This window comes from Pristiophorus japonicus, chromosome 5 (genome assembly GCF_044704955.1).
Source record: "Pristiophorus japonicus isolate sPriJap1 chromosome 5, sPriJap1.hap1, whole genome shotgun sequence".
In the NCBI taxonomy this organism is placed as follows: domain Eukaryota; kingdom Metazoa; phylum Chordata; class Chondrichthyes; family Pristiophoridae; genus Pristiophorus; species Pristiophorus japonicus.
This window is the reverse complement of record NC_091981.1, coordinates 162745012-162889190: the sequence shown is the minus strand read 5'-3', so window position 1 is coordinate 162889190 and position 144179 is coordinate 162745012. Positions and strand designations below refer to the sequence as shown.

General features: G+C 44.7%; 1 protein-coding gene across 5 annotated transcripts; it reads left to right on the top strand.

Moving 5' to 3' along the window:
• Positions 1–28493: 28493 nt before the first annotated feature.
• Positions 28494–129668, top strand: sem1 (SEM1 26S proteasome subunit). 5 transcript variants are annotated; one of them, XR_011593356.1, is made up of 6 exons: positions 28494–28567; positions 28819–29073; positions 29324–29459; positions 47988–48113; positions 105618–105711; positions 127225–129668. XR_011593356.1 is itself a non-coding variant. In XM_070881057.1 (4 exons), the coding sequence occupies exons 1-4, from the start codon at positions 79769–79771 to the stop codon at positions 127265–127267; spliced, it is 531 nt and encodes a 176-aa protein (XP_070737158.1). In that variant the 5' UTR covers positions 79695–79768; the 3' UTR covers positions 127268–129668. The 5 variants fall into 5 exon arrangements, 1 of the variants encoding a protein (XP_070737158.1); XR_011593355.1 differs by having other exon boundaries at positions 28819–29459; XR_011593357.1 differs by lacking the exons at positions 28819–29073; positions 29324–29459 and having other exon boundaries at positions 28553–28567.
• The last annotated feature ends 14511 nt before the right edge of the window (positions 129669–144179 follow it).

The following is a 144179-nucleotide window of genomic DNA, read 5'->3' as shown; positions in this document are numbered from 1 at the left end:
TGATCGTGTTGAAAACAGACATCAAAGTCAGCAATGGTATCATGATCGTGCTGCTGTGTCACGTGACATCTCTGTCAACGATCCGGTTTATGTACTGAACTATGGTCAAGGTCCAAAGTGGATTGCCGGTATTGTTACAGCCAAGGAGGGTAACAGAGTGTTTATTGTCGTGCTCAAGAATGGGCAAACATGCAGGAAACATGTCAAACTGTGGCACACGGATGAACTGGAACCGTTTGAGGAAGATGCAGTCAGTGACCAACCAGCCAATATTCATTCATCAGAGGACACTGCTGTCATTACTGAACCTGGACCTTCAGTCTCTGATGCAGTCATTACCACACCCATCAGATCGGTTACTCAGCCTTCAGTCACAACTGACTCAGAACACTCGCCCAGAACTAAAGTTGAACTGAGACGATCAACTCGTGAGCAGGAAGTCCCAAACCGTCTTAATTTGTAAAGAGACTGATATTAAGATCTTAAAATGGGGATGTTGTTATGTATTGATGCTTGGTGTCACCAGACACCAGAGGGCACCACTGTCGGAGGTCATCGGACTGTATGCGCGTGTGCACAATCACGGGTGTATATAAGCGCGGGTACTAGGTCATGTGGGTACTTCGGATGCGAATAAAGTTGGACCTGAGGCAGTTTACAGTAACAAGACTCTTGAGTCATTACAATATGACCCTGCTATTCAAGAAAGGAGGGAGAGAGAAAACAGGGAACTACAGTTAGCCTGAAATCAGTTGTCGGGAAAATGCTGGAATTTATTATTAAGGAAGTGGTAACAGGGCACTTAGAAAATCATACCATGATTAGACACAGTCAACATGGTTTTATGAAAGGGAAATCTGTTTAACAAATTTATCAGAGTTTTTGAGGATGTAACTAGCAGGGTAGGTAAAGGGAAACCAGTGGATGTAGTATATTTTCTAAAAGGCACTCTAAGGTGCTGCATAAAAGGTTGTTACACAAGATAAGGATTCTGACGAAAGGTCATCGACCTGAAACGTTAACTCAGTTTCTCTCTCTACAGATGCTGTCTGAGTATTTCCAGCATTTTCTGTTTCTATTTAAGGGCTAATGGTGTTGGGTGTAACATATTAAAATGGATAGAGGATTGGTTAATGGACAGAAAACAGAGAGTCATGATAAATGGGTCATTTTCCAGTTGGCAAACTGTAACTGGTGAAGTGCCGCAAGGATCAGTGCTTGGGCCTCAGCAAGTTACAATCTATATGCTGCAGAGTGACTTTAATAGGTTAGGAGAGTGGGCAAATGCATGGCAGATGAAGTATAATGTGGATAAATGTGAGGTTATCCACTTTGGTGGTAAAAACAGAGAGACAGACTATTATCTGAATGGTGACAGATTAGGAAAAGGGGAGGTGCAACGAGACCTGGGTGTCATGGTACATCAGTCATTGAAAGTTGACATGCAGGTACAGCAGGTGGTGAAGAAAGCAAATGGCATGTTGGCCTTCATAGCGAGGGGATTTGAGTACAGGGACAGGGAGGTGTTATTACAGTTGTACAGGGTCTTGGTGAGGCCACACTTGGAGTATTGTGTACAGTTTTGGTCTCCTAACCTGAGGAAGGACATTCTTGCTATTGAGGGAGTGCAGCGAAGGTTCACCAGATTGATTCCCGGGATGGCGGGACTGACGTATCAAGAAAGACTGGATCAACTGGGCTTGTATTCACTGGAGTTCAGAAGAATGAGAGGGGATCTAATAGAAACGTTTAAAATTCTGACGGATTTAGACAGGTTAGATGTAGGAAGAATGTTCCCAATGTTGGGGAAGTCCAGAACCAGGGGTCACAATCTAAGGATAAGGGGTAAGCCATTGAGGACTGAGATGAGGAGAAGCTTCTTCACCCAGAGAGTGGTGAACCTGTGGAATTCTCTGCCACAGAAAGTTGTTGAGGCCAATTCACTAAATAGATTCAAAAAGTAGTTAGATGTAGTCCTTACTACGAGGGGGATCAAGGGGTATAGCGAGAAAGCAGGAATGGGGTACTGAAGTTGCATGTTCAGCCATGAACTCATTGAATGGCGGTGCAGGCTAGAAGGGCCGAATGGCCTACTCCTGCACCTATTTTCTATGTTTCTATGTTTATATTAATGATGTAGATGAAGGGACTGAGTGCGATGTATCCAGGTTTGCTGACAATACAAAGTTAGGTGGGAAAGTAAGCTGTGAGGAGGACACAAAGAGCCTGCAAAGGGATATAGAGCGACTTGGATAGGTTAGGTGAGTGGGCAAATGCATGGCAGATGAAGTATAATGTGGATAAATGTGAGGTTATCCACTTTGGTGGTAAAAACAGAGAGACAGACTATTATCTGAATGGTGACAGATTAGGAAAAGGGGAGGTGCAAAGAGACCTGGGTGTCGTGGTACATCAGTCATTGAAGGTTGGCATGCAGGTGCAGCAGGCGGTTAAGAAAGCAAATGGCATGTTGGCCTTCATAGCAAGGTGATTTGAGTACAGGGAGGTGTTGCTACAATTGTACAGGGCATTGGTGAGGCCACACCTGGAGTATTGTGTACAGTTTTGGTCTCCTAACCTGAGGAAGGACATTCTTGCTATTGAGGGAGTGCAGCGAAGGTTCACCAGACTGATTCCCGGGATGGCGGGACTGACCTATCAAGAAAGACTGGATCAACTGGGCTTGTATTCACTGGAGTTCAGAAGAATGAGAGGGGACCTCATAGAAACATTTAAAATTCTGACGGGGTTAGACAGGTTAGATGCAGGAAGAATGTTCCCAATGTTGGGGAAGTCCAGAACCAGAGGTCACAGTCTAAGGATAAGGGGTAAGCCATTTAGGACCGAGATACGGAGGAACTTGTTCACCCAGAGAGTGGTGAACCTGTGGAATTCTCTACCACAGAAAGTTGTTGAGGCCAATTCACTAAATATATTCAAAAAGGAGTTAGATGAGGTCCTTACTACTAGGGGGATCAAGGGGTATGGCGAGAAAGCAGGAATGGGGTACTGAAGTTGAATGTTCAGCCATGAACTCATTGAATGGCAGTGCAGGCTAGAAGGGCCTACTCCTGCACCTATTTTCTATGTTTCTATAGACAGGTTAAATGAGTGGGCAATAAGATGATAAATGGAGTATAATGTGAGGAAATGTGAGGTTATTCACTTTGGTAGGTAGAATAGAAAAAAAGTATATTATCAAATGGTGAGAAACTATTAAATGTTGGTTTTCAGTGAGATTTAGGTGTCCTCGTACAGGAAACACAGAAAATTAGCATGCAGGTACAGCAAGCATTTAGGAAGGCAAATGGCATGTTGGCCTTTATTGCAAGGGGGTTCGCATACAAGAGTAAGGAAGTCTTATTACAATTGTACAGGGCTTTGGTGAGACCACACCAGGAGTACTGCGCACAGTTTTGGTCTCCTTATCTGACAAAGGATATACATGCCTTAGAGGCGGTGCAACAAATTTTCACTAGCTTGATCCCTGAAATGAGAAGGTTGTCCTATGAGAAAAGATTGAGTATATTGGGCTTATACTCTCTGGAGTTTAGAAGAATGAGAGGTGATATAATTGAAACATAAGAATCTGAGGGGGATTGACAGGGTAGAGGCTGAAAGGTTGTTTCCCCTGGCTGGTGAGTCTAGAACTAAAACTAATCTCACTATATGGGGTCGGCCATTTAAGAATGAGATGAGAAGGAGCATCAGGAAGAGACAGAAGCTGAAGCAGAAGATCAGGAAGCCGTCAGTCGAGATATTCTTCATCAATTTCAGGATGAGGATGAGCTGGACAATGAAGGGCAGCAGGAAGACCCCAATAATGAGATGGTTACTGTTATGTCTTTAATACTCTTATGAATGACTCCACGAGGTCTAGTATTGTACTTGAGCTGTTGTGACCTTAGTCCCATTTATTGTCGCTCCAGCGTGAGGCACAAGCATGGTGGGCAGCCTTTTATACTGGGCCCTGCACACCTATGTAGGTGACCCTCAGGTCTTCCACCGCAGTGCCCTCTGGTGGCACACCTTATGTGACTATACAGTTAGTATACATGGTCTACATACATGACATCACTTCCCTCCCAAGTCTTTAATGCAAATTGACTCATACATTGATGGTGACCTGGGCTTTACACTTCCTGGTTGACCATTGGAGGGTCGCTTTTAGCTTGGGTGGGTTGGTAGTGCGATTTGTTGCCAGTGGAGGTCACTGTGGTTTCTGGTTGTGAGTCCATGACTACTCCATTCTCCCTCCCCCCCACCCCGCCACACAGAGATCATGCTAATGGCCCATTACATGCAAATTGCATTCAAGTTCATCACATGGGTTTTACATTTACATCTTGGTACATTTGTTGGGTGGATTGCAGTTGCATTTTTTTTTGTGTGGCACATTTACATGATCAGTACAGGTATATCAGTGCAGGTACACAAGGACAGTCTAGTTCCAGCACGGCCAGATGAGATCCAGGTTGTCTGGTGGCAGCGCAGCGCCCCATGCTAATGGGTCTGTGGGCGAGGTGAGCTCATTTTGCTCGAGTTGCCAGAGCTCAGGGCTCTTGCCATTACTACTAGTGTCGGGCAGGCTCAAAGACAGCTGATGTGTCTGTGACCTCCCTGTCTTTTCGTTTGCACAGTGTCGCTGCTGCTCTCTGGAAAGCGGTCTGAGCGAATGAGCGTTTCGTCTAAGCGACAGTGGGGTTGCCTCGTCTTGTCTAGCAGTTCGCAGGGGACTGCTGACTCACTTTCCTTGAGGGCACCATTGTGAGCACTCTCTAGTTTGGCATCCTGCTGGTCCAGGTCCCGTTCGGAGGAGCCGTTGCAGGTGACCCTTCGCTCTTAGACATTTCCGTGGTGGCGAGTGGGTTTGTGGGTGACGATAGCCAACTGCGAGCACAGGCACAGTTTACTGTTTCTGGCCCATGGCGGTTCATGCCAGTGGGTGCCTGCAATGTTAAACCGATCTGAGACAGGGTATCGCTACTGGAGCCTCTGCTCTCCGGGGATCGTTTACTCTGCGGCTTGTCTACTTCTGTCAGCTGTGGGGACACTTTATGATACATCATTCTGGTCCAGGGGACGCAGGCTACAGCATTGGGTAGCCCGCTGGACCTGTATATGACCATTAGGTGTTTGCCCGCTACATTGGCTGATTGCAATTTGCACCCGACATCACTCAGCAACATTTTGCTTGTTACAGCTGGACTTTTACATTGGTTACCAATTCCAAGCAGTTCATTCAAAAATGGCGGGTTACTGGCCTCCTTTAAAATGGCCTTGCTACTTTTACCCCAATCGTCTTCCTTGCGTGGAACCACGTGTCATTGCTCCATTAGCGCTGCACCTCATGGTTGCAGTCCATGATGTCGACTGCCGTGATATTCTTTCCCAGGGATTCTGCCACTGAAGCTGGAAAGATGTCCTCGGATCCAATCTTCCTCCCCAGGAGTCCTGCCACTGAAACCGGGAAGGTACGTTCGGGTCATCTCAGCCGGATCATTGCCATGCAGTCGTGATGAGCGGTCTATGCCTCGGGAGCTGCTCGGATCTGCTCTCCGGTGTCTTGTCCAACCGAAGGTGGGGGCTTGCTCTGCCACTGAGCACGGGGAACGTCGATCGCTGGAGGGATGAAGTCTTCCCAGTTCCAATGAATCTTCCCCATCCATCTTCTGCCAAGTAGCGTTGGTCCATCACCTGAAACAATCCACAATGGTAAATTGTGCACTGCGCCATCATGGGATACACTTACATCCGCACTACCAACAACTGATATCAGTTCCTTGGTGTAGGTGCGCAGCTTTGCCTGAACCGGGACCAGCTTGGGTTGTTCAGCTTGATCGTTCCATAGCCTTTCAAAGGCTTCCTAGCTCATTACTGACTGAATCGCCCCCATGTCCACTTCCATGAAGACTGGAATGCCATTTATCTCGACTTCCATTATCACTGGAGGACAATCTGTGGTGCAGGTATATACTCCATACACTTCGTCCTGGGACTGAACTGCCTCTCTAGCCAGCTCCTCGTAATCCACCTGGATTTATAGCCATCTGCTGACTCCTCTTCCACGTGGTGAGTCACAGCTCTTTTGCACATTCGCTGGAGGTGGCCCTTTGTGCTGCAGCCTTTGCAAACATAGTCTCTGAACCGACACTGATGAGCCTTGTGATTACCTCCGCAATGCCAGCATGGTGCTACTCGACTTACGTTTGCAGACTCTGAGTTAAAGGACTTGGGGGCCTGTACACTCTGCCCTGGGCAGATTCACGTTCAACAGTTCTGCCTTGAAAGATGCCATTCTATTTACAGTACTTGCCAGGTTTGAGTCCTGAAAGTGAGTCATCATCTGCTTGGAGCTGCAGCTTGAGGTCATGAACGCCTGGCTGATGCTGATGGCCTTCTGCAGAGTGATGATGGTTTCGGCAGACAGTAGCCTGTGAAGAAGGGCCTCATGACCGATGTCAATTAAGAAGACATCCCGCAACTCATCGGCGAGGGATGCGCCTGTCATGTATCTTACATTATTATATATAACTGTATCCTAACATGCTTTACATGACTGTAATAAGATATGACCTGTAACCACCAGCATACCTTACCACCAGGGGTGCACTTGCAAGAGACAGGTATATAAGGACAGGTCTCAGGCAAGTGCAGCATTCCAGAGCTGCGAAATAAAGGTGCAGGTCCAGAGTGACCTTGACTTCACTACATGCCTCGTGTGAATCTGTACTGAGGGGACAGGACTTTACAGTGGTGACGGGTTACGGGATTACAGAATCCACAGAATAGCGAACAATGGATCAGATGAAAAGTACAATGCGGGAGACAATTGAGAGGACTTTATAGAAAGGCTCCAGCAAAGCTTTGTAACCAAAGACTGGTTAGGCGACGATAAACATAGAAACATAGAAACATAGAAAATAGGTGCAGGAGCAGGCTATTCAGCCCTTCTAGCCTGCACCGCCATTCAATGAGTTCATGGCTGAACATGAAACTTCAGTACCCTATTCCTGCTTTCTCGCCATACCCCTTGATCCCCCTAGTAGTAAGGACTTCATCTAACTCCCTTTTGAATATATTTAGTGAATTGGCCTCAACGACTTTCTGTGGTAGAGAATTCCACAGGTTCACCACTCTCTGGGTGAAGAAGTTTCTCCTCATCTCGGTCCTAAATGGTTTACCCCTTATCCTTAGACTGTGACCCCTGGTTCTGGACTTCCCCAACATATGGGAACATTCTTCCTGCATCTAACCTGTCTAAACCCGTCAGAATTTTAAACGTTTCTATGAGGTCTCCTTTCATTCTTCTGAACTCCAGTGAATACAAGCCCAGTTGATCCAGTCTTTCTTGATAGGTCAGTCCCACCATCCCGGGAATCAGTCTGGTGAATCTTCGCTGCACTCCCTCAATAGCAAGAATGTCCTTCCTCAAGTTAGGAGACCAAAACTGTACACAATACTCCAGGTGTGGCCTCACCAAGGCCCTGTACAACTGTAGCAACACCTCCCTGCCCCTGTACTCAAATCCCCTCGCTATGAAGGCCAACATGCCATTTGCTTTCTTAACCGCCTGCTGGACCTGCATGCCAACCTTCAATGACTGATGTACCATGACACCCAGGTCTCGTTGCACCTTCCCTTTTCCTAATCTGTCACCATTCAGATAACAGTCTGTCTCTCTGTTTTTACCACCAAAGTGGATAACCTCACATTTATCCACATTATACTTCATCTGCCATTCATTTGCCCACTCACCTAACCTATCCAAGTCACTCTGCAGCCTCATAGCATCCTCCTCGCAGCTCACACTGCCACCCAACTTAGTGTCATCCGCAAATTTGGAGATACTACATTTAATCCCCTCGTCTAAATCATTAATGTACAATGTAAACAGCTGGGGCCCCAGCACAGAACCTTGCGGTACCCCACTAGTCACTGCCTGCCATTCTGAAAAGTACCCATTTACGCCTACTCTTTGCTTCCTGTCTGACAACCAGTTCTCAATCCACGTCAGCACACTACCCCAATCCCATGTGCTTTAACTTTGCACATTAATCTCTTGTGTGGGACCTTGTCGAAAGCCTTCTGAAAGTCCAAATATACCACATCAACTGGTTCTCCTTTGTCCACTTTACTGGAAACATCCTCAAAAAATTCCAGAAGATTTGTCAAGCATGATTTCCCTTTCACAAATCCATGCTGACTTGGACTTATCATGTCACCATTTTCCAAATGCGCTGCTATGACATCCTTAATAATTGATTCCATCATTTTACCCACTACTGAGGTCAGGCTGACCGGTCGATAATTCCCTGTTTTCTCTCTCCCTCCTTTTTTAAAAAGTGGGGTTACATTGGCTACCCTCCACTCCATAGGAACTGATCCAGAGTCAATGGAATGTTGGAAAATGACTGTCAATGCATCCGCTATTTCCAAGTCCACCTCCTTAAGTACTCTGGGATGCAGTCCATCAGGCCCTGGGGATTTATCGACCTTCAATCCCATCAATTTCCCCAACACAATTTCCCGACTAATAAAGATTTCCCTCAGTTCCTCCTCCTTACTAGACCCTCTGACCCCTTTTATATCTGGAAGGTTGTTTGTGTCCTCCTTAGTGAATACCGAACCAAAGTACTTGTTCAATTGGTCTGCCATTTCTTTGTTCCCCGTTATGACTTCCCCTGATTCTGACTGCAGGGGACCTACGTTTGTCTTTACTAACCTTTTTCTCTTTACATACCTATAGAAACTTTTGCAATCCGCCTTAATGTTCCCTGCAAGCTTCTTCTCGTACTCCATTTTCCCTGCCCTAATCAAACCCTTTGTCCTCCTCTGCTGAGTTCTAAATTTCTCCCAGTCCCCGGGTTCGCTGCTATTTCTGGCCAATTTGTATGCCGCTTCCTTGGCTTTAATACTATCCCTGATTTCCCTAGATAGCCATGGTTGAGCCACCTTCCCTTTTTTATTTTTACACCAGACAGGAATGTACAATTGTTGTAATTCATCCATGCGCTCTCTAAATGTCTGCCATTGCCCATCCACAGTCAACCCCTTAAGTATCATTCGCCAATCTATCCTAGCCAATTCACGCCTCATACCTTCAAAGTTACCCTTCTTTAACTTCTGGACCATGGTCTCTGAATTAACTGTTTCATTCTCCATCCTAATGCAGAATTCCACCATATTATGGTCACTCTTCCCCAAGGGGCCTCGCACAATGAGATTGCTAATTAATCCTCTCTCATTACACAACACCCAGTCTAAGATGGCCTCCCCCCTAGTTGGTTCCTCAACATATTGGTCTAGAAAATCATCCCTTATGCACTCCAGGAAATCCTCCTCCACCGTATTGCTTCCAGTTTGGCTAACCCAATCTATGTGCATATTAAAGTCACCCATTATAACTGCTGCACCTTTATTGCATGCACCCCTAATTTCATGTTTGATGCCCTCCCCAACATCACTACTACTGTTTGGAGGTCTGTACACAACTCCCACTAACGTTTTTTGCCCTTTGGTGTTCTGCAGCTCTACCCATATAGATTCCACATCATCCAAGCTAATGTCTTTCCTAACTATTGCATTAATCTCCTCTTTAACCAGCAATGCTACCCCACCTCCTTTTCCTTTTATCCTATCCTTCCTGAATGTTGAATACCCCTGGATGTTGAGTTCCCAGCCCTGGTCATCCTGAAGCCACATCTCCGTAATCACAATCACATCATATTTGTTAACATCTATTTGCACAGTTAATTCATCCACCTTATTGCAGATACTCCTTGCATTAAGACACAAAGCCTTCAGGCTTGTTTTTTTAACACCCTTTGTCCTTTTAGAATTTTGCTGTACAGTGGCCCTTTTTGTTCTTTGCCTTGGGTTTCTCTGCCCTCCACTTTTCCTCATCTCCTTTCTGTCTTTTGCTTTTGCCACCTTTTTGTCTCCCTCTGTCTCCCTGCATTGGTTCCCATCCCCCTGCCATATTAGTTTAACTCCTCCCCAACAGCACTAGCAAACACTCCCCCTAGGACATTGGTTCCAGTCCTGCCCAGGTGCAGACCGTCCGGTTTGTACTGGTCCCACCTCCCCCAGAACCGGTTCCAATGCCCCAGGAATTTGAATCCCTCCCTGCTGCACCACTGCTCAAGCCACGTATTCATCTGCGCTATCCTGCGATTCCTTCTCTGACTAGCACGTGGCACTGGTAGCAATCCCGAGATTACTACTTTTGAGGTCATACTTTTTAATTTAGCTCCTAGCTCCTTAAATTCGTTTCGTAGGACCTCATCCCTTTTTTTACCTATGTCGTTGGTACCAATGTGCACCACGACAACTGGCTGTTCTCCCTCCCTTTTCAGAATGTCCTGCACCCGCTCCGAGACATCCTTGACCCTTGCACCAGGGAGGCAACATACCATCCTGGAGTCTCGGTTGCGGCCGCAGAAACGCCTATCTATTCCCCTCACCATTGAATCCCCTATCACTATCGCGTTCCCACTCTTTTTCCTGCCCTCTTCTGCAGCAGAGCCAGCCATGGTGCCATGAACTTGGCTGCTGCTGCCCTCCCCTGATGAGTCATCCCCCCCCAACAGTACTCAAAGCGGTGTATCTGTTTTGCAGGGGGATGACCACAGGGGACCCCTGCACTACCTTCCTTGCACTACTCTTCCTGCTGGTCTTCCATTCGCTATCTGGCCAAGGACCCTTATCCTGCGGTAAGACCAACTCACTACACGTGATACTCATGTCATTCTCAGCATCGAGGATGCTCCAGAGTGAATCCACCCTCAGCTCCAATTCCGCAACGCGGACCGTCAGGAGCTCGAGGCGGATACACTTCCCGCACACGTAGTCGTCAGGGACACCGGAAGTGTCCCTGAGTTCCCACATGGTACAGGAGGAGCATAACACCCGACCGAGCTCTCCTGCCATGACTTAACCCTTAGATACACTTAAATTGGCAACAACAATGCTAAAAGTTACTGACTGATATAAAAAAGAAAAAGAAAATCTACTCACCAATCACTTACCCCCTAGGCTGTGACGTCACCTTTCTGTTTCTTTCTACTTCTTTTTTGCCTTCTCCTTGTAGCTGCACAAGTATGCCTCACCAACGGACTCCCGACGCCTCTCGCAGCCTTTTATAGGCCTCTGCTGAATCCCGGACTCACGCCTCACCAACGAACTCCCAACGCCTCTCGCGGCCTTTTATAGGCCTCTGCTGATCCCCGGACTCACGCCTCACCAACGAACTCCCGACGCCTCTCGCGGCCTTTTATAGGCCTCTGCTGATCCCCGGACTCACGCCTCACCAACGAACTCTCAACGCCTCTCGCGGCCTTTTATAGGCCTCTGCTGATCCCCGGACTCATGCCTCACCCATCTCTTGATCAGTTGTGGCTCGAAAACATACGCTTTAATGAAGGATCTGTTGGCACCTGAGAAACCAGCAAGCAAGTCGTTTGAAGAATTGAGCACACTGGTAAGAGACCACCTGAAGCCAGCGAGCAGCCTACACATGGCCAGACACAGGTTCTACAACTACAGACGCTGTGTGGGCCAGAGCATACCCGACTTCGTGGCGGAACTTCGGAGGTTGGCTAGTTTATGTGAGTTCTCCGATGAACTGAGGAGAGAAATGCTGAGAGACTTTTTCATTGAAGGAATAGGCCATGCAGGCATATTCCGAAAGCTCATGGAGACCAAGAACCTGACCTTAGAGGCAGCAGCACTGGTTGCACAGACATTCTTGGTAGGGGATGAAGAAACGAGGTTGATTTACAATGCAGGTACGACAACTAACGAAATATCGGAAGAAGAAGTTCACAGCACTAAACAAGCTGCTACCCCCACACACAGACAAAACCGCGAGAACAGGCTCTCGACAGCAGGCAGAAGCCATCAAGCTGCTACCCCCACACACAGACAAAACCGGGACAACAGGCTCTCGACAGCAGGCAGAAGCCATCAAGGGCCACAGGAACAACCGTTCACACCTCATCAACCCACAATGTGAGCAATCAACTACAAACTGAGAGACGTTCCAGAGAGATCAGCCAGACGCAGCTCATTCTTTGGGAACTTTATGCAGAACTTAAGCACGCTGCTGGAGCCTCTCCACGTGCTACTCAGGAAGGAGTGCGATTGGTTTTGGGGGGACGCCCAGGAATGCGCCTTCAATAAGGCACGCATCCTTCTGTGTTTCAACAGTGTTTTGACTTTCTTTGACCCAGGTAAAAAGCTAGGACTCACATGCGATGCATCAGCGTATGGGGTCGGGTGCGTTTTGCAACATGTCAACAGTGCGGGCAAATTACAACCCATAGCTTATGCCTCCAGATCACTTTCGCGGGTTGAGCGCGGGTACGGAATGGTAGAGAAGGAGGCGCTCGCGTGCGTGTACGGTGTCAAAAAGATGCACCAATACCTTTTCGGGGCCAAGTTCACGTTAGAAACCGACCACAAGCCCCTCACGTCCCTCCTATCCGAGAGCAAGGCAATAAACGCCAACGCCTCGGCGCGAATTCAATGGTGGGCACTCATGCTGGCGTCTACGACTACACAATAAGGCACAGACCAGGCACAAACAACTGTGCCGATGCGCTCAGCAGGCTACCCCTGGCGACCACGGAAGGGTCTGACGAACAGGACTGTGAGATAGTTATGGCAATCAATGCCTTTGAGTCCACAGGTTCGCCCATGACGGCTCACCAAATCAGAGCCTGGATGGCCAGCGACCCCACGTTATCCTTAGTAAAAAGATGTGTCCTAACCGGTGACTGGGCAGAGGCTCGCGATGCCTGCCCCGAGGAATTAAAACCCTTTCACAGGTGCATGCATGAGCTATCACTACAAGCAGACTGCCTGATGTGGGGCAGCCAAGTAGTCATGCTTCTGCGAGGCAGAGAGGCATTTGTCCGGGAGCTCCACCGCGAGCACACGGGGATCGTTCTCATGAAGGCCATAGCCAGATCCCACGTCTGGTGGCCTGGTATTGACGCGGACTTGGAGCTCTGCATCCGAAGGTGCACCATTTGTGCCTAACTCAGCAATGCTCCACTGAGCCGCTGGCCCTGGCCTACCAAACCGTGGTCGCGGGTGCACGTAGACTATGTGGGCCCATTCATGGGCAAAATGTTTCTCGTAGTTGTAGATGCATTTTCAAAGTGGATCGAATGCACCATTTTAAACTCGAGCACAACCTCCACCACTGTGGAGAGCCTCGCAACCATGTTTGCAACGCACGGAATCCCTGACACATTGGTCAGTGACAATGGTCCGTGCTTCTCCAGCGCAGAATTCCAAGACTTTATAATTGACCACAGCATAAATCACGTCAAGACGGCACCGTTCAAGCCGGCCTCCAACAGCCAGGTGGAGAGGGCAGTGCAAATCATTAAACAAGGCATGCTTAAAATCCAAGGTCCCACGCTGCAGGGTTGCCTGTCACGACTGCTGCTGGCATACAGATCTCGTCCGCACTGACTGACTGGGATTCCCCCCCGCGCAACTGTTGATGAAAAGGACTTTAAAAACAAGGCTCTCATTAATCCTCCCAGACATGCACGAAATCGTTGAGGCAAAGCGCCGTAAGCTGACTGAGTACCATGACAGAAATTCGAGGGGGAGATGGAATGAGATAGGGGACAAAGTGTTTGTACTAAACTATAGCAGGGGTCCCAAATGGCTTGCAGGGACAGTAACGGGCAAGGAAGGAAACAGGCTACTGGTAGTACAAATGGACAATGGCAATACCTGCCGGAGGCATGTGGACCAAATCAAAAGCAGATTTACCAACAACACTGCGGAACCAGAGGCAGATTATAATGTGGAACTCGCACCACACCTGGTGGACAGACAGATGGAACAACCTGAGGAAAGGGCATTCCCAACAGACAGCCCAGGCAAGTCAACAACAATCACATCAATCGAAACAGACAGCCTAGGCGAGATACCAGCAACCACACCCAAAGAAAAGCAGACACCAAGGCAAACAACTGAACCACAACTCAGACGCTCCATGTGAGAGCGTAGACCACCTGAGAGACTGAACCTATACAGACAATAAGACCTTGGGGGAGGGTGATGTCATGTATCTTACATTATTATATATAACTGTATCCTAACATGCTTTACATGACTGTAATAAGATATGACCTGTAACCACCAGCATACCTTACCACCAGGGGTGCACTTGCAAGAGACAGGTATATAAGGACCGGTCTCAGGCAAGTGCAGCATTCCAGAGCTGTGAAATAAAGGTGCAGGTCCAGAGTGACCTTGACTTCACTACATGCCTCATGTGAATCTGTACTAAGGGGACAGGACTTTACAGTGCCGAATTCACACGGTCCTGCCAGCCTCCTGAGGTCGGCAGCATTTCCTGGCCCTCAAGGCGGCGGTGTGTATAAAATCGATGCTTGGCCGTGAGGATGCTCTCCTTCAGATTGAGTTGGTCCCGAATTAGCATTTTCAGCTCCTCATATGACTTGGTCATTGTTTTCTCTGGTGCAAGCAAGTCTCTGACGAGGCTGTAGACCGCGGGCCCACAATTAGTCAACAGAATAGCTCTGCGCTTATCTGCCAGCGTGGCCGGATCATCGCCTACCAAGTCGTTTGCTACGAAATATTGGTCGAGCCACTCAGTAAAGGCTTCCCAATCTTCACCCTCTGAGAACTTTTCTAATGCACCGTTAGTCATCTTTGTATGAAAGTTCGTAATCTCTTCGCCAGTTGTTATGTCTTTAATACTCTTATGAATGACTCCACGAGGTCTAGTATTGTACTTGAGTTGTTGTGACCTTAGTCCCATTTATTGTAACTCCAGAGTGAGGCACAAGCATGGTGGGCAGTCTTTTATACTGGCCCTGTACACCTATGCAGGTGACCCTCAGGTCTCCCACCACAGTGCCCTTTGGTGGCACACCTTATGTGACTATACAGTTAGTATACATGGTCTACATACATGACAGTTACATTGCAATTGGACACCATGGGTGGGGTGAGGGTAGAATTAGCGGGACTGTCAGTAGAAGTAGCAAAGTAGCAACAGGGAGGAGATGTCAGAGATTAGAGAGGGAATGTCGGAGGCAGCTGATGCAGTGTCGGGACAGATTAGGGAGGGACTGTCAGAGATAGCTGCTGCAATAAGTGGACACACCCAGGGTGTCATTGCCCAACAGCAATTGGCAGCATCGATTTCTGACAGTCACTTTCCAATCCCCAGACCAACCTCAGGTAGTGTGCCGTGGGTTGATCTACAGGCTGAAGAAGAGTCTGAAAAGGAACCCGGGCCTTCCACAATGCTGTCTGCTAGGTCTGTCCCTGTCCAACCCCACCAACAACAAATGTTCCTTTGTGCAGTAAGCAGAAAAAACCTTGGGATCAGGGTGAGGAAGCAGAAGTCTGAGACAACTGGCACAAGTAGGGGCAGAGGCAACAACAGGGGCCAAAGGGGCGCACAGCACTAACGTTTTTGAATAAGGGGAAGGAGAAATGGCTGCAGCTAGAGTTTGTTTGTTTGTCCCTGCATGCATACAGTGCAGTCGTTACCTGGCGAATGCAGCTATGTGTAGCATTCTGCGAGATGCAGCATTCATCCCCAGTTGATGCCTGAAAGGAGCCGGAAACATAGAAGGCAAGTGTTGCAGTCACCTTCACCTTTACGGGCAGTGCAGTCCTCCTCCCGCTTCTAGGCTGTATGTCTGCCTTTATAAGCTGGCATATCTCTGCGACCAGCTCCTTTCAAAAGCACAGCCTTCGAACGTACTTTGCCTCACTCAGGTGCAGGTATGAGCGTCTCTCCTTGTAAACACAATCTGGGTAAGGCCTCCTCCCCATCAGTCTGTGAGCTCTCTGATGCTTCAGATAATTGCTGTTGAATTATCCTCCTTCTTTGAAAAGCCAGCATACAATATGTACGCAACACATATGGCATCGTTAGAATTGCCTCCATTACTCACGAAAACAAAACACAGCTTTCCCTCCAAAAGGTTGACGCCCTAGTGGATCAGACCCGTTCTGCGCATGCGCAACACTTGACTCGAAGCATTTAAGTTTCCAGGGTAACGCGACGCACAATTACGAGTCAGCAGAGATTTCGGCCAGAGAATACGACAGAGAAAATCAGCACTGGGGGCAAAATGTACAATTTAAATCTTTGCACCGAACTGTTGACGTCCAGTCTCCACTGCTCACCGGGCTCGAGGTACACAGGGTCGGCATGTCAGCCGGCAGGATCGCTCCCTCAGACACAGGAGCTCGGTGCTCGGCTTCGAAAGAAGCCTGGGGGGAGGTGGAAAATGGTACTTAAAAATAACGTCCATTATCTGTTAAAGACGGTGTTATATCATTGACGAAACTAGCAAAATCAACTTAAATTAAGTTAGCTCCAAAAAACACTGTTAGCTCAAAATAAATGGAGCCAGATGGTGGAATATTTAGGGCCCAAAGTAACTTAGGCAGAGTTCTTGGAATAGGTTGTCTGACTGTTCACTTGGTTTGAAGATTCAAAAGGGTGAGGGTAGTAACAAAGGACAAAATTAATTTCCCACAAAATTATGTTTTAGTTATTTTTGATAATTTGACAGCTGAGAAGCTGTCAGCATCGCTCCACTAAAATCATTGATTGGACGATGGAGCACGATAAACTGTAACTTCTCTACCTCTGACTCATTTGACCCCATTCCTACTAAACATAAGAACATAAGAAATAGGAGCAGGAGTTGGTCATTTGACCTCTCAAGCCTGCTCCGCCATTTAATAAGATCATGGCTGATCTGATCTTGGACTCAGCTCCACTTCCCTACCTGCTCCCCATGACCTTTTATTCCCTTATCACTCAAAAATCTGTCTATATCTGCCTTAAATATATTCAATGGCCGAGCCTCCACCATTCTCTAGGGCAGAGAATTCCACAGATTTACAACCCTCTGAGAGAAGAAGTTCCTCCTCATTAAATGAACAATCCCTTATTCTGAAACTATGCCCCCTAGTTCGAGATTCCCCTTTGAAACATCCTCTCTGCGTATACCTTGTCGAGCCCCCTCATTAACTTAAATGTTTTAATAAGATCACCTCTCATTCTTCTGAACTCCAATGAGTACAGGTCCAACCTACTCAACCTTTCTTCATAAGTCAACCCCTTCATCTCAGGAATTAACCTAGTGAACCTTCTCTGAACTGCCTCCAATGCAAGTACAGGCAACTCTTGATTATCCGGGTCCCTCAGGGATTGGGCTATGCCGGGTAAACAATTTCTCCGCTAAAGCGAGTTAACATTATAAAGTTAAGACTTCAATGAATAAATACTGTGCAATCAGCTACAAACAGTAACAAGGCAGTTAAGTATGGACATTACCAGCATGCAGCAGGTGGCCTCGAGGAGGGGATTGTCTAGCTCCGGGGTTCCGGATTGCGCTGCCTTCCCAGGCCAAAAGGACTCCGATGTCAACGGCGGCCACGAGAGACAGTGGCTGCATGCACACACACGGAATTTTAAATGCCGTTACAATGGTTTCCCGTTGCATCCGTGTGCGGTTAATCGAGAGTTGCCTATATATCCCTCCTTAACTAAGGAGATCAAAACTGTACTCCTTAGTTAAGGAGGGATAAACAGGCAACTGACCCCCCATCACAAACTCCATAGCCTTGCCACCATTTCCACCTCCTGTCCAGACCGCCGCCTCAGGTTGAAGCAGACTGTTCACAACCTCAGCATCCTGTTTGACCCCAAGCTGAGCTTCTGACCTGGTGTCAACCGTAGCTCAGTGGGTTACACATTCACCTCTGAGTCAGGAGGTTGTTGATTCAAATTCCACTCCAGAGCACATAAACCAAGGCTGACACTCTAGTGCAGTAGTTAGGGAGTGCTGCACTGTCAGAGGTACTATCTTTCAGATGAGATGTTAAACCAAGACCTCGTCCGCTCTTTTAGGTTGACATAAAAGATCCCATGGCACTGTTTAGAAGAAGAGCAGGGGAGTTATCCCTGGTGTCCTAGCCAATATTTATCCCTCAACATAACAAAAACAGATTATCTGGTCATTATCACATTGCTGTTTGTGGGAGTTTGCTGTATGCAAGTTGGCTGCCGCGATTCCCACACTACAACAGCGACTTCACTCCAAAAGTACTTCATTAGCACTTTCTGAGACGTCCGGTGGTTGTGAAAGGTGCTATATAAGTGCAAGTCTTTCTTTTTCCCCGGTGTGTCTGCCAAGAAGTTGTAGAAATGCCTACATGATGGCATGATGCTTGCCATTCCTCCAGCCATGGTGGTCCTTTGCCTCTGGTTGTGCACATGCTTCTCCTTTGCAATGACCACAAACATTTAACATGCTATCAACTAATTCACAATTTAATTTCACTTTGGTGTCTGCAGACATTCCTTTCTGAACATGCTATCAGATGCAGGCGGCAATTTATTCACTTCTCAAATGCCACAGGAAATGTGATATGGGACAGTGGAACAGTAGGAGAGGATGTGTAGCCAAAGAGAAATAGTGAGGGTATATTGTACTTATGAACAGGGTCATTCATCTCTTCTTTTACAGTCTGTGGTCTGGGATCATATGGAATGAGTCACCCTTCTAGCATTATTGCCACATCCACATGGATACTCATGCTTAACTAACTTTGGCCAACCTGGTCCAATCACGAAATGTTTCCGGCATTGAATAGCACTTGGTAGGATGGTGGAGTTTATACTAATTGCCAGAGCCACCTCGTCCAAATGGCCTAAACATTATTAATTTTGGGCAGAATTCCTTCGCTCCCAAAGAGCCCTTCTCTTCTTGCCCTTTACTCTGCCAACATATATTGATACTGATTAAGTGACTATTTAGCTGGCTGAGATGCATTAAAACATCAGTATTGCTGGCAAATTGTGTTTAGCCTGCTATCTTTTTTGTTATTGCTATTAAAATCGCAATCTTGGGAACTGCACATCTCAAACTAATACAGACCATGATTTTACATAGGAAAAATAGGAACAGGAGTAGGCCATTCAGTCTCTCGAGCCTGTTCTGCAATTCAATTAGATCATGGTTGATCTGTATCTTAACTCCATCTATATGTTTTGGTTCTGTAACTCACAATAACCTTGCCTAACAAAAATCTTATCAATTTCAGTTTTGCAGGTTGTAAATCATGATGAAAATGTGCATTTCCTAAGAGATGAAAAATCTGGCCCATGTACTAAATTCTTACCTCGTGTCATTGTAAAGAGGCTATGCACATGAAGGGAAATTTTCCTGGGTGTGCACTCAGGCGTACTGGATCACCAAGGCATAGAGAATATCAGAAATTCGGGTGGGTTTGAGATCTTAAAAGTAAAGGCACTCACCTAATTTTCCCTCATTTAAATTAATGGAGAAAGATCTAACAGGTTTCTTTCCAACCACAAAAATAATTTGAATGAAATGCTGCAAGATCCATATGTGCTAAGGTTTTCTAGTCCCAGTGTATATCTTATATTCTTTAATTATGACCTAAATATTCTGAAGTTAGATTGCCTGAAATATCTTCCTAGACTGCATTTGATACTCTGTGTAGCTGTTTAGATACAGGATGTTTGCACTTTGATCTAGTCCCCTCTTTTCAAAGACCATCAGTCCAAACCATAGTACTCAGACCTCAGCTATAATTATTAGACTATCCATTCCAGCTTTTGATGTTTAAAAAAATGCTATCAGGTATCATCTGACTCCAGTTTCTACGATTTCTTTTTGTTAGATTTACACTTTAGAGATATGCCAAAATACAAGGACGCAACAGATTGCATTTCACATGGCAATACTTTCAATCAGCTTTTTCATGTTACTCGTGCTTATTGCCATTATAATTTATCAAATCTGTACAGAACGACAATCTAGACTGAATATTCCCACCTTCGCCTAATAACACTCAATCTTAAAAACAAATTACATGTTGACATCACAAAAAAGAAGAAATACATTCACCTTCCTCTGTCTAAGCATTACTAAATGCTTTCCATATATGGGTTTCCACTTTTCATATGAGCTAAATTCAGTGATAAAGAATACAACTTTTTGAAACAATGAACCCTTATGCATCTTCTAAAATCACAAGAGCACACATACATCTGTACAGATAACTATCTTATTTGGCGAGGACCACAAATTATTTATCCCAACCTTCATGGCACCAACACTCTCTCATTAACTATGAGGAACAATAAATCCCAGCTACCACCAATCATCTCAAACATTTTCATTCTTAAAAAGATTGAATTCAGCGGTCTACGGTGTTCATGTTTACTTAAGAAAGTCTGTTTCCTGATGTCTAATCATTCGGATTACTATAAGGCTGGAAAAAGCTTTATTCTCTAAAACATTCATAGAGTGATAGCCACTACTAATAGAATTTGCAAGTTACTTCCTATCCTTTTATTATCCGAATTTGATATCTGCATTCTTCCATCCAAAAGTGAGGAAATTCCCACTTCTGCAACTGTACTAATATTTTCTCCGATGAATATCCAAATAAGAATTCAAAGGGAACATGTAAAATAGAATTGATAGGTAATTACAAAAAAAATATGTTTAAAAAATGATGGATAAAGCAAATAAAGGAACTTAGAACAAAAAATTCTAAGTTCTGAATTGAAAGTGTGAATCATTTGGAAATTAACGATACAAAAGTGAGAACCTATCTGCCAGCCAGCAGACTAGCTTTTCAAGATGTATGTGTCAGTCCAATTCCTACTACAAGCTTTTCTTATCTTTTCAATTGTAATTCTGCCAAAAAAAGAGCTGACTGTTTTTTAAAAAATGCAAACTTTATCTATCAAAATCTTTCACTGACGAATTTGAACATGAAAGCAAGAAACAAATGGATTTTAGATGAAACATCTTAGGCCAACTTTTTGTCTATGTGGGTGCATGTGCCTATTTGTATTCAAAGCCATGAATAAATAGGCCTGACTTTCATCACAGTTTTGAGGTCAGACATTGAAGGCTGTCATATGAGATATGTGCATATTCAAGGACTGAGTGCCCAGTGATAGTAGAGCAAATGAAAGGAATGAATGCATGAAAGTCTGAACTAGTAATTCGTCATTCCCACCCAATAATTTGTAATTTCTTTCACTTTTCTGGTATCCAACATTTCAGTTCCTGCTCCCATGCTGGATTTCTGTCTGAACATGGAGATGTCGGAACAGCTATCATTAAACCTTGTTTGTGGTGAAGCAGAACAATCAAATGTGTGCAACTAAAGGTTTGTGTAAATCTACATCACCACACACATAATTAACCAAAAACCAAGAGAAAAAAGAGAAGTTGGATGAGTTCAGTCTGCAGCTGCATTCGCATGAGTCCATTTGGAGTGAAAACATGTTTGTACATATTTGTATTGGAATGCACCTAACTGCATTAATAATTACTGACGATTTCTGATGGGACGATACAGGAATACTAGAGATAAAACTAGTTCCATGTTACCTTGTATGTGAAATATGGAATTTATTAATTATATTATGGAAGGTAATAAAATCACTTGTACTGTACCATTCTCCCAAAGCACAAATATCCGCTGTAAATCTACTCCACTAGACCACTTTATAGCTCTGGAATCACACATACACAAAGACCATCAGCGGAAGGTCGGGGCCATAAAAGGAGCAGCGAACGGTGGCCATGGGCAGCGTGGCGGTATACCACTGCAAGGTACAGCACGAGCTGGTGCAGGAGGGCGACGGCAGCGAAGAGGGACGTCATCAAGATCCAGGTCGGTGATTGGAGCGTGAGCAGGTACAGCAGGAGCGATGTGGTCGGGGCGAAGAAGTGGTGAGAGATTGTAGATGGACGTGATCGGGGCCCAGGAAAGGCGCGAGTTCGGGGCCCAGAAGAGGCGAGGGCCCTGGGGCAGCACGGGCCAGCCCACATTGCGATATGTGTGTGCACTAGGTCCGTGCAACAGAGCTGGTCTCCAGTTGTTTTGGGTAATCCTTGCCACTGGACCAAGACTCTGTCAGGCCCGTGTGGTGGCTGGTGTGCAACGGTCACCAGACGTTAAAATAAAATCCATGCACAGGAATCTTCCACCCTTGAGGATGTAGTTCAGGACCTGGAACATTAGGACCTTCATTGAAAGACCTGTGAACTCATCTTTTTTTGGCGTGAAAGCAAGTCATCTTCATTTCGAGGGACTGCCTATGATGATGATTATGATGGTGATAATGGGCCCAAATTTCGGGTCGCACCTAAAACGGCGCAACCCGGACCTGGACGCCCGTTTTTCGCGCCACAAAGTGCGCCTAAAAAAAACGTACCTATTCTCCAGCTCCCTGCAGGCCCTCTGGAGCTGGGCGCGGCGCAGCACGAGCTGTAGGGGGCGGAGCCAGGTCCCTGCGTTGAAAACAGTGCCGGGATCTCTGCACATGCGCGCTACAGTGGGCACGTATGTGCAGTAGCTCCAGGCGCCAAAAACTGTGGGAGGGGCCCAAAGCACGCAGCCCCTAGCCCTGGCCGAATGGCCTCACTGGGGCTGCGTGAATAAGGCTCCTCCCATCCGACCGGACCTGACTCGACCTCTGCTTCCCCCCGCACCCCCCCCCCCGGCGACCTGACCCGACCTCTGCGCCACCCCCCCCCCCCGCGACTCTCCCTCTTCCCCCCCCACCCCACCGACCTCTGAGACTCCCCCCCCCCCCCCCCCACCCGGACCTCCGCGACTCTCCCCCCCCCCCCGGCCCTCCATGACTCTCCCCCCCCCCCCACCAGACCTGCGCAACCCTGCCCCCCCCCCCCCGAGACCCGACGCCACCTACCTGTAAATCCAGCCCGAAGTCTTGGGCCCGGCCGTTCAGCCTCCTTCTCTCCCTTCCTTCCCTCCCTCCCTCCCTTCCCTCCCTCCATCCTCTCTCCCTTCTCCCCCTCTCCCCCCCTCCATCCCTCCCTCCCTCCATCATCTCTCCCTTCTCCCCCTCTCACCCCCCCAACACCCTCCTCCTCCCCACCCCCCTTCTCACCCCCCACACCCCCTCCTCCTCCCCCCCCACCTCCCCCCCACCCCCCCTCCTCTCCACCTCCCCCTCCACCTCCCCCCTCCCCTCCACCTCCCCCCCACCCTCCCTCCACCTCCCCCCCATCCCGCTCCACCTCCCCCCCACCTCTCCCCTCCACCTCCCCCCTCCCCCTCCAGATGGCTCTTTATTTGTAAAACTGAAGTGTTTAATGTTTGTAAACTTCCCTTTAAACCCTAGCCCCCCCCCCCCCGCCTTTCCCTACGCCTTATTTGTAACCCACGCCTGATTTTCTAAAGTGTAGATAAGGTTTCTTTGAACGTACAAAAATCTTCACTTACTCCATTCTAAGTTAGTTTGGAGTAAGTTTTCACTGCCTAAACTTTGAAAACAGGTTTAAGTGGCTGGACACGCCCCCTTTTGAAAAAAAAATTCTGTTCCAAAGTGAAACTGTCCTAACTGACTAGAACTGGAACAAACTAAATGCCGAGAATTCAAATTACTAAGATACTCCATTCTAAACCAGTTGCTCCAAAAAATCAGGAGCAACTCAGGCCGAAACTTGGCCCCAATATGTCGAGAAGTAGTAGGAGCAGCTTTCCTTCCATGTAGCAGTTGATGAAGTACTGGTAAAGATATTGAACATTTTTTGTTGTTTATATCAATATCATGAAGATAAATATCCATGCTAGTCATTGAATAAACAAGCAGTATCTAGGACTGAGATGGCTCTGCAAATCCCAGGTTAAGACAATTTTCAAGAATGTGTCAAGTCTTGAGTAGCAGCTCCGCAAATCCCAACAGAAAATAGCAGTCATTTAGTGCATGTAGTAAGTCTCATTAAAATTAAAACAAAATGTATAAACTTATTAAGAGTCCTTCCAACACATGTATGAAAATAAAGATGAAATAGTTTTAAATCGAATATTTATCTTAGTATTTAATTTCTGTCTTGCTAAAATACAGTGTGTACAGAATAAATATATATTTTTTAGCAATTATTTAAGCATCAACAGTCCCTGAGGATTGAGTGTATTCAGCAATAACTGCTGGCAGCAATGGATATATTAATCTGTCAATAATTCAGTATCAAAAATAATGTGCGAATGACCAAAGGTTAACAGTATAATTAACTGTATAGTTAGCCTGCAGTTATCCACACATTATTTTCAGCTTAAACAAGATAAACAGAATGCAAAACTATCCTAAATTATATAGTGATATATATAAACAAATTTCTATCTTTCAGAAATGTTACTAAGATAATTTTCTATGAAATGAGTATTTGTTAAGAGAATTATATTTGACAAAAATAAGAACAATTTTTTGTAGGAGGTGAACAAATAACGACGTGCATGTAAATTTTCGTGTCCACTAAGTTCACTTTGCTAGCTGCCACTAGAGCTCTTATCTTTGTGTATTTACCCTAATTATCTTTCTATTCTCACTTGGGAGCTATTATTTTATGATGTTATGACTGTTATGGATTGCTAAAAATGGAAGAACTTTTACCTTTTAGTTGTGCATCTTTCAATATTGAAGTAGGATATTTATTTGAGGACTGATACTTCAAGATCATCTCCATGTATGGTATATGTCTGTATACACAATCTCACCATATGGTATATGTACATTTTCAAATTGTTTGTACATGTTTTTCAGAAGCATGCCTATTTACAGTATTTTGGGCCCCATTATTCCCAATAAATTATTACAGGTTATTGCTATGAAATCTTCCTACTGCTTTCTTCCAGATCACTGCAGTCCCTTCCAATGTGGCTAATCCTTCGACAATACATCAGTTTTGTGTTATTTCTAAACATTTGCTTAATGTTTTTGATTGGTTTGTCACAAGTCTCTGAAAATATTATCCAACAGGTTCCATGAAAATAGCAGGATTACAAAATACTAGAAAATCTGTTACCTCGGAAAATGAAATTTAAAAACTTATGGAAAATTTAGCAGTTTTGAAAAAAAATCAGGCACTTGATCAGCACGGATGGTCTTTTGAGGCCCACAATCCTTCCCTTGATTTATTGTCAAAGATTCTTTTCAGATTTGTAGAGGAGATCATTTTTGTGACAACAGTTATTATAATTTGGATTTGTAAATGTAATCAATGTAGCTGCTGTCAGGCCAACAAAAGGATATTGTGTCTTAATGTGTCACAGCTTTTTTAATTCTACAAGCATTACCAGTCTTCTCCTTTGGTTTTGATATTACCTCATTGTCGTGAAGATTTATTAAAATACCAGAATAATAATATACAATATTTTGATAGACAGTTTTAAAAATAATTGCTATAATATTTTTGGAAGTGGGCAAATGGTTGATATCATTTACATTGAAAATGTGTGCTCCAATGTGATAACTGAGTTTGTATGAAAACATTAATACTATTTTTGTAAAATTTGTCAGCTATTGCACATTGGTGTCATGACTGAGAGTTAATCACCATAAAAGTCATTATATGTAGGTCAAGGAAATCAGTGGGAGCTCATTTTAAAAGGTACCCAAATGCTCCAATATATAATTACTGAGGTAAAATTTCAATATAAAATTATGTTCATCTATTTAATCATCCATAATCTCTTCAGTCATATATTATTCTTGCTGTTTAACTCACAGTAAGCTGGTATTGCAGCATAATTTCTCCACATCTATTGTAATATGGCATACAAATTATTGTATATGAGTGATGATGCGTTGAATAATATGTAAAACTGCCATTTTCCACCTAGTCACCTATTACACTTGGAGTCACATTAGCTGAGCATGTTTCCAAAGCATGCCCTTCAACACAGATGTGAATACAGAACATAAGAACAGAAGAAATTGGAGCAGGAGTAGGCCATTTGGCCCCTCGAGCCTGCTCCGCCATTCAATAAGATCATGGCTGATCTGATCCTGGCCTCAACTCCACTTCCCCACCTGCTCCCCATAACCCTTGACTCCCTTATCATTCAAAAATCTGTCTATCTCCACCTTAAATATATTCAAAGACTCAGCCTCCACAGCTCTTTTGGATAGAGAATTCCAAAGATTCACAACCCTCTGAGAGAAGAAATTCCTCCTCATTTCTGTTTAAAATGGGCTTATTGTGAAACTATGCCCCTGAGTTCTAGATTGCCCCATGAGGGGAAACATCCTCTCTGCATCTACCCTGTCAAGCCCCCTCGGAATTTTATGTTTCAATAAGATCACCTCTCATTCTTCTAAACTCCAATGAGTATAGGTCCAACATACTTAACCTTTCTTCATATGACAACCCTTTCATCTCAGGAATCAACCTCGTAAACCTTCTCTGAACTGCCTCCAATGCAAGTGCATCCTTCCTTAAATAAGACCAAAACTATATGCAGTACTCCAAGTGTAGTCTTACAAAAGTTTTGTAGCTGGAGCAGGGCTTTCCTACTTTTATACTCCATCCCCTTTGCAATAAAGGCCAGCATTCCATTTGCCTTCCTGATAACTTGCTGTACCTTTTGTGTTTCATGAACAAGAACTACAAGATCCCTCTGTACTAAAGCATTTTGTAATCGCTCCTCATTTAAATAATAATTTGCTTTTTTATTTCTCCTACCAAAGTGGATAATCTCACATTTTCCCACATATAGTCCATCTGCCAAATTTTTGCCCACTCACTGAGCCTATTTTTCCATTTGTAGATTCTTTGTGTCATCCTCACAAATTGCTTTCCCAAATATCTTTGTATCATCAGCAAATTTGATGAAGTTACATTCAGTCCCTTCATCCAAGTTATTAATATAAATTGTAAATAGTTGAGGCCCCAGCACTGATCACTGTGGCACCCCACTAGTTACAGTTTGCCAACCTGAACACAACCCATTTATCCTGACTCTCTGCTTCCTGTTGGTTAGCCAATCCTCTATGCATGCTAATATATTACCCCCAACCCCGTGAACTTTTACCCCATTATTAATTCTCCAGTCCCATCCTCTAAGGGACCAACATTTACTTTAGCTATTCGTTTCCTTTTTATATACCTGTAGAAGCTCTTACTGTCTGTTTTTTATAGTTCTTGCTCGTTTACTCTCATACGCTATCTTCTCTGTCTTTATCATTTTTTTAGTCATCCTTTGCTGGTTTCCAAAACTTTCCCAATCCTCTGGCCTTCCACTGTCCTTCGCAACATTATGTGCCTTTGTTTTCAATTTAATACCATCCTTTACTTCTTTAGTTAGCCACGGATGGTTCATTCTTCTCTTAGCATCTTTATTTCTCACTGGAATAAATCTTTGCTGAGAGTTATGAAATATCTCCTTAAATGTTTGCCACTGCGTTTCTACAGTTTTACCCTGTAATATACTTTCCTAGTCCACTTTAACCAACTCTGCCTTCATACCTTTGTAATTATCTTTATTTAAGTTCAGGACACTAGTTTGAGACCTAGCTTTCTCACCCTCAAACTAAATTTGAAATTCTACCATGTTATGATCACTTTTCCCAAGAGGATCCTTCACTACAAGATTATTCATTAATCCAGACTCGTTACACATTACCAGATCTAAAATAGTTTGCTCCCTGGTTGGTTCCACAATGTGTTGTTCCAAGAAACCATCCCGCATAAACGCTATGAACTCTTGCTCAAGGTTACCATTGCCAATTTGATTTGTCCAATCATTATGCAGATTAAAATCATCCATGATTATTGCTGTATCTTTCTTACAAACCTCATTATTTGCCACAGAATGGCTGCTGTTTGGGGGTCTGTAGACAACTCCCACCAGTGACTTCTTTCCTTTATTACTTCTTATCTCCATCCAAACTAATTCTACATCTTGAGCTTCTGAGCCAATATCATTTCTTACTACTGCAATGATCTCATCCTTTATTAACAGAGCTACTCCACCTCCTTTTCCTTTCAGCCTATCCTTACAAAATACCCCTGAATATTTAGTTCCCAGCATTGGTCACCTTGCAACCACGTTTCTGTGATGGCAATCAGATCATACCCATTTATTTCTATTTGTGCCATCAACTCATCGATCTTGTTATGAATGCTTCGTGTGTTCAGATATAGAGCTTTTAATTTTGTCCTATGTGTATAAGCTCTATCCCTACTTGTCCCACTCTGGTTATCATTACCCCCTATCGCTACCCTACACTTTTGCCTTCTCCTTTCTCTTTGAACTTTTTAATTTCCACTCACAGGATGACTTCCTTGTGTACCATACTTGTGCTTTATCACTAATTTCTTTGGGCTAGAATTTCCCCTCCAATCGCTGGCACCGGATCCTGAGCGATATTCCGGCAGTTGCATCTTTTGACTCGCCGGAATACCGCTGGTGCGCGCTCCCGCGGTTTTCAGGTCCTCGATGTCGATAGTGGCGAAGCCTCGCAATAGCGAACTTGAGTGGGCGGCGAAAACGAGAGAAGAGTCAGCGACCTCCTTACCTTTAGTAAGGGAAGCAGAACCACTACAGAAAACATCCGGAAAATCTTCTCTGCGCATGCGCGGTCATTCTCCCGCGATTTCGGGGTCAAGGGTGACCCCGCACATGCACAGAGAAGAGTAGGACAGCACTGAACATCTTGAAGCTGCAGAGGTTGTTTGAGGTCAGTGAGAGAGGAGCTGTGAGAGGATATGTAAGGTTTTTTGAGGAGTACATTGATTATATTCAGTATATTTACATTTATATCATAATATAAAATAAAATTAATAATATAACTAGTAATAATTATAATAATAATAGATCTTAAAATCTTAAAAAATAATAGTAATAATAATAATAAATAAATAATTATATATATATATATATATCTCACACACACATAAAAAACTAAATATCAACAAAATGGAAAATCAGGCCATGGAAGTGGAGAAGCCGTTAGGTGGGAGGAAAAGGGCCACTCATTTCTCGGAGGAAGCCCAGGAGTCATTGGTGGAAGAAGTGAAGGCCCGTTGGAATCCGCTAACACGGGGTGGGCGAGGGAAACCGTCACCGTTCGTGTATCAGCAGTTATTGCGAGAGATCGCTGAGGCGGTGTCCTCCGTCGTGCCCGTGATGCGGGAGCCTAACCAGTGCCGCAAATGGTGGAATGACATCGTTGGGTCTGCGAGAGTAAGTACTAACTTTTATCATGTATTGACGATTTAGCCCTCTGTACTTTCATGTGTTCATCATGCAACATTTGCGTGCTAACAAAATTTAAATTGTGCACTCAGTGACAAAAAGACTGCGGGATGGTTAATTGGGGATGTGTACCTCTATATTGTGTATGTATGTATGTGTGTGTTCTGCATTAGTAGCTGTCAAATTAGTTCACACATATTTTCTGTCCCCTTTGCTGAAAAAATTGGTCGGCAATAAGACGGAGCTCTGCAAAATGGGCGGTGGTCCGTCGAAGACTATTCTTCTGATGAACCTCGAGGAATGTGCTGCAGCCCTGACGGGAGTGTATGATCGCACCGCCACATGTGTTGGTGCCGAACCAGTTCTCCTGGAGGGTAAGTCTGCATAATCCCTGGACTGTACTGCGGTCACGTAATTCAATCTTACAGCAATATAATGTAGAATGTAATGTAATGCTGGGAGCAAGACATATTGTTAGTTGTGACATGATTTATTGGTTGATCACACTCTGCCACTTGGAAAGCAAACTGTTTGGGACTCAAGTTTTGTTATATCATGTACTTTCTCTATACTTTGCTTATGATAGTTTCATGTAATAATTCTCAGTAAAAAATGTTTGTTCTCCACATAAGCCTGCGCAAAGTGAATTACTCTGATGTTACGTCTGAACCTGCCCCTCCCCTGCCACCAACCATTAATGTTATGTTATGTACAGTTGCACAAGTGGAGCCGCCTGCCCCTCCAAGAGAGGAGTCATTGCAGGGAAGAACAAATGAAGAGATGGTAGAAGAGATGGAGGAGATGGTGCTGCAGGAGCTGGAGGAGAGCACTCCTCAAAGTGTTGTAACGGTAGTGGTGCAGGAGGAGGGAGGGGTGGCAGGACTTGAAGGGTCTTTTCTACTGGTGGCCACTGGTTCCTTATCCGGCCTGAGGAAACAGGATCAAGCAGAATGCAACCGCGCACACCGACACCCATGGTGAATTCGTGGCGGTTGATCTGCCAAAGTGGGAACGCTGCGCGACAGGTAGATGCAAGCCTGAACATGGTGGGATTGTCTAGGATGAGCAGCGACTTGATTGAAGAGCTCCTCCAGGCTATTGCCAGGTTGTCCGAAAACATCGCGGCTTTAGCAGCCCATCAATCGGAGGACATAACGGAGCTGATTGCTGCGGTGAAGTAGAACACCCAGACTGCCAAAGTCGATGGTCATGGGATATGGCACTGCATCCCAAGGTGCCATACCAGCAATGGTGACAGCACCTGATCGGCGGGAGGAACCAGTTTCTTCCGACTTTGAAGATGAGTCCTCAGCACCTCCATCTTCTCCAGAACACCCAAACATAGTGCTGACATTCTTCCCCACCCCCACCCCCTCAGCAGTCATGCTCGAGGTTCTGTGCTGCTGCATGACATACTAATCCCGCCATGGGCAGGGCCAGGGGTATTGATAGCGGGAGGAGGAGAGGGTTAGGGCCAAGGATCGGGAGGATTGAGGCGGAAAGGCATTGGGAAAGGTGGCTGCAGGTAGAATTGTCGGAGAGTGCAAGGGTGTTTTCAGTGTTGTTTATACTGTTGTTGATGTTGTTGCTGTTGTTGTTGCTGTTTGTTATTCATAATGTTTTTTTTTGTATAAATTTTCATTCAGAACAATTATGTTATTTTATTACGTTGTTAAAGTTTAATACAAATTACAAGTTTAATATAAAATTTTATTCAACTAAACCATTCTTGTATTGTGTCTCACTCACTTCTGGGAAGGGGAAAATATATCCAATTGACAACTTTTCAGAAAAACAACTTTAAAGGTGTGATTGATGGTGTCCCTTGTAAACTCATACCTCATCTTGGATGACCTAGACCCAACTGACTGGGGTTTTCTTCAGTCTTGTGAACATCACGTTACTGGCTGTCACTCACAATGCAACAGCTCTACAACTATTTTGAAAAGTAACTTTAAATTAAGTGGCCCCTTTTTTTTGAGGGCACCAAAAACCACAATTTAACAATTTGAAATTAAAGGGAACCTTTTTCAAATCAGATCAAATTAAAATTCTGTTCCCTGTTGAAAATATGCACTCCAGTCCCTCCAGTGCCCAACTCTCGTGGAAGGCCGCGAGTGCGCCGGTGGACACCACGTGCTCCATCTCCAGGGACATCCTGGCTCGGATGGAACCGCAGAAGAGAGGCAGGCAGTCGGGCTGAATGACCCCCTCGACCGCCCGCTGCCTAGACCGGTTAATGGCCACCTTTGCAACAGCTCTACAAACCTGTGAGCATCCTCACAGATGCATACATTACAGTTGTGACGCCTGCTACAGTTGAATAGTCCCACGACCACAGTGTCAAGCCACATGAAGAATGATTACTTGGATGAGGCCCCAGTGGACACAACCCCTCCCCCCTCCCCATCCCCCCCCCCCCCCCCACCGCAAACCCCACCCCGGCCCAACTACAGCCAGCATCAGTAAAAGTGGGAGGGGGATGGAGAAAATTTCCAGCAAATAATTCATGTTCAGCAATGAATAGCTCAGTGGGCTGACTCCAATGGCTTTTTCCTGAGTGGTGTTACATATGTTGCTTATGTTACAAAATCCCTTTCCTGCCACTCACAAAATCAGCCCCGCGGCATGTTACACAGGTACTGGTCAGTTAATCCAGTCAAACAGACGCGAAACATCTGCAATCGAATTGGGTTTATTTTTTAAATAATGTTTCGATTGGGAGCGTCTGTTTCTGCAGACCCAGAAATACACTAGGCAGCATCGCTCAGCAAACACCCTGAGTTCAGTGTGTCTCTGAATTGACGGCAACTGGTGAGACATGGCGTGAGATCAGTAGTGAGGCATCATTCCTCGCCAACCTGCATTCCTCAGTTTAAAAAAAAGTTCAAGCAATAAAATTAAACCTCCTCTCCCTCCTTCCCATCCCACTCACACATGAAACCGCTAATAATATATTTCATTGGCGGTGATTGCTGCAACTGGCTTTAATTAGATCAGCCCAAGCCTGGTTGTAAGTACTCCAAAAATTACTTTATTGTATATGAAATGTGATAATAAATACAGATTTTCTTTCTAAAGGTTAATGAACTGTAATGCGTCCCAAGCTCCAAATGTTTATATCAGCCTCTGCAAATGTTGCTTCCTCTCCATGCAAACTGCTCCAGTAACTGAAGTTGGCCCAGGAGCTTGATGGAAGTTCAACTCATGATGCTGATGGAACAAATGCTGAGGTTGCTCCTCATCGGTCTAATTCAAAAATCTCTGGTTGGATGTAATGGGGAGCAAATGTTGTTGGGAAGGTGAGAGGGTGTCTCCTCAGACTGTTATATCACCTGATAGTGAGATTGAAAAGGGGTGGCAGCCTGGAAGTACTGCTTCTCCTTAGAGCTCTGACCCACAGCAGCCCTCCAGCAGCTCACCCGAGTGGCTATCCCTTTGAGCCGAGCGAATTTTGAGCTATTTGGCTATGAATCAAATTTACAGCACAGAAGGAGGCCATCTCGGCCCATCGTGTCCGCACTGGCCGACCAAGAACTATCCAGCCTAATCCCACTTTCCAGCTCTGAGCTCTATGGGTGTATTGCAGCTGAGCCCGATTAGGTGATCTAAAAGTATATCAATACATTTTAGAAGAAAGTGTTTGGTCTCTTGGTGCTGAAGCGCAGCTTGTGCTGGTGACGCAGGATTGTGTGTGGCAGAGGGAAATTGATCTTGGAATCATGGAACAGGGAATAGGGGGGTTCCCCCTCCGGGTCAGGGAATGGGGGGGCTTCTCCAGGTCAGGGAATGGGAAGCTACCCCTCCGGGTCAGGGAATGGGGAGGCTCCCCTCCGGGTCAGAGAATGGGAGGCTACCCCTCCGGGTCAGGGAATGGGGGGGTCTCCCTCTGGGTCAGTGAATGGGAAGCTCCCCCTCCGGGTCAGGGAATGGGGGGGGGGCTCCCCCTTCGGGTCAGGGAATGGGAGGCTACCCCTCCGGGTCAGGGAATGGGAGGCTACCCCTCCGGGTCAGGGAATGGGGGGGGCTCCCCCTCCGGGTCAGGGAATGGGGGGGTCTCCCTCTGGGTCAGTGAATGGGAAGCTCCCCCTCCGGGTCAGGGAATAGGGGGCTCCCCTCCGGGTCAGGGAATGGGGGGTCTCCCTCCGGGTCAGTGAATGGGAAGCTACCCCTCCGGGTCAGGGAATGGGAGGCTCCCCCTTCGGGTCAGTGAATGGGAGGCTCCCCTCTGAGTCAGGGAATGCGAGGCTCCCCCTCCGGGTCAGGGAATGGGGGGGGGGGCTCCCCCTTCGGGTCAGGGAATGGGAGGCTCCCCCTCCGAGTCAGGGAATAGGGGGCTCCCCTCCGGCTCAGTGAATGGGGGGGCTCCCCCTCCGGGTCAGGAAATGGGGGGGGCTCCCCCTCTGGGTCAGAGAATGGGGGGGCTCCCCTCCGGGTCAGTGAATGGGGGGGCTCCCCCTTCGGGTCAGGGAATAGGGAGCTCCCCTCCGGCTCAGTGAATGGGGGGGCTGCCCCTCCGGGTCAGTGAATGGGGGGGTTCCCCCTCCGGGTCAGTGAATGGTGGGGCTCCCCCTCCGGGTCAGGGAATGGGGGGTTTGCCCCTCCGGGTCAGAGAATGGGGGGGCTTCCCCTCCGGGTCAGAGAATGGGGGGGCTCCTCCTCTGGGTCAGTGAATGGGGTGGCTCCCCCTCCGGGTCAGAGAATGGGGGGGCTCCCCCTCCGGGTCAGAGAATGGGGGGGCTCCCCCTCCGGGTCAGAGAATGGGGGGGCTCCCCCTCCGGGTCAGAGAATGGGGGGGCTCCCCCTCCGGGTCAGTGAATGGTGGGGCTCCCCCTCCGGGTCAGGGAATGGGAAGCTCCCCCTCCGGGTCAGGGAATAGGGGGCTCCCCTCCGGGTCAGGGAATGGGGGGTCTCCCTCCGGGTCAGTGAATGGGAAGCTACCCCTCCGGGTCAGGGAATGGGAGGCTCCCCCTTCGGGTCAGTGAATGGGGGGGGCTCCCCCTTCGGGTCAGGGAATGGGAGGCTCCCCCTCCGGGTCAGGGAATGGGGGGGGCTCCCCCTTCGGGTCAGGGAATGGGAGGCTCCCCCTCCGAGTCAGGGAATAGAGGGCTCCCCTCCGGCTCAGTGAATGGGGGGGCTCCCCCTCCGGGTCAGGAAATTGGGGGGGCTCCCCCTCTGGGTCAGAGAATGGGGGGGCTCCCCTCCGGGTCAGTGAATGGGGGGGCTCCCCCTTCGGGTCAGGGAATGGGGGGCTCCCCCTTCGGGTCAGGGAATAGGGAGCTCCCCTCCGGCTCAGTGAATGGGGGGGCTGCCCCTCCGGGTCAGTGAATGGGGGGGTTCCCCCTCCGGGTCAGAGAGTGGGGGGCTACCCCTCCGGGTCAGAGAATGGGGGGGCTCCCCCTCCGGGTCAGAGAATGGGGGGGCTGCCCCTCCGGGTCAGAGAATGGGGGGGCTCCCCCTCCGGGTCAGAGAATGGGGGGGCTCCCCCTCCGGGTCAGGGAATGGGGGGGGCTCCCCCTCTGGGTCAGAGAATGGGGGGGCTCCCCCTCTGGGTCAGTGAATGGTGGGGCTCCCCCTCTGGGTCAGTGAATGGAGGGGCTGCCCCGCCGGGTTAGTGAATGGGGGGGCTCCCCCTCTGGGTCAGTGAATGGGGGGGCTGCCCCTCCGAGTCAGTGAATGGAGGGGTTCCCCCTCCGGGTCAGAGAGTGCGGGGCTGCCCCTCCGGGTCAGAGAATGGGGGGGCTCCCCCTCCGGGTCAGAGAATGGGGGGGCTGCCCCTCCGAGTCAGGGAATGGGAGGCTCCCCCTTCGGGTCAGTGAATGGGGGGGGCTCCCCCTTCGGGTCAGGGAATGGGAGGCTCCCCCTCCGAGTCAGGGAATAGGGGGCTCCCCTCCGGCTCAGTGAATGGGGGGGCTCCCCCTCCGGGTCAGGAAATTGGGGGGGCTCCCCCTCTGGGTCAGAGAATGGGGGGGCTCCCCTCCGGGTCAGTGAATGGGGGGGCTCCCCCTTCGGGTCAGGGAATGGGGGGGCTCCCCCTTCGGGTCAGGGAATAGGGAGCTCCCCTCCGGCTCAGTGAATGGGGGGGCTGCCCCTCCGGGTCAGTGAATGGGGGGGTTCCCCCTCCGGGTCAGAGAGTGGGGGGGCTGCCCCTCCGGGTCAGAGAATGGGGGGGCTCCCCCTCCGGGTCAGAGAATGGGGGGGCTGCCCCTCCGGGTCAGAGAATGGGGGGGCTCCCCCTCCGGGTCAGTGAATGGTGGGGCTCCCCCTCCGGGTCAGGGAATGGGGGGGCTCCCCCTCTGGGTCAGAGAATGGGGGGGCTCCCCCTCCGGGTCAGAGAATGGGGGTGCTCCCCCTCCGGGTCAGGGAATGGGGGGGGCTCCCCCTCTGGGTCAGAGAATGGGGGGGCTCCCCCTCTGGGTCAGTGAATGGTGGGGCTCCCCCTCTGGGTCAGTGAATGGAGGGGCTGCCCCGCCGGGTCAGTGAATGGGGGGGCTCCCCCTCTGGGTCAGTGAATGGGGGGGCTGCCCCTCCGAGTCAGTGAATGGGGAGGCTGCCCCTCCGGGTCAGTGAATGGAGGGGCTGCCCCTCTGGGTCAGTGAATGGGGGGGCTGCCCCTCTGGGTCAGTGAATGGGGGGGCTCTCCCTCCGGGTCAGAGAATGGGGGGGCTCCCCCTCCGGGTCAGAGAATGGGGGGGCTCCCCCTCTGGGTCAGTGAATGGGGGGGCTGCCCCTCCGAGTCAGTGAATGGGGAGGCTGCCCCTCCGGGTCAGTGAATGGAGGGGCTGCCCCTCTGGGTCAGTGAATGGGGGGGCTTCCCCTCCGGGTCAGCCCTCTGGGTCAGTGAATGGGGGGGCTCCCCCTCCGGGTCAGGGAATGGTCGGGCTCCCCCTCTGGGTCAGTGAATGGTGGGGCTCCCCCTCCGGGTCAGTGAATGGGGGGCTGCCCCTCCGGGTCAGGGAATGGGGGCGCTCCCCTCCGGGCCTTCGCCCGTTCCCTGACCCCTGGGACCACCTGCTGACCCTCACTGTCTGGGCTCAAACAATCCCCAGTCCCGCGGGAGACGGAGGCTTCAGAACGAGCGCGCGTCTCTCCCGCTCCCAGCCGGACACGGGGGGGTCAGGTTCACGTTCCCTATCCGAGGGCTGTTCGACCTGTTCTCCTTCACCTGGGCGGCAGGAAGCTGGATCCACTTCTGAACGAGGTGGATATGTTCAATCTGATCAAAACCTGCCTCGACAACGTCTTGGAACTGCCATCCCTGGGGATGGAGAAGACCAAGGATGAGACCAGTGCCGACATGAAGGAGAGAGAGGTAATGATCGAGGTTGTTTCGGCGCTCATAGCGGAGTGGGCCCGATACTGACCTTTGACCTATGGTGCCCGAGTTTAAAGGGAGCCTTACTCTGTATGTAACTCGTGCTGTACCTGCCCTGGGAATGTTTGATGGGACAGTGTAGAGGGAGCTTTACTAGTATCTAAAATCTAAAATCAGAGCAGGCCAGCGACACTTGCTCGATGGAATCACTTGTACCTTCATGATCTGAATGGAGTGAGCACGAGCATAATGGCGACCCCCCATGTCACGGTAGCACTGGGAGACAACACCAGCAGTGATCAGGTCCCTGTACACCCTCTACTCCCTGTACATATGGGTTCCACTACACTGCGTTTATATATATAAGAAAATCTTCCATCTGGCTCTTTGGAGAAGATGGAACAGCTGGAGTGATCAGTCAGCCTATTATGATGGTGAAAAGTAGTCATTTCCACTCTGAATGAAGTTTATATCCCAGCTGGCAATACTGAATCATGCATAGTGCTGGCTCAAGTCAGTTAGGTACTTTAAAAATGGGCGGTTGTGATCAGAGCAATAACGGATGGGAATTAGCGCTGGGGGAAATTTTGGGCGATTTCTGGCCGGTAAATGTGGGCGGGCAATTTGCAGCAACGCCGGTGGTAAGCGTAAGCCAAAATTTTAGGTTCAGAACTTAATCAGGAGGTGAAATGGGCAGTACGGGGCGCTAATTTACATTTTTGACCAAAATGGGCGGTAACTGGGCGTTAAATGGCCGAAATTCTAGCCCTATACAATATGTATTGTGTTTTTTCACTCCTCCATAATATGCCATTTACCCATATTGTGCACAATGTTTATAATATGCTGCAAAGAGTTTGACAAAATTCACACTTAGAATTAAAAAACAAAACAAAGCATAAAGTTCTCAACCTAAAAATCCAGAACTGGGTCAAGCAAAGTGAAGCCATTGTTGAATAGAATTTAGTACAAGGGGCGAGGTAAATCAAACTTTTTAATTGAGAGAAAGCATGTAGGAAAGATATATTTAGAGTTGTGCAAGTTAATTAAATACAATATATATTAGAATCATAGAATCATAGAATGATACAGCACAGAAGGAGGCCCTTCAGCCCATCGTGCCTGTGCCAGCTTTTTGAAAGAGCTAGACACTCCCCAGCTCTTTCCCCATAGTCCTGCAAATGTTTCCACTTCAAGGCCGCGATTTCGCCAAATATGGTGAGTCCGGTGCAGCCGGCATTGGTGGCGTGCGGAGAAGGCGCTCCTGGCTACAGCCCGCTCTCTCACAACAATCTTCCCTAGATTGGGCTTGTTAAGCCTGGCCTGCGAGATTCCCAGCCAATTAATAGGAGGCGGGTCTGATGACGTCATTTGATGACGAATCATCAGCTGGTTTCCTTAAAGGGACCATGGCCAACTTTTTTTTGAGGTGCTGCAAACACTAACAAGCACTGCAGAAAGGTGAACTAACACAGCCTGGTTGTACATTGCACAGGAGGGCACAAGCAGGGATGTCGTCAGGAGGAACTGGCTGCAGTGGCGCAAACCTTTCAATGATGTCAGTAGATCACGAAACTATTGTGTTCCTAACACAGATGAGACTACACACAGGGAGGTTAAAGTAACAGTGACCTCAGTCTTTATTAAGACACTCAAGAGTGAGGAACAGGTCTTAGGGGCTGGCTTATATATAGTGCTCCCAAGGGATGCTGGGATCCCTTGGGACTTCAGGGGATGAGCTCCCTGGTGGCGGAACATGGGAGTGCATGCTTTACAGATACACAACATCACTCCCCCGCAAAGTCAAAGTAAAAACTATTTACAAGGTGAGGCGGTTGGGAACCTTTCTTTCCCTGGTGGCCTCGGTACAAATGTCTGTTCTGGTGTGTTGGCTGTGCCCGCACTGGGCTGGTGTGTTGTTGGCCCTGCAGGGCTGCTAGGTGAGCCTGGCCTTGCTGGGCTTTGGGCGTGATGGGTTCCATTTCCTGGTCTGGCGTGGTGTCGTTGATCCTTTGGGTGTGTGTTGTGGGCTCGAAAAAGGTGGTGTCTGCTGTGGGTTGTTCAGGGCAGTCTGTGAACCGCAGCCTCGTTTGGTCCAGGTGCTTTCTGCAAATTTGTCCATTGTCTAGTTTGACTACAAACACCCTACTCCCTTCTTTAGCTATCACCATGTCCGCGATCCACTTGGGACCATGTCCATAGTTTAGCACATACACAGGGTCATTCAGATTAATTTCCCGTGACACAGTAGCGCGACCATCGTTTACATTTTGTTGCTGCCGCCTGCTCTCTACCTGACCGTGCAGGTTGGGGTAAACCAGCGAGAGTCTGGTTTCAAGTGTCCTTTTCATGAGTAGCTCAGCCGGGGGCACCCCTGTGAGTGAGTGGGGTCTCGTGCGGTAGCTGAGCAGTACTCGGGACAGGCGGGTTTGGAGTGAGCCTTCTGTGACTCATTTAAGGCTGTTTGATTGTTTGTACTGCCCGCTCTGCCTGACCATTGGAGGCTGGTTTAAACGGGGCCGAGGTGACATGTTTGATCCCATTGCGGGTCATGAATTCTTTAAATTCGGCACTCGTGAAACATGGCCCGTTGTCACTGACCACTATGTCAGGCAGGTCATGGATGGCAAACATGGCCCTCAGGCTTTCAATGGTGGCGGTGGCGATGCTTCCCGACATTATTTCACGTTCAATCCATTTTGAAAAAGCATCCACCACCACCAGGAACATTTTACCGAGAAATGGGCCCGCATAGTTGACATGGATCCTTGACCATGGTCTGGAGGGCCAGGACCACAAACTTAGTGGTGCCTCTCTGGGCGCGTTGCTCAACTGAGCGCACACGCTGCATTGCCGTACACAGGAGTCTAAGTCAGAGTCGATACCAGGCCGCCACACATGTGATCTGGCTATCGCTTTCATCATTACTATACCCGGGTGTGTGCTGTGGAGATCCGAGATGAATGTCTCCCTGCCCTTTTTGGGTAGCACTACACGGTTACCCCACAACTGGCAGTCTGCCTGACTGGACAGCTTGTCCTTTCGCCGCTGGAACGCCTTGATTAGCATTTCAATGGGGATGCTGGCCCAGCTCCCATGCAGTACACAGTTTTTTACGAGGGACAGCAGAGGATCTTGGCTGGTCCAAATCCCAATCTGGCGGGCCGTGACAGGTGATTTATCATTTTCAAACGCTTCCATGACCATCAACAAGTCTGCGGACTGCGCCACCATCAACAAGTTTGCAGGCTGCGCCATTTCCACCCCCGTTGTGGGCAATGGTAGCCGACTGAGAGCATTGGCACAGTTCTCGGTGCCTGGCCTATGGTATAGTTATACGCTGATAGCGCGAGTGCCCTCCATCGTATGCGGGCTGAGGCATTAGTATTTATCCCCTTGTTTTCAGCCAACAGGGATATGAGGGGCTTGTGATCGGCTTCCAGCTCAAATTTGAGGCCAAACAGGTACTGATGCATTTTCTTTACCCCGAACACACACGCTAATGCCTCTTGCTCAATCATGCTGTAGGCCCTCTTGGCCTTCGACAAGCTCCTGGAGGCATCGGCGACAGGTTGCAACTTCCCCGCAACGTTAGTAATACACACCCGACTCCATATGATGATGCATCAAATGCTAGCACAAGTCTTTTACACGGGTTATACAATACAAGCAGCTTGTTGGAGCATAAAATATTTCTCAAAAGCAATTACTTGGTTTTTGTCCCATACACAGTTCTCACCTTTACGCAATAACACATGTAGAGGCTCTAAGAGGGTGCTTAACCCCGGTAGGAAGTTACCAAAATAGTTGAGAAGTCCCAGGAACGACCGCAGCTCCATGACGTTCTGTGGCCTGGTTCCTGATAGCCTCTGTCTTGGCGTCTGTGGGCCGAATGCCGTCCGCCGCAATCTTTCTCCCCAAAAACTCCACTTCTGTTGCCATGAAGACGCATTTCGATCTCTTCAGCCGCAGCCCTATGCGATCCAGTCGCTGGAGGACCTCCTCCAGGTTTTGTAGGTGCTCGACGGTGTCCCAACCCGTGACCAATATGTCGTCCTGAACAACCACCGTGCGTGGTACCGACTTGAGTAGACTCTCCATGTTTCTCTGGAAGATCGCTGCAGCCGACCGAATTCCAAACGGGCATCTGTTGTAGATGAACAGTCCCTTGTGCGTGTTGATGCAGGTGAGGTCCTTCGAAGACTCCTCCAGCTCCTGCGTCATGTAGGCTGAAGTCAGGTCGAGCCTTGCCTCCTGCCAGTGTCGCAAATAGGTCATCTGCCTTAGGTAGTGGGTATTTGTCCTGTAGCGAGAAACGATTAATAGTTACTTTATAATCGCCGCAAATCCTGACCGTGCCATCACTTTTGAGTACTGGAACAATCGGGTTGGCCCACTCGCTGAATTCCACTGGGGAGATGATGCCCTCGCGTTGCAGCCTGTCCAGCTCGATTTCCACTCTCTCCCTCATCATGTGAGGTACCGCTCGTGCCTTGTGGTGAATGGGTTGTGCCTCTGGGACCAAGTGGATCCGCACCTTCGCCCTGGAAAAGTTTCCAATGCCTGGCTCAAAAAGGGAAGGAAATTTGTTAAGAACCTGGGTACTTGAGGCCTCATCGACATGTGATAGTGCTCGGATGTCATCCCAGTTCCAGCAGATTTTGCCTAGCCAGCTCCTTCCAAGCAGTGTGGGGCCATCGCCCAGGACAATCCAGAGTGGCAGTTCATGCACCGTGCCCTCGTAGGTGACATTGACCATGACACGGCCCAGGACAGTGATAATCTCTTTGGTGTACGTTCTCAGTTTCGTGTGGATGTGGCTCAGGGCTCGTCTGAGTGCCTTGTTGCACCACAGTCTCTCAAACATCTTTTTACTCATGATGGATTGGCTAGCGCCAGTGTCCAGTTCCATGACTATGGGTAAGCTAAATTTTACATTTAGCATTATAGGTGGACATTTCATCAAAAATGTGTGCACCCCGTGTACTTCAGCATCTGCCTCCTCTCTCTCAGGCTCGAAATTGCTTTGATCCACCATGGACCGATCTTCCTTGCCACGTGGTGGTTAGCAGGTTTTGCAGAGTTTGCAGCTCGTCTGCAAGCTCGTTGGCGGTGCCCCATTGTTCCACAGCTCTTGCAAGCATACCCTTTGAAGCGGCATAAATAGGCTGAATGGAAGCCTCCACAACGCCAACAAGCTATGAATTGCCTTGCATTCATCCTTTGTTGGGGACTCTGAGTCATCTGGGTCACCTGAGGCCTGCTGGCAGTTGCAGACTCATGGTTTCTGCCCTGTACATTTCTGCTCGCAAACACAGTTCCAGTTCATTTATGAACATTGCTAGCACTTGCGTGCTGAGAGATTTGTTTGGTGTTATCACTGGTGGACATAAACGCCTGTGCTATCGCAATGGCCTTACTGAGGGTCGGTGTCTCTACAGTCAAAAGTTTCCGTAGGATGGTCTCGTGACCAATGCCCAGTACAAAAAAGTCTCTGAGCATTTGCTGCAGATCGGCATCAAACTCACATTGTCCTGCAAGTCAATGCTTAGCTTGGTGACTTGGCTCGCCACTTTCTGACCTTCAGATCGCTGGCACGTGTAGAACCGATACCTCACCATCAGCACGCTCTCCCTCGGGTTAAGATGCTCCCGAACCAGTATACACAGCTCCTCATTCAACTTATCTGTGGGTTTCACTGGAGCCAGAAGATTCTTCATGAGGCTGTAGGTCGGTGCTCCGCAGACCGTGAGGAGGACCACTCTCCTTTTTGCAGCGCTTCCTTTTCCGTCCAGCTCGTTGGCTACGACGTACTGGTCTAGCCATTCGACATAAGCTTCCCAGTCCTCACCTTCCGAGAACTTCTCCAGGATGCCCACAGTTTGCTCATCTTTGCATTTGATTCGTGTACTCGTCGCCAGTTATTGTGTTCCGAACACAGATGAGACTGCACACAGGGAGGTTAAAGTAACAGTGCCCTCAGTCTTTATTAAGACACTCCAGAGTGAGGAACAGGCCTTAGGGGCCGGCTCATATACAGTGCTCCCAAGGGATGCTGGGATCCCTTGGGACTTCAGGGGATGCGCTCCCTGGTGGCGGAACGTGGGAGTGCATGCTTTACAGATACACAACAGAAACATTACTGCAAATCCACACTCAACCTCATCCTGCTGTGCCACTCACCAAATCCCCATCTCTGCTTTCCCTACCCTGCATCTGCACATCCTTACTAACACCAACTGAACTTCCACCTCCACATCACTCTCTATCCACATTATCACATCCCCATCTCACTAGCCACACCTCATATTTACCCTCATCCTATTGCAAGAATTCCAACTAATAAATCACAAGGATAGTGTTATGTAAGCAATAAAGATATAAACTGAGTAGTGTTTAATTGAACAAGGTAAAATCTTGCTTCTGCTTTATTACGGCCCAAAGTGCCTGACTCACAAAATGGCTGGCCTTTTATACCAGAGCAGCACCATGTGCGTGCTGCTCAGTGGCCTCCAACAATGACATCATCTGGTGGCTACAAACAGCATGTACATATATGACAATACCCTCCTCTGAGATCTTATCACAGTCTTTCACAGATTGAGACGTTCTGGTGCTTTACACTCCCGGGTTGACCGGCCTTGGGTGAATGTGCGGGGTCTGTTGTGGCTGGTGGCTGGATGGCTGACTTGTTGGGGATGGCAGTGGCCATGTCAGGAATTGCAAGTCCATTTTTATTGAACAAGTCCGTGATGGAAATTCCGGGTTAACTGATGACCCTTGAGTCCACTGAAGGTTGCTGGTAGGTTGGTTGGTCGTCGACGGTTTCTTCGTCCGACTGCTCTGGCTCGTCTATGTGCCTCAGCTTTGTTTGATCCATGTGTTTCCTGCAAGTTTGCTCATTCTTGAGCTTAATAACAAATACTTGTTGCCCTCCTTGGCCATGACCGTACCAGCGAACTATTTGGGACCCTGACCATAATTCAACACATATACAGGATCATTAACAGAAATCTCGCGTGACACAGTTGCGCAATCGTGGTACCCTTGTTGACTCTGTCTTTTGTATTCAACGTGATTACTTAAATCCGCGTGTACAAGAGATAAGTTGGTCTTAAGACCTCTTTTCATCATGAGTTCAGCAGGCGAGACCCCTGTGAGTGTGTGGGGTCTTATCATGTAACTCAACAGTATGCAAGACAAGCGGGTCTGCAGTGACCCTTGGGGTACTTTCCCCATGCTTTGCTTGATAATTTGTACTGCATGTTCAGCTTGCCCGTTGGATGCAGGTTTGAATGGTGCTGACCTTACATGTTTAATGCCGTTAAGTTTTACGAACTCCTGAAATTCCTGACTGGTGAAGCACGACCCATTGTCGCTCACCACTATGTCAGGCAGACCATGTGTCGCGAACATGACATTGAGTTTCTCTATGTTGCCGTGGATGTACTGGATGTCATGATTATGCATTCTATCCACTTTGAATAAGTATCCACCACCACTAAAAACATCTTGCCCAGGAAGGCACCTGCAAAATCTACATGGATCCTGGACCAAGGTTTGGATGACTATGACCACAGACTCAGCGGCGATTCCGCTGGTGCTTTGCTGAGCTGCATGTAGGTGTTGCACTGATGTACGCATGCTTGCAGCTCAGAATCAATTCCTGGCCACCCTACGTGGAACCTGGTGATGGCCTTCATCTTCACTATACCACGATGTGTGCTGTGTAATTCATGCACAAACTTCTCTCTCCCTTTCTTAGGCATTACAACTCGATTGCTCCACAATATGCAATCGGCTTGAATAGATAGTTCGTCCTTGCAACGAATGTACGGTTTGGCCTCTTTGCACATTTGCTTAGGTATGGCAGACCAATCTCCTTTGAGGATGCAACCCTTTACCACCGATAATATAGGGTCCTGGCTGGTCCGGATCTTAACTTGTTGAGCCGTGACAGGGGTACCTTCACACTCAAAAGCATCTATGATTAACATTAGATTCGCCAGTTGTGGCAACCGGCTCAAAGCATCGGCACAATTCTCTGTGCCAGGTCTGCGGTGAATGACATAATCATAGGCAGATAATGTCAGCACCCACCTTTGGATGCGGGATGAAGCGTTGGTATTGATACCTTTGCTCTCGTAAAACAAAATGAGCGGCTTGTGATCGGTCTCTAATTCAAACCTCAGACCGAACAGGTATTGATGCATCTTTTTAACACCGTACACACATGCTAAAGCTTCTTTTTCGACCATACTGTAGGCTCTTTCTGCTTTAGACAAACTTTTGGATGCATACGCAACAGGTTGAAGTTTCCCCGACTCATTGGCTTGTTGTAACATGCACCAAATTCCATGTGACGATGCGTCACAGGCCAATACTAAATGTTTACATGGGTCATAATGTACCAGCAGCTTGTTCAAGCAAAGCAGATTGGTGGCTTTCTCGAAAGCTCTGTCTTGCAATGCGCCTCACAACCAGTTGTTGCTTTTTCTCAATAGCATGTGTAGTGGTTCAAGTAAGGTGCTCAATTTAGATAGGAAATTATCAAAGTAGTTGAGTAGACCCAGGAACGAACACAACTCCGTCTCGTTCTGCGGCTTGGGTGCATTCTTGATGGTTTTCATGTCAGTAGGTCTGATGCAATCAGCGCCGATTTTCCTCCCGAGGAATTCGACCTCCTGTACCATGAAGATGCACTTCGAGCGTTTAAGTCTTATCTCACTCTGTCCAAACGCAATAGAACCTCTTCCAGGTTGTTCAGATGTTCCTTGTAGTCATGACCGGTGATCAGGTTGTCATCTTGGAACATGACGGTTCTGGGAACGGACTTCAGTAGACTCTCCATGTTCCTCTGAAATATTGCTGTAGCCGAGCGAATTCCAAACAGGCACCTGTGGTAAATAAATAGTCCTTTGTGCGTGTTAATGCACGTAAGTCTCTTCGACATCTTGACCAACTCCTGCGTCATATAGGCCGACGTCAAGTCCAGTTTTGTGAACGACTTCCCTCCGGCTAATGTCGCAAATAAGTCATCAGCCTTCGGTAACTGGTACTGATCTTGTTTCGAAACCCTGTTGATCGTAGCCTTGTCATCTCACAGATTCTGACTGTGCCATCACTTTTCAGCTCAGGAACAATGGGGCTGGCCCATTCATTAAATTCGACCGGTGATATGATCCCTTCACACTGAAGTCTGTCCAGTTCAATTTCGACCTTCTCCCTCATCATATACGACACTGCCCGAGCTTTATGATGGATGGGTCTTGCATCTGAGTCCACGTGCATCTGCAGCTTGGCTTCCGTGAAGTTGCTGATACCCGGTTCGAACAGCGAGGGGAACTTGCTCAATACTTGGGCACATGTATCTTCCTCCGACAACAACGCCTTTATGTCGTTCCAGTCGCATCTGATTTTCTCCAACCAGGTCCTGCCGAGCAGCTTTGGGCCATTGCCTGGAACAATCCACAGCGGTAACTCGTGAACCGCACCTTTATACGACACGTTAATTTGTGCACTGCCAATCAGCTTTATCAGTTCTTTGGTATACGTGCGCAGCTTGGCATTAACACGGCTCAGCCTGGGCCTCACAGTCTTAGTATCCCACAGCTTATTAAATGCCCTCTCATTCATGATCGATTGATTTGCCAGTGTCCAGTTCCATCGATACCGGTATCCCGTTAAACTTAACCTTAATCGAAATTGCTTTACTCTTGGTTATGAAAGAGTTCAGTCCTGACACTTCCTCCTCTGGCATCTCGAATTGCGTATCCAGATCCATGCTCATCCTCCACGTGGTGTGTCGCAGCTCACTTGTTCATCTGCGGACACTTGCGCTGGAGATAGAAACATAGAATCATAGAAAATAGGTGCAGGAGTAGGCCATTCGGCCCTTCGAGCCTGCACCGCCATTCAATAAGATCATGGCTGATCATTCCCTCAGTACCCCTTTCCTGCTTTCTCTCCATACCCCTTGATCTCCTTAGCCGTAAGAGCCATATCTAACTCCCTCTTGAATATATCCAATGAACTGGCAGCAGGGAATTCCACAGGTTAACAACTCTCTGTGAAGAAATTTCTCCTCATCTCAGTCCGAAATGGCCTACCTCTTATCCTAAGACTATGTCCCCTGGTTCTGGACTTCCCCAACATCGGGAATATTCTTCCCGCATCTAACCTGTCCAGTCCCATCAGAATCTTATACGTTTCTATGAGATCCCCCCTCATCCTTCTAAACTCCAGTGAATAAAGCCCAGTTGATCCAGTCTCTCCTCATATGACAGTCCAGCCATCCCTGGAATCAGTCTGGTGAACCTTCGCTGCACTCCCTCAATAGCAAGAACGTCCTTCCTCAGATTAGGAGACCAAAACTGAACACAATATTCCAGGTGAGGCCTCACTAAGGCCCTGTACAACTGCAGTAAGACCTCCCTGCTCCTATACTCAAATCCCCTATCTATGAAGGCCAACATATCATTTTCCTTCTTCACTGCCTGCTGTACCTGCATGCCAACTTTCAATGACTGATGAACCATGACACCCAGGTTTCGTTGCACCTCCCCGTTTCCTAATCTGCCGCCATTCAGATAATATTCTGCCTTCGTGTTTTTGCCCCCAACCTCACATTTATCCACATTATACTGCATCTGCCATGCATTTGCCCCCTCACCTTACCTGTCCAAGTCACCCTGCAGCCTCTTAGCGTCCTCCTCACAGCTCACACCGCCCCACTCTCAGACAGCCTTTGCAACTATATTGCTTAAATCGGCACTGCTGGTGCCGATGATTTCCCCCACAACGCCAACACGGAGAAGTCGGATACATTCCCGCCGGTGGACTTTGGGAAGCCACAGGTTTTGTGAACGCAGCCAATAGGCCCTGCCATGTGCCGCTCTGCCGAATGTTGAATCAATCGCATTTATAGTACTTGCCGAGGTTCGGTTCTTCACCGATATTTTAAACTCCTGTCCGTCATCATACGTGATTGAGCGATCTGGATGGCCCTTTTTAAATCCAACTCCTCCACCGCCAGAAGTTTGCTCAGGATCACCTCGTGGTTGATACCGATAACAAAGAAGTCACGCAGCATGTCTGCCAACCCCGTCCTGAACTTGCATGGTTCTGCTAGGCGTCTCAGGTTGGCAACGAATTCCGCCGCGCTCTGGCTCTCTGATCGAACGTGTATATAAAACGTGTATCTCGAGATGATGATGCCGTGTCTGGCTTGAGTTCTCTTGTACCAATGTACACAACTCCTCGTATGTTTTCTCTGTTGGATCACTAGGCATGAGTAGATTCTTTATCAGACCGTAAATCTTTGAACCGTACACAGTGAGGAACGCGGCCTGACGCCAATCTGCATCGTCGACCCCCTTCATTTTGTTAGCCACGAAGTACTGGTTCAAATAGCTCACAAAGTCTGCCCAATCTTCTCCCTCCACGAATTGCTCTAAAAATCCAATCGTGCTCATTTTCAAACAAAGGTTCTTGTATTCTCGTCGCCAAATGTTATGTATGCAATATAGGTACAAACTGAGTACTGTTTAACTGAACAAGGTACAACCTTGCTTCTGTTTTATTACAGCCTACAGTGCCTGACTCACAAAATGGCTGGCCTTTTATACCAGAGCAGCACCATGTGCGTGCTGCTCAGTGGCCTCCAACAATGACACCATCTGGTGGCTACAAACAGCATGTACATACATGACAGGTAGGCACTTGAGTGTTTTAGCCAATGTTCATGTAGAGTTTCTGCTAATGTGTTGTCATAGATTGAAATCTTTATCTTCAACACTTTGTGTTCTTGGACAGATTTGTGTGCACCTTTGGAAGTGGCTTAGTGAGTTGTAATAAATGCTCAGATATAAGGGTTACCCTGTACAATGGTGATGAGTGTGAAAGGAATGGCTTGGGCATTGCAGGGATGCTTTATGGTGCAGGTGTGGAGTGGTGCCAACCTGGCACATTATGTGGCAGCCAGGGTGTACTGCGTCAAGTGAAGTAAATGTGGCCATGGTGAGACCATCCCTGGTGTCCCAGACAGAAATGTGGTCGGGTGCTGATGCCCTGTGTAGCATCAGGTGATTGCGGATGTAATGTCTGTAAGCTTGTAATGTTTGTAGCGACCGGGAACGTTTTAAAGCGCATGTGGATCGACTAGAAATGTATTTCACTGCAAATACCAGAATCGAAGTTCCAGACAATGCAGTCCACAACCAGGCTGTGTTGGAATTCTTATCGGAGGCGGGTCCGACATTATACGAAACCCTTGTAAATGTGCTTGTGCCTGACGAGCTAAAGGACACAACACTTAAAGAGATTTTAACGAAGCTGGAGCAGCACTATAACCCCAAACCATTAGAAATTGCTGAAAGCTATCGTTTCAGGATTCGGAATCAAAAGGCTGATGAAAGTATCAATGATTACATCATAGCATTAAAAAAGCTATCGATGCACTGTAATTTTGGAAACTTTCAAAACCAAGCATTACGGGATCATTTTGTTTGTAGGGTGAAAAATTAGGCGATCAGAAGGAAGTTATTGACGATGGATGACTTGACTTTTGAGATTGCCTGTCAGACAGCGAGGTCGATGGTCATGGCCGAACAATCTTCCCGGGAATTAAATAATGATTACGGTCGTCAGTCAACCGAGGTAAATCACCTGCAGGTTCAAAGTAAAAGACGGTGGGGGTCCAAAGTCTCAGAAACTGGAAATTCTAACAGAGCATCAAAGTGGTGCTATAGGTGCCTGGGACAACACATTGCTCAAAGTTGTCCATACGTGAAGGCAAAGTGTTTCTTCTGCAGAAAGACTGGGCATCTTGCGAAGGCATGCTGACTGAAGGGTAAACCAGCTTTTAAAGCTATGAGTCCAGTGGTCAAAGCTATGAGTAGAAATCCCAAGAGACTACATAGCATGGAAGAACAACAACAGGACGAGGAGATGTTAGAGTTACACATCATCAGGAGCATGAGGTTAACAGACAGCGATTCGGAAAGCATCAAAATCCACATAGATGTTGCGGGATTCAAGATACCAATGGAAATTGACACGGGTGCATCCGTGAGTGTAGTACCGGAGTCACTATATCGCGACAAATTGCGTGATTTTTAACTGGAGAAATCCAAGATAGAACTGCGAGGCTACTCGGGAGAGAAAATTCCTGTGGTAGGTCGTATCACCATACCAGTGAAATATAAAGATCAATTTCAGAACTTGCCTCTAATAGTATTGAAAGGAGACAAGTCTGCCTTACTAGGAAGAAATTGGTTGAGCTCACTGAAGCTGGATTGGAGTAAGATTTTCTGTGTGGAAGCGAGATTTTAATCAACGGATGAGGTTATCAAGAATTATCCAAAGGTATCTGCGAAACGGGCAGTCCGATCCAAGGCTTCAAGGCGAGTGTCAGGGTACAGAAGGATGCTAGATCGGTTTACTACAAGCCACGTTCCATACCATATGCACTCAAGGAGAAAGTTGAGCAAGAACTCAAAAGACTAAAGATTGAGAATATTATTTGTAAGATAGATCGATGTAATTGGGCCACACCCATTGTTGTTGTACCTAAGTCCGATGGTAAGGTAAGACTTTGTGATGATTATAAAGTAACCGTAAACCAGGTTCTAGAGGGTAATGTTCCCAATACATTGCGGAATATAGAAGATTTGTTCACAACACTGACAGGTGGTCAGATCTTCTCAAAATTAGATCTTACGAATGCCTACTTACAGCTTAAACTAGATGAGGAGTCCAAGTCATGTTTGACTATAAATACTCATCTAGGCCTATATCAATTTAATAGGCTACCATTTGGAGTGTCTTCCGCCCCTGCCATATTCCAAGGGGTGATGAACCAGATTTTGCAAGGTATTGAAGGGGTAATATGTTATTTGGATGACATACTAATTTCAGCACCAAATAGGCAAATTCATAATAACATATTGAATGAAGTCCTCAAACGACTAGAGAAGCACAGAGTACAAGTGTCTGCTCGTAAGTGTGAGTTATTTAAAAACTCAGTGGAGTACTTGGGTACAGAGTAGACAAAGATGGTTTACATGCAACCATGGAAAAATTGGATACAATTAGAAATGCACCCACTCCCAGGAATGTCACTGAACTTCATTCATTCTTGGGCCTTTTGAACTATTATGGGAAGTTCCTACCAAATTTGGCTACAGTATTACCATCCACTGAATGAACTTTTGAAAAAACAGGTCCATTGGAAGTGGTCAAAAGAATGCGATACAGCATTCAAGGAGTGTAAAAGCAAATTGGTAGAGAGCACTATGTTAGTTCACTTATGACATATCTAAGGAGATTACACTAGCATGTGATGCTTCTCCGTATGGAGTTGGGGCAGTGATCGCTCACATATCATGTAGTGGGGAGGAGAGACCAATTGCTTTTGCTTCATGCACTCTCAGTGCCAGTGAGAGTAATTATGCACAAATTGAAAGGGAAGCTTTGGCATTAATCTTTGTGGTCAAGAAGTTTCACAAATACTTGTATGGTCATAAGATTACCATCGTTATGGACCATAAGCCCCTAACAGCAATCTTCCATCCAAAGTCCCTAGTTCCAACATTAGCTGCAGCCCGAATGCAGAGATAGGCTTTGATTTTGTCAGCATATACATATGATATTGAATACAGACGATCAGCTGTTCACAGTAATGCTGATGCAATGTCTAGATTACCTTCCCCATCACAACTTACACCCGATAGGGAAGAAGTGTTTTATTTTTCATACATTGATGAACTGCCAGTCACAGCAGAAGAGATTGGTGGAGCAACAAAATGTGCCCTCATAAAACAAATGTTAGATCCAAATCCAAGGAAACGAAGTTGTCATTGGATCACAGATTGGCTAATTTTTTGATTACATATCGAAATACTCCTCATATAACTACTGGTAGAACACCAGCAGAGTTGTTTCTCAAATGACAGCCATGAACCAGATTCTCGTTGTTAAAACCAAATTTGGTACAGTCCGTAGATGAGACACAATTAAGACAGAAAGAGAATCATGATAGAGGTAGAGTAAAAGAGAGAAGTGTGAAATTAAACCAGAAGGTGAGAGTGAAGAACCATCACCATAAATGGTTAAAGTGGTTACCAGGAAGAGTGGTGAAGATATGTGGTCCTCGCACATATTTGGTAAAGATGTTTGATAATGGACAGGTTAGGTTTGTTCATATTGATCATATTTTACCTACAGACATGGAACGAGTTGAAGGTGAGAATGATTCAATTATTTCTGACTCATCAGATAGTTTTGATACACCAGTAGCAAATCCTAAATCCAATGTACTGGAAACAAATCCAGGAGAGAATCAGAATGAAAGTCTGAGTCTGAGTCAGGAAAACAAAGAGCCTGAAGTTAGAGTGAGTTCAAATGAAAATCAAGGAAATTCCATGGAGGAAAACATTCCTCAGGAAGAGCCTCGAATGAGTATGAAATCAACACCATGTTTGGAAGGTTCTGTTCGAGAGCGAAGATATCCTCATCGAAACAGAAAACAAATGTTAAAGTTAAATTTGTAAATATGGAAAAAAAAGTAAGTTTATATCCTGTGTTTTGTATAAACATGAAAGTTATGTATGATGTTTGTTATAATAACTTCTTCATTAAGGAGGGAGAAGTGTAATGTCTGTAAGCTTGTAATGTTTGTAGCTCCACACTGTGGATGTGGACGTATTGTGTACTGCAATAATAATAAACAGAACCAGGCAGATTCTGGAGGATTCCGCGAGAGAGCTGCCTGCCATGTTAGAAGCTGTGTGTGCTGTGCTCTGTGAAGATATCACAGTATTGTTATTGGTGATGCCGGCCGGTATGCCTGGTGATGTTGGTGCTGGGGTTGATCGTGGTGGGATTCTGAGGACCAAGTTGATATTTTTTCAAGGGCACCGGTGCTGCTGGAATAAATGGCAGCTGAATTTGAGATGGAGAAGCGCTCTGACATTGTTGAGAGAGGTTGTTCCAAGGAGGTGACAGTGGATAGAGCATTCGCTGAAAACTCTTCCAAACTGCATACAGCTCAAAAGTGTCTTCCAAATCCTGAAGGCTTCAACTTCTGAGATCGAAAAGTGAACAGCTGTGAAATGGTGGTTTTTATACCACTTCTGCAGCTGTCAACTAGTCAAAGCAATAGACAGTCACTGAGAACCCGACACACTTTCCTGGTGTGAAACCTGAGGGATGGCAAACCCATTACAAACTTGGTAAAAAGGTAAGTGCGTGGTAAAATACATTTAAATTACCTTTAAAGTGCCTCTTAACGATCTTAATTGTCTGGCCCGCCTCTTGGTGTCAAGTTAAAGGCTTGTGTACGTACACACTCAGATCTCTCTGATCTTGTACCCCCTTTAAAATGGTACTATTTAGTTTATATTGCGTCTCCTCATTCCTCTTACCAAAATGAATCACATCACACTTTTCTGCATTTAATTTAATCTGCCATGTGTCTTCCCATTTCACCAGTCAATGTCCCCCTGAAGTCTGTTACTCTCCTCCTCACTGTTTATTACATTTCTGAGTTTTGCGTCATCTACAAACTTTGAAATGGTGCCCTGTATACCCAAGTCCAGATCATTAATATATATATCAAAAAGAGCAGTGGTCCTAATACCGACCTTTGCGGGACACCACTGTACACTTCCCTCCAGTCTAAAAACAAACGTTCACCACAACTCACAGCACTTTACTTGTACTTCTTTCAATTTAGTATACTGTATTCGCTGCTCACGATGCAGTCTCCTCTAAACTGGGGAGACCAAATGCAGATTGGGTGACCACTTTGTGGAACACCTCCGTTCAGTCCACAAGCAGGATCCCGAGCTTCCAGTCGCCTGTGATTTTAATTCTCCTCCCCACTCCCACTCTGACCTCTCTGTTTTCGGCCTCCTACACTATTCCAATAAAGTTCGACGTAAACTCAAGGAACATTAGGCATTTTACAGTCTTCCAGATTCAACATTGAGTTCAACAATTTCAGATCGTAACCTCTGACCCCACTTTTTCAGATGACAGCTGTTGCTGAAGTTTCTGATATTTCCATTTGCAGCTCCTCTAGACCCATCTTTTGTTCGTTTACATGTCCTATTACTACCCCCTTTTGCCTTGCACCATCATCCCTTTTGTCATTTAATCTCTCCTGCCTTCCACCCTATCATTTTGTTCTTTCCTCCCCTCCCCCTTTCCCTGCCTCTGCTTAAAACTTGTTACATCTCTAACTTTCTCCAGTTCTGACGAAAGGTCATCAACCGGAAACGCTAACTCTGTTTCTCTCTCCACAGATGCTGCCTGACCTGCTGAGTATTTGCAGCATTTCTGTTTTTATTTCAGATTTCGAGTTTCCACAGTATTTTGTTTTTGTATCTCTGCTTTCTGTCCATTAGCTAATTTTGTATCCACGCAGCAAACTGCCTTTAATCCCATGTGCTTCAACATTGCTAACAGTATACTGATTGTATTATTTCCTGATCATCAAATGTTTATTACTTAATAAATTTGCAGTGATAGTGTCACAGTCATTAATCCTTCTACTTTAGTGAGATTACAGAATGAGTTCTTAGTGCGCCACATGAGTATAATAATACATAAACAACCTGAAGTGCAATAGCCAACAGCACCTGTCAAAGCACACACAGCAACAAAAATTGGCTTAATTTATATTTATAGTTAAGTTCAGCACATATATTGATTTGGAACTACAAGGCTCAATTTTAAGGTTCTAATCTAATCCAGGAGCACAGAAGATGCATATAAACTGCTCAAACTTCACCGTCACAGTTTCAGGATTCCCAGATGTGTGTGAGTTAGGAGTTTCGATTCCAAAAATAGGTTATAGAAGGGAAAATTAACAGCCTGGAAATTGCAATTAGAGGCTTGCTGCCCGTGTATGCCTCCGAACCTCAAGAAAACTCCATACTTACCTACTGTCTCCAGAGCTTCAGACTCTTGCGGTCCTCAGCCTACAGGCATACGCCTGCGTAAAGGCCCACATATCCCATAGGTGCTTGCAGTTCGCAGGCATCCCTGAAATCACGTGGACCAGGCCAACCAATGACAAAGGGGGATGTCTATTATGCTTATGAGGATTCCATTTACGTATGGAATTCCCATAAGCACAATAAAAATCACCTAATATATAAAATTTCACACAACACTGAAATAAAAATAAATAATCACATGTTCAAAATGAATTAAAATACCATTTAATTAAACAGTAAAAATAAAATGTTATTTTTTGAAAAATAAATGTAAACATTTTTAATTGGGACAAAAATTAGGCTAAACTTATTTTAGATGTAAGTAAATTTTTAAAACATTAAAAATATATATTTTAACAGTTATTCAAACCCTTACACTGGTAAAAAAAAAAAAGGCCTTATGCCTGCTTTTACCAGGCGTGAGAGTTTGGTAGGTATTCGCTGGGCAGTAGTTGGGAAAATAGCCCAACCCTGGGGTAGCGAAAGTCAATATCCAGCGAATGGGTACGATCGGTCAAGGAGAAACTTGACAGATCGCATGTTCTGGGTTTTCGCGCATGTGCACTGCATGCTGAAACCCGGAACTTACTGGGCACTTACGATGGCTCAACCGAGCCAACTCTTTTATTTTCTACAGGATTCCAGCCCGAAGTTCGTTCCTCTCTTTGGGCTCAGTTTTCCCCAGTCATTTGCGCTGTCTTTTTGGCGCGCGCCATTTTTTCTAGCGTATTTATTTTTTTCCAAGTTTCCCCCTGCGACCAGCGCCGGCGTAACTGACTTAGTTACGATTTTTCTAGGCCAGTTTTTTTTGACGTCATAGGGGTCGTTCCCTCATGTCTGCGCTGTTTTTTTCAATTGTTCGCAGTTTGGCCAACATTTTTTTTTTCTTAGGTTGGCGTGTCTGGCCACTCTCGAATAACCTTCTGGTAAGTTAAGAACACCAGTGCACATTTACAAATCTGCTAGCAGATTTACAAATAGCTGAAAGACGCTATTGGTTTTAAATCAAAGATTTTGGAGGGAGTCAAGAACACTGTCAAAATCAATAATAAAGTTCAACTTGTATTTACCTGTCAACGTAGAAGTGTAAATTTGTTGGATTTCAGAAGTTTTCTCATTTTATTACTCACACACATGCCACCAGCGAACGTCTTCAAGCAGAGGTGGAGGGTCGTAAGTTTGGCCGGCAGAATCGGCCTCACACCCAGGCACTCCGGCTCGGGGTTCGGCTACAAAACAAGCCGTGGGGGGGAGGGGGAGGAGAGAGAGAGAGAGAGCGAGATCTGTGAGCTGGTCAAAGCAGACCTGCAACCTAGAAGCATCAGGGGGACTGCTTTGTCAGCTGCACTTTTATTCTATGCCTCCAGATTGTTTCAAGCTACAACTGGGGATGTGTGCACCAAAGCCGGGCCCTCCAACATGTCGCCTGGGCCCACCAACTTGCCGCCTGACGCCAACGCCCTCCACCCTCAAGAGGTGCGCAGTACTTGAGATGTTAGAAAGAATAAGCTTGGTAACAAGCCCAGAAACAATGTGCCACCGCCTGCGAGCAGGGGTAGTGGAGTGCTCAAGACCGAGCGTAGCAGGCGGTCTTAGAATAAGGGGAATGAGAGATGGGTGGGTGCAGCCTTTCTTTGCTGCTGTTGTTATTATTATTGTTACTGTTGTAAATGTTCTCAAATTAAAAGTTTTTTGTAAGTTATGTAAATTTACAAGTTTATAAGTGATCTTAAAGAGTGATCTTAAAGCAAAGTTTGATACAAGAATAATTTATTAAAGTTAAGTTAAGTACATTGTAAACTTTTGAATAAAATATATTTTACATTAAAACTGAATCATGTTCCATTAACACAACACAACATTACGGAACAGCTCCAAACAGTAAACATGTCCATGTGGAATAGCTGTCGCTGAGCCCTCAGGCATCAGTAAAGTGTTCACGGATGTGCTGCTGGCGCAAGGCTCGAGCAATCGTTAAAGGAGCAGGATGGCCTGCCCTCCTCCGCCGTGCTCCGGCCTCAGGCACTTGCATGGCTTCCTCATCCTCGTCATCCCCCTCGACCACCTCCTCCTCCTCCTACTCATCATCTGCATCTTCCACATCATTATCATCAGCCATTCTCACCGCAGGTGGGTCTTCCACTACCAGCTGCTGCTGCCTCATGATGGCTAATTATGCAGCATGCAGCACACAACAGTGAACTGACCGACAATCTCAGGGGAGTACAGCAAGTAGCCTCCAGAATGGTCTAAGCATCAGAAACGCTGTTTCAATATGCCAATGGTCATCTCAATGGGCTCAATTTTGGCCAGGAGTTGCTCCATTGCTTTTTGAAGTAACCTGGTTTTTCTGGCGTAACTTAAAAATCCCCAGTTTGCCCAATCAAGTTACACCAGTGTAACTCAGTTAGTTATGATATTTTTTAGGGTAATTCTTTTTTGCTCAAAAGGGAGCGTTACCAGCCACCTACGCCAGTTCTGGCCATTTAGACAACTTTGGCCAGCTAATAGTTACTCCATTTCTTCTTAGGCCAGCGTATGTGGCCGCTTCAGAAAACCCTTGTGGAGAGTTAAAGAAATCGCCGCAGGTATGTACATCGGAGGCTATTTGCCCTGGGATAGGGGTGGGAAGCAGAGAGGACCTGCACCTAAACCAACAGAGTCTTACCCTTAGCAATGTTTGCAAATAAAAAGTACTAACAATTCAATAAGAAATAAAAAATTTAAGTCCTACCTTCATCTTCAATCTCGGCATGGGAAGGCAGCGGGCCAGTGTGGAAGGCCAACCGGCCTGGGCTACGGGCGGGACATTGCATCGGGAGGCCACTTGACCTGGGCTAGGGGCAGTAGCGAGTGAATTGGCCGGCATCGGGAATCAACGGAGAGGCTGCAGCAAGCAAATCAACGGAGAGGCTGGGGTCGAGGAGTGATTGAACTGGCCGGCATCAGGATTCAACAGAGAGGCTGCAAGCAAATCAACGGAGAAGGTGGAGGTGGGGTGGTGGGGGAGCAAAGGGAGGAAGGGAGCTGGCAATTCAATGGAGAGGCTGGGGGGAGGGGGGAAGGGGGAGAGGCTGGGGGGAGGGGGGAAGGGAGAGAGGTCCCAAGCCTCAAGGGGAGGTAGGAGAGAGGAGAGCGAGGTCAAAAGACTCAAGGGGATGGAGGAGGAGTGAGAGAGAGGTCACAAGACTCAAGGGGGTGGGAGGAAGGATAGAGGAGAGGACAAAAGACCTTTGGGTGTGGTCCATCCATACAGACCTTGGGGGGAGAGAGAGAGAGAACTGCGAACCTGTGCTGCCTGCTTTCCTGCCATTTTGACCTTCTTTGAAAGTTTAACTTTAAGTATGGGGGCAATACTGACAATGCCATACCTTTTGTGAGCGTTCTGCATCATTGTGCTATGTAGGAGACAATTGATTAGAGATCATCACACCAGGAACATCAGAGCCCATGGGCTGCTGGGTGAGGCCTTACCCACCTCGGCAATTTTGAGTCAAGCGTTCGTACCTGGACCTGAGTGAGGCAGAATGTGTCTGAAGGCTGCATTTCCACAGAGAAGTTGTCCATGAGATCTGTGAGTTACTGAGACCAGACCTACAGCCGAGAAGCGGCAAGTGGACTGCTTTGTCAGTTGAAGTGAAGGTTACAGCTACACTTTCATTCTAGGCCTCCGGATTGTTTCAAGCTACAACTAGAGATGTGTGTGCCATTTCTCAACATACAATACATGTCTCCATTCACCAGGTCACGGCTGCACTGTATATGTGGAGGAATGACTTCATCAAGTTCCCAATGACCGCCCAAGCAATCCATGAAAGGGCTGTGGGGTTCTCAAGGATTGCTGGCTTCTCAAAGGTATAGGGCTGCATTGATTGTACCCATATCACCTTGCGAGCATCTTTGGAGAATGCTGAGCTGTTCAGGAATAGAAATGGCTTTCACTCCATTAATGTGCAGCTCGTGTATGACAACATGCATTGCATCATGTCAGTCGATGCAAGATACCCTGGCAGCACCCATGATGCATTCGTCCTACGCGCCAGTGTTATAGCTGACATGTTTGAGCAGCAGCCAGAAGAGCAGAGCTGGCTACTGGGAGACAAAGAGTATGGCCTCGCCACCTGGCTCATGACGCCCTTACACACAACCCGGATGGAAGCTGACCATCAATACAACGTAACACGCAGCATCATAGAGAGTACCATTGGCATCCGATGCTTGGACCATTCCAGAGGCTACTTGCAATGCTCCCCTGAGGTTGTCGGTCAGTTCACTGTTGTGTGCTGCATGCTACATAACTTAGCCATCATGAGGCAGCAGCAGCTTGTAGTGGAAGAAGACCCACCTGCAGTGAGAGTGGCTGATGATAATGATTTGGAAGATGCAGGTGATGAGCAGGAGGAGGTGGAGGGGGATGATGATGAGGTTGAGGAAACCATGCAAGTGCCTGAGGCCGGAGCACGAAGTCGGAGGAGGGCGGGCCATCGTGCTCCTTAATGATTGCTTGAGCCTTGGGCCAGCAGCTCATCCGTGAACGCTTTACTGATGCCTGAGGGCTCAGCGACAACTATTCTGCTTGGACATGTTTATTTTTTGGAGCTGTTCCATAATGTTGTGTTGTGTTAATGGAACATGATTCAATTTTAATGTAAAATATATTTTATTCAAAAATTTACAATGTACTTAACTTAACTTTAATAAAATTATTCTTGTATCAAACTTTACTTTAATGTGACTCTTTAAGATCATTTAAAAACTTTAAGATCACTTATAAACTTGTAAAGTTACCCAACTTACAAAAATCTTTCAATTTGAAAACAGTTACACTCTAAGATTACTCAAAAACTTTCAGATCACTTATAAAGTTGTAAATTTACATAACTTACAAAATACTTTCAATGTGAGAACATTTACATTCTAAGATCACTTAAACTTTAAGATCACTTATAAAGTTGTAAATTTACATAACTTACAAAAAACTTTCATTTGAAAACAGTTACAACAGTAACATCAATAACAACAACAACAGCAGCAAAGAAAGGCTGCACCCATCTCCCAGCCCCCTCAGTCTAACACCACCCGCCGCGCTTGGTCTTCGACTCTCCACCACCCCTGCCCGCAGGCAGTGTAGCAATCATTTTGGGCTTGGTACCAAACTTATTTTCCTTCTAACATCTCGTTTAATGTGCACTTCTTGATGGGTGGTGGTCGGGGAGGGGGTGGTGGCAGGTGTTAGTGTGGAGGGCCCGGCTTGGGTCTCTTCAGAGGCTGGTGTGGGGATTGCAGTGGGAGTGGCAGTTGATTCTGTCAATGGACGCATGGTCTGGGTGTGTTCCCTTATTGCAGCACATGCCCTCCCTCATGGCCTGTGTCATTGCCAGTGTCGTCCTTTCCACTACCTCTGATATTTCCTCCCTCATGGACACTATTCCCTCACTGATGTTCCCGGACATCGTTCCCATTTCCCGTGCCATTGCTGTTACTTCTCCCGAAAATCCCGCTACCTCATCACTCACCCCACTGATGGTGTCCACGAGTGATCGGGTAAGATCAATGCTCTCCGCATTCAATGCCATGAACTGAACCACATCTGTTGCATCCTGCATCTCAGGAGAGCGTGGTCGATTTCTCCTTACCCTTACCCTGGGTCTGCCTCGCGGCATCCCCTCAGTGGGAGCTGCAGCCTCGGACAGTGGGGCCCTGGGTGTGCCTCGCAGAATCCCACTGGGAACCGCATCCTAGGACGGTGGGGACTTGGGTGTTATTTGCTGCAGCCCACTACTGGGACCCGCAACGTCGGATTGTGTGAAACCATGGAATGTCCCGCCAGAACTCAAACCACTAGTCATAGAAGGGGGAACCATGGAATGTCCCACCAGAACTCAAATCACTAGTCATGGAAGGGGCTGGCAACTCTGATAACTGCACATGCTCGAAATTCAGTATATAAATGATAGCTTCCTCCAGCTGACCCAACTCCCCCTCACCCCCGTGTTGGTCTGGAGGGTTGGCTTGGAAGATGTTCCCTTGCTCAGTCTCGTCCGCGTCCGCGTCTGACTCTTCTTCTGGATCTTCAGGATTGGCATCAGGTTCTGAAAAATATAACAGAACAGTCAAATGGTTAGCAGCAGAGGAGGGGGCAGGATGGGTGGCATGAGTAGGCTCACACATAGCAGGCCAGGCAGTGGGTTGATTTGAAGGGCCACGAATTTTCAGGACTTATCCTCTCCCTCGAGTGTGGGCCCAGCTTGTTCAGTACTGATTGTTTTTCTCCAGGCAGGACCTATCAAAGCAGTGACCCTCTCTTCCAACGTGTCAGTTGGTGCAGATTTGGCGGGCCGCCTCCTGTTCGATTTCTTTCTCTTTTGTTGTGGGACAATTTCTTCTGCAAAATGAAAATGCAATTTTTTAGAGAGGGTGTCTTTCTGCTGGGTGGGACATATACAGCTGGTCACATTTACAATTGCAATTGCATTGAATAAATGAAAATATTACTTACACTAACTACTTGACCAAGGTCCTGCCATTTCTTTTTACACTGGCTTCCAGATCTCATGGTATGCACCACTGCGCAGAAATCTTCTGCAACTTGGTTCCAGCGTTGCTTCATTTCTTTGGGTGGCACTTTTATGACCTCAGTTGCTGGTATCCAGCTCCTGCCATCTCTGCTCAATGACATTAACTAGTATCTCCACTTCTTCCAGCAAGAAATTATTTGTTCTTGGTCCTTGTTGCTGCATTGCTGTATGCTGCAGCTGCTCTGAGACACTCACAGCACTTTTCCAACGCTCTTAGACACACAGTGATTTTTCCAAACACACAGTACTTATTTTGCATGCAGCAGTGATTTTACCAAACAGAGCACTGCTTCTTGAACTCAGCAGTAATTTTCCTATCACAGCACTCCTTCTGATACGAAAACACAAGCAGCTAGCTAACTCTTTAAAAATAGCCGATTGCCAACTCGCAGCAGTGCTACTGCTCATGCGCAGACATCACCATACTCCACAGCGCATGTGCAGACGTCCCGGCACATTTTCCAGTGCAGATGCAAGCTCCACCCCTCGAGTTGACTGGCCATGCTGCGCGACTGCAATGAAGAGGCCAGACAGCAGCCAAAGTTCCAACATTGTTTTTCGGTGCATCTCGGAACGTAAATAAGCGGCGCAACTCCGGTAAGTGCGCCGAAGAACAGACCCAATTGAGCTCAATGATACTGCGCGTCTCAATGTGCGACATGTTGTATTGACAGTCGGCTTCCGTCCGGTTACGCAGAGGGGCGTCATGAGCCAGGTGGCGAGGCCGTACCCTTTGTCTCCCAGTAGCCAGCTGTGCCCTACAAGCTGCTGCTGAAACATGGCAGAGATAGCGACAGGAAAGCAGGCAGCACAGGTTCACAGTTGTATCTCTCCAGGTCTGTATGGATGGACCACACCCAAAGGTCTTGTGACTTCTCCTCTCTCCCACCCCTCACCCGCCCCCCCCCCCCCCCCCCACCCCCTTGAGTCTTGTGACTTCTCTCTCACCCTCCCCCTCCCCAGGCTCCAAGTCTTTTGATCGGCATCTCGCTCTCTCTCTTTCCTTCCCCTCCCCTCCCACAGCTTGTTTTGTAGCCAAACCCCGAGCCGCTGTGTCTGGGTGCGAGGCTGATTCTGCCGGCCAAACCTACGACCCTCCAGCCCTGCTTCAAGGCGTTCGGTGGTCGCATGTGAGTGAGCCAAAATATGAGAAAACTTCTGAAATCCAACAAATGTACACTTCTGCGTTGACAGGTTTAAAAAAGTTGAACTTTATTATTGATTTTGACAGTGTTCTTGACTCCCTCCAAAATCTTCGATTTAAAAACAATAGCGTCTTTCAGCGCAGATTTGTGAATGTGTGCTGATTTTCTTAACTCACCAGAAGGTTATTCGGGAGTGGCCAGATACGCCGACCTAAGAGAAAAAAATGTTGGCCAAACTGCAAACAATTGAAAATAACCAGTGCAGACATGAGGGAACGACCCCCATGACGTAAAAAAAAAACTGACCTAGAAAAATCGTAACTAAGTCAGTTACGCTGGCGCAGATCACAGGGGAAAACTTGGAAAAAAATAACTACGCCAGAAAAAAACGGCACATGCCAAAAATACGGCATAAGTAACCATGGAAAATTGAGCCTAATGTGTTTTCTCTCTGAAGATGCTCAGTAGTGCTGGGGTAGAATTCCAGTCACACTGCGCATCTTCCAGTACTTTGCCCTCATGGCTTCTTTTCCCATGGGAGTCTTGACAATAACAACAACATCAACATTTGCATGTAAGGAGCGTCTTGAAGAAGGACAGTGAGGTAGAGAGGCAGACAGAATTAGTCAGTGAGTTCCAGAGCTTGGGGCCTAGGCAACAGAAGGCACGGTCACCAATGGTTGAGCGATTATAATCAGGGATGCTCAAAAGGGCAGAATTAGAGGAGTGCAGATATCTCGGGGGGTTGTGGTGCTGAAGGGAATTACAGAGATAGGGAGGGGTGAGGCCATGGAGGGATTTGAAAATAAGGATGAGACCGATGAAATCGAGGCGTTGCTTAACCGGAAGCCAACGTAGGTTAGTGAGCACAGGGGTGATGGGTGAGCGGGACTTGGTGAGAGTTAGGACATGAGCAGACTAGTTTTGGACCATCCCTAGTTTACATAGGGTAGGATGTGGGAGGCCAGCCAGGGGTGCATTGGAATAGTCAAATATAGAGGTAACAAAGGCATGGATGAGAGCTTCAGCAGCGGATGAGCTGAGGCAAGAGCGGAGACGGGCAATGTTACGGAGGTGGAAATAGGCGGTCTTAGTTATGCTGCGGATATGTGGTCGAAAGCTCATTTCAGGGTCAAATATGACACCAAGGTTGCGAACAGTCTGGTTAGTCTCAGACAGAAGTTGGGGAGAGGGATGGAGTCAGTGGCTAGGGAACGGAGTTGGTGGCGGGGACCGAAAACAATAGCTTCGGTCTTCCCAATATTTAATTGAAGAAAATCTCTACTCATCCAAAACTAGATGTCAATCAAGCAGTCTGACAAATTAGAGACCGTGGAGGGGTCGAGAGAAGTGGTAGTGAGGTAGAGCTGGGTTTCATCAATGTACATGTGGAAACTGACGCTTTGTTTTTGGACGATGTCGCCAAGGGGCAGCATGTAGATGAGAAATAAGAGGAGGGCAAGGAAAGATCCTTAGGGGATGCCAGAGGTAATGGGCAGGAAGAGAAGCCATTGTAGGTGATTCTCTGGCTATGATTAGATAGACAAGAATGGAACCAGGCGCGTGCAGTCCCACCCAGCTGGATGACGATGGAGAGGAGTTGGAGAAGGATAGAGTGGTCAACTGTGTCAAAGGCTGCAGACAAGTCAAGAAGGATGGGGAGGGATAGTTTGCCTTTGTCACTGTCACAAAAGATGTCATTTGTGACTTTGATGAGAGCCGTTTTGGTACTGTGGCAGACACAGAAACAGGATTGGAGGGATTCAAACATGGAATTGCGGGAAAGATGGGCACAGATTTAGGAGGCGACAGCACATTCAAGGAATTTGGAGAGGTAAAGGAGGACGGAGATGGGATGGTAGTTTGCAAGGACGGAGGGATCTAAAGTTGGTTTTTTGAGGAGAGGGGTGATGACAGCACATTTGAGGGAGAGAGGGACAGTATCTGAGGAGAGAGAACCGTTAACAATACCAGCTAACATGGGAGCCAGAAAAGGAAGTTGGGTGGTCAGCAGTTTGGTGTGAACAGGAAGTGGGTCTCATGGACTGGTTGAGCTCAGAAAGGTCATGAGGGGAAATCGGAGAAAAACTGGAGAAAGATGTGCGGTCAGGTCTAGGACAGGAGGGATCCTTAGAGAAAGTTTGGCCCGGTAGACTAGGGGAAGGAAGGGAAGAGGCAGAGGCAGCCGAACGGATGGTCTCAATCTTAGAGGCAAAGAAGTCCATGAGCTCCTCACACTTATTCTCAGAGATGAGGGTGGAGACTGGGGAGAGGGGTTTAAAACGACAGTTAGCAATGGAGTATAGAAGCCGGGGTTTATCTTTACAGTCAGAATGATTCTGGAATAGTGGGCGATTTTGGCAGGTGAGAGTAGGACCCGATAATGGTTTATGTGGTCCAGCCAGATCTGGCAGTAATGGCTAAACCAGTTGTCAGCCATATCCGTTCAAGTCTGTGTTCCTTGGCCTTAAGGGAGCGACGATCAGGGCTGTACCAGCAGGCACTGCCAGGGTGAGAGAGAGTAATTGTTTTAACAAGGACTAGGGCATCAAAGGTGGTGGTGAGGGTGTGATTGAGCAGATTGAGTTGCAGAAATATCATGGTGAATGGAGGGCCAAATGCTGGACAGTTGGAAGTGCTGTTGTAAGAGAGTTAGGAGAGTTTTTACCGGGGCGGATACAGAAGGAGGTAGGGTTGGAGGATCACCTGACAAGTTGCTGTGTTAAGAGCCATCTTGTAAAGTTTGTGTGTTGTGATTTCATAGAGAATATACCACAGAGAGGCTGGCCGTGAATATGGTTTGGGGAGTTTATATGGAGGGGAAGATTAAGGGAGGATCGGAGGGTAGTGGAGTCAGAGGAGAGAGAGCATGATGAATTGAGATGGAGGTTGAAATCACCATATGGGAAGTCGTTTTGTGCAGCTGCTCATCAAGTTGGACCTCACTTCAGCTTACATGCCCCAAGAACTGGCCGACGAATCTAAACTACTGACCATAATCACCACACACAAGGGACTGTTTGTTTACAACAGGTGTCCGCTTGGCATTCGGTCAGCGGCCGCGATTTTTCAAAGAAACATGGAAAACCTGCTCAAATCCATTCCCTGAACGATTGCATTTCAGGACGACATCCTCATCACGGGAGGAGATGCTACGCCAACTGGACCGGGTAGGCCTGCAACTCAAGAAGTCTAAGTGTGTGTTTTTGGCTCCCGAGGTCGGGTTTCAGGGCAGAAGGGTTGCTGCAGACGGGTTTCGGCCCACCGAATCCAAAACGGAGACGATTCGACAAGCGCCCAGGCCCTGCAACACATCGGAGTTGCGTTCATTTCTGGGACTCTAGAACTATTTCGGGAACTTTCTGCCGAACTTAAGCACATTGTTGGAGCCGCTACACGTGCTCCTGCATAACGGTTGCGATTGGTTTTGGGGAGACTGTCAGGAACGGGCTTTCAATTGGGCGCGGAACCTACTTTGTTCAAATAAGTTGTTGACCCTGTACGACCCCCGTAAGAAATTGGTTCTGACATGTGATGCATCGTCCTATGGGGTTGGATGCGTGTTGCAGCAGGGTAATGCTGAGGGCCAACTACAACCTGTGGCTTATGCCTCCAGATCGCTCTCTCAAGCTGAACGGGGATATGGGATGGTTGAGAAGGAAGCACTCGCATGTGTCTATGGGGTGAAAATGATGCATCAGTACCTTTTTGGCAGGAGGTTCGAATTAGAAACGGACCACAAGCCGTTAACATCCCTGCTGTCAGACAGCAAGGCTGTCAATGCCAATGCGTCAGCTCGCATACAGCGGTGGGCTCTCACGCTCGCTGCGTATGACTACACCATCCAGCACCGGCCCAGCACCGAACACTGTGCTGACGCGCTCAGCAGGCTTCCACTGGCCACCACTGAAGGGGCAGCGGAGCAAAGCGCTGAGATGGTCATGTCTGTCGATGCCTTTGACAGCGCAAGCTCCCACATCACAGCCCGCCAGATCAAAATCTGGACAAACAGAGATCCCCTCCTATCCTTGATTAAGAAATGTGTCCTGACTAGGGATTGGGTTTCACAGACGGTCTCCATCCCAGCTGACTGCCTACTATGGGGCAGCCAGGTAGTCATGCCCCAGAGGGGCAGGGAAGCATTCATCAGCGAACTCCACAGCGAGCTCCCAGGCATCGTTCTGATAAAGGCCATTGCCCGGTCACGTGTGTGGTGACCGGGAATTGATTCAGACCTGGAACACTGTGTTCGCAGGTGCATGATATGTGCCCAGCTAAGTAATACCCCCAAGGAGGCCCCGCTCAGCCCGTGGCTCTGGCCTACCAGGCAATGGTCACGAATTCACGTAGACGACGCAGGCCCGTTCATGGAAAAAATATTTCTCATTGTGGTTGATGCATACTCAAAATGGATCGAGTGCATCATTTTGAATTTGTGCACGACATCCAGCACCGTGGAGAGTCTGCGCGCGGTTTTTACGACCCACGGCTTGCCGGACATCCTTGTTAGCGATAATGGCCCATGTTTCACAAGCTACGAATTCCGGGAGTTCATGTCGGGTAATGGCATTAACCATGTCAGGTCAGCACCGTTCAAGCCGACCTCCAATGGCCAGGCAGAACGTGCGGTCCAAATCATAAAACAAGGCATGCTCTGGATTCAAGGACCCTCCCGTCAATGCCTCCTATCGCGCCTCCTGCTGGCCTATAGGTCCCGATCGCACTCGCTCACGGGGGTCCCGCCCACGGAGCTACTCATGAAAGGAACACTCAAAACTCGGCTGTCCCTCATTCACCCAGTCCTGTCCGACATTGTTGAGGGCAAGCGCCAGTCCCAAAACGAGTATCATAACCGAAATTCAAGGGGGAGATGTATAGAAATTGATGACCCCGTATTTGTTCTCAATCACACTTTGGGGCCCAAATGGCTTGAGGGTACTGTAATGGACAAAGAGGGGAATAGGGTCATAATGGTTAAACTTAACAATGGGCAGATATGTCGCAAGCATCTGGACCAAGTAAAAAAAAAGGTTCAGCATGGACACTGAGGAACCTGAGGAAGATTATGAGATGGTATTCACACCACCGCCAGTGAACGAGCAACAAGAACATTCAGCAGCATGCACAGTCCCTGCGGTCAGCCCGGACAGGCCAGAATCACCACAGGTGACAGACACGCATACCAAGGCTCAACAACCAGAGCCCCAACTGTGGCGCTCCACGAGAGAGTGCAGACCACCCGAGAGATTTAACCTATGATCCCAATAAAATGTTGGGGGGAGGTGATGTCATGTATGTAACCTTTATGTAACAACACTGCAATACTGTATATACGTAAGAAATGCACACCTTGACCACAGGGGGTGAACTTGTGGGAGATACTCCTCACCTGGTCATCCAGGTATATAAAGGGAGGTTCCACGCAGGGTCATCACTTCTTGGTCCTGTGAATAAAGGTTCAGGACATGGAGTGACCTTGTCCATAGAATGTGCCTCGTGTGGATTTGTGGTATTGTGTAAGGACTTTACAGAAACATACAAGATTCTGATGGGATTGGACAGGTTAGATGCGGGTAGATTGTTCCCGATGTTGGGGAAGTCCAGAACCAGAGGACACAGTCTTACGATAAGGGGTAGGCCATTTAGGACTGAGATGAAGAGAAACTTCTTCACTCAGAGAGTTGTTAACCTGTGGAATTCCATGCCGCAGAGAGTTGTTGATACCAGTTCATTGGATATATTCAAGAGGGAGTTAGATATGACCCTTACGGCTAAGGGGATCAAGGGGTATGGAGAGAAAGCAGGAAAGGGGTACTGAGGGAATGATCAGCCATGATCTTATTGAATGATGGTTCAGGCTCGAAGGGAAGAATGGCCTACTCCTGCACCTATTTTCTATGTTTCTATGTTTCTAAGGGCAGCAGTGCTGCCAAGCCACAGAAAGGGTATCGACTCAGCAATCGGCTGACAAAAAAAAAGATGGCAGCTGTGGCAGTAGGTCCTCCTCTTTAATGGCAGCTGCACCACCATTTTGCAAGTATTCCAAACACAATGTATCGATAGAAAAAGCTGCTGGTGGCATCGAGTGGCGGCAGCAAGATTTTCTCGGCAGAATTTTGCGATCGGGGGGGGAACATCGGCGGTGCGCGCTCTGATGATGCAGTTAGGACAGATCGGCAGCAGCGGAGTGCTACTGGGGGGAGCAGGACCCCAGCGGGATGCCACAGGAGCAGAATTTTCAACATGGCGGCCACTCCATGAAAATTCGGCAGCCATTGCATTCCGCAGTGTGGTCGCCGATTTCCGGCGGTATCAGGCCTTAAGGGAAGGGGCAATTTCGGCCCCACTATATCTGAATGCGTGAAGCATTCGCAAAAAAATTAATGAATTCATAAATAGAAATTAATAGGTTTGATCTAATAGCCATTACAGAGACGTCGTTGCAAAGTGACCAAGGTTGGGAACTAAATATTCCAGGATACTTAACTTTTAGAAGAGATAAGCGAAATGGAAAAGGAGGAAATATAGCCCTGATAATAAAGAATGGGATAAAGACAATAGTGAGAAAGGATCTTAGCTCAGAATATCAAGAAGTAGAATCAGTTTGGGTGGAACTAACAAACAGTTAGGGGCATAAAACATTGGTGGGAGTTGTTTATAGGCCCCCAAACAATAGTTGTATTGTAGAGCAGAGTATAAATCAGGAAATTAGAGGCGCATGTAGCAAGGATGATACAGTAATCATGGGGGTCTTTAATCTACATATAGACTGGACAAACCAAATTTGCCATAATAGTGTGAAGGCCGAATTCTTGGAATGTATATAAGATAGTTTTCTATATTAGTATGTTGAGGAATCAATGTGGGAACAGGGTATTTTAGATCTTGTATTGTGCAATGAGAAATGAAGAGTGACCATATTATGATAGAATTTTATATTGAGTTTGAAAGTGATTTAGTTCAATCTGAAACTCGGGTCTTAAATCTAAACATAGCAAGCTACGTAGGTATGAGGGACAAGTTGGCTAAGATAGATTGGAAAACTACATATGATGGTAGACAAGCAATGGCTAGCATTTAAAGAACATAATTTACAACAAATATACTTCCTTTAAGGCACAAAAACCCCACAGGAAAAGTGCTCCAACTGTGGCTAACAAGAGAAATTAAAGATAGTATTTAGATCAAAGGAAGATGCTTATAATGTTGCCAAAAAGAGTGGTGAGCCTGAGGATTGGGAGGATTTTAGAATTCAGCAAAGGAAAACCAAAAAATTGATAAAGAAAGGGAAAATAGAATATGAGAGGAAACCAGCAAGAAACATAAACACAGTCTGTAAAAGCTTCTATAGGTATGTAAAAAGTTAAAGATTAATGAAAGTAAATGTGGGTCCCTTACAGGCTGAGACAGGAGAAATTATAATGGGGAAAAAGGAAATGGCAGAGAAATTAAACAAATACTTTGTGTCTGTCTTCACGGAAGAAGACGTAAAATACTTCCTGGAACTAGTGGAGAACCAAGGGTCTAGCGAGAATGAGGAACTGACAGAAATTAGAATTAGTAAAAAAATAGTACTGGAGAAATTAATGGGACTGAAAGCCGATAAATCCCCTGGACTTGATGGCCAACATCCTAGGGTTTTGAAAGAAGTGGTTATAGAGATAGTGAATGCATTGGTTGTCATCTTCCAATGTTCCATAGATACTAGAACGGTTCGCATGGATTGGAAGGTAGCAAATGTATCCCCACTATTTAAAAAGGAGGGAGAGAGATAACAGGGAACTACAAACCAGCTAGCCTAACATCAGAAGTGGGGAAAAGGTTAGAATCTATTATTAAGGATGTAGTGATAGGGCACTTAGAAAATAATAACAGGATTGGGCAGAGTCAACACAGATTTATGAACAGTAAATCATGTTTGATAAATCTGTTAGAGTTTTTTGAGGTTGTAACTAGCAGAATAGATAAGGAGGAACCAGTTGTTGAGGTGTATTTGGAGTTTCAGAAGACATTCGATAATGTGTCACGCAAGAGGTTATTAAACAAAATTAAGGCTCATGGGATTGGGGGTGATATACTCCCATGGATTGAGGATTGGTTAACGGACAGAAAACAGAGTAGGAATAAACGGGTCATTTTCAGGTTGGCAGGATGTAACTAGTGGCTGCCGGAAGGATCAGTGCTTGGGCCCTAGCTAGTCACAATTTATATCAATGATTTGGATGAGGGGACCAAATGTAATATATACAAGTTTGCTGATGATAAAAAGCTGGATGGGAATGTAAACATAGAATCATAGAAAATAGGTGCAAGAGTAGGCCATTCGGCCCTTCGAGCCTGCCCATCATTCAATATGATCATGGCTGATCATGCACTTCAGTACCCCATTCCTGCTTTCTCTCCATACCCCTTGATCCCTTTAGCCGTAAGGACCACATCTAACTCCCTTTTGAATATTATCTAATGAACTGACCTCAACAAATTTCTGTGGTAGAGAATTCCACACGCTCACAACTCTCTAAGTGAAGGAGTTTCTCCTCATCTCGGTCCTAAATAGCTTACCCCTTATCCTTAGACTGTGACCCCTGGTTCTGGACTTCCCCAACATCGGGAACATTCTTCCTGCATGTAGCCTGTCCAATCCCGTCAGAATTTTTTATGTTTCTATGAGATCACCACTCATTCTTCTAAATTCCAGTGAATATAAGCCTAGTCGATCCAGTCTTTCTTCATATGTCAGTCCTGCCATCCCGGTCATCAGTCTGGTGAACCTTCGCTGCACTCCCTCAATAGCAAGAATGTCCTTCCTCAGATTAGGAGACCAAAACTGTACACAATATTCAAGGTGTGGCCTCACCAAGGCCCTGTACAACTGTAGTAAGACCTCCCTGCTCCTATACTCAAATCCCCTAGCTATGCAGGCCAAAATGCCATTTGACTTCTTCACCGCCTGCTGTACCTGCATGCCAACTTTCAATGACTGATGTACCATGACATCCAGGTCTCGTTGCACCTTCCCTTTTACTAATCTGTCACCATTCAGATAATAATCTGCCTTCCTGTTTTTACCACCAAAGTGGATAACTTCACATTTATCTACATTATACCGCATCTGCCATGCAATTGCCCACGCACCTAACTTGTCCAAGTCACCCTGCAGCCTCTTAGCATCCTCCTCACAGCTCACACGGCACCCAGCTAAGTGTCATCTGCAAACTTGGAGATATTACATTCAATTCCTTCGTCTAAATCATTAATGTATGTTGTAAATAGCTGGGGCCCCAGCACTGAACCTTGCGGTACCCTACTAGTCACTGCCTGCCATTCTGAAAAGGACCCATTTATTCCTACTCTTTGCTTCCTGTCTGCCAACCAGTTCTCTATCCACATCAATACATTACCCCCAATACCATGTGCTTTAATTTTGTACACTAATGTCTTATGTGGGACCTTGTCAAAAGCCTTTTGAAAGTCTAAATACACCGCATCCACTGGCTCCCCCTTGTCCACTCTACGAGTTACATCCTCAAAAAATTCTGGAAGATTTGTCAAGCATGATTTCCCTTTCATAAATCCATGCTGACTTGGACCGATCCTGTCACTGCTTTCCAAATGTGCTGCTATTACATCTTTAATAATTGATTCCAACATTTTTCCCCACCAGCAATGTTAGGCTGACCGGTCTATAATTCCCTGTTTTCTCTCTCCCTCCTTTTTTAAAAAGTGGGGATACATTAGCTACTCTCCAGTCCATAGGAACTGATCCAGAGTCTATAGAATGTTGGAAAATGAACACCAATGCATCCATTATTTCTAGGGCCACTTCCTTAAGTACTCTGGGATGCAGACTGTCAGGTCCTGGTGATTTATCGGCCTTCAATCCGATTAATTTTCCTGACACAATTTGCTGACTAATAAGAATTTCCTTTAGTTCCTCCTTCTCGCTAAACCCTCGGTCCCCTAGTATTTCCGGAAGGTTATTTGTGTCTTTCTTAGTGAAGACAGAACCAAAGTGTTTGTTCAATTGGTCTGCCATTTCTTTGTTCCCCATTGTAAATTCACCTGATTCTACTGCAAGGGACCTACATTTTTCTTCACTAATCTTTTTCTCTTCATGTATCTGTAGAAGCTTTTGCAGTCAGAGTTTATGTTCCCAGCAAACTTACTCTCATATTCTCCCTCCTAATTAAACCCTTTGTCCTTCTCTGTTGAATTCTAAATTTCTAATAAAGTGATCAGGTTTGCTGCATTTTTTGGCCAATTTATATGCCTCTTCCTTGGATTTAACACTATCCCTAATTTCCCTTGTAAGCCACAGTTGAGCCACCTTCCCCGTTTTACTTATACGCCAGACAGGGATGTACAATTGTTGAAATTCATCTATGTGATCTTTAAATGTCTGCCATTGCCTATCCACCGTCAACCCTTTAAGTATCATTTGCCAGTCTATCCTAGCCAAATCACGTCTCATACCGTCAAAGTTACCTTTCTTTAAGTTCAGGACTCTAGTCTCTGAATTAACTGTGTCACTCTCTATCTTAATGAAGAATTCTACCGTATTGTCACTCTTCCCCAAGTGGCCTCACACAACAAGATTGCTAATTAATCCTCTCTCATTACACAACACACAGTCTAGGATGGCCAGCTCTCTAGTTGGTTCTTCGACATATTGGTCTAGAAAATCATCCCTTATACACTCCAGGAAATCCTCCTCCACCGTATTGCTACCAGTTTGATTAGCCCAAACTGTATGTAGATTAAAGTTACCCATGATGATTGCTGTACCTTTATTGCACGCATCCCTAATTTCCTGTTTGATGCCATCCCCAACCTCACTATGACTGTTTGCTGTTTTCTGCCCTTTGGTGTTCCGCAGCTCTATCCATACAGATTCCACCTCATCCATGGTAATGTCCTTTCTTAATATTGCGTTAATCTCCTCTTTAACCAGCAACGCTACCCAACCTCATTTTTCTTTCAGTCTATCTTTCCTGAATATTGAATAACCTTGGATATTGAGTTCCCAGCCTTGGTCACCCTAAAGCCATGTCTCTGTAATCCCAATTACATCATATCCGTTAACAACTATCTGCGCAGTTAATTCATCCACCTTATTACGAATGCTCCTCACATTGAGACACAGAGCCTTCAGGCTTGTTTTTTTAACACTCTTTGTCCTTTTAGAATTATGTTGTAATGTGGCCCTTTTGGTTTTTGCCTTTGATTTTTTTGTCCTCCACTTTTACTTTTCTCCTTTATACCTTTTGCTTCTGACCCCATTTTACTTCTCTCTGTCTCCCTGCATAGGTTCCCATTCCCCTACCCTATTAGTTTAAATCCTCTCCAACAGCACTAGCAAACACCAACCCCCCCCCCCCCCCCCCCGCCACCTCTAAAATGTGAGGAGGATGCCAAGAGGCTTCAAGGGGATATAGACAGGCTGAGTGAGTGGGCAAGAACATGGCAAATGGAATATAATGTGGAGAAATGAAAGTTATCCACTTTGGTAGGAAAAATAAAAAAGCAGAGTATTTTTAAATGGTGAGAGATTGAGAAATGTTGGTGGTCAGAAGGACATGGGTGTCCTTGTACACAAATCACTGAAAGTTACCATGCAGGTACAGCAAGCAATTAAGAAAGAAAATGGTATGTTGGCCTTTATTACAATAAGATTTGAATATAAGAGTAAAGGCGTCTTAATTATATAAGGCCCTGGTGAAACCACACCTGGAGTGTACAGTTTTGGTCTCCTTACCTAAGGAAGGATATACTTGCCACAGAGGGAGTGCAACGAAGGTTCACCAGACTGATTCCATGGATGGGGGGATTTTCCTGTGAGGAGTGATTGAGTAGACTAGTCCTATATTGTCTAATATTTAGAAGAATGAGAGGTGATTTCATTGAAACATCAAAAATTCTTACAGGATTTGACAGGGTAGATGCAGGGAGGATGTTTCCCCTGGCTGGGGATTGTAGAACCAGGGTCACAGTCTCAGAATCAGGGATCGACCATTGAGACTGAGATGAGGAGAAATTTCTTCACTCAGAGGGTGGTGAATCTTTGAATTCTCTCCTGGAGGCTCAGTCATTGAGTATAGTCGCTGGAGAAATACCACTAACGATGTATCCGCAAGATCCTACAAATCCCCTGGGAGGACAGACGCACCAACATTAGCGTCCTCGACCAGGTCAAAATCTCCAGCACTGAAGCACTGACCACACTTGATCAGCTCCGCTGGGCAGGCCACATTGCCCGCATGCCAGACACGAGACTCATAAAGCAAGCGCTCTACTCGGAACTCCTTCAAGGCAAACGAGCCAAAGGAGGGCAGAGGAAACGTTACAAGGATACCCTCAAAGCCTCCCTGATAAAGTGCAACATCCCCACTGACAGCTGGGAGCCTCTGGTCAAAAACCGCCCTAAATGGAAGAAGTGCATCCGGGAGGACGCTGAGCACCTCGAGTCTCATCGCCGAGAACATGCAGAAATCAAGCGCAGGCAGCGGAAAGAGTGTGCGGCAAACCTGTCCCACCCGCCCTTTCTCTCAATGGCTAACTGTCCCATCTGTAACAGGGACTGTGGTTCTCGTTTTGGACTGTTCAGCCACCTAAGGACTCATTTTTAGAGTGGAAGCAAGTCTTCCTCAATTCCAATGATGATGATGATGATGATATTCAAGACTGAGATCGATAGATTTTTGGATATTAAGGGAATCAAGGATATGGGGGCAGTGCAGGAAAGTGGAGTTGAGGTAGATCAGCTATGATCTTATTGAATGGCGGAGCAGATTCGAGGGGCCGAATGGCCTACTCCTGTTCCTATTTCTTATGGACTTTCACGGATTGGTGGGATTTAAGCTAGATTTTTAGCTTCATGAGATCCAATTTAAATGCTGCATGTTAATGTTATATATGTGGACTTGTATTTACTCTGTACAGCCACTAGAGGGCTCTTCCCTTGGAGTCCCAAGGGATCCCATAATCCCTTGGGAGCACAGGTATTTAAGGAGGCTTCACAGGTTGGAGAGGCACTCTGGAGACCTGCAATAAAAGATTACGGTCACACTTTACTTTGAGCTCACAGTGTTCAGTCTGACTCTTTCGCCATACAAAACAACTGGCGACGAGATACAGATAGCGAACTCAAAGATGCAGAGAACAGTGGGCATCCTGGAAAAATTTTCGGAGGGAGATGATTGGGAAACTTCTGTGGAGCGACTCGACCAATACTTCGTGGCCAACGAGCTAGATGGCGAAGAGAGCGCTGCCAAACAAAGGGCGATCCTTCTCACCGTCTGTGGGGCACCAATGTATGGCTTCATGAAGAATCTGCTCACTCCAGCGAAACCCACGGAGCAATCGTACGATGATCTGTGCACACTAATCTAAGAGCATTTGAACCCAAAGGAAAGCGTTTTGATGGCGAGGTACTGGTTCTACACTTACAAAAGGTCTGAAGGGCGGAAGTGGTGAGTTATGTCGCCGAGCTAAGACGCCTTGCAGGACATTGCGAATTTGAAGGACATTTGGAGCACAAGCTCAGAGACTTTTTTGTACTTGGCATTGGCCACGAAACCATACTTCGCAAACTTTTGACTGTTGAGACCCCAACCTTGAGTAAGGCCATAGCGATAGCTTAGGCGTTCATTGCCACTAGTGACAATACGAAGCAAATCTCTCAGCACACAAGTGCTGCTACAAGTACTGTGAACAAAGTGATGTTGTTTTTAAATCGTAATGTACAGGGCAGGTCACACATACCTGCAGCTGCACATCCGCAGATGACTCAGAGTCCACCATCAAGGGTGATGCATGTAAAGCCATTAGCACCTTGTTGGAACTTACACGAAAGAACTGATTCCTGTAATCGGCAGTGCTACCGTAAAGTTCTCCTATGATGAAGTGGTGCACAAGCTACCACTAGGGGTGGTACCAGGTGATGATCCCACTCTGCTCGGCAGGAGCTAGCTGGGAAAGATACTCTGGAACTGGGATGATGTCCGAGCGCTATCGCCCGCTGACGACACTTCATGTGCCCAGGTCTTAAACAAATTTCCTTCGCTGTTCGAACCAGGCATCGGGAAATTCCAAGGAGCAAAAGTGTAGATCCACCTAATTCCGGGGGCGCAACCCATCCATCACAAGGCGAGAGCAGTACCGTACATGATGAGAGAAAGGGTAGAGATTGAGCTAGACCGGCTGCAAAGAGAAAGCATCATTTCACCGATCGAGTTCAGCGAGTGGGCCACTCCTATTGCCCACTGCTTAAGGGAGACGGTACCATCAAAATCTGTGTTGATTACAAACTAAATATCAATTGTTTCTCCCTGCAGGACCAATACCCACTACCAAAGGCCAACGACCTCTTTGCAACACTGGCGGGAGGAAAGACATTTATGAAGCTGAATCTGACTTCAGCCTACATGATGCAGGAAGTGGAGGAATCATCGAAGGCCCTCACCTGCATCAACACGCACAAAGGTCTTTTTGTTTATAACAGATGCCCATTTGGAATCCGATCAGCGGCGGCGATATTCCAGAGAAACATGGAAAGTTTACTGAAGTCGGTCCCGCACACCATGGTCTACCAGGACGACAACTTGGTCACAAGTAGGAACACAGTTGAGCACCTGCAGAACTGGAGGAGGTTCTTAGTTGACTCAACCGCGTGGGGCTCAGGTTAAAACGCTCGAAGTACATTTTCTGGCACCTGAAGTGGAGTTCTTGGGAAGCAGGATTGCGGTGGATGGCATCAGGCCCACCAACACGAAGACGGAAGCAATCGAGAATACAACGAGGCCACAGAACATGACGGAGCTGCGGTCGTTTCTGGGACTCTTGAACTACTTTGGTGACTTCTTACTGGGTCTCAGCACAGCTAGAACCACCACATGTCTTACTACGAAAAGGGGGCAAATGGGTTTGAGGCAAAAGCCAAGAAAATGCCTTTGCAAAATCGAGAAAATTGTTATGCTCAAACAAATTGCTTGTGTTGTATGATCCATGCAAGCGTTTGGTACTAGCATGTGATGCATCGTCATATGGCGTCGGGTGTGTATTGCAACAAGCTAATGATTTTGGGAAACTGCAACCGGTTGCTTATGCATCCAGGAATCTGTCTAAGGCTGAGAGAACCTAGAGCATGATTGAAAAAGAAGCATTAGCGTGTGTCCACGGGGTAAAGAAAATGCATCAGTACCTGTTTGGGCTAAAATTCGAATTGGAAATTGACCATAAGCCTCTTATATCCCTGTTTTCCAAGAGTAAAGGGATAAATACCAATGCATCGGCCCGCATTCAGAGATGGGCGCTCACGTTGTCCACATACAACTACGCCATCTGCCACAGGCCAGGCACAGAAAACTGCGCTGGTGCTTTCAGTAGGCTGCCATTGCCCACCACGGGGGTGGGGGGAAATGGCGCAGCCTGCAGATCTAGCCATGGTTATGGAAGCATTTGAGAGTGAGCAATCACCCGTCACTGCCCGGCAGATCAAAACCTGGACAATCCAGGACCTCTTATTATCTCTAGTCAAAAGCTGTGTGCTTCACGGGAGCTGGTCCAGTGTCCCAGTGGAAATGCAGGAAGAGATAAAGCCGTTCCAGTGGCACAGAGATGAAATGTCCATACAGGCAGACTGCCTTCTGTGGGGCAATCGAGTGGTGGTCCCCAAGAAGGGCAGAGACACCTTCATCAATGACTTCCACAGTACCCACCCAGGCATTGTAATGATGAAAGCGATAGCCAGCTCCCACGTGTGGTGGCCCAGTATCGATGCGGACTTAGAGTCCTGCGTTCACAGATGTAATATATGCTCGCAGTTAAGCAATGTATCCAGGGAGGTGGCGCTAAGTTTATGGTCTAGGCCCTCCAAACCATGGTCTAGGGTACACGTCGACTATGCAGGCCCATTCTTGGGTAAAATGTTCCTTGTGGTTGTAGACACGTACTCCAAGTGGATTGAATATGAGATAATGTCGGCTAGCACGTCCGTTGCCAATACTGAAAGCCTGCGGGCCATGTTTGCCACTCATGGCTTACCCGATGTCCTGGTGAGCGACAACGGGCCATGTTTTACCAGTGCTGAGTTCAACGAATTCAAGACCCATAACGGGATCAAACATGTCACATCTACTCCCGTTTAAACCAGCGTCCAATGGTCAGGCAGAGAGAGCAGTGCAAACCATCAAGCAAGGCTTGAAGAGGGTAACTGAAGGCTCACTGCAGACTCGCCTATCCCGAATCCTGCTTAGCTACCGCACGAGACCCCACTCACTCATTGGGATCCCACCTGCTGAACTGCTCACAAAAAGAGCACTTAAGACAAGGCTCTCGTTAGTTCACCCTGATCTACATGAACAGGTAGAGAACAGGCGGCTTCAACAAAGTGCATACCATGATCATGCAAATGTGTCACGCGAGATTGAAATCAATGATCCTGTATTTGTATTAAGTTATGGACAAGGTCCCAAGTGGCTTCCCGGCACTGTCGTGGCCAAAGAGGGGAGCAGGGTGTTTCGGGTCAAACTTTCAAATGGACTCATTCACTGAAAACACTTGGACCAAATGAATCTCATTCACGGACTATCCTGAGCAACCCACCTTGGACCCTACCTTTTTTGATCCCCCAACATACACACCAGTGGCAACCGGCACCACGGTTAACCACGAAGCAGAACCCATCATCCACAGCAGCCCTGCAGGGCCCAACACACCAGGCAGCCCAGCAAGGGCAGCTGCAAAGCAGCCCAGTGAGGGCCCAACAAATGATTGAACAACAACCGCTTTCACACCGAGACGATCAACCAGGGAAAGAAGGGCCCCAGATCGACTCACATTGTAGTTACACTATTGACTTTGCGGCGGGGGGAGTGTTGTTATATATGTGGACTTGTATTTACTCTGTACAGCCACCAGAGGGTTCCTCCCCTGGAGTCCCAAGGGATCCCATAATCTATTGGGAGCACAGGTATTTAAGAAGGCTTCACAGGTTGGAGAGGCACTCTGGAGATCTGTAATAAAAGACTAAGGTCACACTTTACTTTGAGCTCACTGTTCAGTCTGACTCTTTCTTCATTCATAACATTGCAAAGTCGGATTAAATATGAATTCTTAAGTTTACTCTTTCATTTGTTATAGGGGCCTAGCTTAAGTGTGCTTTTAGTCTCTTCATTATTTTCTCTTATTTATTTTCTTGCTGTTTAAAGATGTACAAAATATGAAATAATTTTTACTAATTTTCTCTGATTTTATCTTTTTGAGCTTTACTTTCCCTTGATTTGCTCCAATTTTTGTTGCGAAAATAATAACTAAAAAACACTCGAAAAAAGTTTTTTTGCAAAAAATCGGCAATAAAAATTGACGTAAAAGGTCCTTACTATAATAATTTCTGTTTTCAGAGAAAATGTACAGATTGACACAATGCAATCCCCAAAACACCAATAAAATCCCACATAATTAAAGAAAAAAGAGCTAGGTTTTTTTTTACATAAAATCAGAGCCATTGGCTTTCAAATATTTAAATAAAAAAATCCTTGGTCTTGTGAGGAGCCAGCGTCAAGGGTCTGCGCGGGACACGCCCACTCGCGCCTGCACACACGGCCCCCGCCGGCTTCCAGAGGTCAGTGCGAGGCTTCCTGAGTCATGGCGGAGAGGAAGGCGCCGGTGGACCTGGGGCTGCTGGAGGAGGACGATGAGTTTGAGGAGTTCCCAGCGGAAGGTGAGCAGGATTCACTCCATGGCTCCCGGTTAGATTTTCCTTTCCTCCTGCTCCTTTCTATCCGATTTCCACCCACCACAACGGGCTGCGGCCTGGTCTGTGTGAGGGACAGGAGGCGAGGCCAGGCCTTGGGGCGGCGAGGCCAGGCCTTGAGGCGGAGAGGGAGGGCTTGGGGCAGGCGAGGGGGCGCCAGGCTGTGGGGTGGCGAGGTAGGGAGGAGGGGAGCCAAGCCTTGGGGTGGGGAAGAAGAAGAAGGAGGAGGAGGGGAGCCAGGCCTTGACGTGGGGAAGGAGGAGGAGGAGGGGAGCCAGGCCTTGACGTGGGGAAGGAGGAGGGGAGCCAGGCCTTGACGTGGGGAAGGAGGAGGAGGAGGGGAGCCAGGCCTTGACGTGGGGAAGGAGGAGGAGGAGGGGAGCCAGGCCTTGGGGTGGGGAAGGAGGAGGAGGGGAGCCAGGCCTTGGGGTGGGGAAGGAGGAGGAGGGGAGCCAGGCCTTGGGGTGGTGGGGGTGTGGGAGAGGAGGAGCCAGGCCTTGTGGTATGTGTGGGGGGGGGGAGCCAGGCCTTGCGGTGGGGGGAAAGGGAGAGAAGAGGGGGGGGAGGAGGGGCGCCGGGGGGGGGGGGGGAGGAGGGGAGCCAGGCCTTGGGGTGGGGAGGAGGGGAGCCAGGCCTTGGGGTGGGGAGGAGGGGAGCCAGGCCTTGGGGTGGGGAGGAGGGGAGCCATGTGGGGAGGAGGGAGGTCCTTGTGCATTCCATTTGCACCAGGGGCGGCTGCTGCCCAGCACTACTTCAGGCTCTGGGTAACAGGTGCTGCTGCAGATGTTAATCGTTCTCCACATTTCGCCGCTAAGCAAGCACGGGGGGCAGCTCCTGAGCTTGTGTGTGCGCCATGCATTAGTAACCACATGGGGAAAATCCCTCGTTCATCTACTAGACCTGCGGCCCTTCTTTTCCCAACCATTGCTCCTTCCATTTGTCTCTTTGGCCGTATGGCCAGCTCCTCCTATTTCTTATGTTCTTGGATTCATTACAGTAGTGTATAGGACTGTTGTACTTTACATCATTATATGCTTCAAGCTTTTTGTCCTGACCAATATTTATTCCTCAACCAACAATCCCCAAAACAGATATCTGGTTATTATCACTGCTGTCTGGAAGTATGTTGTGTGCAAATTGGTTGCTGCGTTTTCTACATTACAACAGTCACCATAATCCAGGTCGGTGATTGGAGCGTGAGCAGGTACAGCAGGAGTGGCATCATGATGATGGAGCGGTGAGAGATTGCAGAGTCATGTGAACGGGCCCAGGCGAGGTGAGTTTGGGGCTCAGGAGAGGTGAGGGCCCAGGGGCAGTATGGGCCAGCCCACACTGATGTGTGCACACTAGGTCTGTGCAGCAGAGCTGGTCTCCAGTCATCTTGGTTAATCCTTGCCACTGGACCAAGCCCTAGCTGTCAAACCCATGTGGTAGCTGGTGGACCAAGCCCTAGCTGTCAAACCCATGTGGTAGCTGGTGTGCAATGGCCACCACACGTTTTTTTTTAAATTATGCACAGGTATCTTCCACCCTTCAATATGTAGTTCAGGACCTTGGAATATCAGGTCCCTCATTGTAACACCTATGAACATTTTTGTAAGAGCAAGTCATCCTCGATGTGAGGGACCACCTAAGAAGAGGAGTAACCAGCAGTTTAGTCTCTGCTCAATGAAATCCTGAGTTGTAGCTTTTAGTTTTGGTATTTCTACTACAGCTACTTCCGAATGAGGTTCATGATTGATTCGTTTTGTTTTTTAATGGGGCAGAAACACTGCACATTTGGTTATCTTTTTGTCTCGAACATGTTCTCTCCTAAGGTTCTGTTTTCACTGAAACTGTCTTATTGTCACCCTCCAGGGCTGAGCCAAATTAATTAGAGCTTTGAATGTGATTATTGGTAAACTGTTTGACCATCACTGTCAAGTGCGATCCTGCTCTTAAGGCGCATACACAACTTCCAATGAGGAAATCTGATCAGATGCTTTCCCTGTCTTCCCCAACCAACGACCACTTGGATTTGTATAGCGCATTTAACTCCTAAAACTTCCAAAGCATTTCAGAGGAGAAATGGGTGCTGAGCATTAATAGCTCTCGAGAGTAGATTTGAAAGGATAGTTAAAAAGTTTTAAGGACGCCATTTGGAGGTGGGGTGAAAGGCAACGGGGTATGGGAGAATGTTCTGAGACACGTGAAAGTCCACCACCAATAATGAAGTGAAGGGAAAGATGGTCAGAGTTGGCAAACCAAAGAACATGAACTGGGAAAAAGGTTGACATTGAGGTGTGACTAAGTTGTGGAGTGACTTGTGCATGTGGATTTTGAAGTTCATAGGAGCTAATGGGTGTCAATGAGCATGTGATAGGCAATTGAGTCTTGGAGGAGAAAAAAGCAAAATACCAAAGATGCAAGAAGTCTGAAACAACAAAAATGCTGGATACACTCAGCAAATCAGGCATCTCGAGATAAAACACAAGTTGCTGGCTATGGATGTTTCAACAGAACTGTGCAGTAGAGGACAGAATATGAATAGTTGTTTTGGTTAAGCTGCAGGTTACATAGGATATACGGCCCAACCAATCCATGCCAGCATTTATGCTCCATTCGAGCCACCTCCTGTCTTTACTCTATCAGCAGAAACCTCTTCTCTTCTCCCTCATATATGCTTATCTAGCCTCCCATTAGATGCATCTATACTATTTGCTTCAGTGACTCCCTGTGGTAGTAAGTTAGACATTCTCACCGCTCATTGCTGTGGCTCTGGATAGCACACTCACCTGAGTTAGAAGGTTGTGGATTCACGTCCCACTCCAGGAACTTGAGTACATAAAGCTAGGCTGACACTCCAATGCAGTGCTGAGGGAGTGCTTCACTGTTGGAGGTGCCATCTTTCAGATGAGACATTAAACCAAGGCCCTGTCTGCCCCCTCGGGTGGATGTAAAAGATCCCATGGCACTATTTCAGAGGGCGGGGGGGGCAATATTTATCCCTCAGTCAACATAACAAAAAATCAGATTATCTGGTCATTATCACATTGCTGTTTCTGGATGTTTGCTGTACGCAAGTTGGATGCAGCATTTTCCACATTATTACAGTGACTACACTCCAAAAAGTACTTCATTGGCTGTAAAGTGCTTTGAGACGTCCGGTGGTCGTGAAAGGCATTATATAAATGCAAGTCTTTTCTTTCTTTCTCACTTGGTAAAGTAATTCCTCTGAATTCCCTATTTGATTTCTTGGTGCCTATCTTGTATTGATGGCCTCTAGTTTTGCCCTTCCCCACAAGTGGAAGCACTCTGTCTACTCTTATCAAAACCTTTCATAATTTTAAATACCTCTATTAGATCACCCCTCAGCCTTCTCGTTTCATGGGAAAAGTCTGTTCATCCTTTCCTGATATGTATACCCTTGCATTTCTAGTATCATCCTTGTAAATCTTTTTTGCACCCTCTCCAGTGCCTCTATATGCTTTTTATAATATGGCAACCATAATTGTACACAGTACTCCAAATGTGGTCTAACCAAGGTTCGATACAAGTTTAGCAAAATTTCTCTAATTTTCAATTCAATCCCTCTAGAAATAAGCCTAGTGTTTGGTTTGCTTTTTTATGGCCTTGTTAACCTGTGTTGCTACTTTGTGACTTGTGTATTTGTACTACCAAGATCCTTTGGGGCGGAGGTTAGATTAGCATATGGGGGAGAAGGGAATAGAGGGTTATGCTGATGGATTTGGATGAGGAAAGATGGGAGGAGGCTTGGCTGTAGCTTAAAAGCCAGCATGGACTTGTTGGACCAAATGGTCTGTTTCTGTGCCATATATCCTATGTAATTATCCCCTTTGGCCTCTTCTGGCCAATTAATATAGGGGTAGTTGAAATCCCCCATGATTTTTTTTCCTCATTTCCCTAATTTGTTTGCATATGACTTCCTCCACCTCCCACTATTGGGTGGTCCGTAGACTACCCCTATTTGTGAGATCTTTTATTGTATTTTATCTCAATCCACATGGATTCTATTTCTGTCTTGCTGATATCTGCGACACTTTTCTACTTCCATTGTTATCTCTAATAAGCTATTCCACCTCCTTTTATCCCCCTCTATTCTCAATATGTTAAACCCTAAATGTTTAATTCCCAGTCCTGATTTTTCTGTAGCCATGTCTCAGTAATCCCTACTATGTCTGGTTGAACCTCTCTGGTCCAGCATCCCCGGTACCTGACCGGTGCCAAACTGGAGAATTTTACGAACCATGGGAGGTCAGTATATGACTGTACCGATATACCCTGCATAAGCTTACCGGTACCTGTAGTGTTGCTCATCGCGCTCCTGGGCTATCTTCTTGAACCAATCTTGCAGCTTGGCTTGCCTCATGCATCATGTATTTTGTTTCTTCTTGTATTTTGCCACCCAAGCAAAGTGGCAGTTCTGCAAACTGATGCCGAACCACGGATGTTTCTGGACCAGAGAGATTCAACAGTTCCCCTGTTTTATTACGGACGCTGTCTATTGCAGTACAAACAGTTTAACTAATTTTTAATAGCAGTTCCTCTCACTTGATAACTGTCTTTTTACACTCCTGTTCTATAACTCTTTATTCCTTGGATATCAATGTCCTCCTTTATGCTCTCCTTTCCCGTTTTGTTTATATTTAGGCTTGTTTCATTTCTTGTAGCTCCCTCCTCCCGTCTTACAGGTTTAAAGTGGTGGAGTTCTGGTGACGGCATTGGAAAAGTTGAGCCTGACACCTGTGAGCATATGAACAAGGGTTTCAGCACCGGTAGTCAATATTGCGGACGTGGTGATTCTAGGAAGCCATAGACAATTATAACTCCCTGATGTCACCTTGACTGAGTCAACTAGCTCAGCATTGATTGAGAATCGAACCTGGTCTATTTAGCACAGCTATTTGCTAATTAAGCTTGTCGAGCTGCATTACTGGTATTGATTTCTAAAAGCAGTAAGTTAAAGGCTCATGCTATTGCTAGTTTTAAAACGGACGTAGCGGGAGAAATATAGGTCAGGCTGTCACATTGAGGTTTGTAACTGCAGGAATGGTAGCTGCTTTCAGGTTTTATCGACTTATTTTCTATAAACAGCTGGTGTTTTCAAGATGACTCATGAATAGTTACTTTGCCTCAGTATTTACCAGGCAGACTAATAAGGCGGGCATGACATAAGAGATCTAAATAGATATAAAAAAACATTTATGATAGAATGGGGGAGATAATTGATCAACTAATCAAGCCGAGAGAGGATAAAACCCCTGGATTGCATCTGCGCATATTAAAAAGTTAGGGAAGAGACAGCAGTGGCAATATTACATATATAACACATTATAAAAGGGAATACTGCCAGAGGATTGGAGGACAGCTAATGTTCCTATATTAAAACGGGAGATAGAACAAGTCCAGGGAAATGTAGGCCAGTTAGCTTAATGTCAGTGGTAGGAAAGGTAATGGAAACTACTCAGATGTAATTGGAAAAACATCTAGAAACCTTTTGGTTTATAGCGCAGATTTCAAAAGAGTAGGACACGCTTGTCCAAACTTACTGAATTTTTGAAGAAGTAACAGAGTAGACAAGGCTAATGTAGTGGATTATATTTGGATTTTCAAAAGGCCTTCGTTAAGCTACCGCATAGTGGACTCGTGACTATGGTCACAGCATGTGGAATCGAGACAGGTAGCAGAATGGATAGCAAACTGGCTGCAAAATAAAAGACTGGGGTTAAGGGCAGCTACTCAGATTGGCAAAAGGTGAAAAGTGGTGTTCCACAAGAATTGGTGCTGAAACCACTGTTGTTCAATTTATATTAACGATTTGGACTCAGAAATCGGAAGTACAATTTCAAAATGTGCAGTAGACACCAAATTCGGGTTGTAGTTAACACAAAGGAAGAATGACAAAGTACAAGAAGATATTAATAAACTTGCAGAATTGGTGTGTAATTAACAACTTCATTTCAATATAACTGAGGTGGGGGAATTTGGTAAGAGGAAGAGGCCACAACTGCTTGGATAATAGGCTAAATGGGGTAGATGAGCAAAGGGATCTAAGAGGACAAACCACAAAGTAGTGACGGTGGTTGATAGCCCATGCAAACCGAGCACTGGATTCATTTTTTAAAAGGGATTGAATTGAAATGCAGAGATGTTAGGTTAAACTTGTATAGACCCTTGATTAGACCACACACACAGTACTGTGAACAATTTTGGTCTCCATATTATAAAAGGGATAAAGGCATTGGAGAAGGTGCAAAAATAATTCACAAGGATAATACCAGAACTAAGGTTGTAACTCAGCTGCGGGGTGACCTGATGGAGGTCTTTAAGATGATGAAAAGGTTTGATAGGGTGGAAGTGGAGAAAATATTCCACTTGTGGAGGGAGACCAATACTAGAGGTCATAAATCTAAGCTAGTCACTAATAAATCCTATAGGGACTTCAGGAGAATGTTCTTTACCTAAAGTGTTAAGAATGTGGAACCACAAGGAGTAGTTGTAGTGTCTATCATAGGTGCAATTAAGGGTAAGCCAGATAAGCACATGAGGGAGAGAGCAATAGAAGGATATGCTCAGGGTGGGAGGAAGCTCGTGGACATAAAATAAACACTGGCATAGACCAGTTGGGCTGAATGACCTGTTTCTGTGCTGTATACTTGATGAATAACGATTGAGTTATGCTCGTCCCAATGACTGGTGATATTTATGCATTTAAATATTTGTATCTTTTTACCTGCGTTTAGCTCAGATTTCATCCTGAAATTGAAATCTTTGTCATTATGGTGTTACCATTTGCTTATCATTTCCACTAGTCTTTCTTTACATCAATGTTGCTGAGCATCTTGAAATGCCATTTATGTACTTTTGAGTGAAGGTGGCTGAGCAAATTGAGAATATGAAGTAACTGACATTGGAATAATTGCTGTGTCATCGCTAGCTACTTATGAGTTCAGGTATGAAACAACTAGTCCCATGGATGTAATGTTACGTGGCGTATAGAAGTCATACTAGAATGCTATATTTTTATGGTTAAGGTCCAAAAGTTGTTCACTTTCACCAATGAACGCATAAAGAATTTAACAAAGTTGTTATAAATGTACTTTGTATAAAACTTGCACTGATCGTCACTTTTTTTTCAATCTTCAAAATAACATCTAATAAATGTTTAGACATTATTGTCATGGTATAACAGATGTAGGCATTATTTTGTGAGGTTCATCCACTGGATTCATGTTAAATTTATGCCCTCCAGTTGATGAAATTTTGCTTTGTCAAGATGTTTACTTATGAGCAAAGAAAGCCTAAATTAAATGATCCCATCCATTATGAATATAAATATTTGCCCTAGTTACTTTTAGGAAAATATGATTTGTGTACTTATCACTTGATGAAAAGGACTCCGTGCCTCAAGAGTGGAAATCAATGACCTGAGTATTCAAATTGTACCTGAAATTGATCTCTGCTGCAGAAACTTACTTTTATGCATTATCTGACCATTTAGTGGATAGTGTTGCACCACTTAGATATAAATTGGATTTTATTTTAACATTGGATATATATCTTAATAAAATTAGCACTATTCAATAGTAAGATTAATGTTTGATATTGCTGCCCTTGCACAAATGCACCAGACTGTGAAATGCTTAAGTCTACTTTAATTGCAGACTACTTTGAAATTGCAGTTTACAAACACTTGTATCAATGGTTTTAAAAACTAGGAGTCAGCCACTGAATAACAAGGAATACTTTTGCTACAGCTCAACATATATTTTGTAATTCCCTGTGCAGATGGATAATTCTTCCATCAACTGTAATAGATCCATGAGAATGAGTCTGCAAATACGCTGTTATGGTTGTTGCAGAAGTTTCTAACACAGGAGGCAGCCATTCTGTCTGTGTCTGCTTTTTGCTGGAGCAATCCATTGAGGTAAATTTGGTGAACCACTCCTGTTTGGATTTTAGGTCTCTGTATTAACCATGAAAATCAGCAGTACTAGAGGGGCTGGGTACCTAATGTGGAGTGTAAAATGGGGAAAGCAACAAATTAAGGTTGTCATTCTAAAATTGGATTTTAAAAATCCAGCAAACGAGATATAAAAACAGAAAAGGCTGGAGATACTCAGACCAGGCAGCATCTGGAGAATGGAAAAAGGTTAGGTTAACATTTCAGGTCTATGATCCTTTGTCAGAACTGGAATATGTTACAAATGGAACAGTTTATAAGGAGGAACAGAGCCAGGAAAAAGGGATTGGGGATTTTTTTTAAATGACCAAATATACAAGTAAATAAAAAATGGTTTGTAAAGTGATTCAAGAGGAGATGATTAAGTGATCGAAGTGATAGTACTAGACAAAAGAAGGCTTAATGAGAGAAATTAAAGAAAATAGATATATTGTAACCCAAAGGATGAGTTGGTTAAAACAGAATAGCAAAATGGGAGGGATGCTTGGAAAAGCAAGCTCCATTGGCCCAGGGATGGGGTGGAAGAAAATGGCTGGTAGACACTAGGGGAGTACAGCCCACCCTGCTGACCATGTACCCCATCCTAAGCGCCAGCCCACAACCATCCCAATCCCTGGAAGCACTTGTACACCCATGCTGCATTACCAGCACCTGCTGTCGGAGAGAAAATAGGAACGCGGGTAAGGTCTGAATTTGTTGGTCATTTCTTTGGCCAGAGGGAGGCAAAATATCTAGTTCAGAGTTGAGGTGTTACTCAAGCTTACGTTGAGCTTTATTTGAACAGTGTAGAAGGCCAAGGACAGAGGTGAGAGTGGGACAGAGAATTGAAGTGGCGAATAACCGTGAAGGATCACTATTGCGGACAGATCGGAGCTTACTACAAAGAAACAGGTCATTCGGCCCAACTGGTCTATGTGGTGTTTATGCTCCACGCGAGCCTCCATCCATCTGTCTTGGCTCCATATTCTTTTATGCCCTTAGATAGATTTTTGCTAGCCATCTCAAATTTAAAATTATTAATTGAGATAGAATCTACTGCTTTTTGTGGGAGAGTTCCACACTTCTACCACCCTTTGCATGAAGAAGTGTCTTGTAGTTTCTCTCCTGAATGGCTGAACTCTGATTTTAAGGTTCTGTCCCCTTGTCCTAGACTTCCCCGCCAGCAGAAAATGGTTCTCTCTATCCTGTCAATTACTTTCAAAATCTTACAAACCTCAATCAAATCAACCCTTAGCCTTCTATATTCCAGGGAATACAAGCCTAGTTTATGTAATCTCGCTTCTTAACCGAACCCTTGGAGCCCTGGTAACATTCTGATGAATCTGCACTCCTTCCATGACCAATATATCCTTATAAGATGCAGTGCCCAGAACTGTACACAATATTCCAGGACTTTGTATAACTAGCAAAACTTCCACCTCTTTATATTCTAGCCTTGGCGTTAATTAGCCTTTTTTTATTTTTGTACCTGACTGCTACATTTTAGTGATCTGTGACATGGACCCCTAAATCTATTTGACCTCCACTGTTCCATCAGCATAACCTTCTATTCCTTGCTCCCTCATGTACTTATCTAGCCTTCTGTTAAAGGCATCTATGCTATTCGTCTCAACTACTCCATATTCTATTTATCTCTGGCTAAAGAAGCTTCTCCTGGATTTGTTGTTGGATTTATTAGTGATTACCTTATATTTATGGCCCCTGGTTTTGGTCTTCCCTCATGAGTGGACACATCTTTGTCTACTTGATCAAACCCTTTCAAAATCTTAAAGACCTCTATCAAGTTCGCCCTCAGCCCCTCTTTTCTGGAGAAGAGCCTCAGCCTATTCAATCTTTTCTGATAAGCATAACGCAGCAAAGCAATCGCTTAACCTGCGTTTAGTCTCCCCAGCATAGAGGAGACCACGTCATAAGCAATGAATACAGTATATTAGAAAGTACAGTAAATTGCTGTCTCACTTGGAAGGAAGGCTTTGGACAGTGGTATGGGAGGAGGTAAAAGGGCATGTGTATTGAGATTAACTTATATCTGGTCTTTTTCAAATAATTAGGGTAGTGCAAACCAATATGGTGGGTATATTATGTTTAATCGGAGTTTAGGACAGAATATAACACCAGTTATACAGCAAAAACATACAACCCTAACAAGTAGCTGGTACTGGACCCGATCAGACAGATAACTGCCGTGCATGAACAGCTCCTCTTCCCCATCTTCCTGAGCTACCCAAGAGTTTTGGACCAGAGTCAGCATTAGATCCACTCTCGGGAGTCTTTTCTGAACTACCCAAGAGTGTTAGACCAAAGTCAGCATTCAATCTACTCTCGAGTCCTCACTCCACCGTCTGCACAGAGGGCTTTTCAGATCTTTTATATTCTTTTTAGGGGCGGGCTTAGGGTAGAATATGGACAAACATAGAAAATAGGTGCAGGAGTAGGCCATTTGGCCCTTCGAGCCTGCACCACCATTCAATATGATCATGGCTGATCATGCAACTTCAGTACCCCATTCCTGCTTTCTCTCCATACTCTTTGATCCCTTTAGCCATAAGGGCCACATCTAACTCCCTTTTGAGTATATCTAACAAACTGGCCTCCACAACTTTCTGATAAAGAATTCCACAGGTTCACAATTCTGAGTGACAAGACCATTTAACCTGTAAGGGTTCCCCTTAAAACAAGGTGCCCCATGGTATGTCAAGTTCTTTGTTAAAGCCATGGAAAAAGGCCAACTCTCTTGTTTTCTCCCACCTGTCTTGTCAGAGAGATGGATTACGTTCTTCCAACCCCCTTCAAGGGACATTGTTGGAGTGGATGATATCCAGATGTCATGGCACTATTCACTTCATACCCAATAAACCTGTTAACAGTCTGTACACAATGCCGCATCGATTGGTCGGTGGGGGGGAGGGGGAAGACATTCACTTCGGCTGGGGAAAGCATGCACTTGTACTGGGGTATGGGACTTGGCTGGCCATTGCTGTCTTCTGGGAAGCTCTGTCCTCTAGCTTCAGGAAGTCAGTGGATCGAGTTACAATTTGCAAAATCAAAAACCTTGGGATGGGCGGATCCAGTGACACATTCCTGTGAAACTTCAGGGTGGCTCATTCTCCAAGGGGACCAATCAGAAATAAGGACTGGAGGCTGTTGGCCATTTTTGCAGTGTAAATCAGTATGTCCTATTTTTACTCCAGCATAACTTTGGCAATGCATAGATTTAAAACTACTGTTAGCATTGGGTTTTCAGAGACTTAATAATATTGCCTTTCCCTCTTGAAAAATCTTGCAAAACTTTGTTAATGCATTCATTTATTCTGAAGTAATTCTGGCAAATTGGTTGTCCGACTTTAGGAACAAAATTGTCCATTAACTCTTAATCCTTCAATCATCTCTCATTTGTGTGCTGACTCATACTGGGGCACAGTTCCATGTGTGCTAATTGTCCACAGGTGCTTCAGCCAAGTGGCTATTCTTCACATGCGATCTTATACAATCCATATTGGCAGATTTAATTGGGGAAGGCAGCACAACTAAGTCCAGTCGTGTCTTCACTGATTTCCACATAACATGTTCTAGCATAGGCCATTGAGTTGGAATCGAGAGTGAGAATGCTGGCTGATTCTTTTTCTTCCTGCTGCTGCTTTTGCTGTGATCTGACACTCCTGCATGCCACACTGCAGTGAGAGATGTCAAGGGAACTGTGGACGTTTTGTAATTGTGTTGTGTGTGTGTATATAAGAAGGTTTGAATTTGTAAGTGAAAGTAAAATATGTTTGTGTTCTCTTGGATCAATCTCCACTTCACCACTGGCCTCTGGGATCAACTCTGCTGGCTCCTGGCCAAATCGTCTCCTCTTTGGCCCTATTTAAATCGCTTCATCAACTCTGATGGCCCAGGACAAAATTACAAGCTGTATCCTCTGACTGACCATGGTGTGTTGTCCGTCCTCCTTAATCTCTCTGTGGTGGTTGATATATTGCAACATGAGCAGCGGGAGGTCGTGGTCGAGGAGGCCTATAAAAGGCCCGTCGAGTTGGAGTCGGGGAGTTCGAGCAGCGGGAGTTTGTGGTCAAGGAGACCTATAAAAGGCCCGTCAAGGAGGAGTCGGAGTTCGAGCAGCGGGAGTTCGTGGCAGAGGAGGCCAGCCGGTGCAGCTGTAGCAGGAAGGCAAAAAAGTAGTAGAAAGAAATCGAAAGGTGACTGGCTGGTGATTGGTAAGTAGTTCTTTTTCTTTATCAGAAAGTAACCTTCTAGCATTGTTGCCAAATTAAGTTTATTTAAGGGTTAAATCATAGCAGGAGAGCTTGGACACGTGTTATGCTCCTCCTGTACTATGTGGGAAGTCAGGGATGCTTCCGGTGTCCCTGATGACTATGTGTGCAGGAAGTGCATCCGCCTGCAGCTCCTGACGGACTGCATTGCGACACTGGAGCTGCGGGTGGATTCACTCCGGAGCATTCACGATGCTGAGAATGACGTGAATACCATGCTTAGTGAGTTGGTCTTACCGCAGGTAAAGGATACACAGCCAGATAGGGAATGGGTGACTAACAGGAAGAGCCGTGCAGGGTCCCCTGTGGTCATCCCCCTGCAAAACAGATACACCGCTTTGGGTACTGGGGTGGGGGGGGAAAGAAATGACTCATCAGGGGAGGGCAGCAGCAGCCAAGTTCATGGCACCATGGGTGGCTCTGCTGCACAGGAGGGTGGGAGAGCAAGAGTGATAGGGGATTCAATTGTAAGGGGAATAGATAGACGTTTCTGCGGCTGCAACCGAGACTCCAGAATGGTATGTTGCCTCCCTGGTGCAAGGGTCAAGGATGTCTTGGAGCGGGTGCAGGGCATTCTGAAAAGGGAAGGTGAACAGCCAGTTGTCGTGGTGCATAGAGGTACCAACGATATCGGTAAAAAAACGGGATGAGGTCCTACAAGGCGAATTTAGGGAGCTAGGAGCTAAATTTAAAAGTAGGACCTCAAAGGTTGTAATCTCAGGATTGCTACCAGTGCCACGTGCTAGTCAGAGTAGGAATCGCAGGATAGCTCAGATGAATACGTGGCTTGAGGAGTGGTGCAGAAGGGAGGGATTCAAATTCCTGGGACATTGGAACCGGTTCTGGGGGAGGTGGGACCAGTACAAACCAGATGGTCTGCACCTGGGCAGGACCAGAATCAATGTCCTAGGGGGAGTGTTTGCTAGTGCTGTTGGGGAAGAGTTAAGCGAATATGGCACGGGGATGGGAACCTATGCAGGGAGACAGAGGGAAGTAGAATGGGGGCCGAAACAAATGATGGAAAGAAGAAAAGTAAAAGTGGAGGGCAGAGAAACCCAAGGCAAAAAGGGCCACATTACAGTAAAATCCTAAAGGGGCAAAGTGTGTTAGAAAGACAAGCCTGAAGGCTCTGTGCCTCAATGCGAGGAGTATTCGGAGTAAGGTGGACGAATTAACTGCGCAGATAGCAGTTAACGGGTATGATGTAATTGGCATTACGGCGACATGGCTCCAGGGTGACCAACGCTAGGAACTCAACATCCAGGGATATTCAACATTTAGGAAGGATAGACAGAAAGGAAAAGGAGGCGGGGTGGCATTGCTGTTTAAAGAAGAAATTAATGCAATTGTAAGAAAGGACATTAGCTTGGATGATATGGAATTGGTATGGGTGGAGCTACGGAATACCAAGGGGCAGAAAATGCTAGTAGGAGTTGTGTACAGACCACCAAACGGTAGTGAGGTTGGGGACAGCATCAAACAAGAAATTAGTGATGCATGCAATAAAGGTACAGTAGTTATCATGGGTGACTTTAATCTACATATTGATTGGGTAGCAATGCAGTGGAGGAGGATTTCCTGCAGTGTATTAGGGATGGTTTTCTAGACCAATATGTCGAGGAAACAACTAGGGAGCTGGCCATCTTAGATTGGGTGATGTGCAATGAGAAAGGACTAATTAGCAATCTTGTTGTGTGAGACTCCTTGGGGAAGAGTGACCATAACATGGTAGAATTCTTTAAGATGGAGAGTGACAGTTAATTCAGAAACTAGAGTCCTGTAATTGAGGAAAGGTAACTTCGATGGTTTGAGGTGTGAATTGGCTAGAATAGACTGGGCAATGATACTTAAAGGGTTGACAGTGGATAGTCAATGGCAAACATTTAAAGATCACATGGATGAATTTCAGCAATTGTACATTCCTGTCTGGAGTAAAAATAAAACTGGGAAGGTGGCTCAACCGTGGCTAACAAGGAAAATTAAGGATAGTGTTAAATCCAAGGAGGAGGCATATAAATTGGCCAGAAAAAGCAGCAAACCTGAGCACTGGGAGAAATTTAGAATTTAGCAGAGGAGGACAAAGGGTTGAATTAAGAGGGGGATAATAGAGTACAAGAAGAAGCTTGCCGAGAACATAAAAACTGACTGCAAAAGCTTCGATAGATATGTGAAGAGAAAGAAATTAGTGAAGGCAAACGTAGGTCCCTTGCAGTCAGATTCAGGTGAATTTATAATGGGGAACAAAGAAATAGCAGACCAATTGAACAAATACTTTGGTTCTGTCTTCCGGAAGGAAGACACAATCTTCCGGAAGTACTATGGGACTGAGGGTCTAATGAGAAGGAGGAACTGAAAGGTATCCTTAGGCGGGAAATTGTGTTAGGGAAATTGATGGGATTGAAGGCTGATAAATCCCCGGGGCCTGATAGTCTACATTCCAGAGTACTTAAGGAAGTGGCCCTAGAAATAGTGGATACATTGGTGATCATTTTCCAACAGTCTTATCGACTCTGGATCAGTTCCTATAGAATGGAGGGTAGCTAATGTAACACCACATTTTAAAAAGGGAGGGCGAGAGAAAGCAGGTAATTGTAGAACCGGTTAGTCTGACATCAGAAGTGGGTAAAATGTTAGAATCAATTATTAAGGATGAAATAGCAGCGCATTTGGAAAGCAGTGACCGGATCGGTCCAAGTCAGCATGGATTTATGAAAGGGAAATCATGCTTGACAAATCTTCTGGAATTTTTTAAGGATGTAACTAGTAGAGTGGACAAGGGAGAACCAGTGGATGTGATGGTTTTGGACTTTCAAAAGGCTTTTGACAAGGTCCCACATAAGAGATTGGTGTGCAAAATCAAAGCACATGGTATTGGGGCTAATATACTGACGTGGATAGAGAACTGATTGGCAGACAGGAAGCAGCGAATCCGGATAAATGGGTCCTTTTCAGAATGACGGGCAGTAATTAGTGGAGTGCCGCAGGGCTCAGTGCTGGGACCCCAGCTCTTTACAATATACGTCAATGATTTGGAAGAAGGAATTGAGTGTAATATCTCCAAGTTTGCAGATGACACTAAACTGGGTGGCGGTGTGAGCTGTGAGGGGGATGCTAAGAGGCTGCAGGGTGACTTGGACAGTTTAGGTGAGTGGGCAAATGCGTGGCAGATGCAGTATAATGTGGATAAATGTGAGGTTATCCACTTTGGGGGCAAAAAACATGAAGACAGAATATTATCTGAATGGCGGCAGATTAGGTAAAGGGGAGGTGCAACGAGACCTTGGTGTCATGGTTCATCAGTCATTGAAAGTTGGCATACAGGTACAGCAGGCGGTGAAGAAGGCAAATGGTATGTTGGCCTTCATAACGAGAGGATTTGACTGTAGGAGCTGGAAGTCTTAGTGCAGTTGTACAGGGCCTTGGTGCGCCCTCACCTGGAATATTGTGTCCAGTTTTGGTCTCCTAATCTGAGGAAGGACATTCTTGCTATTGAGGGAGTGCAGCGAAGGTTCACCAGACTGATTCCCAAGATGGCTGGACTGACATACGAGGAGAGATTGGATCAACTGGGCCTTTATACATTGGAGTTTAGAAGGATGAGAGGGGATCTCATAGAAACATATAAGATTCTGAAGGGACTGGACAAGTTAGATGTGGGTAGAATGTTCCCGATTTTGGGGAAGTCCAGAACCAGGGGACACAGCCTTAGCATAAAGGGGTAGGCCATTTAGGTCTGAGAGGAGGAGAAACTTCACTCAATTGTTAACCTGTGGAATTCCCTGCTGCAGAGTGTTGATGCCAGTTCGTTGGATATATTCAAGAGGGAGTTGGATATGGCCCTTATGGCTAAGGGGATCAAGGGGTATGGAGAGAAAGCAGGAAAGGGGTACTGAGGGGATGATCAGCCATGATCTTATTGAATGGTGGTGCAGGCTCGAATGGCCTACTGCACCTATTTTCTATGTTCTATGTTTCTATGACGTACATACCAATTCTTGCTCCCTCGTTGTCCCACTCCATGGAATTACCCTGGGGCAGTTCGACTCCTATCTATCCGAACGCAGCCAGCGGTATAAACAATGGTTTCTTTTCCCGTCCTGACTTGGCCACCTCTGGAATCCCCAAAGGTTCTATCTTTGTCCTGCTCTACATGTTCTTCCAGCAACATTATCTGAAAAGAATAGGGTCAGCTGCCTTATGTTTGCTTGTTACATCCAGGTCTACTTCTCTGCCATCTTATCCTTCACTAAGATCACTTATTTCTACCTGTAAAACATCAATCACCTCTACCTCAACCTTTCCATCAACTGAAAATGTATTCCATGCATTTGTCATGTTCTATCTGGCTACCGATCCTCCAACCGTCACAAATTCCACCTTGTCCAAAACACAGATCTGTATCATGCTTGGCTTGCCCCCTCACACTGTCCCTGCTGACCAATGCTATCTTGCTATCCCCCCAACTATTAACTATAAGCTCCTCATCGTCATTTTCCATACTCTTGGCCCATTCTTTTACAACTTTAGTATTGCATTCACCTCCTCCTGACACCTTTCAGTCCTCTGACTCTGGCCTTCTGTGTATTTGCTTCACCATTGTAAGACCATTTCCAATTCTTAAGTCCCTCCCTAAAACCATCTTTTCACCCAGGCTTTTGGCTACTCCTAATCTCTCATTCCATGATGTTTCCTCTTTTATACTCCCAAGCCTGCTTCCTCTGCTCTTCTAACCTCATCAGCATAACCTTCTATTCCTTTCTCCTTCATGTGTTTATCTAGTTTCCCCTTAAAACACGTCAATGCTATTCGCTTCAACTACTTTGTGAATTCTACAATCTAACTGCTCTGGGTGGTTTTAATATTTTTCTACCCCCCCCCCCCCCCCCTGACATGCTGTGAGCATTTCTCCAATGTAAAAACTGTATTGACCCTTGGTTAGACCACACTTAAAGACTGCATGCAGTCCTAGTCGCCATGTTATAAACAGGATATAGAGGCACTGGAAAGGGTGCAGAGCAGATATACATGGATGATATCAAATGCCATGCAGTTTTTACATAGGATATACAGCACAGAAACTGGCCTTTCGGCCCAACCACTCCATGCTGGTGTTTGTGCTCCAGTCTATCCTCTTCCTCATGAAAATCTTATCAGCATAACCTTCTATTCCCTTCTCCCTCATGCTTGCCTCTCCTTAAATGCATTATTACTATTCACTTCAACCACTCTGGTTGTGGGTGTCACATTCTCACCACTCTTTGGGTAAATAAGTTTCTTCTGAATTCCCTATTGGATTTCTTGGTGATTATCTTATATTGATGGCCTTTAGTTATGCCTTTCTCCACAAGTGGAAACATTCTCTGTATCCACTCTATCAAAACCTTTCATAATTTTAAAGATCTCTGGTAGGTCACCCCTCTGCCTTTTTTCAAGAGAAGAGAACCAGCCTGTTCATCCTTTCCTGACATGTATACCCTCACATTTGATATCATCCATGTAAAATCTTCTCTGCACCCTTTCCAGTGCCTCTATATCCTGTTTATAACATGGCGACTAGGACTGCATGCAGTACTCCAAGTGTGGTCTAACCAAGGTTCGATACAGGTTTAGCATAACTTCCCTACTTTTCAATTCTATCCTTCTAGAAATAAACCCGAGTGCTTGGTTTGCTTTTTTTATGGCCTTGCTGACCTGTGGCGCAACCGTTAGTGATTGGTGTATTTGTACTCCGAGATCCCTTTGTTCCTCTAACTCATCTAAACTCGCATCTTCCAAATAATAATTGACCTCTCTTCCTACCAAAATGTACTACCTCACTTTTGTGTGGAACTTTATTTGCCCATTTTGCAAGTTTATTAATGTCCTCCTGTAATTTGTTGCAGTCCTCCTCATTATTGACTCTTTCCCCCCCCCCCCCCTCCCCAATTTGATGGTATCTGCAAATGTAGAAATTGTGTTTTTGATTCCAAAGTCCAAATTGTGAACAGTAGTGGTCCCAACACTGATCCTTGTGGAACACTGCTACCCACCTTCTGCTGCTGTGAATAGCCACCCTTTACTCCCACTCTGCTTTCTGTCTTGAAGTCAGCTACTTGTCCCCTGACTCTGTATTCTCTGACCTTATTCATTAGTCTATTATGGGGTACATTTATTGAAGGTCTTTTGAAAATCTAGATAAATTACATCTGCATAACCATTGTCTACTCTCGTCAAAAAATTCAATTAATTTTGGTCAAGCAAGATTTTCCCTTTTGAAATCTATGCTAACTATTCATTATTATACTTTTCGTTTCAAGATGTTCTATTCTCTCCCTTGGTAGCGATTCCATTATTTTTCCTACCATTGATTTTAAGCTGACTGGTCTATAATTCCCTGGACATGTTCTATCACCTTTCCTAAATATAGGTATTAATGTTAGCTATCCACCAGTCCTCTGGCACTACACCTTTATTATAGATGTGCAATAATTCCTCTGCTATCTATTCCCTAGATTCTTTTAAAATGTGTGGATGCAATCCAGGGGTTTTATCTTTGCGTCTAAATTTATTTAACATATCCCCTTTTTATTTTAACTGCACTTGTTACTCATCTCATCATCCAAGGTCATGTCCACTTGTTGTATCTCCCTGGTGAATACCGAAGCAAAATAATGATTTAATATTTCTGCCATCTCCCTATCTGTACTTGTGGTATTGTCCTGTCTATCCTTTAATGATCCTATTCCCATCCCGACCTTTTTTATTGTGCCTGTAAAATATTTTACTATTTTGTTTTGTTAATTTAATTTCATAGTTCCTCTGCCTACTGAATTGTTTTGTTTGACTACTCTCCTAATCCCTTTGTATTCTCTCATCATGCACTCCCCTGCTGTCTATGTACTTAATGTATACCTCTTACTTTACCGTCAATTGTTCCCTTATGTCTTTATTCATCCATGGAGTCTCATTAGTGTTTAGTTTGTTCTTTCCTTTTAGCAGAGTATATTTTTCCTGCACTCTTAACACCGTTTTAAATGTTTCCTATTGTTGTACTACTTTAGCAGTTGGCTCACTGAGTCCGACAGAATGAAGAACGAACTGGATCCGTGTTGCTAACAAGGCAGCAGAAGCACATTAACCTGTCAGAACTCCCTCTGGCTTTTAACTAATATTGCTGTTTTACTTGGGGCACTAAAATTACAAAGTAGATACAATGGGGCCAAGTTTCGGCCTGAGTTGCTCCTGTTTTTTTTCAAAAGGGGGTGTGTCTGGCCACTTACGCCGGTTTTGAAAGTTTAGGCAGTGAAAACATACTCCAAACTAACTTAGAATGGAGTAAGTGTAGAGTTTTGTACGCTCAGAAAAACCTTGTCTACACTTAGAAAATCAGGTGTAGGGAATGGGGGGGGGTGGTGGGGGGGTTTAAAGGGAAGTTTACAAACATTAAACACTTCAGTTTTACAAATAAAGAGCCATCTTCAATAATAAATGATAAATACATCAATAAATCAACCAATAAATCAAAAAAATGAATAAAAAATTTTAAAAATCAATAAATAAAACATTTTCTACTTGCCAACTGCAGCACTGGGAGTCCTCCAACAGTGTGCTGGGACGGCCCCCCCAGTGTGCCTCTCTGTCTGTCTCTGTGTGTGTGTGTGTGTGTGTGTGTGTGTGTCTCTCACTGTCAGTGTCACAGCGAGGGGGGTGGGGGGTTGAGAGGGAGAAGGTGGGAGGTGAGCCTTATCCATGCAGCCCCAGTGAGGCCATTCGGCCAGGGCTAGGGACTGCATGCTTCGGGCCCCTCCCACAGTTTCGGGCGCCTGGAGCTACTGCACATGCGTGCCCACTATAGCGTGCATGTGTAGAGGTCCCGGCACTGTTTTCAGCGCAGGGACCTGGCTCTGCCCCCCACAGCTCATGGTGCGCCGCGCCCAGCTCCAGAGGACCTGCAGGGAGCCGGAGAATAGGTGAGTTTTTTTTTAGGTGCACTTTGTGGTGTGAAAAACGGGCGTCCAGGTCCGGGCTGCGCTGTTTTAGGCGCGGCCTGAAATTTGGGCCAAATGCAGCAGCCAATTTGTGCACAGCAAGAATCCATAAACAGCAAAAAGTTGAAAGTCTAATCTATTTTTAGTGATAGTCGAGCAAGTAATGTTGGCCATTACACTGGGTGCTTTTGAATAGTGCTAGGGGGTCTAAAGTCTGCAGAAACCATTGAAATAGTCTTATTTTAGCATCTCTTTGGAAGGCCTGCACTTTCAACAGGGCATCATTCCTCAGTACTACCTTGGAATTTTTGCTAGTATTCTGTGTTCATGTACTGGAGTGAAGATTAAATCCACCATTTTCTAACTCCAGTAAGAGTTAGCACTATCAGTTGATCCAAGCTAACTAGCAGCACTCTTGCTCGTTATGCATCAATTTTACTGCCGGTCCAATTGTCGGAGGAGAGGCGAACCATAAGGGGATCTATCAGCCTTATCAGCTCCTACTTTGAAAGCTGTGGCACTGTTGATGCCCTTATGGAAGATCAGCTGTTTCTGCTGGAATTTGTTTTGAAGGTGAGTGATTTGTTTAATAATCTCAATCACCTGTGGCTATGGATGGGACTTGGATGGATCAGAGCAAGGATGGAGCAAGTTACTTTTTAAAATGAGCTCTTGACCAGTTGAATGAACATAAACAGGGTTAGGTTATTCAACCCTCTAGCCTGTTCCACCATTCAGTTATTTCATGGCTGAATCATACCTCAACTCCATTTACCCACCTTTGATCACATCCCTTGATGCCCTTACCCAATACCTCAGGATGTCCCAAAGTGTTTTACAGCCAATTAAGCACTGAAGTGTAGTCACTGTTGTAATGTAGGAAATGCAGCAGCCAATTTGTGCACAGCAAGCTCCCACAAATAGCAATGTGATGGTTACCAGATAATCTGTGTGATGTTGGTTGAGGGATAAATATTGGCCAGGAAACCAAGGATAACTCCCCTGCTTCTCTTCGAAATAGTGCCATGAGATATTTTATTTCCACCTGAGGGCAGGCGGGGCCTTGGTTTAAAGCAAGATGGCACCTCTGACCGTGCAGTACTTGCTCAGTATTGCGCTGGAATGTCAGCCTAGATAGATATTTGTACTCTAGTCGGTGGGGTGGGACATGAACCACTCTCGAGGCCTATTCCTGCTCCTATTTCTTGTTATAAAATTTCAGTACAGTTGTCTCAATAGGAATATAGGGCCCAAGTTTGAATTGTTCATTAGAACGGTGCACCTCCGAGCCTTGTGCTGATTTTTTTTTTTAGAATTAAGTGTGCCTAAAAAGTACCTCACTATTCTGAACTGTCTATAGGCCTCCATTCCAGTCGATGCAGCGCAGCTTGAGCTGCGGGGGTGGAGCTATCGACATGCTGTGTCAATGCAGCCAGCATGGGGGCAGGGCTGGGGCCCAGCGTGTCTGTGTCGTTAGCATTGCGCATGCATGTTGGACCATGCGCGCATGTGCAATGGCACAGAAACATTGGCAATTGGCCATCTTTAAAACGGCCGAAGATATGCTGCTGCGTGATTTTCTTTGCTAGGTGAACGATTTCCAGCCCCTGGTTGAACAGATAGGTGAGGTAGGGACTTTTATTTTTCATTTATTGATTTTTTGTGATTTATTTGGTTTATCATTTATTATTGGTTATTTTTAAAGGGGAAGGTGTTTAGTGCTCTCTCTCTTCCCTTTCCCTTGCCCCGCCCCCCCCCCTTCTATGCAAGATTTTTCCTGGTGTACAAAAGTGGACACTTACTCTGTTCTAATTTAGTTTGGAGTAACTTTTCGCAGTTCAAACTTGCAAAACAGGTATAAGTGGCTGGACACGTCCCCTTTTTGGGGAAAAAAAAACTGAACTAAAAAGAAACTAAACTAACTCACTGAAACTGGAGCAAACTAAATGTAGAGATTGCAATTTCTAGAATACTCAAAAAAAAATGGTTGCTCAAAAAAAAAGGACCAAATCCAGTTGAAACTTGGGTCCATAATGTGCAGAAATGACAGACCATGTCATTCATCCTATGCAACACACTGAAATTAATTTAAAGTTTTTTTATATTCAGTTTTGTCTGTTGCATTGTCTCCATTGGGGTATGTTATGGTTATTTTAATTTTAGAAACTTTTACTTCACGGCAGTGGTATAACTTTGTATGCTGAATATGTATTTTAAGACGACACTACCTATTGTATCTATGGGGCCAAGTTTCGGCCTGAGTTGCTCCTGTTTTTTTTGGAGCAACTGGTTTAGAATGGAGTATCTTAGAAATTTGAATTCTCGGCATTTAGTTTGCTCCAGTTCTAGTCAGTTAGAACAGTTTCACTTTGAACAGAATTTTTTTTTCCAAAAGGGGGCGTGTCCAGCCACTTGCGCCTGTTTTCAAAGTTTAGACAGTAAAAACTTACTCCAAACTAACTTAGAATGGAGTAAGTGAAGATTTTTGTACGTTCAAAAAAAACCTTGTCTACACTTTAGAAAATCAAGCGTAAGTTACAAATTAGGCGTAGGGTATGGGGGGAGGGTTTAAAGGGAAGTTTACAAACATTAAACACTTCAGTTTTACAAATAAAGAGCCATCATCAATAATGATAAAGACATCAATAAATCAACCAATAAATCAATGAAAAAAAAATAAATAAATAAAACATTTTCTACTTACCGACTGCAGCACCGGGAGTCCTCCAACAGAGTGCTGGGACGGTCCCCCCAGTGTGTCTCTGTCAGTGTCTCTATCTATCTGTGTGTGTGTCTCTCACTCTGTCTGTCAGTGTCTGTGTTTCTGACAGTGAGGGAGAGGGATTTACAGGTAGGTGGCAACGAGGAGGAGGCCGAGGAGGAGGACGACTCCCCCCACAGTCCTGGGCGCCCGGAGCTACTATCGCGCATGTGCAGCGTCCCCGGCACTGTCTCCAGCGCAGGGACCTGGCTCCGCCCCCAACAGCATAATACCTGCAGGGAGCCGGAGAATACGTACGTGTTTTTTTAGGCACACTTTCTGGCGCGAAAAACGGCGCAGCCCTAAACAAGGGCCCTATATTTCTAATGAGCAGAGCATACATTCTGGTGATGCTGAACTGTAGCTAATGTGAAAGATGAGATTTATTTTAGTATTCTGATCCAAAGCCTGAATCTGGCCAAATTGACAATACTTGCAAATCTGTACTGATCTTGATCTGAGGCATGGTTGTGGTGCTGAACTGCTAACCTGATCTGTCCCTGGTGCTCAAGCACACTGTTGTTTGCATCTGACTGTGTGATGGTTGTATGCCAGCTGCAAGAATTGTTGATAGATATTGACTTATGGATATGGATGGAACTATTCGCCTATGGAGTGAATTGCTCGGTGCCAATATAATATACTTTGGGCATCCTCTTTGTGATTTTGTAAAATGTAGACTATATATCTGATTCAGAGAGTGATTGACCGCACAGTGTTTTCCATTTTTAAAGTTTATGAACCCATTGCAAAACTTTAGTTAGATTAAGATTTTTTTTTAACGCAATGTCCATTATAGAAAAAACAACCATTTCACAATATTGCAAATCTTTGGCTGACGTGGACACAGTAGGCCAAAATGGCCTCCTTTGTCCTGTAAATTTCTATGATTCTATCAATATACAATTTGTCCAATTTACTAACACAAATTGCTATTCCGCTAGAATTAATATAGTGCCTTTCCTAGTCTGATGACAGCAACTTTGCTCATCCCTTAAATATTAGCAAATTGTAGAAATGGTTTCATTTCAGATATCGAGATCCCCATTCAGCAATTAGTTGCTTACCTTGGTTCAGTTGTTGCACTCTTGCCTGAGTCAGAAGGTAGGAGGTTTCAAGCCTGCTCCAGAGACTTGAGCACATAATGTAGGCTAACACTATAATGGACATTGCGTTTTAAAAAAAAAAAATCTTAATCTAACTAAAGTTTTGCAATGGGTTCATAAACTTTAAAAATGGGAAAACACTGTGCGGTCAATCACTCTCTGAATCAGATATATAGTCTACATTTTACAAAATCACAGAGGATGGCCCAAAGTATATTATATTGGCACCGAGCAATTCACTCCATAGGGAGTACTGCACTATTGGAGCTGTTGTCTTTCAGATGAGATGTTAACTTGAGGCCCTCTCTGCCTTCTCGGGTGGTTCTAAAAGATCCCAGGGCATTACTCAAAAGGCAGGGAAGTTCTGCTGGTATCCTGGCCAATGTTTATCCCTCAACCAACACCTAAAACAGATTATCTGCACCTTTACTTCATTGCTGTGTGTGGAACCTTGCTCTGCACAAATTGTCTGCCATATTTCCTATATTACAACAGTAATGATGCTTTAAAAGTACTTCATTGGCTGTAAAGTGCTTTGGGTGTCCTGAGGTTTTGAAAGAGACAATATGAAGTTTGTTCTTCACTGTCGTTTCCACTTAATTTATATTTCTGTGCTATTGGTGTACTATTTACCTTTTAGTAATAGATGATCGATAAATACTCTTGATTCTGAAGCTGGTTGAGGTAGTGAGTAGCTGAGCCTTAAAGAACAAGAAAGTCACAAGTTTGATCCTCTGCTAAATTATCTGTTTTTGGGTGGGTTAACAAGGGGGAAATTGACAAGGATCATCACTTGTTATCGTTATCCAGTGACCCCTGCTGGAAGTGCACATGCGTGCTAACTGGTAGTCAACAGCAACTTGCATATAAAGTCTCAACCGGATAACTGTCATTTTGTGTATAAAAATTGAATAATCAGATAATTTTCATTAAGTGACTTGATTAAAAGGAGTAGCCTGTATATAGCATTTTTAATAATGAAAAATTATCCAAAGCACTTCAAAGTAAAAGGAACATAGCCCAAGCCGTCATGGTTTTTCAGGGGGGTTTCAGAGTCGAGAGAAATAGAAGGATTTAGGGATGCAGTTTGAGAGTAGGGCAAAGAATGGTGAAGAGGTTCATAGATGATTGATACGAGAGAACTGGAGGGTGTTCTTGGCTTAGCCAGGTGCTTGTGACTTTGCGTGAGACTGGATGTTCATCGCCAATCTTGTCCATGTCATTAACCACCTGGCGAAGTACAAATACGTTAGAGTCTGATTTATTGATTTAGGTTAAATGCTTCTCTACCCATTGAAATCCAAACTGACACAATACACTTGATAAGACAGGTTGTTTACTTCATATATGGAGACAGACAAAAGTATACCACTTTCATCTGGAACACAAGTTATACCTACATTTGTTCCTTGTCCTACCTAAACCAATATATATAAAACGATAAAATATGGAGGCAATATCATTCGTTTTTTTTAAAAAAGATTTTTCTTGAACTTTGATTTGAACATTTACAAACGGCTAAATATCTTTAAAAGTAGCTTTTTTGTTTCATAACTTTTTTCTGTTTAGGTACTTAGATATTTCCACCTCATTTACCTTTTCATTTGAAAATTATTTTTTTTAAATCACATGACTCGAACAAAATTAACTTTGTTTTTTCTGATTTTTCTTGTAGGCTGGACTGGTTTAGATGAAGATGAAGATGCCCATGTCTGGGAAGATAACTGGGATGATGACAATGTAGAGGATGATTTTTCTAACCAGTTAAGGTAAAGCTTACTATTTAGTTTCTTGGCAGTAAATCAAAGTTATAGACCTTTTTGGATGGGGGAGGGGGGGGTGCGCAGAGGGAATTGCTGGATCAATCACTAATGAAGGACCCCAATATATTGCAGATATACACTGAAGTTAAGTTAGTTATGAGTAATACACATCAAATAGTGACTAGTAAGGGAGCATTCTGGAAATAGTAACCATGCTATGATGAGGACAAATAGTTTTTTCCTCAAGTAAAAAGCCTTGCACAGAAGGCATGCCACTGGAAGGCATGGATGAGTATAGGAATATGATTAGGGAGGCCTAGAAATTGGTTGAGGGGCAAAACAGATGAACGCATCAGGATTGCTGAGAATGTGAAATACAATATGAAATGCTTTTACAAGTAAATTCATAATTCAGCAGTTCGGGCTTCAAAGGGGAGGTTATAAGTAACCAAGGAATGGCATTGAATTACGTGTTTTCTAAATTAATTATTTGTCTCTATTCAGTGGAAACTTCAGTCTTTTGGTGCATCATTTCTAGGGAAAGATAAGTTTCTGTGAAAAATAAATGTAACTGATCGAGGTAACTGGACTTGTACTTACAACAAAGGAAGATGCTGTGGTTGTTGTAGGCCAATAATCGCAGCCCTAGAACATTGCTGCAGGAGTGTGTCAGGGAAGTGTCCTCAGATTAACCATCTTAATTTGCTTTGTCAATGATCTTTCCTTTGTCATAGGTCTGGAGTGGGGCTTTTTGCTGACTGCTGCAGAATTCAGCTCCATTCACAGCTCTTGTGAAGCAGCAGCCCATGCCAACCTACAATAGATTTGGGCTGACAAGTAGTGGGTAAAATTTATGCTACACAAGCTCTAGGTAATGACCATCTCAAGCAAGAGAAAATGAAACCATCTCTTGACCATCAGTAATACCATTGCTGAGCCCTCACCATCAACATCTTGGAGGTCACCATTTACCAGAGGCTTAACTAGTCATTTCAATACTGTGGCTGCAAGAGGAGAAAGAGGCTGGGTACTCTGCAATGAGTGGCTCACTACCTGGCACCTCAAAGCCTCCATCTTTAATTTTTAAGTCTGGAGTGTTACTCACCACCTGCCTGGATGGGCGCAGCACCATCCGGGACCAAGCCGTTTGCTTGATCGGCGCTCTTGCCGATACGATCTTATTGAATGGCGGAGCAGGCTCGAGGGGCCAGATGGCCTACTCTTGTTTCTTATGATTCATTATGCACCTCCACCACCACCGCTGCATTGTGGCTACAATATGTACGTTCTACAAGATGTACTGCACCAATTTGCCACGGTGACTCCACAGCATCTCCATTCCCTGCCGCCTGTACTACTGCAAAGGAAGAGCAGCAATGTTGTGCGAACTCTCATGACCTCAAAATACCCTCCAATTCGTGCACCAATCCTAACTTGGATGTATATTCCTGGAACTCCATGTTTGAATCCCTTCAATCTGGTTTCTGCCCTGCCACGGCACTGAAACGGCTCTCATCAAAGTCACATGACTGTGACAAAGGTAAACTATCCCTCCTCGTCCTTCGTGACCTATCTGCAGTTTTTGACACGGTTGACCATTCTATCCATCTCCAACCCTCTCTACCACCATCCAGCTGGGTGGGACTGCACTCTCCGGTTCCATTTTTATCTATCTAATCATAGCCAGAAAATCTCCTGCAATGGCTTCTCTTCCCACTCCCTCATTGTTACCTCTGGTGTCCCCCGGGGATTTATCCTTGGCCCCCTCCTATTTCACATCTATATGCTGCCCCTTGCTGCTATCATCCGAACACACGGCATCAGTTTCCATATGTACACTGACGACACCCAGCTCTACCTCACCACCACTTTTGTTGATCCCTCCTCAGTCTCTAAATTGTCAGACTGCTTGTCCAGTACTGGATGAGCAGAAAGTTTCTCCAATTAAATATTGGGAAGACCGGTCATTTGTCTTTGGTCCCTAGCCTCTGACTCCCATCTCTCCCCCTAGCATCTGTCTGAGGTTGAACCAGACTGTTGGCAACCAAGGTGTCATATTTGACCCTGAAGTGAGCTTCTGGCCACATATCTGCATCATAACTAAAACCACCTATTTCCATCTACGTAACATTGCCCATCTCTGCCTGTACCTCAGCTCATCTTCTGAAACCCTCATCCATGCCTCTAGACTTGACTACTTCAACGCACTCCTGGCTTGGCGCCTCATATTCTACCCTATCTAAACTTGAGGTCATCCAAAACTCGGCTGCCTGTATCCTAACTCGCACGAAGTCCACTCACCCATCAACCCTGTGCTTGCTGACCTACATTGGCTCCCAATTAAGCAACGCCTCATTTTCAAAATTCTCATCCTTGTTTACACAAATCTCCATGGCCTCACCCCTCCCTATCTTTCATCACCTTCAGCCTCTCAACCCCGAGATATCTGCACTCCTCAAATTCTGCCCTCTTGGGTATTCCTGATTATAACTGCTCAATCATTGGTGGCTGTGCCTTCAGCTGCCTGGGCCCTAAGCTCGAGAAAATGCCTTCCTTCTTTAAGACGCTCCTTAAAATCCACCTCTTCTGCCATAATTTCTTGTGTGGCTTGGTGTCAAATTTATTTTCTTATAACACACCTGTGAAGTGCCTTGGGACATTTTACTACCTTAAAGGTACTATATAAATACAAGTTGTTGTTGCTATTCCTTCATTGTCGCTGGGTCAGTATCCCGGAATTCCCCACCTAATATTGTGGGAATACCATCCGTGCAAGCACATCACCTTTGTGGGCATCTTGGGATTAGCAATAAAGGTGGCTTTGGTAGCATTGCCCAGATCCGAAGAACCGCTTTAAAAGAAATTCTGACAGACTGTCCAAAGGATTTGAATCAATCAAGGTCTCTGGGTCCATGAGTACTTAAGGAAGTAACTAATGAAATAGACTGTTAGTGAATGTCTTCAAGGGGCCCTTGGAAATGGTGCTTAGGAATTGGAGACAAGGGAATGTGACAAGTCTATAAACGAGACCGAGGTGTAACCCAGGGAACTATTGGTTGGTCAGGCTGACATTATAAGGAATGTACTGGATGGCCTCCTGAAGGAACAAATCATGAACTACGTGGAGAAATATGGGAGCCAGCCTGGTTTTATAGGAGAGCTCATGCCTGGTTAATCTCATGGGGGTTCTTTAAGGAGATAATAAACCTTAAGGACGGTATATTCAGCCAATTTTTTTTAAATTTCAGGATAACTTTTGGTAAAGTGCCACATAAAAGATTGATACATAAGACTGAAAAGCACTATGGATGGAGTGCTTCTGAAATGGATTGAAGATTGACAAACAGGAAGTAAAGGGTGCTAACGCTTGCAACTGAATTAGCACGGAAGGAGGTAGCTAACAGGATGTCTCGGCAATTAGTGTAGGGCTGTTGCTATTATGGACATGAATGACTTGGAAGTGGAGGCAAATGAAAGTGAGGGCCTGTAAATAACAGAAATAGGTTGATTAAATACAGAAGGACCTGGATAGATTAGAACTGGACTGTCGAGTGGCAGATGTCAGTTGATGTGGACAGCTGCAAAATCAATAGATTCAGAAAGGATAAAAGTGTTAATGTAATTAAATATTCTACAGGACATGGTGCAGGCGAAGAATTTCATGGTATGGGTGAATGGATTACTGGAACCATCAGCAAAGTGTGCGGCAACTATAAAGAGACCAAATGGAATCTCGGGCTATATAGCCAGAAGAATAGAGCACACATCAGTGATTGAGTTTGTACAGGGTGCTGATACATTTCTGGTCACTGTCATGAGAAGGACATCCAAACTTTGAGGTGCAGCAAAGGGCAGCTTCATTAATAGTTGGAATTAGGCACCTGAGTAACGAGGAGAGACTGCAGAACCTGTGACTATTGCACTGGAGGAGAGGAGGCTCCGGGTTGATCTTATAGCAGTATTTAAGATCCGAAAGGACATAGGCAAGATAAATGTCCTGGTGTCTCGTACTCAAAATTGAATGTAACTACTTTACAGAAGATACTTGAAATGGACTGCCAAGAATTGCAGTGGGGGTTGATGGTATCAGCAAATTAGAGTGTTGAACGAGAACCAGGACAAAAGCTTTAGAGGAGTACGAGAAGTTTTGGAGGGTATGTTTGCTAGACACTGGGAATAGCTAGACTTTTCTGGTCCTCTACATTCCTAATTCCCCAATAATTTGAATTAAGCAAATAGTCAGAATTGAATAATTAGATAAGTTGAATTAAGAGCAGACTTATGGGAAGTATTGAGATATAGGGACCGAAATTGCCCCCTCCTTTTAAGGCCTGTTACTGCTGGAAATCGGCGGCCATGCTGTGGAGTGCAATGGCCACCATTTTGAAAATTCTGTTGCTGTGGTGACCCGTTTCTCCTCCACCCCCCCACTACTGCTCCGCTGCTGCCGATCTGCCTTAAGTGTGCAAGAGCACACTGCCGATATTCCTTGCCCCAGCCCCAATGGCAAAATCTTGCTCCCGCTACTGTGCCACCGGCAGCCTTTTCTGCCGTTGCACTAGGCTTGGAGTCCTTCTAAAATGGCGGTGCGGCTGCCATTAAAGGGGAGGGGGAGGACATGCTGCCGCTATGTGTTTTTTTTTGGTCGGCTGACTGCCAGTTGGGCCGACAATTATGCCTCCGGCCGAAACCCTCCCTGGTGGCCCAGTAGACTGAGCTTAAAGAATCGTGCAGGTTCTCCCCTTTAAATGAAGGGGATAGCTGTGCTGGCGCAGCACTGTGATGACTTCTTCAGCGCTACATTGATGACTGAGAGCGGCGAACTACCGCTCACCGCCACACATCCGCCCCCATTATGACCGACTTCCGGTCCGCTGAAAAAAGAAAGCCTATTAGCGGAATTTCGCTCAAGGCCACTGCATCCATCACGCCGGTAAAAGCAACAGAAGCACGGTAGGTGTGCCCTGTTTCCAGCGGTGGACAATTTCGGCCCCATAAAGACAGCAGGAAATTGGAATTGACGGTGCTGCCATGGATTTTTAAAAAAATGGAGCAAGCTCAGTTGGCTGAATGGCTTCCTGTTGTAAGTTTTATATTCTGTTTATTGCAGAGCTCTATAATTAGTTTATTTAATTATCCCATTTCATGTGCTGAAGCATATTTAGTGTTGGGGAGGAGTTTTTCTAGATTAAAGCATCTCTGCTAATCAGAGTTGACTAATTGAAAATGCTAAACTTTTTTACTCACTTTAGGATTGTTAGAACAGTTATTTAATGGAGAAGGTTGCTATAGAGAGTACTTAATTAATTGTTTTATTATATTTATAAAGTCATTAAAAATCTTACTGGTTGGGAAATGAATATCAAATCTCCTTGCTTGCAACTCCTAGTGGCCTGTTTTCATAACACGGAAATGACTGCTTGTCAGCCTGGCCTGTCTGGCACGGTTCCATATTAGTGGAGATTGGTGGGGGTTAACTTTAACTTTTATCAGTGGGCAAGGAAGTGGTGATAGTGAATCAGCTGTCTATTTACTCTTCCAGTGAAGTCAATGGACAAGAAAATCGGGCAAGGTGCAAAACATGCAGCCAATTCACTATTGGCAGTTTTTTGCCCAACAATATAAAGTTAAAATTGCCCCCATATTCTTTTTGAGACACAACCAGAACTGAATTTTAAAGCAAATAACTCTGGATTGGAATCTACTACCAATAATGATCCTGAGTGGCTGTTTCCTGAACTTCAGACCCAAAGTGATTAGTCTCCAGAGTTGTGGATGAAGTGATTAAATATTTCCTGTTGAGTAGAAAAATTCTTTGCCTATTTTAATCTAAAAGGGAAGGTGACTTTAAGCTGTATGTATTGTTCCCTACAGCAATGCTCTTATATATAGTTCAGTTTACGAAGACATTTTTTCCTAAAATATAAATGTTACAACTTTTGTTCTTTCAATGTTTTTTTTTGGTCTGGTATCTTTCTCATTTACTTTGCCTATTTTATTTAGTTTATACACTTGCCCGGTGTAATTTCCCATTTACAAATTTGACTTAATGATTGGCTATAAAGGGGAGGAATTAATTGATGCAATTAGAAAGCATTCATTTTTGAAAATTGTTTTCAATGTTGCATTCTGGATTCTTGAAATATTAAAATTATTAAAGATATGACCTCTGTTGAAAATTCTGTACTGCTGGTGATCAGAAGATTACCAAGTCATGCTAGCCCCTCTTTCTCCCCCCCCCCCTCCCCCCTCACTATCCCATTGGCTTTTATTTTAAAGAAAGCTAGATACTGTGAAACAAAACCTGCTCTTGTATCCTGTCGCATTGCAGGAAACCTGCTTCAAATAAGAGTTTCTTGGGCCAATAAGTTAGTGAACTGGAAATATTTAACATTTCAATTGAGAAGCTAATAATTTGAACTTGAGGTTTATCAGCTTCTTGGGTGAAGCCTAACTAAAATAATTTTGATGTCATGTGACACAGGGCCTGTGGAAATTATGCAGTGGGCTATTAATATTCAAATGCTTAATGCATTCATCGGATGTTTCTCCCCGATTTATTTAATGAGGCACTTACTCATTTTCAATGTGTTGACACCTCTGATAAAATAGTGGACCAAGAAATTTCAAACACACATTTGGCTGAAAATTGCAGCCTCGCTGGATGCGTACGATATGCGCATGCACCCGAAGAGGCCTCGCAAATGCTGGTTCTTGACGCGTAATGCGCATGCACTGAAAACCGGTGCTTCTGATCTGTCAATTTCTTTTGACCGATCTGACGCATCCCCCCCACAGGAGGGACATCCGCAGGCAGAGATTGAGCTATTTGCCCAACTCTTGCCCAGTGAATGTCCTTCAAACTTTTATACCTGGCAAAAGCAAGCGTATAGCCTACTTTTACCAGTAAGAGTTTTAAAATATAGAAAAATTAAATGTAATCACTCATTTTTATATTCCAGAAACCCTGTCTATTAAGGTAAGTTTATTTTTAACCCTATTAAAACACATTAAAAAATAATCTCAAATGTTTTTTTTCTAAAGCATTTCATTACATTCAATTTAAATTTTAAATGTGAGGTTTTTTAATTTGTTTTTGGGGGGTATTCTCATTGATAGTAATGGGAGCTTGTAAAAGCAGAGTTCCCATTATTAATGAGAATTCTACATAGTGATTGGTGGTCCAGGCCCATGTGATTCCAGGATGTGAATACATACCTGGAGGACATGATCCCATACACTAGACAGCGAATGGGGGCTTTGGACCGGAATCCTACGTTCCTCCAGAACCACCAGGTATTTTCGTAAAAAATTTCGGGTCGGAGGCGTTTGTCTGAAGGAAGCCTCCGACTGCAATTTCCCCCCATTAAGTGTCGAATAGTATTCTCTGGAATAATTTCTGGTCCTGGGTGTAGCTTGTTGTGTGAAGTTGATTTTTGCATCATTTTGAAAGCTTTTTCTTTTTAATAGGGTGTAATGTGATATCGAGGATCATATAGGAAATTTGCTTATGATTAGGTTTATGCAAATAAAGGGCATAGTAGATTTTTAAAAATTATTTCCAACATCTGGGTATCATCACATCTTGTGTATTTGTGGAAGAAAGTGAGCTGAACAATGTATGGCTTTTATGAAATTGGATTGGACCATTCAGTTAACTTTTTTATATTGTGACTACATTGGTGCACTAATGCGCTGCCCTGCTAAATGGTGTGTTACACATTCTCTCTTGTTCCTCACCCTGCAAATTCCTAACTTCCCAAGGATGAAAAAGCTCTGTCAACCTTCTGAACTCATTTTCTATGAGGAAAGGTAGAGATTGAATTGACTGCCAGCATTAGTTTTTCAATGATTTTCAGCATCGGGAAGGGAAACCTAGGCAGTGAAAAATGTTAAAGGTAGCAGAACTGCATTTAAGACACACAAATTTTGGAAGACTATTTTGCTATAATAATTCAGAAGTTTTAAGTTCCTTGTTTTTATTGCCATCTGTTTTTAATTAGAAAAAGCTGCATGTGGTACAATACCTAAAAAGCAGCTGTGAAACAAAATTTGAAGGATTTTAGTTTATGAATACTCTGAACATAAATGCTAAAAGCACATTTCAACATTGTAAGATACAGCAAAAATATAAAAAACAAATTTTCCTCAGTTGGTTTAAGTTGCGAAGTAAAGTACTTATTTCTGTGGTTGCAGAACATCTTTGTTAAAATGGCTGGTATCTTTTTTTAAAAAAACCACAGCAAAACAGCCTTATAATTTATCTAACTTGGAGCCCCAGAAATTAGAAGAGCTTCAGACTCTTAAATATTTTTGGAAGGTGTGCATTTTGGAGATTTCTTGGAGATTATTTTGGTTTCCATGTTTCAAAATAATAGATGAGCCTGTGGCCTAGAGAATGTTTTAACTTGTCTATGTAAATTTGTAGTGTGAATGAAGAGAGAACCCACATCAATCTATTTCAGCAACTGGTTTTATCCCGTGTGATCCTCCTTGACCTTGTCTTTGAAAAGCAACGGAATAACACACCACCAGATTGTAACTGGCAAACAATTTAATCAACAGTACAAGGAAATATTAGTAACAACACGACAGGTTGTGTTTGAGGCAAGGTGTGACTGTTGGTTCATGGGAAGTTAGATGCCCCATTATTCCACAAATATGGTAGTGCTCTGATGTCTGCAGGGAAACTAGAGATATTCAGAAACCCAGAAGTAGGAAGACCTCAACGATGAGTCAAAACAATCGGCAAGATTATTACTGACCAAATTTACTCAACTACCTTCTCCAGCTGTGAGGAATTGGACTAGTTTCATAAGCCATTCATTGGTGTGGCACAGCCATTGGAGAAGTCATTGTGCCCTTTGCCATCAGGTGGAAATGTAATAAACAAGAAATCTAATGGAGAATTCAGAAGAAACTTCTTTACCCAGAGTGGTGCGAATGTGGAACTCACTACCACAAGGAGTGGTTGAAGTGAATAGTATAGATGCATTTAAAGGGAAGCTAGATAAGCATGAGGGAGAAGGGAGTAGAGGGTTATGCTGATAGATTTAGATGAGGAAAGACTAGAGGAGGCCTGAGTGGAGCATAAACACTGGTTGGGCCGAATGGCCTGTTTCTGTGCTGTATATCCTATGTAACCCTATTTTACAGTAGTTAATCTTAGCTAGTTCATTGTGTTGTGACAAATAATAGTTTACAATTGTCCTGTCAATTGAGGCAATTAATATTCTTACGTTGGGGCTTTTTCATACCATCTACAGAAATTATCTGGTCTTTCTCTCATCAAAGTCTACAAATAGCCTCCCTGAATTAAACAAGATGGGTTGATAAATATATATATTTATATACTTTAAAAAAAAAAATGATCAAACCGATTTAAATAGTCAATTTCAAAGAAAATCTGTCAAACATATTTGAGCAAATCCCACAAGATGTTGATAGTTGAACTGAATAGCTTGCCCCTCTCCTCCACCCCTTCCTATGGACATCCACAGCCAAACTGATTAAAATCTGTAATCGTATCAATTTAAGTTGGAACATGATTTGTTAGAAAATCTGTGTTTTAACTCTTGTACCGTGACACAATTAAATAAGCCAAATACTATTTTAAATCTCAGACAAAAGTGCTTTGTTTTATCACAGGTATGATTTCTTTAATGGATGTTCCATTATACATGGAATATTTGAAGGAAAAGACCATGCACTTAAAAGTAGACATGGAGCATGTAACAATATTTATAGCAAAATTGGATATTTTAGCCTACTTAAGGTGCCATCAGTCTGATCATGTACTATTATGAGGAAATTAGATGTGCATTTCAATATTACTATGTATATTTGTTGACAAAGGATATGGATGCAATTCAGTAACTTTTGTTTCATGTTTGATTCTGAAATGAGATTCAGTAGATCACTGCATAATATCAATGGGGTGAATAGTTATCATTGTGCTGTAAAACTTTTGCTATACTTGATTTTTAGAATTATATCCTTGAATAGATTCTGTAGGCTTCTGGATTATTCTGAGTTTAAACTTAACATATTTAGCAGTCTGCCAAATGAAAAACTTTTAAAATAATTCATCAAATGGAAATCGAACAAAAATATGTTTTGTATCCACAGTATACATATTTAAGTGTTAGAATGATCACTATACAAAATAAATATATCAAGGTTAAATTCTTGGCATATCTGTTGAATGTAAGAGAGCTTGACAATTGCACGTGTCCCTTTTTTAGACTGGTAATCATAAAATGGGTTTAATGGAACTAGACAAATGTTGGAGATGCAAGCAATAGGGGTAAATTATGTACATAATTTGCATCGTGTTTTGGGAGGTTATAGTTTCCAAATGTCAAGCAATGTAGGTGTTTGGATTTCTGATTAAAATTAGGTAGCTCAAGAAAGTCTGGCCTAGATCTCTCTTTTTTTTTTAAGTAGATAGTGGAACTCTGGACTTTGAGAACTTTTGACAACATTCGACCATGAAAGACTTCTAATTAAGCTTAAACCCCAGAAGAATCCTTGGATAGAATATGAAACAATCTATTAATGACTTGGATGAAGGGACTGAGTGTAAGGTAGCCAGGTTTGCTGATGATACAAAGATAGATGGAAAAGCAAGTTGTGAGGAGGACACAGAATCTGCAAAGGGATATAGACTGGCTAAGTGAGTGGACAAACATTTGGCAGATGGAATATAATGTAGGAAAGTGTGAGGTTATCCACTTGGGCAGGAAAAATAAAAAAGCAAATGTATTATTTAAATGGAGAGAGATTACAAAATGCTACAGTAGAGAGACCTGGAGGTCCTTGTGCATGAAATGCAAAGTTAGTATGCAGATAGAACATGTAGGAAGGCAAATGGAATGTTGGCCTTAATTGCAAGGAGGGTGGATTATAAAAGCAGAGAAGTCCTGCTATAACTGACGGGGTATTGGTAAGACCGCACCTAAAGTACTGCGTACAGTTTTGATCTTATTTAAGGAGGGATATACTTGGAGGCAGTTCAGAGAAGGTTCACTAGGTTGATTCCTGAGATGAAGGGGTTGACTTATGAAAGGTTGGGCCTATACTCATTGGAATTTAGATGAATGAGAGGTGATCTTATTGAAACATACAAGATACTGAGGGGGCTCGACGAGGTAGATGCAGAGAGGATGTTTCCACTTGGGAAATCTAGAATTAGGGGGCATAGTTTCAGAATAAGAGATCGCCCATTTAGAACTGATGAGGAATTTCTTGTTGTAAATCTGTGGAATTCTCTGCCGCAGAGAGCTGTGGAGACTGGGTCATTGAAAATATTTAAGGTGGAGATAGACAGATTTTTGAATGATAAGAGTGAAGGCTTATGGGGAGCAGGCAGGGAAGCCATGATCTTATTCTCTCATGGCTCGAGGGGCCAAATGGTTTACTACGATGTTATAGGACTAAATAAACTTAAGAAACCAGATTTCAGGTGTGGTGTCAGGCTGGGAGAGGTGTTGACTGGAGTGCCACATGGGTCAGAACTTGTATCTAGCAATAGGTGAATTGGATTCTGAAAAGAACCAGGATTGTCAACAGTAAAGAAGGAGCATGTGGCTAAAGAATTGCAGAAAGATTCCAATTATTTCTGCAATTGGGCAACCAAATGGTAAATTAAACTTGGCACTAATAAATGCAAGTATCTTGTGTAGGTAAAAAAGTGCAGTGAATGGAGCTGAATTAGCAAAAGCAAACTTGCAAAGTAATTTGGGAGAGCCAGAATAGCAAAATATAGAATTTAAGGTTTTACACTATGCTGCTCAGACCACAGTTGAGTTTTCTTTTCTGTTTTTTGGTCACCCATGTCACAAAGATATACTTGTGTTACAGAAATGGTACCAACACTGCTCCCAAGTGTAATGGGGCCGAGCTATAAGGAGCGCTAAGGCATTATAGTCAACAATGGTTAAGTGGGGATTTCATTGACTTATAGAAATTATTAAATGGTATAGATAACGTAAACTTGGATATCAATTCAAAGCCTGTATTTTGTTGACCTGGGAGATGAAAAAAGATCTGCTCTATATAATAAAGGAAAATTGAAGCCTCTGCAGATCAACCTAATTCTACATTCAAACCAACAAAATAGGACCAGAGGGCAAATGGAAAGCGGTGAAAAGTAAATTTAAAATAGATTATCAAGAAGAACTTGGAATAATATAGCAGGCAGAGTCGTGGATACAAAAATATTGGGAATTCTCAAAATATATTTGGATGCTGACAGGGTACTGGAGGGATGAATTTCAGCCTTGTTCTTAATTAGAATCAGAACAATTCCTCAGAATATAAAGTGGCTGCAATTTAGAAGTCAGAAATTTAGATAGAGAAGACATTTACCTGGGACAATATGGCAAAGGAGGCGGCATATGGTGTGTGTTGGTAATTTTAGTTCTGCGTAATAAGATTTGGTTTTATTTGGTGCTCTGGAATTGGTGAGTGATATTTATTTGTAAAACTTGTATCAATCTCTGGTCTTTCTGGATTTTGTAAAATGCTTTATAATGAAGCCTTTTGGGTGGTATTTTTTAAGAAAAAGTGAAACTTGCTTTGTAATTAGTGGCAGACAGTAAAAACTTCATTTACTTCTGGGCCTGTGGCCAAGGTGCAAGGGTAATAATTACAAAACTGAGATGGCACCAAACAATAAATAATTACTGATGGATGCCTTGGCATTTGTTATTGTCTGTCTCTGCACTGGGTTACACTGGTTTAAACCATTAAAATGTTTTGTTTTAATCTAAATCACATGTAGAGCAGATATAACATTATATAAATAACTAAATATGATGTCATACAAAGCTTAAATTGTATTTTGCAGAATTCAAGGTGGTCTGAAAACCGCACACTACTGACTTGACTCCCTCATTATTGTAAATTATGTACTTCAGATCCCATTTTTAAATGGCAGTGTAGATGTACTAAATGGTGTGTTCATCTGAACCAGTGTTTAGTGTTTCTTAACATGAATTTTAACAGTATTAATAAACTGTTCAGTTTCTTCTCCTTCAAAAGTTAATAGTGACTGCTGAATCGGTTTAATGGGATCAGGGACAAAGAAGAATGCTATACTCTGGTCAAATTCAAATTTTCTAATACAGCGGATCACACTTAAGTGTACGTCTGTTAAATGCACATACTTCAAAATCCCGATTCTTTTTGCCATGTCTCTATTAGAAGAGCAACATTTGTGTGGTGCTCCCACTTTTACATTAGGCTGGTAAGTAATATCTAGGTGCGTCAGCTGTGTTTTATATGGAGCCCTTCAGATAACAAGTTTGTGGGAGTAGTATCCCACATTTACATTGCCAAAACTAGGTAACTTATCCTGATGGTAGAATTGTAGACCAGTCTTTTTATGGGTCTGCAAATGTTGAGATGAGGAAACTGGGCTTGTTTAAATTATTGAGTGTGGATGATACAAAACTTGGCAAAGTAGTAAATAGTAATGAGGATAGTTATAGGCTTCAGGATGACCGACAGGATGGTGAAATGGGTAGAGGCATGGGAGATGGAGTTCAATATGGAGAAGATTGAAGTGATGCACTTTGGGAGGACTAACATGGAACAAGAGTATACTATAAATACCACGATTTTAAAAAAAAAATGTAGGTGAGCAAAGACACCTTGGTCTCCAGAGACCCAAATCCTTAAAAGTGGCAGAGAAAGTTGATAAGGTGGTTACACAAAGCATACAGGGTACTTGGGTTTGTAAATAAAGGAATAAAATATAAAAGCAGAGGTCATGCTAGAACTTTATAAATCATTGGTTAGGCCTCAGCTGGAGTACTGTGGACAATTCTAGGCAGCGCACTTCAGGAAAGATGTAAAGGCCTTCGAAAGGATTCATCATAAATGGTCCCTCATAAGAGGATGACTTGCTTCCACGAGTTCACAGGTATTTCAATGAAGGACCCGATGTTCCAATCCTGAACTCCAGTTGAGGGTGTGGAAGATGCCTGTGCGTGAATTTTGACGTGTGGTGACCATTGCACACCAGCCACCACACAGGCTTGACAGAGCTAGGCCTTTATCCAGTGGCAAAGGTTAACCAGGACGACTGGAGACCTGCTCTGCTGCACTGACCTCGTGCGCGTGCATAATCGCAGTGTGGGCTGGCCCATGCTGCCCCTGGGCCCTCGGCTCTTCTGGGCCCCGTACCCTCATTTGCAGCACCTCCGCCGCAATCTCTCGCCGCTCCTCCGCCAAACATTCGCCTCACCATTGCCGCAATTTCGCACCGCTCCTCCGCCACAATCTCTCGCCGCATCACAATCAATCACCACACCTCTGTCACGATCTCTTGCCGCTCCTACGCCACAAACTCTCGCCGCTCATCTGCCCCGACCTTCCCACTCCTCTGTACCTGGGCGCTGCTGATGTTCCTGCCCACGCTCCAAAATGGCAACCAGGGTTCGAAAAAGTTACCAGGATGTTAGCAGGATGAGGGATTCCAGTTATGAGGAGAGGTTGGAAAAATTGGAACCGAGAATGTTAAGAGGTGTCCTAATCAAGGTTTTCAAGATGAGAGGTTTTGATAGAGTAGAGAAAGAAAAATTATTCCCTCTGGCAAGTGGGTCAATAACTAGAGGTCATAGATTCAAAATCATTGGCAAAAAATCTGAAGAGATGAGCAATGTTTTCACTGAGTTGTCGGATGGTACTTTAGGATGAGTACCTTGCAGGGTTAGGGAGAAAAAGTGGTGATGTGGTGCTAAGTTCAACTGCTCTTTCAAAGAGCCAACACAGGCATGACTGGCCGAAAGACCTCCTGTGCTGTAAGTTTCTATGATACAATATAAAAGTGCTACCATTTGCCAAGTCACACACAAACTCCCTCAGCATACGTGGAAGTATTTAACCAGGAATGTGATGAATGGATATATTGAGCACAATCCCAGCTCTACGGTACATTCAGTAGTATACATTCCACTCACTGGCACTTTAAAATTTAGAAGGCTAATTGACATGGAAGAGACCACAAGTCATGCCATGCAAGATAGTTTTCAATTTAATCTAAAAATTATCATGCATGTTTATGCCAAAAATTGTCCAGATACAAAACTACTAATTCTCCAAACAATTTTGCTATGTTTACAAAATAAATCATCTGCCTTAAAATTGACAAATTTGTTTTTGTCACATACAAAATGTTACCTTTTTATAACCATGGAATCCAAGCATCATACTGTGCAGAAGGAGGTCATTCAGCCCATTATGCCTGTGCCAGCTTTGAAAGAGCATTCCAATTAGTTCCACTCCACTGCTCTTTCTCCATAGCCCTGTAATTTTTTTCCCCTTCAAGATCAATTCTCTTTTGAAAATTACTATTGAATCTGTTTCCAAACACCCTTTCAGATAGTGCTTTCCAGATCATCATAACTAGATCTTGAATGTTAGTCAACTAAATTGTCATTTTATAAATGTATTGAAAAATGAGTACTGTGTATAATCAGAATTTACTATTATAAACACCTTATCACCTTACCTCAAATGTCCCATTACATCACCTGCAATGACACAAGTTTGGGCACTGTTGTGTGCAAAGCATAAATAGCAATGCGGTGAATGATTAGACAATTTATTTGTTGATTAAAGGAGGAATGTACTTCAAATGGTCATGGATCTTTAAAACACCTACCTGAAACCTGAAATAGAGCAGACACATGAGGCTTTTTACTGTTTCATCTGAAGACCTGACCTGAGTGCAACACTTAATACTGTACTGAAATGTCAGCCAAGATTGTGTTCAACTGATCTATACATTTAGCAATTTAATGCTTATGTACTTTAAACCTTTTTATGGGTTTATTGGTAAAATGGTAAGATGCAAAACAATGCAACTGTTTTTTGATCGAGTGCTTTACTTCCTTAGTTACTGAATGGTGATGGATATTTGCAAAGTAAATGTACATGTGAAGTATGTGTATGTGAACCCCCCACCCCAACCAAAAAAATGCATAAAATTTCATGACACCTGCCCATTTCACCAGTCTCTGTCCTCCTGAAGTCTGCTACTCTTAACATTTGCTACATTTCCAACTTTTATGTCATCTGCAAACTTTGAAAATGTGCCCCTATGCCCAATCCTAGGTCATTAATATTTATCACCAAAGCAGTGGTCATAATACAGACACCTGGGGGACACCACTGTACACTATTTCAGTTTGGAAAAACTCTTCACTGCTACACTTTGTCTTGGCTGATGCGTGCTATCCATGTGGCTACTGCCCCTTCATTTTACTGGCTTCAATTTTGCTAACAAATATATTATGTGGCACTTCTATCAAACAAGATATGAATGTCCGATCATCCACAATTCCTGATAGACTTAATTATTGCTTAATCCCCAGACTCCATTGGCTCAGGTGGTATTTGATTCACTGCCATCCCAGATAGAAATAGAACTGCATATGTCATCAAAATTTCCAACTCAAGTTCTTGACACCATGTATAATTACTTGTCACAATCGGCATCTAGAAATGTTCATATAGTACATCAATATACCCTGACAATAAAATTTTCAAACCCTATTCAATTGAGGAATGAGCCACTGATCGATGCCAGGTCAGGTTATATACACACACGAGCTGCTCATCCTTTACCTTTCTCAACAAATACCAAGCAACTTGTATATTTTGTCAAACACTTCCTTGCTCAGTAACCATAGTTATTTTAAAGCAGAAGTCTATCTAGTCTTCCTGCCACTATTGGCATTAGAATTTTACCTTTGTGTTCAGAAATTTGTCTGGGGTCCTTTGTGTTTTGTCATGTATCCACTCCTGGCACCCAAACCTCTTCCTCCAAATGATTCTCCTCAATTTCCACAGCATTTTTCCCAGGCGAGCACTATTTTTGCATCTTTAAATATTTATGAAACTCTCTGCCACTGCAGAAACTGCTGTGCATTCTTCACTTCCACTTCATTAATTTTAGAACTCTGAGCTCTGTTTCAGTATCCCTAAAAGTCCCTCTAATGCTTAATTTCTGTATTGAAATGTATTTTTTGCTCTATTAATTTATCCCTAGAGATCTTTCGACTCTCTTCAAATATCTTCTCTTTGGCAGTCCCTTGTATTGAGGATGACTTGCTTCCACGCTGAAAAGGGATGAGTTCACAGGTGTTTCAATGAAGGACCTAAATATTCCAGGTCCTGAACTACATCCTGAAGGGTGGAAGATGCCTGTGCATGGATTTTTTTAACGTGTGGTGGCTGTTGCACACCAGCCACCACATGGGCTTGACAGCTAGGTCTTGGTCCAGTGGCAAGGGTTAACCAAGATGACTGGCGACCAGCTCTGCTGCACGGACCTAGTCTATTACTATCTTTCTCACTACACTCCCAAATTTTATCTGCAACTTTCGAAATTGTGCCCTGTACTCTTAAATATTGACTAAACCCCAAAATCCTGTTAATTCCCTCAGATCCTGATAAATGACCCAAGGACCTATCTGTGGATAGGTATAAGGAGGCCGAAATTTAGGCACGCTCAAAACCTAGCGCATATACCATTCTTGAAGTGTTTTCACTGCTGCGTCGGATGAGGTTGCCTCTTCCGTGAAATTAAGCTTGTTATTTTTGAAGCAGACCGGAAGTCGATGGGGTGGTAAGCAGCAGATCGCCAACGAGAGGGGCGTAAGTGGAGGTGGGACGGAGTCACCGCCACTGTCAATCATCAGCGGAACCATGGTGATGTTACCACGTCTCTCCCCTTCACTTAAAGGGGAGAGCCGCTGTGAGCTCTGGTTATTTTAGTTCGGTTCCCTGGGCCACCAGGGGGATTTTTGGCCGGGCCAGTGGCCTGGCACCCAAAAGGGGGAGAGGGTGCCAGAATGCCTGTTGGCAGCCCGGGATGAACCCAGGGGGCATATTTGGCCGGCCAATCTGGCCGGCAAAAAAAACCAACACGGTGGCCGTGGCAGTGGGCCCTCTCCTTTAATGGCCGTTGCACAGCCAAGTCCCGCATACAGACAAGGCACCGCGCAGCGGGATCATGGATTTTTGAAGCTGAATGTAATAGATTGGCAAAAGCAAAACATTTATTGGGGAAACTTCTGTTGCTGCTCTGGCTCTCATTCCCAAACTTGGCCAGTTGAGCAAGAAGTGCTATTGTACTACATGAATAGATAAGTGTCAGATTTATTAACTTGGTAAAAGGGAATATTGTAGCTTCTATATATTATAACATTTTAACTCTCATTCGTCTGAGATCTTCAGATACTTGTCATTACAATATAACTGAGTTAATCCTTATTGGCACAAATCCTCAAACACTTGGCTAAATCAATTAAGTCCTCGTGATTGTTGCAACTCTACAGCCCATGAAAACCTGAACTACAGAATTGTTCATATGAGAGAAGGTTGGAGAAATATTTCTAGCATAGGTATTACCTTGTATATTGTTATGGGTTACTAATGAAAAGATGTCTGTCCATAGTCGTGGAGGAGTTACCCTTGGTTATTTTGGAGAAAGGGAATAGAACCAGAGAACTGTCTGAATTTATTATTTGCCCTGCAACATCATCATCATAGGCAGTCTCTCGGAATCGGAAGACTTGCTTCCACTTTAAAAATGAATCCTTGCGTGGCTGGACAGTCCAATACGAGAACCGCAGTCTCTGTCACAGGAGGGAAAGGGTGGGTGAGACTGGTTTGCTGCACGCTCTTTCCGCTGCCTACGCTTGATTTCTGCATGCTCTCGGCGATGAGACTCAAATTGCTCAGCGCCCTCCCGGATGCACTTCCTCCACTTACCAAGTCACTGGAGAAATACCACCAACGATGTCTCCAAGATCCTGCAAATCCCGAGAGAACAGACGCACCAACATTAGCATCCTTGACCAGGCCAACATCCCCAGCATTGGAGCACTGACCACACTTGATCAGCTCTACTGGGCAGGCCACGTTGTTCACATGCCAGACATGAGACTCCCCAAGCAAGGGCGGTCTTTGGCCAGGGACTCCCAGGTGTCAGTGGGGATGTTGCACTTTATCAGGGAATTTGAGGGTGTCCTTGTAACGTTTCCTCTGCCCACCTTTGGCTCGATTGCCGTGAAGGAGTTCCGAGTAGAGCGCTTGCTTTGGGAGTGACTTGGTGTCTACTGTACATATAGAGGGGTCATTTCATTAACATAAACATACATTCAGATAATTGTCAGATGCTATCTGGATCATAAGTATTCTCTTGGCGGAAGATAAATTATAAATTGGGAAAGAGTGACCATAACATGGTAGAATTCCTTATTAGGATGGAGTGACACAGTTAATTCAGAAACTAGAGTCCTGAACTTAAGGAAAGGTAACTTTGATGGTTTGAGGCGTGAATTGGCTAGAATAGACTGGCAAATGATACTTAAAGGGTTGACAGTGGATAGGCAATGATCACATGGATGAACTTCAGCAATTGTACATACCTGTCTGGAGTAAAAATAAAATGGGGAAGGTGGTTCAACTGTGGCTAACAAGGGAAATTAAGGATAGTGTTAAATCCAAGGAGGAGGCATATAAATTGGCCAGAAAAAGCAGCAAACCTGAAGACTGGAAGAAAGTTAGAATTCAGCATAGGAGGACAAAGGGTTTAATTAAGCGGGGGGAAATAGAGTACGAGAAGCAGCTTGCCGGGAACATAAAAACTGACTGCAAAAGCTTCTATAGATATGTGAAGAGAAAAAGATTAATGAAGACGAGAGTAGGTCCCTTGCAGTCGGATTCAGGCGAATTTATAATGGGGAACAAAGAAAAGGCAGACCAATTGAACAAATTTGGTTCTGTCTTCACGAAGGAAGTCACAAATAACCTTCTGAAAGTACTAGGGGACCAAGGGTCTAGCGAGAAGGGGGAACTGAAGGATATCCTTATTAGGCAAAAAATTGATGGGATTGAAGGCCGATAAATCCCCGGGGCCTGATAGTCTGCATCCCAGAGTACTTAAGGAAGTGGCCCTAGAAATAGTGGATGCATTGGTGATCAATTTTCCAACAGTCTATCGACTCCAGATCAGTTCCTATGGATTGGAGGGTAGCTAATGTAACGCCACTTTAAAAAGGGAGGGAGAGAGAAAGTGGATAATTATAGACTGGTTAGCCTGACATCAGTGGTGGGGAAAATGTGGAATCAATTATTAAGGATGAAATAGCGCATGTGAAAAGCAGTGACAGGATCGGTCCAAGTCAGCATGGATTTATAAAGGGGAAATCATACTTGACAAATCTTCTGGAATTTTTTTGAGGATGTAACTAGTAAAGAGGACAAGGGAGAGCCAGTGGATGTGGTGTATTTGGACTTTCAAAAGGCTTTTGATAAGGTCCCACACAAGAGATTGGTGGGCAAAATCAAAGCACATGGTATTGGGGGTAATATACTGATGTGGATAGAGAACTGGTTGGCAGACAGGAAGCAGAGAGTTGGGATAAACTGGTCCATTTCAAAATGGCAGGCAGTGACTAGTGGAATGCTGCAGGGCTCAGTGCTGGGATCCCAGCTCTTTACAATATACATCAATGATTTGGAAGAAGGAATTGAGTGTAATATCTCCAAGTTTGCAGATGACTAAACTGGGTGGCGGTGTGAGCTGTGAGGGGGATGCTAAGAGGCTGCAGGATGACTTAGACAGGTTAGGTGAGTGGGCAAATGCATGGCAGATGCAGTATAATGTGGATAAATGTGAGGTTATCCACTTTGGGGGCAAAAACACAAAGGCAGAATATTATCTGAATGGTGGCAGATTAGGAAAAGGGGAGGTGCAACGAGACCTGGGTGTCATGGTTCATTAGTCATTGAAAGTTGGCATACAGGTGCAGCAGGCAGTAAAGAAGGCAAATGGTATGTTGGCCTTCATAGCTAGGGGATTTGAGTATAGGAGCAGGGAGATCTAACTGCAGTTGTACAGGGCCTTGGTGAGGCCTCACCTGGAATATTGTGTTCAATTTTGGTCTCTAATCTGAGGATGGATGTTCTTGCTATTGAGGGAGTGCAGCGAAGGTTCACCAGACCGGTTCCCGGGATGGCCAGACTGACAAATATGAGGAGAGACTGGATCAACTGGGCCTTTATACATTGGAGTTTAGAAGGATGAGAGGGGATCTCCTAGAAACATAAGATTCTGACGGGACGGGACAGGTTAGATGCAGTAGATTGTTCCTGATGTTGGCGAGGTCCAGATCCAGGGGACACCGTCTTAGATAAGGGGTTGGCCATTTAGGACTGAGATGAGGAGAAACTTCATCACTCAGAGTTGTTAACCTGTGGAATTCCCTGCCACGGAGAGTTGTTGATGCCAGTTCATTGGATATATTCAAGGGGGAGTTAGATATGGCCCTTACGGCTAAAGGGATCAAGGGGTATGGAGAGAAAGCAGGAAAGGGGTACTGAGGGAATGATCAGCCATGATCTTATCGAATGGTGGTGCAGGCTCGAAGGGCCGAATGGCCTACTCCTGCACCTATTTCCTATGTTTCTATAAAGTATTTCAACTTTTTTTTTCCCCAGAGCTGAACTAGAAAAATTTGGATACAAGATGGAAACCTCATAGTTGGAATGATGCTGCAGGATGCGAATGCCTGGAAGATGAATGCTGAATCCTACGTGAATGTTTAAAATGGCTGCGGCACACCATGTTGGAAACGCAAGACAGTGCAAAATGAAATGTAGCTTAACCTTCTGTTGGCAAAGCAGGATGCAAATTTTTTTTTTTATTTTCATGTAATCTGTTTTGAAGTGTAATGTGGTCTGTATTTGTTTCCCTTGCTCTTATTCTGTAACATTCACTTCAGAACATTATGCTGAGTCTAGCTGTGGACAAAAGCCCTACACGCCAAGAACCTGTTGTATAGATTTCACCTAAGCTTAGAATTTTTGAGTAGATGCAAAAGGTCAAGAATTCACAACCAAAGCTTTGGTTTTAAGGTTGCCTTGATAGGATATGTGCTTCATTATATCACTGAATTCTAAATTGGACTAGACCAGGAATGGCCAATTTGGGCTGGAGGGCCACTTAAATTTGGTGAGCAGTTGAGGGCCGCCTATCAATGTTTAGCCAATGGCTGTCCTGCCACTGGAAGAGATACTGCGCATGCACGGCTGCATTGTGGCTGGCTGCACGGCAAATTGACAGGGTAGTCATTTCATTAACATAAACATGTAGTCAGATGCTGTCTTATATACACAACGTGTATTTGATACTGCTTAGAAATGAATCAAAGATAAAAGTTGAAAATGTATCTTCTGGTCTCTCTAAATCAGTGCTGTGAAATAGAACTGTACGCTCTTTAGAGTCTGTGTCAGCATCAGTTCCCCACCTCTGTCATCCTTATGCCCCTCTGCAAAGATTACCCCCAGTTGGTGCTAAATGAGAACTCCCCTGCTGTCGTACTCTGAATGCCGGGAGAGGAAGGAGGCAGCACCGGTCACTTCGCAAAAAGATTTGTCGAGATGAGCAACCTTGACGCCACTCTTTAATTTGATAGGGCATATTTGAGTACGCAGTGCATTCTGGATATAGATACTGTCGTTGGGGTCCAGATTCACGGAACGGATCCTTTTAAGTTTGGGCCAGGAAGAATCGCTTTTGCGAATTATTAATTTGAAATATTGCTGTTTTTCCCTTGGCTGCAGTTCGGGTTTGTCTCTGACCCATGAGAAGTGAAAGTAAATAGACAAATGTGCAGCTCGTACTCCGGCTCGCGTTTTATTTCTGCCCCATCCAGCGGGCTGTATATGGCCCACGGGCTGTATTTTTTCCCCACCACTGGACGAGACCATCAAAATGGCATTGCGAAAGCAATTCTAAAGTTCACATGATGCAGTTTTTAGTTTATTAAATCGTGGTATTAAGTTGAACTATTTAATGTGCCTTTTTTAAAAACCTGCTGCAGCCCACTCTTTGGTCACTTAATCTGAGCACTAACTTAACACTTGCTCTGTTATGTAACACTTGCTCTGTTACATAAATTATCAGACTTTATCAGCAGTGCACTACATTTATTTTTTTGTGCTCGTGGGGTATTAATATTAGAAAATTAAATGCTTTTCATTTCAAACGCCTAATGTCAACATCAAGCACATACTAAGATCAAGTATAGCATAACCAGCAGTAGAATTAGGCTCCCTTTACTCTTCCAATGCCACTTCCCACTGCACCAATGTAACTTTCATTTTGGGCATTTGTTATCTATTTAGCCTGGGTAAGATTACTAATTAATGCCAAATTAGGAACAGTTTTGTACAGTGGCCCACACCCACCAATTTCAGACTATCTCAACTAATTTAGCATAGGACTTTGTCAACAGGAAGACTTGCATCCTGACACTTAACTAGATTTGAATCCAGATCCAGAAGATGAAAGGCATCCAGATCCCTTAAGATTGGGTCATCTGAAATACAAGGGAAATGACCCTTCTCTGCATCCTGGGCTTGGACACACGGCTGGTCCCTAGAGTAAGAGGATTGAGTTATGATTAGAAAAACTTGGACTATTCAGCCTTCAGACACACAAACCCACCTTTTGTGACCAAGCTGAATGCCCTCCATCTGTACTTCGTGGCACTCAATTTTGTTCCCCTGTATCTCAACCCAAAATATGCCCATTTGTAGTCAGTACTTTGTCATCAGTAAATATATTTTTCAACATGTGCTTATATACACATCTTATTTGGAATTGTGTCAGTGTTCATGTCCTAAGAGGAAGATGGACATAATTAATTGGACATTATAAAATAAGAACTTGTATTTCAGTGTTGGAGTGCATGTCTCTTGCAATTACGAAAACTAATGGTTGCAAACCTCAATTTTACTATTGGTTACTGGGAATATCCTTTTCAACTTGAGTACACCAGACACCAAGACTGCTTTCATATTTAATAACCACTTCTAATACTTCTATTAATTTTTCTCAGGCTAAAAATAAACCAAATTGTTAATTAGTATCTTTCAAATTTTGTGAAGTCGATGATTTTGCATCTGTCTGTTTAGTTTGACTTTTAGCCTGCAATTGCAACAGTAAGTCCAGATGAATAATACTTCTATAAAAAAATTAAAATACTGTAGGTGAAATAAAACACAATGCTGGAAACACTCAGCCAGTCAGGCAGCATCTGGGGAGAAACAGGTTAACATTTACATCCATGACCTTTTTTTATCAGAAACGTTAACCTTGTTGAGTCTTTCAATGAACAATGCTTCTGTTTTCCTATATGTCAAATTATAAACTTGCCATTTACAATATAGAAAAACAGGGATGCGATCCAAAATCTAAATCGGCCTCTGAACTTGATTGCCCATCTTGTCCAAGGTTGATTGACTTAAAGGACTAGAATTCCCATCATGGTCTGTTTATATAGAACTGCAGTATTGTCATAATGGTAAAGTGCAAATGCGAGGTTAACAGCAAAATGCGAGCCATGTGTGAAAACAAATAACTCCCGAAGTGCAGTTCCCAAGTGGACACCTCAATTATATTCACAATATTGAGCATTATGAATATCTGTGGACATCCATTCAAGTAGATATTACTGGGTTACAACTGATATTTCGTGACATGTTAAAATGTAATGGTTTGTGAAATTTGAGGTGTGGTTGTTGCTGGATTTAGATACATTGTAGCGGCTTAACCATTATACAAATTTGTTTTGAAAATTGCCTTTCCCTGCTTACATTCGTGATGAATTGGTCTTTTGTGTATCTGCCCAAATTAAGTATGAAAAGAATGGCAGTGAATGCTGAAAATTTGAAAAGCTGAAATTATACAATTAGCATCTGAAAGAGGAAAAACTAGTGCATTTCCAAAGTCTGTTTTTGGCTACTTTCATTAATTCTGTGAATCCAGGTAAAATTAGATGGATCCTATTGTATCTGTTCAGTCATTTAGAAAAAATTATATGGGACAGTTTTTTTTTTAAAACATTATTTGGGTGGCTGTACCATTACAGTTCCTCCATTTATACATTTCACAAGAAAATGACACCAAATTTATTGTGTTGTGCCAATACATTTTTGGTGAAGTTTACTAGCTTAACTTGTCTTCTTTGGTTGAAGGAAAAGCCTTTGGATTTATTTCAGTACAACATCTAGTTATTGGGAACTAAAATATTTTAATTAAGTATTTAAGTGTTCTTGCTCAGATCAGTGTTGTCCCATAAATGGGGTATTTTTTGCATACAAATTAATACTAGCAGTCATGATAAATGTAGACTCTTGATTCTTTTGGTGATAAAACCAATGAGAAAAATCCTTAGAGATAGTAATTAACTTTTTTTAAAGGAATAAAAGTTTAATATTTACAGTATTGGGATTTCTGATGTGCCCTAGTTATTTAACTGGTGGTATGGGATTGCTTTAGTTAGTTACATTGTTACAATAAGCTGCAGAGTGGCAAAGATGGGAGAAAGTGAGGTTCCAAGTTGCATTGGTTATTCAAATTAGTAAAGGGCATTGAGTTTTTTTTTATTCGTTCCTGGGATGTGGGCACCTGCACATCAGTCTAATTTCCCTTCAGCATTGCATTGAGCTTCTAATGTGGTTCATGTCTTCAATTCTTACTGGCAACGAGAGATGAGTAGTGTAGGTGTTTTCACTCAAGTGAAACAAAATTATGCTTCCACTTCCCAAGGGCAAACTTTTAAAAATGAAAACAATTAAAACCAATAAATGGTCATGAAAAGTGCATAAAATGTCTATTGCCATATCACAATGAAAAAGATGATTTGCCTTTTAACATCATGAACGGAACTTATCTTGCATGAAGCAGGATAAACAAAAAAATAACAAAATCCAAAGAAAGAGTGGCAACTGATTGGTTTCTCTGGATCAAGTCCTTGTTACCAAGCAATACTGGCTTCTCGTTGGCACTAGCAACACCACCATTGTATCCAGGGGTATCATGTTAACTAAAGAAACTGGGTGCTGAAGGGACCAGATTAGTACCAATTTATTCTAACTCAAAACTGGCATTGCTCCAAACCAAAACCACCCTGCATTAATCTCGAACTGCTACTATTACATTAGTGATAATGGGTCCCAGGGACTGACTGCTAGCACACGGATTTATCTGCATCCAACTGTAGCATGGCCTACTGTTAGGTATTTTAAAAGCGCCTCGAGTGCAATCATTGCACTGATGCCAGTATCCACTGGCTTTACTGACCTAATTTGTGTGTTGATGAACAATGAGAAACTGGAAAAAGGAATTGAGGATGAAGTTGAGACCTACGGTCCTAGTAGACTTAATGCTTAAGACGTCTACCATTGTAGAGTAGCAATGGACAAAGTAAATAAAATGTTAAACTGTATAGCCAAAAGACAGTGAGGCAAAGGGAATACTCATTGTGTTCTGACCGCATCTTAAGAACATAAATAATAGCAGGAGTAGGCCATACAGCCCCTCAAGCCATTCAATAAGATCATGGCTGAATCCCTCTCAGCTCCACTTTCTTGCCCTATCCCTTGATTCCCTTAATCCCCAAATTATTGATCTCAAGTTTTGAATATACTCATCAACTGAGCCTCCACAGACCTCCGTGGTTGAAAATTCCAAAGATTCATAACCTGCTGAGTGAAGAAATTTCTCCTTACTCTTAGTCCACCCCCTTGCAATAAAAGCTAACCTACCATTTGCCTTCCTAATTGCTTGCTGTACTTGCATGTTAACTTTATGTGATGCGTGCCCAAGGACACCCACATCCCTTTGAAAAACATTTACTAGTCTCACCTTTTAAAAAATAAATACTCTGCTTTTCCATTCTTCCTACCAAAGTGGATAATTTTACACTTCCCCACATTATACAACATTTGCCCCACCTTGCCCAATCACTTTACGATTCTATATTCCATTGCAGTCTCTTTGTGTCCTCCTCACAGCTTACTTTCCCATCGAGCTTTGTATCGTCAGCAAACTTGGCTATATTACAGTTGGTACCCTCATCTATAGATTGTAAATAGCTGAGGCCCAAGCACTGATCCACACACCCTCCCATTATGAAAATGACCCATTTATTCCTACTTTCTGCTTTCTGTCCATTAACCAATCTTCAATGCATGCTAATAATCCCAATCCCACAAGCCCTTATCTTGTGTAACAACCTCTTGTGTGGTACCTTATCAAATGCCTTCTGAAAATCCAAATACACTACATAAACTGGTTCTTGCTTATCCACCCTGTTAGTTACACCTTCAAAAAAACTCTAATAGGGAAGTCATGTTTGACAAATCTATCATGATGACTCTGCCTAATCATACTGTGAATTTCAAGTGCCCTGTTACTACATCCTTAACAGATTCTAGCATTTTCCCTACTACTGATCTCAGGCTAACTTTAAAAAAGAAAATTCATTCCTGGGATGTGGCCATGCTGGCAAGGCCAGCATTTATTGCACTTGAGAAGGTGGTGGTGATCCGCCGCCTTGAACCGCTGCATCCTTGTGCTGAAGGTACTCCCACAGTGCTGTTAGGGAGGGAGTTCAGGATTTTGACCCAGCGACGATGAAGGAATGGTGATAAACTTCCAAGTCAGGATGGTGTGTGAGCTGGAGGGGAACTTAGAGATAGATGGTGGTTTTCCTATGCGCCTGCTGCCCTTGTACTTCTAGTTGATATAAGTCGCGGGTTTGGGAGATGCTGCCGAAGAAGTCTTGGTGAGTTGCTGCAGTGCATCTTGTAGATGGTACACACTGCAGCCACAGTACGTCGGTGATGGAGAGAGTGAATGTTTATGGTGGTGGATGGGCTGCCAATCAAGCGGCCTGCTTTGTCCTGGATGGTGTCGAGCTTCTTGAATGTTGGTGGAGCTGCATTCATCCAGGCAAGTGGCGAGCATTCCATCACACTCCTGACTTGTGCCTTGTAGATGGTGGAAAGGCTTTGGGGAGTCAGGAGGTGAGACACCTGCCACAGAATACCCAGCCTCTGACTCGCTCTTGTTGTCAGTGTTTGTGCCTAGTCCAGTTAAGTTTCTGGTCAATGGTGACCCCTAGGATGTTGATGGTGGGGGATTCAGCAATGGTAATGTCATTGAATATCAAGGGGCGGTGGTTAGACTCTCGCTTCTTGGGGATGGTCATTGCCTGGCACTTGTGTGGCACGAATGTTACTTGCCACTTATCAGTCCAAGCCTGAATGTCATTCAGGGAATGGACTGCTCCATTATCTGATGAGTTGTGAATGGCACTGAACACTGCAGTTATCAGCGAACATCCCCACTTCTGACCTTATGATGGAGGGAAGGTGATTAATGAAACAGCTGAAAATGGTTGGGCCAAGGACACTGCCCTGAGGAACTTCTGCAGTGATGTTTTGGGGCTGTGATGATTGAACTCCAACCACCACAACCATCTTCCTTTGTGCTAGGTATGACTCCAGCCAGTAGAGAGTTTTCCCCCTGATTCCCATTGACTTGAGTTTTACTAGAGCTCCTTAGTGCCACATGCTGCCTTGATATCCAGGGCAGTCACTCTCACCTCGCCTCTTGTCCATGTTTGGACCAAGGCTGTAATGATGTCTGGGGCTGAGTGGTCCTGGCGGAACTCAAACTGGGCATCGGTGAGCAGGTTATCGATGAGTAAGTGCCGCTTAATAGCACTGTTGACGACATCTTCCATCACTTTGCTGATGATTGAGAGTAGACTGATGGGGCGGCAATTGACCGGATTGGATTTGTCCTGCTTTTTGTGGATGGGACATACTTGGGCAGTTTTCCACATTGTCGGATAGATGCCAGTGTTGTAGCTGTACTGGAACAGCTTGGCTAAAGGCGCAGCTAGTTCTGGAGCACAAGTCTTCAGCACAACAGCCGGGATGTTGTCGGGGCCCATAGCCTTTGCTATATCCAGTGCACTCAGCCTTTTCTTGATATCACGTTGAGTGAACCAAATTGGCTGAAGACTGGCTTCTGTGATGGTGGGAACCTCAGGAGGAGGCCGATATGGATCATCCACTCGGCACTTCTGGTTGAAGATGGTTGTAAACGTTTCAGACTTGTCTTTTGCACTCGTGCTGGGCTTCGCCATCATTGAGAATGGGGATATTCATGGAGCCTCCTTCTCCCGTTAGTTGTTTAATGGTCCACCACCATTTATGACTGGATGTGGCAGGACTACAGAGCTTTAATCTGATCATTGGTTGTGATTGCTTAGCCTTGTCTATAGCATATTGCTTCCACTTTTTAGCATGCATGTAGTCCTGTGTTGCAGCTTCCCCAGTTGGCACCTCATTTTTTGGTATGCCTGGTGCTGCTCTTCATTGAACCAGGGTTGATCCCCTGGCTTGATGGTAATGGTAGAGTGAGGGATATGCCGGGCCATGAGGTTACAGATTATGGTGGAGTACAATTCTGCTGCTGATGGCCCACAGTACCTCATGGATGCCCAGTTTTGAGCTGCTAGATCTGTTCTGAATCTATCCCATTTAGCACAGTGGTAGTGCTACACTACATGATGGTGTTCTCAGTGTGAAGACGGGACTTCGTCTCCACAATGACTGTGCGGTGGTTGCTGCTACCAATGCTGTCATGGACAGATGTATCTGCAACAGGTAGATTGGTGAGGACAAGATCAAGTAGGTTTTTCCCTCATGAGGCCCAGTCTGGCAGATATATCCTTCAGGGCTCAGTCAGTAGTGGTGCTACCAAGCCACTTTTGATGATTGACATTGAAGTCCCCCATCCAGAGTACATTCTGTGCCCTTGCTACTCTCAGTGCTTCTTCCAAGTGGTGTTCAGCATGGAGGAGTGCTGATTCATCAGCTATGGGGAGGGCAGTAGGTGGTAATCAGCAGGTTTCCTTGACTTGAAGCTGTGAGACTTCATGGTGTCCAGAGTTAATGTTGAGGACTCCTAAGGACACTCCCTCCCGACTGTATACCACTGCACCGCCACCCCTGGTGGATCTGTCCTGCCGGTGGGACAGGACATACCCAGGGATGGTGATGGAGGAGTCTGTGACGTTGGCTAAAAGGTATGATTCTGTGAGTATGACTATGTCAGGCTGTTGCTTGACTAGTTTGTGGGACAGCGCTCTCAATTTTGGTACAAGTCCCCAGATATTGGTGAGAAGGACTTTGCAGGGTCAACTGGGCTGGGTGTGCCGTTGTCGTGTCCATGACAATCTGGTAGTTTCATGGTAACCATCACTGCTACTAGCTTTTTTTATTCCAGATTTATACAATTAACTGAATTTAAATTCCCCAGCTGCTGTGGTGAGATGTGAACTCATGTTTACAGATTATTAGTCCAGGCCTCTGGATTACTAGTTCTGTAACTTAACCACTGTGGGACCGTTCCCACTGGTCTATAATTCCCTGTTTTTCCCTCCTTTCTTGAACAGTGGGGTTACATTTCCTACCTTCAAATCCACGGGGTCTGTTCTAAAATCTAGGGAATTCTGGAAGATCAAAACCATGCATCTACTATCTCTGTAGCCACTTATTTTAAAATCCTAGCATGCAAGCCATCAGGTACAGAGAATTTGTCAGCTTTTAGTCCCATTAATTTCTCCAGTACTATTTATTTACGAATATTAATTATTTTAGTTTCTCACTCTCATTAGACCCTTGGTTCCCCACAATTTCAAGTATGTTCTGTGTATTCTACTGTGATGACAGATACAAAATATTTCTTTAATGCCTCTGCCATTTCCTTATTCCCCATTATAATTTTTCCTGTATCTGCTTTTAAGGTCCCATGCTTACTATCGCGAATCTCTTCTTTTTTACACACTTGTAAAAGCTCTTTCAATCTGTTTTTATATTTCTTGCTAGTTTACACTTCTTCTATTTTCTCCCTCTATCAATCTCTTGGTCATCCTTTGCTAATTTTAAAACCCTCCCAATCCTCTGGCGTAGTCCTCTTTTTGACAACATTATAAGCCTCTTCATTTAATTTAATACTATCCTTAACTTCTCTAGTTAGCCATGGTTGTATCACTTTTCCAGTGAAGTTTTTATTCCTCAAGGGAATGTATATTAATTGAAAATTATGAATTATTTATTAAAATGTTTGCCCTTGCGTATCTACAATCATATCTTTTAATATAATTTCCCAATCTACCTTAGCCAACTCGCCTCTCAGTAATTGGCTTTGTTTAATTTTAAGACCCTAGTTTTGGACTTAACCACTCTCAATATGAAATTCTACCACATTATGATCACTCTTCCCCAGAGTATCCTTTATTATAAGATTACTAATTAACTCTGTCTCTACACAATACTAGATCTAATATAGCCTGTTCCCTCATTGGTTCCTCAATATATTGTTCTAGCAAACAGTTTCAAATTCATTCCATGAACTCATCCTCCAAGCTACTTTTGCCAATTTGGTTTGCCCAGTATATATGAAGGTTAAAGTCCCCCACGATTATTGCATTACTTGTTACATGCTCCTAATTTCCTGATTTATACTCTGTCCAACATTATGATTACTGTTAGGGGGTCTATAAACTATTCCCACCAGTGTTTTCTGCCCTTTGTTATTTCTTAGCTCCACCCATACTGATTCGACATCCTGATTTTCTGGGCTAAGATCCTTTCTCACAACTGCCTTTATCTCATCCTTCATTGGCAGGGCTGCCCCACATTCTTTTCAATTTTGCCTATCTTTTCTAAAGGTCAAGTACCCTGGAATATTTAGTTCCCAACCTTGGTTGCCCTACAACCATGTTTCAGCAATAGCTACTACATTAAACCTATTTATCTGTATTCGTGCCATTAATTCATCTATCTTGTTTCAAATGCATCGCGCATTCAGATATAGCGCCTTTAATTTTAACATTTTACTATTTTTCCCTGATGTGGCCATAGTCGCTAATGCCTTATTACGATTATTAAACTCTGTCCTTTCTTGACACAATCTGCTTGATCCACGAAGCTGAGAATGACGTGAGTATCACGTGTAGCGAGTTGGTCGTACCGCAGGGAAAGGGTCCACAGCCAGATAGGGAATGGAAGACCAACAGGAAGAGCAGTGCAAGGAAGATAGTGCAGGGGTCCCCTGTGGTCATCCCCCTGCAAAACAGATACACTGCTTTGGGTACTGTTGAGGGGGATGACTCATCAGGGGAGGGCAGCAGCAGCCAAGTTCATGGCACCATGGCTGGCTCTGTTGCACAGGAGGGCAGGAAAAAGAGTGGGAGAGCGATAGTGATAGGGGATTCAATTGTAAGGGGAATAGATCGGTGTTTCTGCGGCCGCAACCGAGACTCCAGGATGGTATGTTGCCTCCCTGGTGCAAGGGTCAAGGATGTCTCGGAGCGGGTGCAGGACATTCTAAAAAGGGAGGGAGAACAGCCAGTTGTCGTGGTGCACATTGCTACCAACGACATAGGTAAAAAAGGGATGAGGTCCTACGAAACGAATTTAAGGAGCTAGGAGCTAAATTAAAAAGTAGGACCTCAAAAGTAGTAATCTCGGGATTGCTACCAGTGCCACGTGCTAGTCAGAGTAGGAATCGCAGGATAGCGCAGATGAATACGTGGCTTGAGCAGTGATGCAGCAGGGAGGGATTCAAATTCTTGGGGCATTGGAACCGGTTCTGGGGGAGGTGGGACCAGTACAAACCGGACGGTCTGCACCTGGGCAGGACCGGAACCAATGTCCTAGGGGGAGTGTTTGCTAGTGCTGTTGGGGAGGAGTTAAACTAATATGGCAGGGGGATGGGAACCAATGCAGGGAGACAGAGGGAAACAAAAAGGAGGCAAAAGCAAAAGACAGAAAGGAGATGAGGAAAAGTGGAGGGCAGAGAAACCCAAGGCAAAGAACAAAAAGGGCCATTGCACAGCAAAATTCTAAAAGGACAAAGGATGTTTAAAAATACAAGCCTGAAGGCTTTGTGTCTTAATGCAAGGAGTATCCGCAATAAGGTGGATGAATTAACTGTGCAAATAGATGTTAACAAATATGATGTGATTGGGATTACGGAGACGTGGCTCCAGGATGATCAGGGCTGGGAACTCAACATCCAGGGGTATTCAACATTCAGGAAAGATAGAATAAAAGGAAAAGGAGGTGGGGTAGCATTGCTGGTTAAGGAGGAAATTAAGGCAATAGTTCGGAAGGACATTAGCTTGGATGATGTGGAATCTATATGGGTAGAGCTGCAGAACATCAAAGGGCAAAAAACGTTAGTGGGAGTTGTGTACAGACCTCCAAACAGTAGTAGTGATGTTGGGGAGGGCATCAAACATGAAATTAGGGGTGCATGCAATAAAGGTGCAGCAGTTACAATGAGTGACTTTAATATGCACATAGATTGGGTTAACCAAACTGGAAGCAATACGGTGGAGGAGGATTTCCTGGAGTGCATAAGGGATGGTTTTTTAGACCAATATGTCGAGGAACCAACTAGGGGGGAGGCCATCTTAGACTGGGTGTTGTGTAATGAGAGAGGATTAATTAGCAATCTCGTTGTGCGAGGCCCCTTGGGGAAGAGTGACCATAATATGGTGGAATTCTGCATTAGGATGGAGAATGAAACAGTTAATTCAGAGACCATGGTCCAGAACTTAAAGAAGGGTAACTTTGAAGGTATGAGGTGTGAATTGGCTAGGATAGATTGGCGAATGATACTTAAGGGGTTGACTGTGGATGGGCAATGGCAGACATTTAGAGACCGCATGGATGAACTACAACAATTGTACATTCCCGTCTGGCGTAAAAATAAAAAAGGGAAGGTGGCTCAACCGTGGCTATCAAGGGAAATCAGGGATAGTATTAAAGCCAAGGAAGTGGCATACAAATTAGCCAGAAATAGCAGCGAACACGGGGACTGGGAGAAATTTAGAACTCAGCAGAGGAGGACAAAGGGTTTGATTAGGGCAGGGAAAATGGAGTACGAGAAGAAGCTTGCAGGGAACATTAAGACGGATTGCAAAAGTTTCTATAGATATGTAAAGAGAAAAAGGTTAGTAAAGACAAATGTAGGTCCCCTGCAGTCAGAATCAGGGGAAGTCATAACGGGGAACAAAGAAATGGCGGACCAATTGAACAAGTACTTTGTGTCCTCCTTAGTGAATACCGAACCAAACAACCTTCCGGATATAAAAGGGGTCAGAGGGTCTAGTAAGGAGGAGGAACTGAGGGAAATCCTTATTAGTCGGGAAATTGCGTTGGGGAAATTGATGGGATTGAAGGCCGATAAATCCCCAGGGCCTGATGGACTGTATCCCAGAGTACTTAAGGAGGTGGCCTTGGAAATAGTGGATGCATTGACAGTCATTTTCCAACATTCCATTGACTCTGGATCAGTTCCTATGGAGTGAAGGGTAGCCAATGTAACCCCACTTTTTAAAAAAGGAGGGAGAGATATAACAGGGAATTACAGACCGGTCAGCCTGACATCGGTAGTGGGTAAAATGATGGAATCAATTATTAAGGATGTCATAGCAGTGCATTTGGAAAGAGGTGACATGATAGGTCCAAGTCAGCATGGATTTGTGAAAGGGAAATCATGCTTGACAAATCTTCTGGAATTTTTTGAGGATGTTTCCAGTAGAGTGGACAAGGGAGAACCAGTTGATGTGGTATATTTGGACTTTCAGAAGGCTTTCGACAAGGTCCCACACAAGAGATTAATGTGCAAAGTTAAAGCACATGGGATTGGGGGTAGTGTGCTGACATGGATTGAGAACTGGTTGGCAGACAGGAAGCAAAGAGTAGGAGTAAATGGGGACTTTTCAGAATGGCAGGCAGTGACTAGTGGGGTACCGCAAGGTTCTGTGCTGGGGCCCCAGCTGTTTACACTGTACATTAATGATTTAGACGAGGGGATTAAATGTAGTATCTCCAAATTTGCGGATGGCACTAAGTTGGGTGGCAGTGTGAGCTGCGAGGAGGATGCTATGAGGCTGCAGAGCGACTTGGATAGGTTAGGTGAGTGGGCAAATGCATGGCAGATGAAGTATAATGTGGATAAATGTGAGGTTATCCACTTTGGTGGTAAAAACAGAGAGACAGACTATTATCTGAATGGTGACAGATTAGGAAAAGGGGAGGTGCAACGAGACCTGGGTGTCATGGTACATCAGTCATTGAAGGTTGGCATGTAGGTACAGCAGGCGGTTAAGAAAGCAAATGGCATGTTGGCCTTCATAGCGAGGGGATTTGAGTACAGGGGCAGGGAGGTGTTGCTACAGTTGTACAGGGCCTTGGTGAGGCCACATCTGGAGTATTGTGTACAGTTTTGGTCTCCTAACCTGAGGAAGGACATTCTTGCTATTGAGGGAGTGCAACAAAGGTTCACCAGACTGATTCCCGGGATGGCAGGACTGACCTATCAAGAAAGACTGGATCAACTGTGCTTGTATTCACTGGAGTTCAGAAGAATGAGAGGGGACCTTATAGAAACGTTTAAAATTCTGACGGGGTTAGACAGGTTAGATGCAGGAAGAATGTTCCCAATGTTGGGGAAGTCCAGAACCAGGGGACACAGCCTAAGGATAAGGGGTAAGCCATTTAGGACCGAGATGAGGAGGAATTTCTTCACCCAGAGAGTGGTGAACCTGTGGAATTCTCTACCACAGAAAGTTGTTGAGGCCAATTCACTGAATATATTCAAAAAGGCGTTAGATGAAGTCCTTACTACTAGGGGGATCAAGGGGTATGGCGAGAAAGCAGGAATGGGGTACTGAAGTTGCATGTTCAGCCATGAACTCATTGAATGGCGGTGCAGGCTAGAAGGGCCGAATGGCCTACTCCTGCACCTATTTTCTATGTTACCCAAATCGCTTCTCTCCTCTGCAGCCTTGACTTTTCTCTTCAGACTTATAAACTTATCCTTACCTGAACCCACCCTCCCCCATATTATATTAAAACCCTATTGAATTCGAAACATGTAAGATTGAGGGGGCTTGACAGGTCGATGCAGCGAGGATGTTTCCACTGATAGGGGAGACTAGAACTAGAGGGCATGATCTTAGAATAAGGGGCTGCCCATTTAAAACTGAGATGAGGAGAAATTTCTTCTCTGGGTTCTAAATCTGTTGAATTCGCTGCCTCAGAGAGCTGTGGTAGCTGGGACATTGAATAAATTTAAGACAGAAATAGACAGTTTCTTAAACGTTAAGGGAATAAGGGATTATGGAGAGCAGGCAGGGAAATGGACCTGAGTCCATGATCAGATCAGCCATGATCGTATTAAATGGCGGAGCAGGCTCGAGGGGCCGTATGGCCTACTCTTGCTATTTCTTATGTTTTTATGTTCGTATTCACCAGGACACTGGTCCCAGCCTGGTTTAAGTGTTAGCTGAAGTAAGGTGGGAGGAGGCTCATGTGGAGCATAAACACCGGTATAGACCTGTTGAGCCGAATGGCCTGTTTCTGTGTTATAACTCCAATGTCATTTAATGTAAAAACAGTGGCGTCCGTCCCAACAGAACAGCTCCCTCTTTCCCCAGTACTGGTGCCAGTGCCCCATGAAGTGAAACCCCTGCCTCCAACACCAATCTTTCAACCATGCAATTAAACCTCTAATCTCTTTGTCCCTATGCCAATTTGTTCGTGGCTCAGGTAGTAATCCAGAGATTATTGGCTACCTTGTTTTTGGCTGCAGATTTAGTGAATTATATGTTTTCTTGTTTTGTTTGGGAACCCAACTGAATCCTTAGGACTCATGCAGAACACCTACCTCAATTCACTTTCCTTGTTTTGTTCAGGACAAGATGATATTGTTTTGGTCACCATCCCATCAGTCATTATTAATTTCATTGTATGAACATTTGCAAAAAACAGTTGTTAAAAATACTGAACAGATTAATAGGTTCCAGCAGCTATTTGAATCGCCGTTGGCTATTTATATCATAACAGCAACAACTTGCATTTATATAGCACCTTTAATGTAAGATGCTCCAAGTGCTTCAATGGAGTCTTATCAAACAAAATTTGACACAGCCACATAAGGAGATATTAGGGAAGATGAGTTTAGTCATGGAAGTAGGTTTTAAGAAGCATCTTAAAGGAAGTGAAGAGGTTTAGGGAGGGAATTCCAGAGCCCAGGACCCAGGCAGCTGAAGGCACAGCCACCAATGGTGGAGTAATTAAAATCAGGAATGTGCAAGAGGCCAGAATTGGAGGAGTGCAAAGATCTGCGAGGGGTTTTAGGGCTGGAGGAGGTTACAGAGATAGTGAGAGGTGAAGCCATGGAGGGATTTGATAACATTTTAAATCAGGGTGTTGTTGAAATGGGAGCCAATGTAGGTCAGCGAGCACAAGGTGGGAGTTAGGAAACGGACGGCAGAATTTTGGATGAGTTCAAGTTTACGGAGGCTAGAAGACGGGAGACTGGGCAGGAGAGCATTAGAATAGTCAAGTCTAGAGGTAACAAAGGCATGGATGAAGGGTTCAGCAACAGATGAGTTTGGATTTCCAGAAGGCACTCGATAAGGTGCCACATAAAAGGTTACTGCACAAGATAAGAGCTCACAGTGTTGAGGGTAATATATTAGCATGAATAGAGGATTGGCTAACTAACAGAAAACAAAGAGTCGGAATAAGTGGGTCATTTTCAGGTTGGCAAACTATAACTAGTGGGGTGCCGCAGGGATTGATGCTGGGGCCTCAACTATTTACAATCTATATTAATGACTTGGATGAAGGGACCGAGTGTAATGTAGCCAAATTTGCTGCTGATACAAAAATAGATGGAAAAGCAAGTTGTGAGGGGGACGCAAATAATCTGCAGAGGGATATAAACAGACTAAGTGAGTGGGCAAACATTTGGCAGATGGAGTATAATGTGGGGGAATGTGAGGTTATCCACTTTGGTAGGAAAAATAAAGAAGCAAATTATTATTTAAATGGGGAGTGATTACAAAATGCTGCGGTGCAGAGGGATCTGGAGGTCCTTGTACATGAAACTCAAAAAGTTAGGAAAGCAAATGGAATGTTGCCATTTAATGCAAGGGATGTGGAATGTAAAAGTAAGGAAGTCCTGCTACAACTGTATAGGGTATTGGTGAGACCACACCTGGAGTACTGCATACAATATTGTCTCTCCTTATTTAAAGAGGGGTATACTTGCATTGGAAGCAGTTCAGAGAAGGTTCACAAGGTTGATTCCTGAGAGGAAGGGGTTGTCTTATGAAAAAAGGTTGAGCAGGTTGGGCCTATACTCATTGCAATTTAGTAGACTGAGAGGTGATCTTATTGAAACGTATAAGATTCTGAGGGGGCTTGACAGGGTAGATGCAGAGAAGATGTTTGCTCTCGGGGTATCTAGAACTAGGGGGCATAGTCTCAGAATAAGGGGTCGCCCATTTAAAATGGAAATGAGGAAGAATTTCTTCTCTGAGGGTTGTGAATCTTTGGAATTCTCTAGCCCAGAGAGTTGTGGAGGCTGGGTCGTTGAATATAGTTAAGGTGGAGATACACAGACAGATTTTTGAAAGATAAGGGAGTCAAGGGTTATGGGGAGAGGGCAGGGAAGTGGAGTTGAGGCCAAGATCAGATCAGCCAGAAATGAATGGTGGAGC

Bases quoted from the DNA above. Each gene is read 5' to 3' on its own strand.
- sem1 (XM_070881057.1), top strand. From the start codon at position 79,769: ATGGCGGAGAGGAAGGCGCCGGTGGACCTGGGGCTGCTGGAGGAGGAC. The intron at 79,845-91,733 runs GTGAGCAGGATT...CTGATGGCCCAG, and splicing joins TGAGGAGTTCCCAGCGGAAG to GACAAAATTACAAGCTGTAT. The intron at 92,052-105,617 runs GTAAGTAGTTCT...TTTTTCTTGTAG, and splicing joins AGGTGACTGGCTGGTGATTG to GCTGGACTGGTTTAGATGAA.